Source organism: Haliotis rubra, unplaced genomic scaffold (genome assembly GCF_003918875.1).
Source record: "Haliotis rubra isolate DU_JTF1 unplaced genomic scaffold, ASM391887v1 Scf1170, whole genome shotgun sequence".
Lineage (NCBI taxonomy): Eukaryota > Metazoa > Mollusca > Gastropoda > Lepetellida > Haliotidae > Haliotis > Haliotis rubra.
Genome location: NW_025765082.1, coordinates 61,070 through 179,712, shown reverse-complemented (window position 1 = coordinate 179,712; position 118,643 = coordinate 61,070). Strand labels below are relative to the sequence as shown.

The window sequence follows — 118,643 nt, the reverse complement described above, 5'->3', positions numbered from 1 at the left end:
TATCATTAAGCAAACGTTTTACCTGTAATATCAGTATGTCACAATGTTTTCTCTACATGAATGTATAAGAATTTCTGATATAAATAGCCTGTTGTAATATGTATTCGTTTGAGGAGAGACATTAATATAGGGAAAACCCTATTTGTCAATCCAACTTTACATGAATTAAGTACAAGAAAACATACTGTTTAGATTAAGCAGACTATCACTTCATTTCTCCGAAAAAATGGAGAGTATACCAGGCATGGATGTACCTTGGCCTCCAACATCAAATGACTTGAACATGGATGCTGTTAAATCACTTGTGAGTTATACAACTTACTTGCTTGGTGTCTTGGTCGACACATGTCATCGTGTCCTAATTGCAAAGATCGATGCTCATGCTGTCGATCACTGGATTGTCTGGTCCAGACTCGATTATTTACAGACCGCTGCCATATAGCTGGAATATTGCTGAGTGCGACGTAAAAATATACTCACGCACTCACTCTACGTCTATTTCTTAAAAAGTAACGAAATAGGTTTGGGTGAATGGAAACGACTTTAATAGTAGATTAATATGCAACATCTATTTTAAAAAACATAAAAGTAGAAATATTATTACGATGTTATTGAAATAATACTTTCAGATTATAAGTGCAGAAATTCAACGCAATGAATATCTAAACAGTGTCTTCTCAGTTGATTCTCTTTCTTCCATGGAGAAGATGTAGTAGGTGAAAATTGGTAATGTCACAGATGGTGGAGATCTGGAGGTGAGTGAGTGAGTTTAGTTTTACGCCGCTTTTTTGCAATATTCCAGCAATATCACGGCGGGGGACACCAGAAATTGGCTTCACACATTGTACTCATGTGGGGAATCGAACCCGGGTCTTCTGCGAGATTAGCAAACACTTTAACCGCTAGGCTACTCACCGACCCTGGAGATCTGGAGGAGCGTTATGCCAGTACTAACACATTGGGTAGTATGTATTCTCTGCCACCTTGTATTTAAATCAGGCTAAACATGCTGGAACTGGTGAAAAGCCTTTTATATCTACACATGGCATATAATCATCAGACCTGTCCTTTAGGAATGAAACTATTCTAAAACCACACACGTATATGTATACGCAACCGAATTAAAAACAAACAAACAAAACCTTTACAGGTGTTGATTTGAATCCCACAATGGAAGTAGTCATTATCAAGAGAATTTTACATCTGGCAGAGTGCCCATGTCATACTATGTTTACAACACGAGTGCCTAAATGTTGGTATTACCCGAGCGAGAGCGAGGGACATACCGATATTTCGGCACCAGTGTCGTAAACATAGTATATGGGCATGAATATAATATACTGTTTATTTAGATGTTTTAAGTCGTCAAATTGAGGAAAATAAACCCAACTCTACTTTCAAACATGGGCTGGCTACCCACTGTCGCCGCAAGTAGAACTTAACTTCACAGAAGAAACGTGACGTCATAGCATTGTTCATGACGTCACGTCACCATGACAAAGTGATAGTTTGACCTAGGGCAACGTATGAAAAATATGAACCCCGATATTTATGAACCCCGATAGGTAATAAAATTACACATGTGATTGTGTGCATGACCCACGTGGTTACACATTGCGACCTTGTTGATTCCTGATGGTCTGTGCGGACACTCTACAACTGACCTCCTTGACTGGCGGATCAAATATAAATGCCAATCTTACTCTGCATCTGAACAACTGGCTGCAAGGGGAGGTCGCAAATCTGTTGCGGAGATGACGTGACTTGATATGTACGCCATCTTGGTGAGACGTCACATGCAATGACAAAGGGCTTGGTCGATCTGCAATGGTCCCCAGGAGTTAGTGCAACTGCTGCAACTGACAGTCCAGCATTGAGCCTACTCATGGTAGGCTTTTGATAAAAATAATTGCACTTGTTGATGCGTTTTCCTTTTGGCTTGATTGCACTCCAGTGCACGTGCGATCACTTAGATGATTACGTGACCCGCTGCATGTGACTGCATGTGACTATCGGTCGTCAGTACCATGTTCACGCTGCTTACAAATCATTGGCAAAACAAGGAGCGAAAAACATTTACCCCCCATCCCTTCCACCTCGGATTTATGTGGTTGTCCAGTTCCTACCTTTGTTGAGCATATTTCCATTTCTGTGCAATCAAGACAATTTTTTCCTCCCCGAATTAATTTAAGTGCATGTGACTAACACGTTGCCCTAGACCGGAACAGTCTGAATATTTGAAATGAATGTTAAGCAAAGGTCAGATTAAGAAAAAATATAAGACTTGAGAAGTTTTATTTGTTTTCGTATGTTAATTGTGAAAAAGCATTCAAATAAATAATTATCACCCACATACTATTAAAAGGAACTGCCAAATTCTATATGGCTTTCAATGTGATGTCATAAATAACATAAGACGTACCAGATTATATTTTTGTTTTTGCCTCATTCCAGAAATTAGGAACATTGATCAGGCATGGCTTACTGACCAAAGATGGTTCATTTACGTCTGTTATTCTTCATATTTGTACCGATATCTAGTTTGTGCGTGCGTCGAAGATGCACCCGACGCAAATACATTCAACATCATACAGCACGGGTCAAAATAGGTAATCTGGGAATTGCCATCCGCGTGCTCTGTAAAGAATAATTTCAAGAATATTTCGCAACAGTGTTAACTTTTTTGTTTTCGTGTAATCAGTCAGATGTTACAACCTCCACAGATACCAATGTGGGAGTGTACCAAACCCAGTATATAAATCAGCACTGTAGTTATGCAGAAGAACGTGTATTTTTCTCAGAAATGGTTGGGACAATGGGGCTTTTTACCTGTTGGTGTTGTTTTCGTTGGTTTCAGGTAGGCATTTTTACATGCTGTCGTATTTTCTTACAGTCCGTCAAGCTAACTTTTGGAACACGTGATTTTGCAAGCTACCTTTAAACAACAGAAGGTATCCAACTTTAATTGGCATAGTTAATAATGATATCTCACGACCTAATTGCGTGTTGAATTTGTTGAATTTGTGGGCCCGTTGGAATTTTGATTCCGTGTGAATGAATGATTCATGAATCCGAAACCTTTAATATGTGGAAGCGTTTGTAAAATGAAGTATTTTTCCCAGGTTTCGTTACTGGAAACTTGAATCCAACTAAACATTGTGTGTCTGGATTGTGTCTTCCACAAATAGTCACAAAACTGCTGATGAGCCCTTAAGCAGCAATAACCACTCACTCACTCACTTGATGGTGTCTCCACGGCATCCGGCACAATTGCAAACTATGATTCCAGTTTGCAAATCTGTCGAACTAATTCATCTATTCATCTAATTCATCTATTTCATTCTGTGAAAGCTTATCTGATAACGTAAACCTATTTTTCGGTTATAAACGAAGACAGGTTATGCTTATGGAGAACAGTTGAACTCTTGCTTCGTTATACATACCAGTTCATACGTGTCTAGTGATCTCATTGAATTCCAGGTAATGATGGGACGTTGAATGTGACCGCTCTCTCCCGGCAAGTCAACTGCACTGATCCACAGTCTATGCTCGCATTTGGACAGAAGTGTCTTGATGTGTACAATATCCCCTTCAAAGTGGCTTCCCTGGACGAACTTGCCAATGCTTCGAATATATCACATCTAATAACCCCGGCATATTTAGCTGATATGTGTAGGTTAGTATATATGGACCTGACCTACATTACTATGCATAATTATAACAAAAATGTATTCTTGTCCTACTAGTGACGGTGGCTAGAGTTTGATAAGGATAAATAAGACAAAACGATAAATTTAATATTTGAAATGCTACTATAGCCTCTAATTGTAACGATGACTTGCGCTCAGTGAGTGCTTCGGAATCGATGACATGCACTTCAATCTGTATCACAAGACTGACTTCTGACTGACTGATCCATGCATATCACCGCATCCCAAACTGCACAGATACGTTCTCATGATATCAATAAGTGAAAAGTAGGTCCCAGACTCAATTATAAACTGACGGGCTAAAGAAACGTTACCACTTTGAAATTGAAACTACCAAACATTCCATATTTCAGCTGCAATCACCATCACATAAAAACACATCGCCCAAACGTAACAATGACTTTGCCACTTGGAAATATGGCATGCAATGCATACTTTTTCACCACTTTGTCCAAATATGGTTTGCATGGGTTTTTTCACGACAAAGCACAAAAACAAAATTCCAAACGGGTATAAAATCAATACAAACGGGTTGTCAGATAGCCATTCTATTAAATGAAACCTATAGGAATGGCTCAATTAACTTTGAGGCAACGAGAACGGGCAGCCTCCCACGTCCACCTTGCAAGAACGCTTTGCTGTCATTGCGTCACCGTCACCGTTTGGAACCCTACTCCAACCCGAAAAGTACCTATCACACTTAACATCCAACAAGTTGAGAAATTCATTAATGCGATTTAGATTGGGACTATCAAACTTAATGATTAATGAAGGAAGACATTTGTCCATCGACAGATATAAAAGAATTTGCCCATTGTGTAAATTATCTATTGAAAACGAAATTCATTATTTATTTGTCTGTCCCTCTTACATAGATTTACGTAATCAATATATTCCTGAATGTTACCTCTCCAAGTCACCTACTGTAGCATTGAAACAAATCCTGTCTACTTATGACAACTGTATTAGCTTAAAACTATCACAATACATCTACAATGCAATGTCCAAGCGTGATATTCTGTTAAAATCATATCTGTAACACTCAGTGTGTGATTGTATAATGCATGCAACTCTAATGTATATGGGCCGGAGGCCTGGAATACAATAAACATCTTTGACTTTGACTTTGACTCATGCAGCGATATTGTGAGACAGGACTGACCTCAAACAGGCCACTATCAGGCAGACCTCGACAACGCCCCAGGAGGACCAGTATCTGCGCACGCTCGATCTCAGAAACCGCTTCCTGACGATGACCTCATCAGCGGCGCATGGCTTGGGTTACGGTATAAGCCGATACACAGGGTGTCCTCCCATTAGGCAGACAGCTAGTTCGCAGACACCTTAAAACAACAACATTTACGGTTCAGTGAACATATTATCTACTACCTGTAACCTACACATAATAATGGAATAGTCCAAATAAAAACACAGGAACAAACTGAAGCTATATTATTTATTTTGAAAGATGGATGAAAAGATTTGAATTTTTATTGCTGCAATATAAAAACAGTTTATTTTCATAAACATTTCAGTTTAACCTTCTAGTCTAACGGGAATCGGCATCATCATATTGAAAACATTAGCTTAGCTGTTAGAAATTGCGACATATAGCCATGGATGTGAGAATGTTTTTCATTACTTCCTTGAATGTCCAACTTATACTACTCAAAGACATAAACTGTTACAATCTTTAGAAAGTATTGTTAAAATTAGAACACAGTTTTGCATTAATCGTATCTTACATGGCAATGCAGGTGTCTCATTTACTGCAAATCAGAATGTTTTGAAATATGTACACACATATATATATATATATATATGTGTGTGTGTATATATATATATATATATATATATATATATCTATCCAACAAAACGTTTTCAAAACGTTGTAACTTCTGTTGTACATATGCTATTTTTGGGAGGGGGCTTTTCTATCAATAAGTACAATCAAACCTCTCAGTGACAAGCCTGTTTTTATATTCGTTAGTAATTGATATTAAAAACAATTTTGAGAAGAGAAATCATTTATCATTTAAACACAACAAAGTTCTATTTACCTACAATTAAACTTCTCAGTAACAAACCTGTTTCAGGCTCACCCTGCTCTACTCACTAGACAGTGGACTGTTCCATAATACCTGTAGGTGTTACCCTTGTTCTAGTTAAGTGTCTGTCAATTGTCAATTGGGTGTCTGTCAAATGGGGATAACCATACACAGTAGCCAGACGACTGTTGACGAAAGGTCGCTTAGCTTTGACACTAAATGGGATGAGTAGAGGAAAATGTAGGAAATCATGACAACAATACCAGTTACCTCCCAATTTCAATAGAAATCGATGAAGCGTGAGCGGGTGTACAATGGAGTGAGGTACTTGAATGTGCAGTGGACCGAAGAAGACTCCCTAAAGATGTGGTAACAAAGGGAACAAAGGAAGGTATTGAATTGAGCGGAGTGAATGAGATGACACAGGTGATCGTCGTCTGCTAGCGCCCCGTCTTGAATGGGTTGGATGTGAATAAGAAAAAGTCCGTCTGCTTTAAAACTGTCGTCTCCTAGCGAACCACTTCCGGTTTACACGTCCGAGGAAGGTTGCTGAAACAGCCTCGTTGCGTTGTGTGTGGGTGTGTGGTGTGTGTGTGTGTGGGTGTGGGGGTGTGGTGTGTGTGTGTGTGTGGGTGTGTGTGTGTGTGGTGTGTGTGTGTGTGTAAATGTAATCGGTATATTTAATACATTTGAATGAAATTGCGGTCATGTAGGAATGTATGTGCGTGTAGATTTTATGCATATATCTGAACATGAATATATGACACCTTTCAATAGATCCATTACGGTTCTAACCACGACATGAAACATTACTATGAGTGTGGCTAGCAGTTCGTATTTATAAACACATCGTAAGTAACAGAATTCTGATGAATGAACTCGCCCGCACACATGTCTAGGGTCAACATAACTCTGGGTATTTTCAGACCATCCAACTGTAAACAGTTACACGTTGATAACAGGAGGGTGTAGCGTTTGTTCGGAATGCACTCATCCTTGTAAAGGTAAATCCATGTAAAAATACGCGTTTAAACTCACAATTTAAATGATGGCATTACTTTTTAGCTGTATTGCTATGGATGGGAGGTTCGTAGATCTGTGAAGTGTGTATCGATGTCTGTCTAGGGACTACACATATATTATCATCTAGGTATATAAGGATTATATTCTAAGTATGCACACACAAAAATATGAATCAAACTAGACGTGCGGCGTTGACTCGGCATTCTCTTCTGACTGTTAGACTGATATACTAATGACCGGTATTTATTTCCTTTCTCCTTAGGCTTTTGTGATCTGTTGCGCATGCGCCAATGTCCTTTGAGACTGCTTACAGTTCAGTTCAAGATGTCTTACCTGTGTGACGCATGTTCTGGGTGGCTGCCCGTGGAAGCCAACGATGAAGACCATCAAGGATTATTTACCTGTGTGTATTGTAAGACCAAATTAAAATACACATACCATCGCTTTTTAGCGCATAGTCACAAGTGTGCTGTGAAGAAAAGAGTGTCTTCTAAGATTCACTCCTGCACGTGTAAGATAGTATAAACTCTATGGTAGTGTAGCCTGACAAACAGTTTAACTCTCGCCAGCAAACGGGTTGGACGTGAACAACATGAAGAAAGCATCAGAGATTAGACTTGACCCTAGAGATATATTTAGGAAGACCACGTTAAGAAAGTCACAACAGAGAATGAAACCACCAGCACCCAAGAAGTCGATGCTGAAGACAAAGAAGAGACAGGTAACACCTAAAATGAAAACGGTGACAACCCAGAAGGGACAGAAGACAACACCCCAACCCAAGAACATACGATATATGTCAGAGATGCAAGCTGTAGTGAATCGGGCAAAAGCTGCTTTGAAACGAGCGGAAGCTGACTTGAAACGTCAACAGTATAAAAGAAAGCTTGAACCCTGGTAATCTGGACACTTGTATAGGATCACGATGGGAGTGACTACCTGTCTGGACCGAGGGATCAGGTTTACACGAAAAGATAATCTACAGAGACATTGGCAGCAGATGCACGCTCTAAACGTACCTCCTCCTCTGGATAATGATGCCCCTCCTGTAGGTAGCGAGCCTCCTCAAGAGAGACATCCTCCTCCTCAAGAGAGACACCTACCACCTCCTCCTCAAGAGAAACACCTACATCCTCCTCCTCCTCAAGAGACACATCTACATCCTCCTCAAGAGAGACACCTACCTCCTTCTCCTCAAGAGAGACACCTACATTCTCCTCAAGAGAGACACCTACCTCCTCCTCAAGAGAAACACCCTCCTCGCCAAGAGGACCAGCATCAAGAACGGTTCAGGTTCCTGATTCCGTCGAATGCGCTCGTTGTGGGACCCAGTGGCTGTGGAAAGTCTGTGTTTACCTCTCATGTGCTCCGACATGGCCTGATCCAACCCCGACCTACCCGCATTGTTTGGTGTTATACTCAATGGCAGCCCTTATATCAGGACATTAGCGAGCAGCTGCCTCAGGTGACCTTTGTCAAAGGAATTCCTTACGATATCTTGGACGAGGATTACTTTGATGCTGGCCAACGGAACGTATTAGTGTTGGACGATTTCCTGGCCGAAGCAAAGAACGACAAACGTATTTCGCGGCTGTTTACTCAAACCTCCCATCACAAGAATGTATTGATCTTTCTCTTGGTACAAAATCTGTTTCCGAGAGGAAAAGAATCGAGAGACATTGCTTTGAACGTGCATTATGTCAGCTTGTTTCATTCCCCCATAGATAAACAGCAAATCAAACTCTTTGCCCGTAGAATTTTCCCCGAACATATGGATCACTTTATGGCTATGTATGAAAAGGCTGTTGAAACACCCTATGGACAACTCACCATTGATCTAAAACCTACCACCAAAGATAAGGATCGATTGCAGGTCAATCTCATAAAAGAGGAAAACGGGCGAGTCAAAGCTCAGTGTGAACAGGATCTGCATAGGGAAAAGTTGACTACAACAGAATCTCTGGATAGTCCTCTGACTGAAGAAGAGAGACTGCCCCAACATCAGCTCACTCAAACTGAAACCGATTCAGACACGAGTAGTGAGACATCGTTGACTATGGCCACGGCTTGCGCAGATTGCGGAGTGCTGATAGATAACGTGCACGATCTTCAGCAACATATCAAACATTGGTGTCCGGCCAATAGCCTTCAACCTAAGAGAAAGCGCGCCAGACTCGAGAGTGATGATAATGACAGTGACTATGACGACCTAGCCTCTTCCCAGAAAGGCAGTGGTCTTGCCGTCAAACATCCTCGTGGGAAGCCAACATTCACTGATATGGAAGCCGAGGAGTGGCAAAATGTAGGCTTACAACGCATCTGGAAGCTGGTGTACGACATGTTCCAAGACAAGATGAAACTGCAGAGAAAACAGTACAAGAATGGATTGAGAGAAGATTGAAACAGAGGTGGGAAGATCTACTGCGTAATACTCTCATCTTTGCGGTGGAATATACCAAGTACTTTAAAGAGGCACCTCTGTTTCAAAACATGCTACACAGCCTGGGAGATATGAATCCTTCCACGGAGCAATCCGTTCTCAAAAATAAAATCAAACTCCTCCTGAAACCCAAGATGAAAGAGATCCTGCCTTTGATAGATATGCCGGAAATAGAAAGTGAGACTGAATCTGATAGCGTTGCAGAGGATAACGACGGTGATGACGAGGAGGATGACGTGGAGGAGAATGTTTGAGGAAATAAATACCGGTCATTAGTATATCAGTCTAACAGTCAGAAGAGAATGCCGAGTCAACGCCTCACGTCTAGTTTGATTCATATTTTGAAAACACCTCATACACTGAGGCGCTTGAACGATGAGAAACGCCGAATTTTCCTCTACGTGAGAGGAGTTGTGAAACTGGGACCCCCTGGACGGACATCGTTAAAGGCAGTGGATAAAACATAGACTATTGATAACCACTCAACCTTAAAACAGCATAGGAAAGGTGAACTGAATATTCAACAGTGCGAAATGTGTTTCAAAACATGGACTTGCCGTTTAAACAATCGCGCCTTGAAGCAGCAGCCTGTGTCTAGAGTGACTGAACTGTTGACTTTAATGTTTCCAGAGTGAATCCTATTGGCCATTCGTATATCACAGCTTTGTATCGAACCGATTGACTTGAATCAATAAATGATATGAATGGAATTGCTTGTTATGTCGGGTTTTTTTTGTGTGCATACTTAGAATATAATCCTTATATACCTAGATGATAATATATGTGTAGTCCCTAGACAGACATCGATACACACTTCACAGATCTACGAACCTCCCATCCATAGCAATACAGCTAAAAAGTAATGCCATCATTTAAATTGTGAGTTTAAACGCGTATTTTTACATGGATTTACCTTTACAAGGATGAGTGCATTCCGAACAAACGCTACACCCTCCTGTTATCAACGTGTAACTGTTTACAGTTGGATGGTCTGAAAATACCCAGAGTTATGTTGACCCTAGACATGTGTGCGGGCGAGTTCATTCATCAGAATTCTGTTACTTACGATGTGTTTATAAATACGAACTGCTAGCCACACTCATAGTAATGTTTCATGTCGTGGTTAGAACCGTAATGGATCTATTGAAAGGTGTCATACATTCATGTTCAGATATATGCATAAAATCTACACGCACACACATTCCTACATGACCGCAATTTCATTCAAATGTATTAAATATACCGATTACATTTAACACACACACACACACACACACGGACGCACGCGCGCACACACACACACACACACACACACACACACACACACACACACACACACACACACACACACACACACACACACACACACACACACACACACACAACGCAACGAGACTGTTTGAACAACCTTCCTCGGACGTGTAAACCGGAAGTGGTTTGCTAGCAGACGACTGTCCTAAAGCATAAGAACTTTTTTCTCATTCACATCCAACCCGTTCAAGACGGGGGGGGGGGGGGCGCTAGCAGACGACGATCACCTGTGTCATCTCATTCACTCCGCTCAATTCAATACCTTCCTTTGTTCCCTTTGTTACCACATCTTTAGGGAGTCTTCTTCGGTCCACTGCACATTCAAGTACCTCACTCCATTGTACACCCGCTCACGCTTCATCGATTTTTATTGAAATTGGGAGGTAACTGGTGTTGTTGTCATGATTTCCTACATTTTCCTCTACTGGGATGACCTGAGATCATTGTTGAGCTGTAGCAAGAAGAGAGATGTGATGTTAAGATTGCAATATTGCTCAATGTTAAAAAGTAGTATTGCAAAGTTATCCTCCTCGACCAACTGCATGGTTGTGTTGGGGCTGTGTTTCTGGAATGCTGCATTATCATACAGAGTATTTCATAACGTTGTTGCAAAACAACCTTGTCCTTGGTACAGCACTGTCATTTAACAAACCTTGTTCCAGGAATCCTGACACTTACCAGAAAGCGCGAGAGTGTGTGAAAAACATACTCTCTAAATGTATTAACCAGACCCAGATGCTACTTTCAGAGCTGAGTAAGAAGATGCAAGACAATCTCTGCGCCAACTTGGACAGTGAGTATAGAGTATATATTTATGTACCACCTCGACAGATTTAATTTAAATATTTTTTTCCGCATGCTTAATCACAAATATTGGTTTCATTTCCAGTTGGAACAGAATATAGATATTTACACGAGGGAATATCACAGGTGTCACAAAGCATCGACAGTTCAAGGAAGTAAGACAATCAAGTAGGCAATAGACCCGTAGACCATGAACCAGATCGAGTATATAAAAACTACGTTAAATCAAACATCTTAGTGAATTATTTATGAAAAATGTGAATGTAAGATTTATATTTGGTACGTTTTCGTAATTTGAACAATCAAAATTAGGAATTGTACTTTCCTATTAGTAGCTACAAGACCAAAGAAAATCATTAATGGCGCCTTATTAGAGAGATGTCGATGTTATATCTCAGAAAATATGTATCGCTTTTATAGAAGCCACCGAACTCACATAGGATAAGTTTCAATGCCCTTTCCGTCATCTTACGAAATCTCAAGTGTATGATCTAGCACTTGTTTCAAGACTGGATATTCTTTTGCACTGACGTTTTCTATTTATGGATCACTGTCAAGCATGTCGACCACAGTGACCAGCGAAACGTGAATGTATACTGTTCCACCAGTGGAACAATCATATGCAAGGGCATTTTCACGACGAAAAAATACAGGCACATATCTTGAAGTAAAATAGCGGATATACACAAAAGCGTGGACATTGCTGGACATGCACAGAAAGTTGACTTCTGGAGTAAGTCTTCTAGATAAGAGGTTACAAGATATACTATCCCAAAAAAGAAACGCATAGGCCAGAAATCTGTTGCGAAAATGTTGTATTTTAAAACATGTATAACTCGTCCACAAATAGTCTTTAGAGCATGAATGTTTACATCAGTTCAGAAGAAGGAAATGTCTATACAACCAAGTGGATAATTTTAGATAACGGAGACGTTGAGCACGATGGTGACGACGTAGCACGGTCCCGACGTCGGGTCTCCAGGCTTTCAGTCCAATCTCTCTCAACCTGTTCTGTACAGTTTGACCGGATATCCACCGAAATCCAGGCACCCTGGTTGCTGTGGTCTCACCCGTGGCAGTACGATCACGCAAATGTAGTACCCGGATGTACCGATCTTGGGCTGCACTGGTGACTCGATGTCTGCCTGTACGGAGTCATTTGTTATACCTGTTTGGTTGTAACGAGCTGCAAGCCGTGATATCGTGCTCTGACTAACATTCAAACGACTCGCAACAGAAGATTGGTAATCTTCTTTCAATGGTGATATTCCGTATCGCAGCGTCAAGGCGTGGCCTAGTGATTTGACCTTGAAACTCCTTCAAAACGAATGCCGATTTCCGAAGTCGATTTTTATCATGTGCAATTATGGAAAATCATGTTATCAACACTTTCGTTACATGTTTTGACGATTGTTTGAACACAATAGGTAATTGATAGATTTAAAAAAATACAAAACGCCTATGCGTTTCTTTTTTTTGGATAGTATGTAACTTCAGTATTAAATACAGAACTATTTGGTTTCTGCCTTAGATGCTCAGATAAATGGTACTTTTCACTACAGTCACTGAAATAATACATTTTTGGCACTGCCCTTGTAACCATGACAGGCGTACTGCTCTGCGGCGTCAGGCACAAACTACGTTTTAGACAAATGTTGTAAATGGTTCTTGCTAACGGTAGGGCAGGACACTTTTACTGTTTTCGCGAAGACCTGGTGTAATCACTAATTTTAAATGATCCGTTCATTTAATTTTCATAGCTATTGTTCCCTTTACACCAAAGGGAATTTTTTGCTGTTCAGTATTTAACTAAGCATTTGTTTCTGAAGAATTCAACATAACCTGCATGTTTGAAATGACGTCCAAACTAGCGGATTGCAGCTCTACCTTCAACGATTATATTAACCTCAACAGTACACAGTTTGACCACAAGACAACTTGTATGTGAGTATTCCTGTTATAAAATATCTGTTCTTTAGATTATAAAACTTGTGTGTATATGTGTCTCAAATAGATAAAAGGGTTTGGTGGTGAAAAACATTACTGCAATTCACATTGCCATAAACCTGATTAAATGACTGTTGGTTGTTTGCATCCTTTTCTCCCCAACAGTGTTATATGTTATTTAGAATAACATACTTATATTTATGAACAGGTTCTTAAGATATTTACCATTCCCAAATATTCCTGGCATAAGGAATACGACCATCATATTCAGTAATGTCGTAATTAGAACATCATCCGTAATTAGTTATGACATGCATTTTTTCGGCCATCATCTATATATAACAGAGTTATAATACCTGAACATCAAATTTGAATCTTAATGTGAATAAAAGGTTGATTACCTTTTGCCACTATATATGTGTGTATTCATGTCAGGTCAGAAAAGCTGTCATCAGTTTGTGGCAACAAGTACCTGTCAACCTGTGGCGAGGCCACGCGCCATATCTACGAAATGGCCTATCCAAACAACACAGAATGTATGGCTTATTACTTTACTCTAACTCTGTTTTATATTGAGACATTTGTAAACGGTGAATACAGTAACAGGTTCATACAGTCATTATCTTCAGCCACGATCTGACACCACCTACATCCACAGTATCTGTCAGACTCATAAGGTGTGCTACTGCCAGAACATTATGCACGCACACATTTCTCAAAACCTAAATCCAATACATGTATCTCTTAAGCAATGTTTGGTTGTAAAACATGTTATTTTGGTATTGCATTAACTGTATTTCATTATCGTTTTACACCAAACAATATACTAAAATACCCGTTAATTATGGGGTTAGAATTGATCTTCAGTAATCCATACCTGTCACAAGAACCGATAATAATGTAAATAGATCTATAGGAGTGCACCATTGTATTTCAGATTTCAGGTTCCTACGACTTTATCATTCATGTGTTGACTTTCGTTAGGCCTAACACCCAACAGTTTAGACACACCCACCGTGGACTGTTCCACCACTAAAAACATACGAAGGAGCTACCATCAATGCTTAGTCTACAACAGGATACTGCTCCAGTTCCCGGAAAACCTAACCAGTGAAGACACTAGCCATCACATTATGAACGCTATGACGATGGATGATAATCTGTGCAGGTATATAAAGTTTTAGTAATCCCGTACTGTCACCTCGTGGGAGAGCTGAAGGTCGCAGGTTCGATCCCCGACCGCGTCATACCAAAAGACGTTAAAATATGGTACTTGTTGGTCCCTGCCTGGCGCTCGGCATTAATGGGTACAACAAGGACTGGTCGGCTCGGAGTCAGTATAATGTGTCTGAGTGGGGTATGGTATGGTATGCGGCATGGTATCTCAGTGGGCTAGCGCTATAAAAACAGCTTAAGTCTGGGCTAGTACAAGCAGCCGCACATACACATACACACGCATGCATGTCGTGATATGAGCGAAATATTCTCAAGCACGACGTTACACCCAATTTCACGTCACCTGTCACCTCGTGACCCTTTAGTGACAAACGCCCTGTATCATAAACCCTGGTAATTGTAAATGTGCAATCTGAATAATGGAAGTCAGAAAATCCTTTCCTTAGTCATAAGAAATCTCGACATTTTCTGACAATACATGATATTGTAAGGTTGTCCCCCTGGCGTCTGTTGACAGTTTCATCATTATCTATTACACTGACATTGCTTCAGTCGCCACCAGATAGTGCACCATGATTGTTGTTAGCAAGCTGGTAAATGAAGCTAATTTCCAAATTAGCCATTAAGCTAGTTATTAATTTCACCCAGAGAGACAAATATATATTTGTGTCTTTCTTAACCAGTGACACCAATTGTCAACTGTTTGTGATCACAATGTTTCATACTTCTTTCAACAAATGTACAAACGTTTTATGCTTTTTATAACCCTGTGAGTCCCCATACTTTCATTTTCAACATTCAGTATTTCTCTGTGTTTATAACTGATGCAAGCATTTTAACAATTCCAGAGGTTATGTCACGAATAAAGCATGTGAACAACCTTCTAATGACACAAACAGTTAAGGGTATGTTTACACTAGCTGTATGTGACTGATATCCAATGATTTTCTAACATTGCTTATAAAATAAAACATTAACTACAATGAAAATTATTTTAAAAGAGCTCCTCTCAAAATGAGGGAAAGCATGACATCATAGTGAGTGTTACATACATAGAATACATATTTATCACAATATGAACACATTGTCGAACAGACGTAACCTTCTATGTCATACAGTAATCTGAAGGCCTACCAGCAGGCAGTGGACTGTACTCTGCATGTACAGACGCAATGCAGTGATGACGCCATGAAGCCCAGGGTGGCCGACTCCCAGACAATGCAGGATGGCTTGGCCAAACTCTGTGGTCATATCGGGGGTGAGAAGTTCAGCATGAGTTCGTTGTCTACACGTGTATGTCTTTACTAAGGGAGTACTGAGACGCAGGCGAGATATGCTTTTTGTCAAATGGATGGTGTATTGAGGTTGATAACAGGTAAATGAGTAAATGAGGTGTATGAGTAACATACACACGAGAAGCTGCATAGAATGTACTAGACACCATCTTATTCACAACCAAGTAAAGAGCAGACTTGATATTCCGAAAGGATATCACAGAATGATAGAAGGAAACTTGATCAGGCTCAAATCAGAAAAAAAGTCCCACTGTGGCACACCTCACAGACGCGTGCAAAGGCATGTCAAGTGTCCGCCTGTTGTTTTATAAATATCCCTAACATATCTCATTTTTGAAATCTTTACTGAGGCCGCTAATATTCTAACCACGTGGAAACAATATATGAGGCTTTGGGAAAAGTTCGCGCAGAAGAGATAGACCGCTACCTTGAAACGTGTTCTGGTGTTGGCGCAATATGTGCGTCTTCATCTCCGAGCATCTGGTGCCATCTCTGATTCTATATAATCATTTCAAATCAGTTTTACTTTTGCCTTATACGCTGTGGAATATGTCAGTACTCAAGACAGACTGGTTATTGTCTGAAGAAGGATTCCCTAAGCATTTATTGATTTCAAGAGTCACTAAAATGCTTTAATTTATTATTGTCACTCAGAATTGAATGTTGTAGTTCTATAAGTGTGTATGCTTGTTTTCAGTGCCGCTAGTGCCACCCAGAACTGTCTGGTGTCAACCGTGAGCAGCTGCAGCAAGACGACCGTCAGCATGTTCAAGGACGTCCTACTTAGCCAATCCCCGTCTATGTGTCTAAAACAGGCCACTGGGTCACCATTGATTGGCTAATCTACATCGTCACACAATCGCGATTGTATTGCTGTAGAGTGACAATAAATACATCCAAGTAAACACATGAAATGTATGTCAGGGTTGTGTTCCATTCTTTCCTGGTTTGTATAGTTATTTAAAATGTTACTCTATGTTTATCTGACAGTGTATATAGAAAGAGATAGAAGCGACAAAACCCTTTCCACATTCATAAGAAATGTCATTGTACAGTTGTGACAATATCATGAGCAGATATTTGTTTCAGCAGAAATACATCTGTGCGATGTTGTTTGTATGCAAATCGGGTCTGAACCTGACAATCCAGTGACAGTCACCGTGGGATACGATGACAGAGCATGTGTGTATGAATCTCTATGAAATAGTGATGATACCTGGTGTTCGCGAAAGGGAGAGCCTATCCTTCCCCACAGGGTGGCACCCGTCATATACATATGCTAAGTCTGGATATTTGTTCACCTGAAATATTTCGGGAACGTATCGGGAATTGTATCGGATAGGGGTGACTATTGGGGTCTAAGGAACTATTGCGATCCCGATAGACTATTGCATGTTACTATTGCGATGTCGATAGACTATTGCATGTTACTATTGCGATGTCGATAGACTATTGCAAGCTACTATTGCGATAGCTATGGCAATAGTTCAGACGAAATTCAAATTTCAGATATATTGCCATTTTCTACCAAATTCTTTTACATTAAGCTACTTAAACCATAAAATGTGTTCAGTAGTTTATTCCTTATAACTTTCAGGTCAGTACCTGTCAAGCTGTCATGATGACTTCTTAGTGAACATGATTTAGTATTAAAACAATTCGACAACAAGCTAACACATTCACACAGGATTTGATACTATTTATTACAAAACTGTGGTTTGCAGACTCTTTGATCCCAACAACTTTATATGTAAAATAACATACAAATTAAACAATAAATACTGGCTCTGTGGCTCTTCACATTTGTGACAAATGGTCACCTTTCAGTTTCAATAGAAAACAGTTACTGTGTGTAAAGGTTGAAAATAAAACAGTTCACGGGTAGATATTTTTTTTAGTTTTAACAACATGAAGATATATCCAATGCACTGAACAGTCAACAGACACACTAGATTTAAAAAGGACAAAATCTTTTGTCACTATGAAAGTATCAAGTAATCTCACAAATACACCTGTCATCAGATAACTCGGTGATTCAAGTTGAAAGTTAACATAATTGGGAAATGGCAATATTTCACAAGAACTCTCATTTTACTCAAATAGTGTGATGAAGGCATATAATAATTTGTCCAACTTTCCAATTCTTCTTTAGAAACAAGAGTCTGTCCACATGTGCAGATTTAATGATGTCTGTGGAAAAGACCCTCTCAGAGGGCACAGGGCGAGGCTGAATCGGAGAATGTGTAACGTGGTTCCAAAACACTCAACATGTTCCTAAACCAATCATTTTGGACAACACTGGCTGGTCGCAAATCTTTCACAATAAGTTCAAGATTGGCTGCCGAAATGTCTCTTGCTCGTTTTAAAGACGGAAGTAGAGTAGTGTTGTCATTTATCACTGTCAGGGTTGTTTGTCTCTTAGGCCTACCCTTGGTTGGGGCAAGCGCATCAAGACCGTGCCTCCGACGCACATGATCAGTCAAATTTGTTGTATTTCCACAATACTTCAATATCAGCTTACACTTCCAACATGCAACTCGCTTCTTGTCCACTTTATCTGTTTTTACCCAAAGTGTTCCCATACAGCTGCAGCTGTATTGTTTACAATTTGAAATTTCGCAAAATCCCCGCTGTTCGCGTGAGCTGCCATTTTGGTAAGGGAGGGTGTGTGTGTGTGTGTGTGTGTGTGTGTGTGCATGTGCGTTTGTGCGTGTGCGTGTGCGTGTGTGTGTGAACTATCACTGCAAAATGCTGTCGCTTACAGCAAATAGAGATTAATCTGAATCGGGGATAGGACTGTAGGACAGAACATGTTTTCAAGTACCGTTATTTATAAAACAAATTAAAGCGATAGTATTGATAGTTGATGCAACTATCAATGTATTGGATCGTCATTTCATACACCTATCGATAAAGTATTATCTGGGGGCTCACAATCGCAATCAATCGATAGTTCGATGCATCGTTACACCCCCAGTATCGGACATCATTTCTTTTCGCTGATGCATGAAGTGAACCTACATGTGTGGATGCCAGGTAATGGGAATGCATTACGCACCAAATTTAGAGCATTTGTTTCAAATTACACAAATGATGGAACATCATAACGTTTGACCCGGACCTCATTCACCTGTATATATCGTCTTTGGAAAAACAACTGTTAACAACGTCAAAACCGTGGAAATATAGCATTTACTTGTGACTAGACCATCTAGAAATGTGTAAATTCGGACAACTCCACTGGGACGATGGCGTCCAGCTAACGTTGATGTAATCGAGATTACTGAAGCTGAACCTCTCTGTGGTGTTCATACCTTAATGTTAAGAAGGTAGGACACTGTTGCGTATCCGTGTAACAAGTTATCGATGAAACTGTATGCTGTTCAATACCACTTAATCTCCCGACAGGCAGTTGGTAGTGTTGACTGAAACACTGATTGCAATTACACAAGGGCAATTTAGGCAAGCTGCATATAGTTATAATTGTCTATTAAACTAATTAGCCCGAGTCAAGTCAGACTTAACACTGGGCTTTACTTACAGCAATATGTGTGCTTAAAATACTTCTGATTTATGAATCAGGCAAGGCTTACCGACTTAAGATATGTGCGTGCGTGCTTGCGCGCGTGCGTGTGTGTATGTGTGATGGAAATATATTCAAAGATAAGTCAACATAGAGCCAGAATAGGTAATCTAAAAACTGCTATCCGCATATATCATAAAAAAATTATTTTAACACTATTTAGCTTTGCCGTTATCTGTTATGATTTTGTGTAATCAGCCAGATGTTACATTCTGCACAGATAACAATGTGGGAGTGTATCAAGCCCAGTATATAATTCAGCACTGTAATTACGCAGAGGAACGTGAATCTTTGCCAAGAAACGGTTGGAACGATGGGACTCTTGTATCTGTTCGCGTTGTTTTCTTTGATTTCAGGTAAGTGCTGCCGTCACTTATATATCCGTCTCTTGAAATGTAAAATTCATCTGACTTGGGTTCATCAACTATCCCGAATCTAACTTTTCCATATGCAACCTACCGAGTACTAGGGCTACTTCTACGGAAGTTTGTGGGCGAGTTTGAAAAAAACATATTTCCCATCTAGGGTTATACAGCAAAAGTGGAATCCAAATAAACATTATGTTTGCATTGATGGTGTGTATTGCAAACATTAAGCCATATACACTCACTCACTCACCCACTCACTCACTCACTCACTCACTCAGTTGATGATGTCTCCACGACTTCCGGTGCAATGAGAAACTGTGATTCCAATTTGCAGATCGCTCAAAAACTAATATACCTTTTTCAATCTGTGAAAGTATTTTTTTTAAAAAGTAAGCCTACTTTTCGGTTATAAACGAAGACAAATTATAGGACTTCATCATAATACATACCAGTACATCAGTAAATACGTCTTTAGATAACTCTTTGAAATTATTCCAGGTAATGATGGGACGTTGGATATGACCGCTCTCTCACAGCAAGTCAACTGTACTGATCCACAGTCTATACTCGTATCTGGACAGAAGTGTCTTGATGAGTACAATATCCCTCTCAAATTGCCTTCCATTGCCAACTTTTCCGTTTTGCCTAAACTGATAACCCCGGCATATTTAGCCGATATATGCAGGTTAGTATGGACTTTACTTACATTAGTACTTTTCCAGATAAAATAGATAAACGATGAAAACAATTGTAACGATGACTTGATTGCAGCAAGTGCTTTCCAATGGACAGTATTCCACTTCTATCGGTATCACAAGACTGACCTTTTCAGTCTGCTGACTGCTGTTTTTCATGCAAACCACCGCATCCAACAATGCATAGACAGATGTTTACCTTTTAGAATTTTCGAATCGAGAACTTAGTCAAAGCAAGGTGTAGTCTGGAACAATGATTGTGTTGTCTCTGGAATTCCGCATCATCAAATATACTGAACATCATTGGAAACGCACCACCTGTAAATTTTGAAATATGGTAATAGGATTGTTTTGAGAGTGAAAATGAACGTTGGAAATGTTGATAATAACACAAAAGACATTGTTACAAGAGTGTGTTTTTGTAATTTGTAATTACATTGGTTAGGTGATAATAATTATGAGGCACAATGTTTAAAGTTTGAGTTTTGGTTGTGGGTTACATTTTGAGTCATATATGTTCAGTGGCAACAGTATTTTTGCGGCACGCCTTTATGATAGCTCTCCAGAATTACCTCCCTTGACCGGATGTTTATGTGTTGACATCGTCATGTCGTATGTTCAACACGTTTCGAAAAAGATCTAAGTGGTTAATGATACAGCCATGCTTTGCTGGAAAGTTCGAGAATCTGTGTCAGTATATATAAAGGCTGGCTGTTGTGTTGTGCGACACGCAAGGACTGACACACGGACAAACACACGGAATTACACGGGACTTTCGATATCACTGGAGTTGCCCATCGTTGTTTGCCTCGGCTTCGTCCTTGGTCACATCGCCATCGTCTGACCCTGACACTTCGTGCCTGACTCCTTTCATTTGTAAACAAGCTCCATTTATAAAAATCTGATCTCACTGTGATTACCAAGACTCTGGTGAGTTAATATTTTATATATGTGACCCATAACTTTAGATTTGTGACTCAATTGCATTGTATTAGAAATCTGTATTGTGATTCATTTGGGATATAAACGTACTATGTTTGGAAATTAGATGAATATTAGACCAAATTGATAGTCTCAAAATTAATCATTTGAAACCTCATGCTACGCGTTCAGCCTCAAATGAAATTTAGAGACTATCAATTCGGTCTAACATTCATCTAATTTCCAAAAACAGTATGGTTATCTCCATTCTACCATAACCGATTGAACATCGAACTTCTGCGGAAGACACAGCGTAATCCGGCATGGGACGAGAGGCGAATTGAACTCGTCTGTGAAGGGAGTAGTGGGTGCCGATCGTACTTTTGTTAACATTGCAACATAAAAAATATTCTGTCCAAAGAAAACAAACTACTGTTTATTCAATGCAATAATGTAACACATAAGGGCTGGGTTTTTATAATCATAACTCCACACGACCGAAACCAGCCTATTGTTTTGTGTGCCGTGTTACTGTACCCCCCCTGACCACACTATAATGGAATCGTCTGACCTACTTATTTTCTTGGAAGTAGACATTTACGCAACAGTTTGAAATGGTGGACGAGCCAGTGTTTACATTTTACGAAAGGTTGAAATTCGAAGTGACAGTGGAAAATAGTTGACTGACTTTCGAACCTGGCCCCTGCAGAATCCAAGAATACATCCTTTTCTGATCGACCTATGACCTGTAACTCATCAAAGACTGTTAATTTTTATGACCGGCGAGTGTTGATCATGATTTCACGTACGTGCCTCCACCCACGCATGCAACGAAAGAGTGACAGTGCTGCTTTGTGTACATGCGACTAACTTGGGATTCCTTGGAACATTGTTTTCATCATTTGGGACTGGATTGTGGCCAAGCTTTTCAAAGTGTACGAACATAGCAGTGACAGCCTCGAGTGGAATTCTCGTGGTTAAATTTTTGACATTTTGAACGATGCAACGGGACATGATGGAGTATGAGTGGCCTAAATTTTGTGTTTCACCTGACCGTTATCTTGCAATTTTTTTTTCTCATTCTAATAGGAAACAAATATACCATTTACCAGGTAGGTAAATGTTTTCGAATGTTTTGCCGCACAAATAGTGATAGATAGGGATGTATTTTTACAAGGTTTTCCTGATTTATATGTTAGATATTGTTTGTTTATGTTTGGGGCTGTGTATTGTAATTGAGTTTGAATATTTATATAATAAAAGGTACTAATTATGATAGTGAGGTTCCCTAACAATTGTGGAGGAGAAATCGTATAATTGTATTTTTCGAGTTTTAATAAATGTTTCATCAGCATTTCCATCACGTCTGTTGTGTTGATATTAGTCATGTTGGTGGCCAAGCTGAAGTAGTGCGGCAGTGTTGTATACGTGCGCAGTAAGGCGCCGTGAAATCGAATTCGAGCATTTCACGTATCCATGGTAGAATGTAGCTTGCTCATTGTTTGCTCATTATATTATTGAACATTTTAGACTTGTCTGTGTTATATTTTGCTGGTTCAAAGGGGATTCTTAAACCTTTTGTCACGGCAAATATTTAACCGTAACAACATCATGGAACACATCACATGACAACAACAAAATTCATGCACAACACACACGAAAAACACAAATTGCATGCATAAAACATACTGATTAGGGGTATAAATGACCGTCGGCAAAAAATCATTCTCATTTTAGCTGTACAAGTAAAGTTTATTTTGCAATGCCATGATTGTCACCAGAGGAACGAGAACGGGCGTTGGGCATGTTGCAAGTTGGCACATCAAGCAGGATTATTGCCAGACGATTTGGATGCCGTCATTCCACCATCATAAGACTTGCCAACAGGTACCAACAAACAGGAACCACCAGGGATCGCCAACGTCCTGGCCAGGCACGCGTTACCACCCCTCGCCAAGATCGAGACATTGTTCGGCGCCATATTCGGGATCGTACGTTGCCGGCTGCCAGAACCGCCAACGCTGTCCAAGATCGACGTGGTTTGATCAGTGCTTCCACCGGCCGACGCCGTCTCCGTGCGGCAGGATTACGGTGTCGACGCCCTTATGTTGGACACATCCTGACTGATAGACATCGCCGTGAACGCCAACGATGGGCATCGTTTGTGGTTGTTACGACGTTGGCATGGTGTTGTGTTCTTCGACGAGTCACGTTTTCACTTGCGAAATGCTGACGGGCGTCTACGGGTATGGCGTCGACGGGGAGAACGTATCCATCAGGACTGTGTTGTGCAAACAGATCGGTGGGGTGGAGGCAGCATTATGATGTGAGGAGGGATCAGTTATCATCACAATGCCGCTCTGGTAGTTTGTCGTGGCAGAGTGAATGCCCTTTACTACCGTGACACCATTCTTCAGAACAACGTCGTTCCCCTTCTTTAACCAACATCAAGATCTGCACACATTCCAGCAGGACAATGCTCGAGCGCACACTGCACGTGTTGCAACACAGTTTCTGGTAAACAACAACATTCCTCTACATCCATGGCCTGCATTGTCACCAGATTTGTCTCCCATTGATCTCTTGTGGGATTACATCAGCCAACGCCTCTCACGTCGCCCACAGATCAACAACCTTGGGGAACTTGAGAATGCCTGGCAACAAGAATGCCTCAAAACATTATTCAGAGACTTATCAGTTCAATGAGGAGACGTTACACAGCTTGTGTTGCTGCTAACGGTGGTCATACACGTTACTGACTTTCCAATTTGACTCCCTCTTTCTTTCATGGTCAGCTGAATTAAAACTTCACTGTTTTGCTGCATAGGTTCTTGTTTCTTTTTTTTTTTACCAATCATTGGTCTACAAAAGTATGTAAAATTTACACCGATTGCTCATTTATGCTCTTAGAAATCCCATCTAATACAGGTGGTGCGTTTTCAATGATGTTCAGTATAGATAAGGTTGTAGCAAAACAGTACATGCACGATACCTGTACATAGTGTTCATATTGTCCATGGTACAGCATTGCTAGTTAACAAAACCTGTTCCAGGAATGTTGATGCTTACGAGAAGACGCAAGTGTGTACGGAAACTATACTAGCTAAATGTAACACCAGTACGCCTCTAACACGAGCGGACTATAAGAAAATACAAGAATATGTCTGCGCCAACTTGGACAGTGAGTACAGAGTATATATTTATGTACCTCTTTGATTCTCAAATGATTTTTCCGCATGCTTAATCGGGTTTCATTTAAAAACTGTTGATGTAAGACTTCCTAATTCATATATGGTACGTTTTTCGTAATTTGAACATTCAAAATAAGAAAACTAAATAGATGTAGATGTTATATAATGTTAATATAATGCGATATCTCGGAACTTTACTTAAAATATACTTTCAAAGCCATTTCTTATTATGCATGTGTACATAATGTTTCCTAAGTAAGATTCAGGTGCCATGCTTGCTTACATCTTTGACAAAATGCCCTGAACCTTTGAAGATAATAACGTCTCGTCACAAATGCCCCACTGTTATATAAATGACGTTTGTTGTGTGGGATATTGGTGTTTGGCGTGGATATATCTTTGACAAATACAATGACTCTGGAATCAGGTACAAAAGATGACTGCAAATGAATTCGGGATTTTAAGGACACGACAAGGATGAAAGTAATCTTGCAATGGTATTGTCATCATATGTATATTGCTTTGCTATGTCAAAACTAGTGATGTTGTCAAGACAAATCTTAAGCCACAAAGGATACATTCAATCCCCCCAAATGACAGTGTTTCTATTTTTTTTCAAAGTATGTCTGCAAAAGATGTGAGCAGTTTGTTTTAGCTGTATAGCCTGTAGAGCTAGATTTGAAATCAGAATCAGTTATCAATATAGGATAGGTTTCGTTATTTGTTTTTTTCCACGGAAAAACTACAGTACAGAAACTATGTCACCGCGTAATTTTTTGAAAAATATTCATATTCATTGATGAAACGCGACAAGTCAACCTTCGTTAACTGGATAAAAAAGTTTGATTCCATTTGGTTTTGTGTTATCAAATCACTCCCTGCTGCAGCTAAATCGACATATTTGTGATGGACACTAGCAGTACTTGTAGATATGAGGTTTCAAGATATTACTTCAATAGTAAATACCTGTCTATTTGGTGTCTGCCTTAGATGCTCAGATAAATGATACGTTTGCCAGTTGTACAAAAGTCACCGAAGGAATACATTTCTGGTACTATTATTGTAACCCTTGGTTTGTGCATTCACTTGCACCGATATTCTGTATTCAAACATTACGTCTTTGTTCCTGAAGAATTCAACATAACCTGCATGTTCGAAATGGTGTCTAAAATTGGGGACTGCAGCTCTACCTACAACTACTTGACTACCAGCGATTTTAATAAACTCAACTTTGCAGAGTTTAACCACAAGGCAACTTGCATGTGAGTATTCCTGATTTAAAATCTTTTGAACTCGTGTGCGTGCGTAGATGTGTCTCATGACGACCGATGTCTTTAAAGGGTTCGGTCTTGAAAATCGTCTCTGCAATTCACATCAACCATATAATGATGGTTGTTGGGTCGTTTTAATCATTTTCCCCAAAGAAACTTATATGATATTTAGAATGGCATGCTAAAATCTATGAACACGTTCTTAAGATATTACCTTTCCCAAATATTCCTGGCTTGAGAAATATGAATTTTTTTTCTTCACCATCAACATATAACAAAAGTTATAAAAACTGAGCATGTCCGTATTAATGTCAGGACAGAAAAGATGTCATCGATCTGTGTCCGGAAGTACCTGCCAGCTTGTGGCCAGGTCGCACTCCACATCTTCAATGCATACCAGCCAAACAACACAGAATGTACGTCTGTTTCTTTTGGCTTGTCACAACATGTGTGATTAATAGCAGTCTATGTAGTGGTGTTTCAAGGGTTTTTGCCTACTTTACTTTAAGTCTGTTTTATATTGTAAAATAATTAAACAGGTGAATGCAGGAACAGGTACACAATGTCACGACCTTCAGCCACAACCTGACACTATCCACAGTCATACTCATAAGGTTTGCTACCGTCAGAACATTATACATGCAAACATTTATCAAAACTTCAAGTCATTATCTTTTAAGTTATGTTTGGTTTGAAAACATGCTACTTATGTATTGCATTAGCTTTATTTCGTTATCGTGTTACACCAAAAATATTCTATAATGCCCGTTAAGATCAGCAACCCACACCTGTCACAGGAACCGACAATAAATGTAAATAGATCTATAGGTATGTACCACAGTATTCCAGTCTTCATGTTCCTACGACTTTAACATTCATTTGATGTTGACTTTCGTTAGGCCTACCACCCAACAGCCTAGACACAACCACCGATAAGGAATGTAAATAAATCCATAGGCATGCACCATTGTATTCCAAACTTCATGTTCCTACGACTTTAACACTCATGTGTTGACTTTCGTTAGGCCTAACACCCAACAGCTTCGACACACCCACCGTGGACTGTTCCACCACTGACAACATCCGAAGTAGCTACCATCAATGCTTTATCTACAACGGGATACCGTTCCAATTCCCGGAAAACCTAACCAGTGAAGACACTAGCCAGCACATTATGCGCGCTATTACAATGGATGACAATATGTGCAGGTATATATTATTTAATTATTTTTTTTTAGTAATCCCATACTGTCTCCCTGTGATCCTGTTGTAACAAGTGACTATGTTCCATACAAACAGAGAACGTCAGGTATTAAAAGAACTGGAAATTGCAAATGTGCAATATATATAATGGAAGTCACAAGAAGTATCGATGTTTTGTGACAATACATGGTATTGCAAGGTTGTCTGTCTGGCGTCTTTAGACAGTTTCATCATTATCCACTACACCTTCATGATATTGCTTCAGTCACCACAGTCACTGTGCCATGAATGTGGATCATTGTTAGACAGCTGGCAAAGGAAGCGAATTTCCAAATGTGTACAGAAATGTAGCTGAACATAGATAATAAAGTCTCCAAAACATGTTATTAATCTTTCCTAAAGAGACAAACATATATAATATTATGTATCTTTTATCAACCAGTAACATGCTTTCATTTTCAATACCGGTATTCAATATTTCTCTGTGTGTATAACTGATGCAAGCATGCCAACAATTACAAAGGCTGTGTCACAGAATAAGCAAGTGAACGACCATGTTATGACACAACCAGCTATGAGTATTCTTACACTAGCTTCATGTGACTGATATCCAATGATTTTCGAAAAGTGCACATAGAATGAAACACAAACTGCAAAATATTTCAAAAGAACTTATCTCAGAATGAGGGAAAGCGTGACTTAATAGCCAGTGCTACATACATAGAATATATATTTGTTACAGTATGAACACATTGTGACACAGATGTAACGTTTTATGTCGTACAGTAATCTGAAGGACTACCAACAGGCAGTGAACTGTACTCTGCAGGTACAGAAGCAATGCAGTGATGACGCGATGAAGCCCACGGTGGCCGACTCCAAGACAGTGCAGGACGGCTTGGCCAAACTCTGTGGTCATATCGGGGGTGAGTAGTTCAGCATGAGTTCGTTGTCTCCACGTGTATGTCTTTTTAAGGGGAGCAATGATACGCAAAATATAAAAACAACAACCATACGACTAATTCCACGTGTGCAGAGGTTAAACCGGTGGCGATATATGAAATATGTATATGGGATGCATGTCCAAGTTAGTTTAAACGACCAGGTTTAGAAGTAAAAACGAAAACTACTGACGTTTATATTTTGTATTCTAATTAGTTTAATGGTTTTGCATTTAGGCTGATACAATGAATCATTCTTATGGTTTTCTGTTATTAGATTTCGACACCAAGTGCGTTCAAAATACACCCAAAGGAACCTGCCGCAGTAGACGCCCCGCTTTGGATCCCAAACATCTGTGCGCGTAAGTCGATTGTTTCTGTACAAGAAGGTCGGGAATATTTACGGGTGTTGCTTTTTGTGAAATTGATGGTGTATTGAGGTTGATAACAGGTAAATAAGTTACTAACATACACATGAGAATCTGCATAGAATGTACAAGACACCACCTTTTTAACAATCAAGTAAAGGGCGGACTTGATATTCCGAAAGGATATCACAGGATGATGGAGGGAAACCTGATCATGCTCAAATGAGAAATTGTCCCACGGTGGCACCCGTCACAAAAACGCGCAAAGCTATGCCAAGTGCCAACCCGGTGTCCTTTAGATATTCCAAACATTTCTCATTTTTAAAAGCCTAAATGAGACAGTGTATATTCTAACCACGAGGGGCGGTGGGGAAGCCTGGTGGTTAAAGCGTTCGCTTGTCACACCGAAGACCCACGTTCGATTCCCCACACGAGTACAATGTGTGAAGCCCATTTCTGTGAAGCCCGTGATATTGCTGGATTATTGCTAAAAGCGGCGTAAAACTAAACTCACTCGCTTACTATAACCACGAGGAAACAATATTTGAGCCTTTTGGAAATGTGTGTGCAGAGGAGATAGCCCACCGCCTGCGAAACGTGTTCTAATGGTTGAGCAGGATGTGCGTCTTCTTATCTGATCTTCTGGTGTCATCTCTGATTCTATATAATCATTTCAAATCAGTTTTACTTTTGCCTTGTGAGCTGTGGAATATGCCTGTACTCAAGACAGACTGGTTATTGTCTGAAGATGGATTCCCCAAACATTTAATTATTTCAAGAGTTTTCATGAAAATACTTTAATATATACTATTCCAAAAAAGACACGCATGCCCAGAAATCTGTTGCGAAAATGTTGTATTTTCAAACATGTATAACTCGTCCACAAATAGACTTAAAGAAATGAATTTTTACATCAGTTTAGAAGAAGGTAATGTCCATACAACCAAATGGATAAGTTTAGATAACGAAGACGCTGATTGCGATGGTGACCACGTAGCATGGTCCCGATGTCGGGTCTCCTGGCTCTCAGTTCAATCTCTCTCAGCCTGTTCCCTACAGTTTGACCGGATAACCTTCGAAGTCCAGGCACTCTGGTTGCTGTGCTCTCACACGTGGCCGTACGATCGAGCAAATGTAGCTACCAGTTGTACCGATCTTGGGCTGCAGTGGTGACTCGAGGTCTGCCTGTACGGGGACGGTCATTTGTTATACCTGTTTGGTTGTAACGAGCTGCAAGCAGTGACATCGTACTCAGACGAACATTCAGACGCCTGGCAACAGAAAATTGGTAATCTCCAGCGTGCAGTCTTTCAATGGCTATGTTCCATGTCGCAGCGTCAAGATTTGGCTTAGTGGTCTGACCTGGATACTCCTTCAAAACGGATGCCGATTTCCAAAAGTAATCTGGATTTTTATAGCCATACAGTGCAGGCTCTTTGCTGCACAATTTCAACTGAAAGGTGATTTCTGTTGCGTTCTGGCGATGCCTTTTTAATTCTTGTAAGAAATCTCATCAAAATCAACATTTTCAAGAAAAGGGGACTTTTCACTTGTTCATTTGTGTAAAATCATGTTATCAACACTTTTGTTACATATTTTGACGATTGTTTGAACACAATAGGTAATTAATAGATTTTGAAAAATACAAAACGCTTATTTTCAGCGCCGCTAGTGCCACCCAGAACTGTCTGGTGTCAGCGGTGAGCAGCTGCAGCAAGACGACCGTCAGCATGTTCAAGGACGCCCTACTTAGCCAATCCCCGTCTATGTGTCTAAAACAGGCCACTGGGTCACCATTGATTGGCTAATCTACATCGTCACACAATCGCGATTGTATTGCTGTTGATAGACAATATATACATTCAAGTAAACACATGAAATGTACGTCAGGTTTTTATTTCATTCTTTGTGGAATATGTTTATCTGACAGTGAATATAGAAAGAGATGGAGGCGACAAAACCCTTTCCACATTGATAAGAAATCTCTGCCAAAAGCAGAGTCGATTGTACAATGTAGCTGTATGATGTTGGCAGAGTATGTGCTTATGAAAAGTTACTCTATGTTTATCTGACAGTGTATATAGAAGTATGATATTTTCCAACAGAAGTGAGCCTACATGTGAGAATTGCCTGTTGCGACTCTTTCGATCCACTTGACGCCAAGTTTCAGTAATTGTAATGAATTACACACCAAATTTAGAGCATTTGTTTCAAATGACACAAATGATGGAACATCACAAGGTTTTGATCCGGACCTCATTCACCTGTAAATATCGCCTTTCAAAAAACAACTGTGAACAACGTCAACGCCGTGGAAATATAGTATTTACTTGTGATTACATGTATAGCTAAAATAGATAGAATTGTCATTAAAACGCCCGCATGTTATCAGAAATGAGCGGGTCACTGTAACTTGATAATGCCCCCAAATTGGTTGACGACGGGCCATTATCATGCCCGTTGTTAGGTGACGTCATAAGGAGCGTAGCTCTTGATGTTCAATCACCTACGGCTCGTTTGAACTTGGGTTCAATATTGACGATATTTCTGACTCATTATGCACTTTTTTTGCCGGTGCCAACCTTAACAACCGTACCCTAAATTACAACATACAACCTTGAAAACATCGACTGGAACTCTAACGTTCTTGAGCCTTGGAAAAAAAGGCGGCTGGTAGTGTGGGCAAAGGTCAGTGTCGAATGTCGTCAATAGTGAGGTCATCTGTTTTGTTCTATGACGTTTCCATAGGTGTGTCAGTGGCCACCGTCGTTTGTTTTTAGCAGTAAATGCTTCAAAGCTGATAGCATTGTTTGTTTTTGATTTATTAAATATTCTATCGAATTTTAGCTATAATAACGGTAACACTATTTTTCAGGGCATCATGATTTTGAGAAGCCCTCGGTCTTTTCAACTGCCCTCCTTTTGTCGAGCAGTTAATGAAAGACCTCGGGCTTCTGCAAATGATAATGCCCTGAAAAATAGCGTTACCCTTATACTAGATATTCTGGAAATGTGTAAGTTCGGACAAGTCCACCGGGTCGTAGGCGTCAAGCTAACGTTGATGTAATCAAGTTTACTCAGACTGAACCTCACTGTGGTGTTCGTACAGGGGCGTAGCTACCATTATAAAATAAAGCCCGGGCTTACACATGACTGTTGCTAAAAGGTTGGGCAAGCCCTCAATACTATCTAAATATAAATGGTATATATATATTTAGCTTGACCTTCCTGCATGTCCATAAGACGGTATACTGTGTGACACGTATATACAATATAATAAAACACTTTATCCATATTATGCAATCTGCAAATGTCGATATGATTAAGAATGTTTCTTTATTCTTATATAATGTACAAATTAGAATGAAGAGCAGAACATTTTTATAAATCATTGTGTACCATCCGTGTGATGTGTGATCACGCATTTGACTGTCTGTCCGTATATACAATATCAACATACTTACTGTTTCAAAGGTTTCAGCTTGCATTGTCTGACGCTTGTCACTTTTTTTTTTTTTACTACACACAGTCTGTAAAGATACATTCACATCACAACATGATATGATTGGAATATTATTTTATTTTATGAGACTAATTACACCTCGTGTCCCATAGGCCTACTGGCCAGGTGGTATATATTTTAATCTGTCCTGTTTGTATGTCTATATGTATGTATGCGTGATACGCAAATACAATATTTACTTACTTACATACTTACATAAACCTTTGCAACCTATCGGGCTTACACGAAAAAACTGGCTTGCTACGCGCCTGCCTAGTGTTCAGAAGATGGGACACTGTGAAGGAAAAACGTCTAGCTCAGCTCTCTTTGTTGCTTCTGTTGCCGGTGTTTAGGAAAACAGGAATATCTGAGACTGTTGGAATCGAGAAAGGACATCTCCGAGCAGACACTTTCTGACAAGGTTTTCACAGCCAAACAAACTTCTCTCGATCCTGAGTTAGACCACTTAGTGTTATGTTCTTCCTGGTGAAAAGCAATGTTTTTATACGTTTGTATAAAAAAACATATAACTATCAGAGATCATGCGTTACCGTGATTAGGTAATTTGTCTCATTTTCTTACTTACTTTCCAAAACCCAGTGATAACATGCGCATCCATGAAACAAGTTATCAATGAAACGCTGTTCAATACCACTTAAGCTCCTGACAGGGCTCCTGAGGGCAGTTGGTCGTATTGGGGTTTGACTGAAACACAACACTTACTTGATTGCAATTATACAAAGGACGATAAGGAAAGCTGCATACAGTCGTGATTGGCTATTAATTTGATTAGCCCGGATCAAGTCAGACTGAATACCAGGCTTCACTTACAGACTCAGACTCAGGACTCAGGATTTTATTCTCCTAAATCATACAAAATGATATGTATGTATGTATGTATGTATGTGTGTGTGTGTGTGTGTGTGTGTGTGTGTGTGTGTGTGTGTGTGTGTGTGTGTGTGTGTGTGTGTGTGTGTGTGTGTGTGTGTGTGTGTGTGTGTGTGTGTGTGTGTGTGTGTGTGTGTGTGTGTGTGTGTGTGTGTGTGTGTGTGTGTGTGTGTATGTATGTATGTATGTATGCAAACACTTGTGTCTTGAGATTTGATTTGAATGCAGGGAGAGTGTAAGTGCATGTGACTACCACCTGGGTCGAGAGCGGAACAGTCTTATTATTTGAAGTGAATGTTAAACAAAGGTCAGACTGAAATTTTAATATGTTTTCGTATGTTAATGTGAAAAAGCATTCAAATAAATAATTACTGTCCATTTATTATTAAAAGGAACAGCCAACTTCTTGCTTTCAATGTGATGCCATAAATGACATAAGACGTACTGTATTTTTGATAATTATTTACTTTTATTTTGCCTCATTCCAGAAATTAGTAACATTGATCGGGCATAGCTTACCGACTGAAGATGGTCTGTTATTCTTCATATCTGTATCGATATCTTATATGTGTGTGCGTGCGTGTGTATGCATGTATGATGGTGGATGCATCCGACACAAATCCATTCAACAACATACAGCACGGGTCAAAATGGGTAATCTGGGAATTTCCATCCGAGTGTTCTATAAAGAATATTTTCAAGAATATTTCGCAATACCGTTATCCTTTTTTTGTTTCGAGTGATCAGCCAGGTGTTACAACCTACATAGATACCAATGTGGGAGTGTGTCAAGTCTAGTATATAATTTTATGAACACTTTAGCATGCAGAGGAACATGTATGTCAGAAACGGTTGGAATCATGGGGCTCTTGTACCTGTTCGCGTTGTTTTCTTTGGTTTCAGGTCAGTATTTTTACGTGCTGCCGTATGTTGCTGAACTATCCGCCTCTTGAAATGGAAAACGGGCTTGCGGGATGTTCGTTCCAAACACTCATCTGACATGGGTTCATCAGTTCTCCCGAATTTTAACTATTGTCAATATTCTCAACCTACTTGGTATTAGGGGTACTGGAATTTGTGGGCGGGTTGGAATTTTGATTGCGTATGAATGAATGATTCATGAAACACGGAACTGTTCACATTTGGAAGCATTTTTAAAATAAAATATATTTCCCAGTTGGCGTTACTGGAAACTTGAACCCAACTAAGCATTATGTTTGTCTTGATGGTGTCCGCCGCAAATAGTTGCCAATTGCTGATGAGCCATTACGCAATAACCACTCACTCACTCACTTGATGTTGTCTCCACAACATCCGGCGCAATTACGAAGTGTGAATCCTGTTTGCAAATCTGTCGAACTAATATATCTATTCATTCTGTAAGAGGTTATCGTTTAATGTAAGCCTATGTTTCAGTGATAAACGAAGACAAATGATCCTGGCTGGACGGACTGTTTTAAATAATTTTGTGAAGAGCCCATTGAACTTAAGCTTCATCATAAGATATACCAGTACATCAGTTAATACGTGTTTAGTGATCTCATTGAATTCCAGGTAATGACGGGACGTTGGATGTGACCGCTCTCTCACAGCAAGTCAACTGCACTGATCCACAGTCTATGCTCGTAGCCTCACAGAAGTGTCTTGATGCGTACAATGTCCCCTTCAAAATGCCTTCCTTAGACGAACTTGCGAACTCGTCAAATCCTTCGTATTTATCACATCTAATAACCCCGGCATTTTTAGCTGATATGTGTAGGTTAGTATGGACCTGACCTACATTACTTCTTATAAACATCACAACAATATATTCTTATCCTACCATTGACTGTTACGGTGGCAAGAGTTTGATAGCGATAAAGAAGATAAAACGATAAATGTAATATTTGAAATACTACTAATGGTAACGATGACTTGAGTGCAGTGAGGGCTTCGGAATCGATGACATTCCACTTCTTTTTGTATCACAAGGCTGACTTCTTACTGACTGATCCATGCATATCACTGCACCTCAAACTGTGTAGTTACCTTCTCATGATATCAGTCAGTGAACAGTAGGTCCCAGACTCAATTATATTAAGACCCCTTGATACAGCTCGACTTGTTCCAAATCTCACCAAAATGTAATCTCAGTTCTCTCTGGCGCTTGGCAACAAACTGAGGACATTCCGAAAGTTCTATTTCTTACGTTTTAGAATTTCGAATCGAGAACTGGCATGGGAATCAGTTTGGAACTAATGCGGTTTTACTCCAAAAGGTGTTTTTGATTGGCTAATGTCGACTTCTTATAGCTAGTTAGTCCTGTCTTTTGTCAATCACTGTTGACGAAAGGTCGCTGTAACCCTAAATGTGATGACCTGAGATCATTGTTGAGCGGTAGCAAGAAGTGAGATGTGATATTAAATTTGTAATATTGCTTTGTGTTAAAAAGTAGTATTGGGAAGTTATCCTCTTCGACCAACTGCATGGTTGTGTTGGGCCTATGTTTCTGGAATTTTGCATGAATTCTCTTATCATATAGAGTATTTCTTAGCGGTGTGGCAAAACAGTAACTATATGATACTTGTGCATAGTGTTCATATGATCAGTTGTACAGCACTGTCATTTAAAAAACCTTGTTCCAGGAATCTTGACACTTACCAGAAAGCGCAAGTGTGTGTGCAAAACATACTCTCTAAATGTACCAAGGCCGTGGTGCTTGATTCAGAGATGATTAAGAAGATACAAGAATATGCCTGTGCCAACTTGGACAGTGAGTACAGAATATATAATTATGTATCACTTCGACAGATTTAATTCAAATATTTATTTGCGCATGCTTAATCGGGACCCGCCACCAAAAATATTCACTTTCATTTCCAACTGGAACAGAATATAAATATTTACACGAGGGATCATCACAGGTGTCACAAAGCATCAGGGAAGTAGGACAATCAAGTAGGCAAGTTTCATAGACCATGTACCAGGTGGAGTATGTAAAAATACTGTAAATCAAACTCCTTAGTGAATTATTTATGAAAAATATGGATTACTTTTTTCATAATTTGAACATTCAAAATTAGAAATTGTACTCACCTATTAGTAGCAACAAGAACAAAGAAACTCATGAATGTAGCATAACTAGAGATATGTCGATGTTTTATACTGTAAATATACGCATATATCTCAGAAAATATATATCTCTTTTATAGAAGCCACGGAACCCATATAGGATTCGTTTCAATGCCTTTTCAATAATCTTACGAACTCGAGAATGAAGTGTATGCTTTAGCACTTGTTTCAAGACTGGATATTCTTTTGCACTGACGTTTTCTATTTATGGATCACTGTCAAACATGACGACCACAGTGACCAGCTTAACGTGAATGTATCCTGTACCACCAGTGGAACAAACAAATGCAAGGGCATTTTAACAGTTTTTTCGCACGTAAAAATACAGGCTGATATCTTACGAGTCAAATAGCGGATATTCACCAAAACATGACTATTGCTTGACATGAAGAAAAGTTTATTGTAAATCATCTAGAGAAGAGGTTTCAAGACATAACTTCAAAACTAAATACATTTGGCTTCTGCTCAAATGGTACTTTTATCATTTTCATTATAGTCACCGACAGAATACATATCTGGCACTGTCATTGTAAACCTTGGCGGCCATGCTTTGCGTTTTAAGCAAATGTTGTAAATGGTTGGTGCTAACGGTAGGGCAGGACACTTTTACTCTTTTCGCGAACACCTGGTGTCATCACTGATTTTCAATGATCCATACATTTAGTTTTCACAGCTATTGTTCCCTTTAAACCAAACGGAATGAATTGATGTTCTGTATTTAACTCAACATTACGTTTTTGTTCCTGAAGAATTCAACATAACCTGCATGTTTGAAATGACGACCAAAATAGTGAATTGCAGCTTTACCGTAAGCTACTTGACAACCAGCGATTATATTAACCTCAGCTTTACAGAGTTTGAACACAAGACAACTTGTATGTGAGTATTCGTGTTATAAAATAACTATCCTTTCAATTATACACCTCGTGTGCGTGCGTACATGTATATCCTGACGACCGAAGTCTTTATGGAAATTCACAAAAAGGGTTCGGTGTTGAAAAGCATTACTGCAATTCACATTGCCATAGGCCCGACTAAATGATTGTTTGGTTGTTTGCATCCGTTCCCCCTTAGCAGTGTTATATGTTGTTTAGAATGGCATATCCACGAACCAGTTCTAAAGATATTAACCTTTCACAAATATTCCTGGCATAAGGAATACGACCATCGTATTCAGTAATGTCAAAATTTGTTATGACTTTTGCTTTTTTTCGGCCATCATCTACATGTAACCGAGTTAAAATACCTGAACATCAAATTGTAATCTTAATGTGAATAAAAGGTTGATTTCATACTTCATATTGCCTCTATTTGTGTGTATTATGTCAGGTCACAAAAGTTGTCACCAGTCTGTGCCCACAAGTACATGCAAGCCTGTGGTGAGGCCATGCGCCATATCTACGAAATGGCCAATCCAAACAACACAGAATGTACGTCAGTTTCTATTGGCTTGTTGCATCACGACTGGCAAACCTATTGGTACACATCTGATTAATAGCAGCCATATAAAGTTGATGTATTGGTGTTTCAAGGGTATTTCCCAACTTTACTGTACTTTACATTGTAAAATTTGTAAGCAGGAGAATGCAGTAACAGGTACACAATGTCACCACCTTCAGCCACAACCTGACACTAGAGTGCATGTCATACTCAGAGGTGTTCTATTGACAGGACATTATACAGGCACACATTTCTCATAACCTAAAATCAATATCTCTTCAGTTATGTTTGGTTGCAAAACATGTCATGTAGGGATTGGATTAGCTTTATTTCGTTATCGTTTTATACGAAACAATAACTTAAAATACCCGTTAATACTTGGGTTAGAACTGATTTTCAGTAACCCATACCTGTCACAAGAAGCGATAAGGAACGTAAATAAATCCAAAGGCATGCACCATTGTATTCCAAACGTCATGTTCCTACGACTTTAACATTCATGTGTTGACTTTCGTTAGGCCTAACACCCAACAGCTTCGACACACCAACCGTGGACTGTTCCACCACTGAAGACATTCGAAGTAGCTACCATCAATGCTTAATCTACAACAGGATACTGCTCCAATTCCCGGAAAACCTAACCAGTGAGGACACAAGCCAACACATTATGCACGCTATTACAATGGATGGCAACATGTGCAGGTATATACACTTTTAGTAATCCCTTATTATCTCCTGTAGTGACAAGTGACTGTGTTCCATATAAACATAGAATGTCATGTATTAAAAGAACTGGAAATTGCAAATGTGCAATCCAAGTAATCGACGTCAAAAGAAGTCTCGATGTTTTGTGACAATACATGGTATTGCAATGTTGTCTCTCTGGCGTCTTTAGACAGGTTCATCATTATCCACTACACCTTCATGATATTTCTTCAGTCACCACAGTCACTGTACCATGAATGTGGGACATTGTTAGCCAGCTGGTAAATGAAGCTAATTTCCAAATGTGTACAGAAATGTAGCGGAACATAGATAATGAAGTCCCAAAAACATGTTTATTGATTTTACCCAAAGAGACAAACATATATAATATTATATATCTTTTATCGACCAGTCACATGCTTTTATTTTCAATATTCAATATGTCTCTGTGTGTATAACTGATGGAAGAATTCCAACAATTTCAAAGGCTGTGTCACAAAATTACAAAGTATACGACCTTGTTATGACACAACCAGCTATGGGTATGTTTACACTAGCTGCATGTGACTGATTTTCGAAAAGTGCTCATTGAATGAAACATTACCTACAATGAAAATTATGTTAAAAGAGGTCCTGTCAAAATGAGGGAAAGCGTGACTTAATAGCCAGTGCTACATACATAGAATATACATTTGTCACAATATGAACACATTGTAGCACAGATATAACGTTTCATGTCGTACAGTAATCTGAAGGACTACCAGCAGGCAGTGAACTGTACTCTGCAGGTACAGAGGCAATGCAGTGATGACGCGATGAAGCCCACAGTAGCCGACTCCCAGACAGTGCAGGACGGCTTGGCCAAACTCTGTGGTCATATCGGAGGTGAGAAGTTCAGCATGAGTTCGTTGCCTACACGTGTATGTCTTTGTTGAGGAAGTACTGAGACGGAGGCGAGATATGAGATATGTATATGGGGTGCATGTCGTTGGTAGTTTAAACGATCAGATTTAGACCTAAAAAGGAAAACTACTAACGTCTATATTATGTATTCTAAGGCATTTTAGGCTTCTGCTTTTAGACTGATACAATGAATTATTCATAGTATATTCTCTTATTAGATTTCGACACCAAATGCGTTCAAAATGCACCAAAAGGAACATGTGGCAGTAGACGCCCCGCTCTGGATTCGAAACATCTGTGCGCGTAAGTCGATTCTTTGTGTTCCAAGACGGTCGAGGTATTTACGACTGTTGCTTTTTGTGAAATGGATGGTGTATTGAGGTTGATAACAGGTAAATCAGTTACATACACATGAGAAACTGTATAGAATGTACTAGACACCACCTTTTTCACAATCAAGTAAAGAGGGGACTTGATATTCCGAAAGGATATCACAGGATGATAGAAGGAAAGTTGATCAGGCTCAAATCAGAAAAAAGTCTCACTGTGGCACACCTCACAAACGCGTGCAAAGGCATGTCAAGTGTCCGCCTGTTGTTTTCTAAATATCCCTAACATATCTCATTTTTGAAAGCTTTACTGAGGCCGCGAATATTCTAACCACGTGGAAACAATATATGAGGCTTTGGGAAATGTTCGCGCAGAGAGATAGACCGCTACCGTGAAACGTGTTCTGGCATTGGCGCAAGATGTGCGTCTTCATCTCAGAACATCTGCTGTCATCTCTGATTCTATATAATCATTTCAAATCACTTTTACTTTTGCCTTATACGCCGTGGAATATGTCAGTACTCAAGACAGACTGGTTATTGTCTGAAGATGGATTCCCCAAGCGTTTATTGATTTCAAGAGTTTTCATGAAAATACTCTTATATATTATTGTCAGTCAGAATTACATGTTGTAGCTCTCTGTAATTCTGTATGCTTGTTTTCAGCGCCACTAGTGCCACCCAGAACTGTCTGGTGTCAGCCGTGAGCAGCTGCAGCAAGACGACCGTCAGCATGTTCAAGGTCGTCCTACTTAGCCAATCTCCGTCTATGTGTCTAAAACAGGCCACTGGGTCACCATTGATTGGCTAATCTACATCGTCACACAATCGCGATTGTATTGCTGTTGAGTGACAATAAATACATCCAAGTAAACACATGAAATGTATGTCAGGGTTGTGTTCCATTCTTTCCTGGTTTGTATAGGTATTTTAAAATGTAACTCTGGCAGTGTATTTAGAAAGAGATAGAAGCGACAAAACCCTTTCCACATTCATAAGAAATTTCTGCCAAAAGCAGAGTTCATTGTACAGTTGTGACTATATCATGAGCAGATACTTGTTCCAGCAGTATTACAGCTGTATGATGTTGTTTGTATGCAAATCGCGTCTGAACTAGACAATCCAGTGATAGTCACCGTGGGATACGATGACAGGGCATGTGTGTATGAATCACTATGAAATAGTGATGATACCTGGTGTTCGCGAAAGGGAGAGCCTATCCTTCCCCACAGGGTGGCACCCGTTATATACATATGCTAAGTCTGGATATTTGTTCACCTGAAATATTTCGGGAACGTATAGGGAATTGTATCGGATAGGGGTGACTATTGGGGTCTAAGGAACTATTGCGATCCCGATAGACTATTGCATGTTACTATTGCGATGTCGATAGACTTTTGCATGTTACTATTGCGATGTCGATAGACTTTTGCATGTTACTATTGCGATGTCGATAGACTATTGCATGTTACTATTGCGATGTCGATAGACTATTGCATGTTACTATTGCGATATCGATAGACTATTGCAAGCTACTATTGCGATAACTATGGCGATAGTTCAGACAAAATTCAAATTTCAGATATATTGTCATTTTCTACCAACTTCTTTTAAATTTCAGGTCAGTACCTGTCAAGCTGTCATGATGACTTCTTAGTGAACATGATTTAGTAGTAAAACAATTCGACAACAAGCTAACACATTCACACAGGATTTGATACTATTCATTACAAAACTGTGCTTTGCAGACTCTTTGATCCCCACAACTTTGTATTTAAAATAACATACAAATTAAACAATAAATAATGGCTTTGTGGCTCTTCACATTTATGACAAATGGTCACCATTCAGTTTCAGTAGAAAACAGTTACTGTGTGTAAAGGTTGAAAATAAAACAGTTCACGGGTAGATATTTTTTTTAGTTTTAACAACATAAAGATATGCACAGAACAGTCAACAGACACACTAGATTTAAAAAGGACAAAATCTTTTGTCACTATGAAAGTATCAAGTAATCTCACAAATACACCTTTCATCAGATAACTCGGTGACTCAAGTTGAAAGTTAACATAATTGGGAAATGGCAATATTTCACAATAACTCTCATTTTACTCAAATAGTGTGATGAAGGCACATAATAATTTGTCCAACTTTCCAATTCTTCTTTAGAAACAAGAGTCTGTCCACATGTGCAGATTTAATGATGTCTGTGGAAAAGACCCTCTCAGAGGGCACAGGGCAAGGCTGAATCGGAGAATGTGTAACGTGGTTCCAAAACACTCAACATGTTCCTAAACGAATCATTTTGGACAACACTGGCTGGTCGCAAATCTTTCACAATAAGTTCAAGAATGGCTGCCGAAATGTCTCTTGCTCCTTTTAAAGACGGAAGTAGAGTAGTGTTGTCATTTATCACTGTCAGGGTTGTTTGTCTCTTAGGCCTACCCTTGGTTGGGGCAAGCGCATCAAGACCGTGTCTCCGACGAACATGATCAGTCAAATTTGCTGTATTTCCACAATACTTCAATATCAGCTTACACTTCCAACATGCAACTCGCTTCTTGTCCACTTTATCTGTTTTTACCCAAAGTGTTCCCATACAGCTGCAGCTGTATTGTTTACAATTTGAAATTTCGCAAAATCCCCGCTGTCCGCGTGAGCTGCCATTTTGGTAAGGGGAGGGGTGTGTGTGTGTTTTGTTGTTGTTTTTGTGTGTGTGTGTGTGTGTGTGTGTGTGAACTATCACTGCAAAATGCTGTCGCTTACAGCAAATCGAGGTTAATCTGAATCGGGGATAGGACTGTAGGACAGAACATGTTTTCAAGTTACCGTTATTTATAAAACAAATTAAAGTGATAGTATCGATAGTTGATGCAACTGTCAAAGTATTGGATCGTCATTTCATACACCTATCGATAAAGTACTATCTGGGGGCTCACAATGGCAATCAATGGATAGTTCGATGCATCGTTACACCCCCAGTATCGGACATCATTTTTTTTCGCTGATGCATGAAGTGAGCCTACATGTGTGGATGCCAGGTGCGTCTCTTTCGAACCCTCGCCAAGTTTCAGTAATGGGAATGCATTACGCACCAAATTAAGAGCATTTGTTTCAAATGACACAAATGATGGATCATCATAACGTTTGACCCGGACCTCATTCACCTGTATATATCGTCTTTGGAAAAACAACTGTTAACAACGTCAACACCGTGGAAATATAGCATTTACTTGTGACTAGACCATCTAGAAATGTGTAAATTCGGACAACTCCACTGGGACGATGGCGTCCAGCTAACGCTGATGTAATCGAGATTACTGAGGCTGAACCTCACTGTGGTGTTCATACCTTAATGTTCAGAAGGTGGGACAATGTTGCGTATCCGTGTAACAGGTGATCGATGAAACTGTACGCTGTTCAATACCACTTAATCTCCCGACAGGCAGTTGGTAGTGTTGACTGAAACACTGATTGCAATTATACAAAGGGCAATTTAGGCAAGCTGCATATAGTTATAATTGTCTATTAAACTAATTAGCCCGAGTCAAGTCAGACTTAACACTGGGCTTTACTTACAGCAATATGTGTGCTTAAACACTTCTGATTTATGAATCAGGCAAGGCTTACCGACTTAAGATATGTGCGTGCGTGCTTGCGCGCGTGCGTGTGTGTATGTGTGATGGAAATATATTCAAAGATAAGTCAACATAGAGCCAGAATAGGTAATCTAGAAACTGCTATCCGCATATATCATAAAAAATGATTTTAACACTATTTAGCTTTGCCGTTATCTGTTATGATTTTGTGTAATCAGCCAGATGTTACATTCTGCACAGATAACAATGTGGGAGTGTATCAAGCCCAGTACATAATTCAGCACTGTAATTACGCAGAGGAACGTGAATCTTTGCCAAGAAACGGTTGGAACGATGGGACTCTTGTATCTGTTCGCGTTGTTTTTTTTTATTTCAGGTAAGTATTTCTACGTGCTGCCGTCACTTATATATCCGTCTCTTGAAATGTAAACTTCATCTGACTTGGGTTCATCAACTATCCCGAATCTAACTTTTCCATATGCAACCTACCGAGTACTAGGGCTACTTCTACGGAAGTTTGTGGGCGAGTTTGAAAAAACATATTTCCCATCTAGGGTTATACTGCAAAAGTGGGATCCAAATAAACATTATGTTTGTATTGATGGTGTGAATTGCAAACATTAAACACTCACTCACTCACTCACTCACTCACTCACTCACTCACTCACTCACTCACTCACTCACTCACTCACTCACTCACTCACTCACTCACTCACTCACTCACTCACTCACTCACTCACTCACTCACTCACTCACTCACTCACTCACTCACTCAGTTGATGATGTATCCACGACTTCCGGTGCAATGAGAAACTGTGATTCCAATTTGCAAATCGCTCAAGAACTAATATACCTATTTCAATCTGGGAAAGTTGTTTTTTTAAAAGTAAGCCTACTTTTCGGTTATAAACGAAGACAAATTATCAGACTTCATCATAATACATACCAGTACATCAGTACATACGTCTTTAGATAACTCAATGAAATTATTCCAGGTAATGATGGGACGTTGGATATGACCGCTCTCTCACAGCAAGTCAACTGTTCTGATCCACAGTCTATACTCGTACCTGGACAGAAGTGTTTTGATGAGTACAATATCCCTCTCAAATTGCCTTCCATTGCCAACTTTTCCGTTTGGCCTAAACTGATAACCCCGGCATATTTAGCCGATATATGCAGGTTAGTATGGACTTTACTTACAATAGTACTTTTCCAGATAAAATAGATAAACGATGAAAACAATTGTAACGATGACTTGATTGCAGCAAGTGCTTTCCAATGGACAGTATTCCACTTCTATCTGTATCACAAGACTGACCTTTTCAGTCTGCTGACTGCTGTTTTTCATGCAAACCACCGCATCCAACAATGCATAGACAGATTTTTACCTTTTAGAATTTTCGAATCGTGAACTTAGTCAAAGCAAGGTGTAGTCTGGAATGGAAATCGCCAGTTTGAAACTGTCCAAGGCCGACGTGGTTTGATCAGTGCCTCCACCGTCCGACGCCGTCTCTGTGCGGCAGGATTACGGTGTCGACGCCCTTATGTTGGACACATCCTGACTGATAGACATCGCCGTGAACGCCGACGATGGGCTGAACAGCATCGTTTGTGGTTGTTACGACGTTGGCATGGTGTTGTGTTCTTCGACGAGTCACGTTTTCACTTGCGAAATGCTGACGGGCGTCTACGGGTATGGCGTCTACGGGGAGAACGTATCCATCAGGACTGTGTTTTGCAGCAGATCGGTGGGGTGGAGGCAGCATTATGGTGTGAGGAGGGATCAGTTATCATCACAAAGCCGCTCTGGTAGTTTGTCGTGGCAGAGTGAATGCCCTTTACTACCGTGACACCATTCTTCAGAAGAACGTCGTTCCCTTCTTTAACCAACATCAAGATCTGCACACATTCCAGCAGGACAATGCGCGAGCGCACACTGCACGTGTTGCAACACAGTTTCTGGCAAGCAGCAACATTCCTCTACATCCATGGCCTGCATTGTCACCAGATTTGTCTCCCATTGAACACTTGTGGGATTACATCAGCCAACGCCTCTCACGTCGCCCACAGATCAACAACCTTGGGGAACTTGAGAATGCCTTGCAACAAGAATGGAATGCATTGCCTCAAAACATTATTCAGAGACTTATCAGTTCAATGAGGAGACGTTGCATAGCTTCTGTAACTGCTAACGGTGGTCATACACGTTACTGACTTTCCAATTTGACTCCATCTTTCTTTCATGGTCAGTTGAATTAAAACTTCACTGTTTTGCTGCATTGGTTCTTGCTTCTTTTTTTTACCAATCATTGGTCTACAAAAGTATGTAAAATTTACACCGATTGGTCATTTATGCTCTTGGAAATCCAAACTAATACAGGTGGTGCGTTTTCAATGATGTTCAGTATAGATAAGGTTGTAGCAAAACAGTACATGCACGATACCTGTACATAGTGTTCATACTGTCCATGGTACAGCATTGCTAGTTAACAAAACCTGTTCCAGGAATGTTGATGCTTACGAGAAATCGCAAGAGTGTACGGAAACTATACTAGCTAAATGTAACACCAGTACGCCTCTAACACCAGCGTACGATATGAAGTTACAAGAATATATGTGCGCCAACTTGGACAGTGAGTACAGAGTATATATTTATGTACCTCTTTGATTCTCAAATGATTTTTCCGCATGCTTAATCGGGCCCCACCATCATAAATATCAGGTTTCATTTAAAAACTGTTGATGTAAAATTTCCTACTTCATATATGGTACGTCTTTCGTAATTTGAACATTCAAAATAAGAAAACTAAATAGATGTAGATGTTATACAATCTTAATATACTGCGATATCTCGTAAACTTTCCTTAAAATATACTTTCAAAGCCATTTCTATAATATTATGCATGCGTACATAATGTTTCCTAAGTAAGATTTAGGTGCCATGCTTGCTTTCATCTTTGACAAAATGCCCCGAACCTTTGAATATAATAACGTCTCGTTGTTATATAAATGAAGTTTGTTGTGTGGGATATTGGTGTTTGCCGTGGATATATTTTTAACAAGTGCAATGGCTCTGGAATCAGGTAAAAATGATGACTGCAAATGAATTCGGGATTTTAAGGACACGCCAAGGATGAAAGTAATCTTGCAATGGTATTGTCATCATATGTATATTGCTTTGCTATGTCAAAACTAGTGATGTTGTCAAGACAAATTTTAAGCCACAAAGGACACATTCAATCCCAAAAATGACAGTGTTTCTAACTTTTTTCAAAGTATGTCTGCAAAAGATGTGAGCAGTTTGTTTTGGCTGTATAGCCTGTACAGTTAGATTTGAAATCAGAATCAGTTATCAATATAGGATAGGTTTCGCTATTTGTTTTTTTCACGGAAAAACTACAGTACAGAAACTATGTCACCACGTAATTTTGTGAAAAATATTCATATTCATTGATGAAACGCGACAACTCAACCTTCGTTAACTGGATAAAAGGTTTGATTCCATTTGGTTTTGCGTTATCAAATCACTCCCTGCTGCAGCTACATCAACATATTTGTGTTTGACACTAGCAGTACTTGTAGATATGAGGTATCAAGATATTACTTCAGTAGTAAATACCTGTCTATTTGGTGTCTGCCTTAGATGCTCAGATACATGATACGTTCGTCAGTTTTACAAAAGTCACCGAAGGAATACATATCTGGTACTATTATTGTAAGCCTTGGCTTGTGTATTCACTTGCACCGATGTTCTGTATTCAACTAAACATTACGTCTTTGTTCCTAAAGAATTCAAAATAACCTGCATGTTCGAAATGGCGTCTAAAATTGGGGACTGCAGCTCTACCCACAAGTACTTGACTACCAGCGATTTGATTAAACTCAAATTTACAGAAGTTGACCACAAGGCAACTTGCATGTGAGTATTCCTGATTTAAGATCCTTTGAACTCGTGTGTGTGCCTAGATGTGTCTCATGACGACCGATGTCTTTAAAGGGTTTGGTCTTGAAAAGCGTTTCTGCAATTCACATCAACCATATCAAATGGTTGTTGGGTCGTTTTCATCCTTTTCGCCACACAAACTTATATATTATTTAGAATGGCATGCTGAAATCCATGAACACGTTCTTAAGATATTACCTTTCCCAAATATTCCTGGCATAAGAAATATGACTTTCTTTTCTTCACCATCAACATATAAAACGAGTTATAAAAGCTGAGCATGTTAGTGTGCATAAAAGGTTACTTCCATCTACGCTATATATGTCCGTATTAATGTCAGGACAGAAAAGATGTCATCGATCTGTGTCCAGAAGTACATGCCAGCTTGTGGCCAGGTCGCACTCCACATCTACAATGGATACCAGCCAAACAACACAGAATGTACGCCCGTTTCTATAGGCTTGTCACAACATGTGTGATTAATAGCAGTCTATGTATTGGTGTTTCAAGGGCATTTGCCTACTTTACTTTAACTCTGTTTCATGTTGTAAAATAATTAAACAGGTGAATGCAGGAACAGGTACACAATGTCAAGGTTTGCTACCGTCAGAACATTATACATGCACACATTTATCAAAACTTCAAGTCATTATCTCTTAAGTTATGTTTGGTTTGAAAACATGCTACTTATGTATTGATTTGGCGTTATTTCGTTATCGTGTTACACCAATTTTTTTCTATAATGCCCTGGAAGATCAGCAACCCACACCTGTCACAGGAACCGACAATAAATGTAAATAGATCTATAGGTATGTACCACTGTATTCCAGTCTTCATGTTCCTACGACTTTAACATTCATGTGTTGACTTTCATTAGGCCTAACACCCAACAGTTTAGACACACCCACCGTGGACTGTTCCACCACTGAAGACATTCGAAGTAGCTACCATCAATGCTTAGTCTACAACGGGATACTGTTCCAATTCCCGGAAAACCTAACCAGTGAAGACACTAGCCAGCACATTATGCGCGCTATTACAATGGATGACAATATGTGCAGGTATATATTATTTAAAAAAATGTTTTCTAGTAATCCCATACTGTCTCCTCGTGATCCTGTTGTAACACGTGACTGTGTTCCATACAAACAGAGAACGTCAGGTATTAAAAGAACTGGAAATTGCAAATGTGCAACATATATAATGGAAGTCACAAGAAGTATCGATGTTTTGTGACAATACATGGTATTGCAAGGTTGTCTCTCTGGCGTCTTTAGACAGTTTCATCATTATCCACTACACCTTCATGATATTGCTTCAGTCACCACAGCCACTGTACCATGAATGTGGGTCATTGTTAGCCAGCTGGTAAATGAAGCGAATTTCCAAATGTGTACAGAAATGTAGCTGAACATAGATAATAAAGTCACCAAAACATGTTATTAATTTTTCCCAAAGAGACAAACATATATAATATTATGTATCTTTTATCAACAAGTCACATGCTTTCATTTTCAATATTCAGTATTTCTCTGCGAGTATATCTGAAATTTATTTTCAATATTCAGTATTTCTCTGCGAGTTTATCTGAATTTCAGAGGCTGTGTCACGAATTAAGCAAGTGAACGACCTTGTTGTGACACAACCTGCTATGAATATTTTTACACCAGTTTCAGGTGACTGATATCCAATGATTTTCGAAAAGTGCACATAAACTGAAAGACGAACTGCAAAATATTTCAAAAGAACTTATCTCAGAATGAGGGAAAGCGTGACTTAATAGTAAGTGCTACATACATAGAATATATACTTGTTACAGTATGAAGACATTGGGACACAGATGTAACGTTCTATGTCGTACAGTAATCTGAAGGACTACCAGCAGGCAGTGAACTGTACTCTGCAGGTACAGAAGCAATGCAGCGATGACGCGATGAAGCCCACAGTGGCCGACTCCCAGACAGTGCAAGACGGCTTGGCCAAACTCTGTGGTCATATCGGGGGTGAGTAGTTCAGCATGAGTTCGTTGTCTCCACGTGTATGTCTTTTTTAGGGGAGCAATGAGACGCAAAATATAAAAACAACAACCATACGACTAATTCCACGTGTGCAGAGGTTAAACCGGTGGCGATATATGAAATATGTATATGTATATGGGATGCATGTCTAAGTTAGTTTAAACGACCAGATTTAGAAGTAAAAACGAAAACAACTGACGTTTATATTTTGTATTCTAATTAGTTTAATGGTTTTGCATTTAGGCTGATACAATGAATCATTCTTATGGTTGTCTGTTATTAGATTTCGACACCAAGTGCGTTGAAAATGCATCCAAAGGAACTTGCCGCAGTAGACGCCCCGCTTTGGATCCGAAACATCTGTGCGCGTAAGTCGATTCTTTCTGTACAAGAAGGTCGGAATATTTACGGCTGTTGCTTTTTGTGAAATTGATGTTGTATTGAGGTTGATAACAGGTAAATAAGTTACTAAGATACACATGAGAAACTTGATAGAATATACAAGACACCACCTTTTTCACAATCAAATAAAGGGCGGACTTGATATTCCGAAAGGATATCACAGGATGATTGAAGGAAAGTTGATCATGCTCAAGAAATTATCCCACTGTGGCACACCTCACAAATGCGTGCAAAGGCATGTCAAATGTCCGCCTGTTGTTTTAGAAATATCCCCAACATATCTCATTTTTGAAAGCTTTACTGAGGCCGCGAATATTCTAACCACGTGGAAACAATATATGAGGCTTTGAGATAGACCGTTCCTATGAAACGTGTTCTGGCCTTGGCGCAAGATGAGAAATTGTCCCACGGTGGCACCCGTCACAAAAACGCGCAAAGGTATGCCAAGTGCCCACCCCGTGTCCTTTAGATATTCTAAACATTTCTCCTTTTTGAAATCCTAAATGAGACAGTGTATATTCTAACCACGAGGGGCGGTGGGGAAGCCTGGTGGTTAAAGCGTTTGCTCGTCACACCGAAGACCCACGTTCGATTGCCCACATGGATACAATGTGTAAAGTCCATTTCTGTGAAGCCCGTGATATTGCTGGATTATTGCTAAAAGCGGTGTAAAACTAAACTCACTCACTTACTATAACCATGAGGAAACAATATTTGAGCCTTTTGGAAATGTGTGTGCAGAGGAGATAGCCCACCGCCTGCGAAACGTGTTCTGATGGTTGAGCAGGATGTGCGTCTTCTTATCTGATCTTCTGGTGTCATCTCTGATTCTATATAATCATTTCAAATCAGTTTTACTTTTGCCTTGTGAGCTGTGGAATATGTCTGTACTCAAGACAGACTGGTTATTGTCTGAAGATGGATTCCCCAAACATTTAATTATTTCAAGAGTTTTCATGAAAATGCTTTAATATATACTATTCCAAAAAAGAAACGCATGCCCAGAAATCTGTTGCGAAAATGTTGTATTTTCAAACATGTATAACTCGTCCACAAATAGACTTACAGAAATGAATTTTTACATCAGTTTAGAAGAAGGTAATGTCCATACAACCAAATGGATAATTTTAGATAACGGAGACGCTGATCGCGCGATGGTGACCACGTAGCATGGTCCCGACGTCGGGTCTCCTGGCTCTCAGTTCAATCTCTCTCAGCCTGTTCCTTACAGTTTGACCGGATAACCTTCGAAGTCCAGGCACTCTGGTTGCTGTGCTCTCAGATGTGGCCGTACGATCGAGCAAATGTAGCAACCAGTTGTACCGATCTTGGGCTGCAGTGGTGACTCGAGGTCTGCCTGTACGGGGACGGTCATTTGTTGTACCTGTTTGGTTGTAACTAGCTGCAAGCAGTGATATCGTACTCAGACTAACATTCAGACGCCTGGCAACAGAAAATTGGTAATCTCCAGCGTGCAGTCTTTCATTGGCTATGTTCCGTGTCGCAGCGTCAAGATTTGGCTTAGTGATCTGACCTGGATACTCCTTCAAAACGGGGGCGGTGGGGTAGCCTAATGGTTAAAGCGTTGGCTCGTCACGCCGAAGACCCGGGTTCGAATCCCCACATGGGCACATTGTGTGAAGCACATTTCTGGTGTCCCCCGCTGTGATGTTGCTGGAATATTGCTAAAAGCGGCGTAAAACCAAACTCAGTCAGTCCTTCAAAACGGATGCCGATTTCCAAAAGTAATCTGGATTTTTATAGCCAGACAGTGCAGGCTCTTTGCTGCACAATTTCAACTGGAAGTTGATTTCTGTTGCGTTCTGGCGATGCCTTTTTAATTCTTGTAAGAAATCTCATAAAAATAAACATTTTCAGGTAAAGTGGACTTTTCACTTGTGCAGTTGTGTAAAATCATGTTATCAACACTTTTGTTACATATTTTGACGATAGTTTGAACACAATAGGTAATTAATAGATTTTGAAAAATACAAAACGCTTGTTTTCAGCGCCGCTGGTGCCACCCAGAACTGTCTGGTGTCAGCCGTGAGCAGCTGCAACAAGACGACCGTCAGCATGTTCAAGGAAGTCCTACTTAGCCAATCCCCGTCTATGTGTCTAAAACAGGCCACTGGGTCACCACTGATTGGCTAATCTACATCTTCACACAATCACGATTGTATTGCTGCTGAGTGACAATAAAAACATTCAAGTAAACACATGAAATGTATGTCATGTTTTTATTTCATTCTTTGTGGAATATGTTTATCTGACAGTGTATATAGAAAGAGATGGAGGCGACAAAACCCTTTCCACATTGATAAGAAATCTCTGCCAAAAGCAGAGTCGATTGTACAATACAGCTGTATGATGTTGTTTGTAAATAAATCGGGTCTGAACCAGACAACCCAGTGATTGTCACCATGCGATACGATGACAGAGTGTGTGCTTATGAAAAGTTACTCTATGTTTATCTGACAGTGTATATAGAAGTGTGATATTTTCCAACAGAAGTGAGCCTACATGTGTGAATTGCCTGTTGCGACTCTTTCGATCCACTTTACGCCAAGTTTCAGTAATTGTAATGAATTACACACCAAATTTAGAGCATTTGTTTCAAATGACACAATGATGGAACATCACAAGGTTTTGATCCGGACCTCATTCACCTGTAAATATCGCCTTTCAAAAAAACAACTGTGAACAACGTCAACACCGTGGAAATATAGTATTTACTTATGATTACATGTATAGCTAAAATAGATAGAATTATCATTAAAACGCCCGAATGTTATCAGAAATGAGCGGGCCTCTGTAACTTGATAATGCCCCCAAATTGGTTGACGACGGGCCATTATCATGCCCGTTGTTAGGTGACGTCATAAGGAGCGCAGCTCTTGATGTTCAATCACCTACACAGCACCAAAAACCGGATAGTAAACCATTGAAATAAACGTAAATACAGTAGGAAATACATGCCATGACCGGATTTACGTATGTTTTCAGATATTTTCTAACTTCGGGCATATATTTCATATGAATCTATACCTTTGAAACATATGCTCATCGTACATTTTCGTATGCACAAGCACCTCGTTCATGTACGCCCTGACCGGATTGTCAGGGATTTCCAAATATGAATTGCAAAACAGATACCCCGGTAAATACATGATCATACAGTATTTCCAATGCATTCCTTTGAATTTCAATGGGTGCTGAAATTTCCGATTTCGTTCTAAGTTTACTCGGGTTGGAAACATGTGAATTTACTTAGGTTGGGAAACACATGTAAATTTTTATATTTGCAAATGTTTACACACCTTAGATATTTATGTATCATACCGGATTTCAGGGGTATGTATATGAACGGTTCATACACCATCATGTTACCTGTACTCAAGCAAGATGATCATATGTTTCCATCATGTGAATTACTTGGCTCATGCAATTTCACTTTCACACATTTTAGTACGTTTGAAATCAACGTTCACATGACCTCAATATTCTTATCACCAAAGAGCCTGACAAAGAAAGCGGTATTACGCAAGCTAACACGCCTTATTAAGCTGCACTCGCTCTTGCTACCAGTATCAGTTACGCCTTGTCTGTGGTGTTGGCAAATCTTGTGAGGTGCATGTTTCGAGGGATTGAAAGGTTCAGTGGTGAACAAAGGGCGATGCGTTGCCCCTTTGTCCTCGCAAGTGTCCCTAGCTGCCCCAAAATAATAGCACTTTGCCTCTCTTGGAGCACAGCCAAATATGCTACACGAACCAACTCGTAATTTCTTAAGTCTGTTCAGCTCGCGCATCTACTGTAAAATATTTTGTGGCAGTACATAATTGGAATATTATTGCACTGCATGTGACCTTCTTAATAGTCTCACGGTGCCTGAACAAGGTTATTTCTCCATTCGCTCAGCCTTTGCTGTAATAACGTCATACATAAACTTTAAAGTTTGTTTCACTAACGCAAAAGTATACAATAAGAAACAATGTCATATCAAATTATATATTCTGTGAGACATGAAATGAAAAATTGATTTTATCGAGTAGCGATTATGACCGGATAGCACAGGCGGGTGCGTTCTCTGAGTATATCATAGGCATGTTGGACCCCCGTGCCTTTTGTGAAATTCGTCTATATTGTCCTGTTTAAATTGACGATCCATAACTCAGAATGCGAGTAAATATCACGTAAGTAATTGTGATGTCGCATTGCTGTAAATTTCCCTGTCGAAGAAGTCATTCTCACAAGATGTATATTCTCTTGTTTGGAGAAGATCTATGGCTATTACGCCCCAGTGTTGCTAAACATCTTATAGGCCTTTAGTCTGACACAGACGCGGACATCGCATGTTCAAGTTCTGATCTGACAGGGGCTGAAAATATCATTCCGACATGACTACAATATCTCAGTGTTTTCCTAAGTAGGTGGAGATCTTTCTACAATATTGGAAATAACTGTATTGTTGTCCTTCTGATATTCCCCCGAACGAAAGCTCTACCCATTTAGGGTACAATGTGTAAGTTACAGAATTGTAGGGAATAGTCTTACGACTTTTCTACTTTGACCAGGATTCTTCGAACTTGTCACAGTCGTTTGAGAAGATCAAAACAGAAAAGGGCAGTGCGCGATGTATATGACGGACGTATATGGAGAACGTTCGAAGAACTTTATAAATACAATAATAGAAATACCGGTTATGTTTAAAACGTACCTTCAATCTGATTGCCAGAGGGATTATTGTGAAAAATCGCAGTACGTATCATCATAAACGGGCCAAGATAATAGTACATGTCATTCATCCCCACATTATATCCCACGGGACATCGTTGTTACAGGTAGGGCAAACACTTTCTTCTAAAGGTATCTGCCGGTTTCACGCTACATACATGTGTTCAGATTATCGAGAAAACTAGCGACGCAAGTTCTCCTCCATCACACCAGAGACCACATAATCTATCATATGGCCTTTGATCACACATATAATTGTATAAATACCCAGTGTTTATTGATAGCGATGAAGCAACTTATCAAAATTTAAGGCCGACAGTATCATTTGCATTACTCTCTTACAAAAGGTGAAATATCACAGGGTTGTCATGGTAACGATAATTTGGCATACTATTATTCTTTAATCTGCGATTAGAATTTAAATCAGTTTTGACATGAGCATGTTAAGAAAAAAGAAGCTGTAAAACGAAATGTATTGTGATCGAACCTATAGGCCTTTGTAAAAAAAAAAGAGTTGTAAAAACGAGTTTCAAGCCACCTACATAAAAACCTGTGTTTCATGATAAATATGTGCTAACACGTGGCACGATTCCAACCATATCATGGGCATATTTTTGTGAATCATAATCAAACAGTGATGTTGCAAGGCGTCCATGCCGCGTCAACAACACATATGCAAACAGGGGCGTAGTTACCGTTATAAAAAACAGCTCGAGCTTACACATGATCTTTCCTAAAAAATCATTTTTCTTCTAATTTTTGCCAAAAATACGTAAAAACACGTTCCATTTAAAAAGTGGAAATCCCTCTACGAATCGTACTGTCTACAGTATTCTTTGATTAAAGCATTACCATGTACAGTAAACAGGTTATTCTTCATATCATAACTTTCAGTGATGATTGTGTTTCCATCGACATGTATGAGGATGTTTTGTTACAGTCATGATTATATGTGAATCATCACTGAAATGCAGTTGTTTATTTTTCATTTGCTTATCATTTATTTTAGAAAAAACACCAAATACACGATGTATGGTATTGTATCAGTGCAGCAGACATGTGTCCATGGTGGTAAGACATCCGTCCGTATCCACCCCGCCCTCCCTAAATTTTAATGAGGAGGAACACTTTCTTTTAGTGGGATTTTTAGAAGTAGAATACGTCTTTCAGTATGTTCAAATACAATTAACAAAACACGTTAAAACTCGTCCTTAGCAGATGAGGAATATATATTCAGGTGATATGATTTGACTAGAATGAAATTTAAGAGGGGATACAGGCGGAAGTTTTTCCACAATATTTTGAAGCTATTAAAATCATCAAACGTCAAACGATAACTCTTCAGGTCTCATAAAAAATGAAAGTTGGGCAAGCCATTAATACCACCTAAATATAAGGCTTTGCAGCCCATAGGGCTTGCACGAAACAAAATGGCTTACTACGCACCTGGCAAACGCACGAGAATTGGAATACGGGCCTCTAACCACTGATTCTCCGTGACCTGGAGACACATGTGACTGAGCGTATGTTGGGGCGTCGCCTGTCATACAGACCCTGAAGCAAATATATCCAAGCTCACGCAAGTCTACAAATTGTGGCAAGTCTAGATTTCCACAGCTTCAGGAGAAAGTCCCAGGGCACCTTTTCATTATATTATATATTTTTTTATTATGAACTTTTATTCTGTGAAATATGTTCATATCAGAGACTAGTTGTTGATTTAGTTCTGACGGGTTGAATACAAAAGACAAAATGGATACTAGTGCTGTTAAATTTCTTAAATTATATATAAATATTCGCCCTTGTCTCGGGTTAAATGAATATTTTCCACCAAATGTACATTCGGAGGATATCGAAATCTAGGTTAAGCTATTTTATCATATTTACAATTAAAAGACCGAAACAATGGTTTGTTGTCCAAATTTTTGGTTTTCCATATCTTTTCCCAGTCTGTATCACAGTCACAGAAAGATATTTTTTCCCCTTCCGTCTCTAGAAAAACTCACTGCAGGGTTCGGGTTAAGGAGTGCCATATACCAAACACCCACAGCTGGCGGGACCAACATCTCCAGTAACATTTACATCTGCCAACGCTTAATTCGCAAGTGGTGAGGCAATACGCTAATGAGGCTAAGGGTCCTGTACCATGTTTGTGAAATATCGATGATGACTTATATAAAGTCTATCATCTAAGCAAGTCTAGCTATGTATGGCGTTAAGTCACTGCTTGGAAAAAGGCTCCTTTAGAATTTTATTTGGTAAATATTAGTATTTCCATCATATTGGAAAATACATAGACTAACGCTTAGTGTCTGAATATATATAATTTTGATCGTAGCAAACAAACCCATTTAAATTGAAATGGAGCCTCAGGGAGACACGAGATTAAGTCCGGTTAGCCATGGCAGTTAGATATGTTTACTTTGTAACCCGACCCCTAATGTGAGTTAGGTTTCTTGCAGATGTTAACAGACCCTGGACCTGAGGAGATCTAGACTTGCTTCAATTAAGGCTTTAGCATTGCAGAGAGGGCTTGGCAGTAGGGGAAATAATGTGGTTCAGGGACTGAGACAGCCTAGAAAATGCATGGCAACCTACACTTCATTGTGACTTTGATTAAGGCATCATTTTAAAACACTTGGGTTATTTCCTTTGCGTTAACTGACAGGCTTTCGGTGTCAAATTATTTGGAACTCCGGCCAAAGGTGATGTTATGCTGTCTAGAAATATGGCCTTTTCGTAATGCTTTGGTTACACATAATGATAAGTGATTGTTGTTCATAGGATGTTTTTGAAGGATAATCTCAGCTGACCAATACTTTGCACGTGTTTCCCTCTACTCTTTCCAAACCCGTAAAAGTTAATTTTCCATATATATGTCTGTAAGAAAATACCGTAAAGTAAGGGGATGGCTGAATTTGGCCACCTGAGGTAGTGACCACAGCACTCTGGTTATACTGCACTGAGAGAGGACAGAGCTCGGCAAAATACCAATAAATATGCTTGTCATTTAAACCTTTATCTGATGTTTGTGAAATGTGATTTTATAATTGAAGATGCTTCCTGCACCTGTAGCCCCAATATAGATGTTGTTAGTCTGTGAATCTTCCAAATTACTTCGTCTCTTTTTTTCAGTTGAAATTAAGATCTTTGCCTTTTATCAAAATAACATATTTTAAGTCTGAATGTGCCTATGTCGGGAATCAAACACCGGTTTTTGACCTGACAGGAGAACACTTTAACCACGAGCGTACCCCCATCATTCCTTGATACTATTAAAGAATATACATTGGTACATTTATTATACATTCAAGATTGAACCCAGTTTGGTCACTATATATCCTTCGGTTTTTATGTTAGTGACGTGATCTGCACACTGATAATTTAAAAAGAGGAATACAAATAATGATTGTTTCCGATCTTTATCCAATTTAGTTTTCCATTTATCTAGTAATTTTCAGTTTCTATTTTCTGGAAATTCTGTTCGCAGGTACTTTTAACAGTTTCACCCAATAACAGTAAAGCATACAGATAATACGTTTCGGTACTTTGATAGATTTAATAATAAGTACACATTATATTCCATGATATTAAGATACCAAAATGATTAACATAATTATATAATGTATAACAAATTAGACAGCAAAAAGCAAAAATCAAAAAAGAAAACACATGAGCAACATAATGCTGTCAGGTAGTAAGCTTTCAATAATTATCGAAACTGCTTAGTTATGAACTAATTGCAATCACTACAATTTTCTATAGTCTACCCAAGAGATGGAACAAAATAGGTCCATTATGAAAATTATGAGCTAATTGCAATCACTACAATTTTCTATAGTCTACCCAAGAGATGGAAACAAAATATGTCTATAGTATATTCCGTCGGGTAACTGAAATTTGAGAAAACGTCCGTATGGGATAATACCTGTATTCCGAATCAAAAAGAGGTCATACCAAGTATGTGCATGTTCACACATTTACAACAGTAATTTACACCGGGAATCATTAATACATTGTAATCATCTTTTATGAAAGTATAGATAATGAAATTTGTTCAGTTATGATCAGTCGGATAACTCATACAAGTGAGCACTTAAATTAGGGACCTACCGGTTCATGTCTGTGTGAACACTTCTGTCTGTGTTTTATTGTAATTAGCAGTGTCTCCTTGTATAACATATATAAGAAGTGTACCTAAGGTCAGTTATATAAACTGTCATGTAATTTCCATTACAAAAAGTATAAACGATATTACCTACTGGTCAGAAAAACTTATCAGTACCCCAACACCGACCCACCGCCATTGAAATACATGTTAAGGTAGTGCTAATCATGTAACACTATATTTACCCATTTCCAACCATTTACGCTTGTGCTAAATATATGACAAATCTAACCCTGGTCATACGAGAATCACAGCATTTACATATGTTACACATGTTAGGAAACACATGAAAACAATGGCCAGATTTACACACCTGTAAAATACATGTAAATGCAGAGTTGAATGTTGGTTTATTTAACACCCCTTTAAACGTGTGTAAATCTGACGGCCAGATGATACGTAGATTTCAAACGTTGTTCATATGGCCGCCGGATGAAACGAGTATTTCCTGACGCTAGTAAATTTGGGTAATACAGTCATTTTGTGTAGTGCTACAGCTCGTTTGAACTTGGGTTCAATATTGACGATATTTCTGACTTATTATGCACTTTTCTTGCCGGTGCCAACCTTAACAACTGTACCATAAATTACAACATGCAACAATGAAAACATCGACTGGAACTCTAACGTTCTTGAGCCTTGGAAAAAATGGCGGCTGGTAGTGTGGGCAAAGGTCAATGTCGAATGTCGTCATTCTCAATAGTGACGTCATCTGTTTTGTTCTATGACGTTTCCATAGTTGTGTCAGTGGCCTCCGTTGTTTGTTTTTAGCAGTAAATGCTTCAAAGACGATAGCATTGTTGTTTTTGATTTATTAAAAATTCTATCCATTTTAGCTATAATAACGATAACACTACTTTTCAGGGCATCATCATTTGCAGAAGCCCTCGGACTTTTCAACCCCCCTCCTATGTGGAGCAGTTAATGATAATGCCCTGAAAAATAGCGTTACCCTTATACTAGATCATCTGGAATTCTACCTTGAATCAAGAAAATACTAGATTCTGATTGGTTGTTCAGAAAAATCAGACTGCATCAATTGTGGATTGACGCTCATCTGATTGTAAGGCCGCTTCACCGCGCATTAACAAATCTTATTGTGAGAACTACTTCCGTTTGATCACAATGATGGCGGATCATAACAACAACTCCATGGATTTTGACGCTGACTGTCGAATTTTCCACATAGGCAATTGGAAAAACGCGTTCGGTTCCAATTGAAATTTAGTCGCCATCAATTCCGTAAAGCATGTCTCTGATTTTCAAACACACTTTATGCTTTACGGAATTGACATGCTTTACGGAATTGATGGCGACTAAATATTTCAATTGAAACCTCACGCTACGCGTTCGGTTCCAATTGAAATTTAGTCGCCATCAATTCCGTAAAGCATGTCTCTGATTTTCAAACACACTAGGTTTATCTCCTAAATGTGTAAGTTCGGACAAGTCCACCGGGACGTAGGCGTCTAGCTAACGTTGACGTATAAAAACACACAAAACTATCAGAGATCATGCGTTACCGTGATTAGGTAATTTGTCTCATTTTTTTACTTACTTTTCCAATACCCAGTGATAACATGCGCATCCATGAAACAAGTTATCAATGAAACGCTGTTCAATACCACTTAAGCTCCTGACAGGGCTCCTGAGGGCAGTTGGTCGTATTGGGGTTTGACTGAAACACAACACTTACTTGATTGCAATTATACAAAGGACGATAAGGAAAGCTGCATACAGTTGTGATTGGCTATTAATTTGATTAGCCCGGATCAAGTCAGACTGAATACTGGGCTTCACTTACAGCAACATGTATGCTTAAAATACTTCGCTTAGAGACTCTGTAAAGTGATATTTAGGTAGACATAATCCTTTTCTATGCTTAGATATAAACACATTACAAGATACATCTGTGACGTTAAGGCTTGGGCTTGGTGGCGAGCGGACGTGTGTTTGAAGCTCTCCCGACAACAGCGTGTATGTGAATACTAAACCACATGTCATATCTCATTGGACGTTTTGAGACTCACTGATGGTAATTCTGTATGGATTTATTTTGCGCTGTGTGAAAATTATGTGGACGGGAATATTAAAGAAACCAGGAAAAGGCGCATCCTAAGGTAATCTGACTTTTCATACTAGCCAGACTGTTTAAGTATGAGTAACATAAACTCGTCACCAACGCACTCAACACAGAGGCCAACCTCTCTTGAATATGGCATCTTGAAAGAACTTCATGATATGATTGGTGAACATGACAGGCATACGTGTGAAGAAAAAATGATGGAGGTGTACAAAAATGAGGAAAATGAACTGAACCACATTAGATCTTTCCTGTATAATATTGCAAAATATGACAAAAAAGAGTTTCCGGACGGATCCCTAATAAAAGAGTGAAGAGAAGTGGTCAGGCTAAGAGCGTTATTATGAAATATGCATCAGATGTACATCTGCTATACAGATTCATCAATGGGTCTGTGCCTGCACATGTCATACAGTCAGAGGTCACGAGTCTCTACAAACCTAAATCCGATATGGATATCACCTTTCTCGACACAAGTGAGAACTATACAGAGAAGGAAAAAGACACTGTGTCATGTTTCCTCACAAAACTTATGTATATGCACGAAAGTATAAACGAACGTTTCAAGGATATATCTGATAATGTTGATAAGTTTCAAGAAAAATATGAGAAAGATATGTGTCAGATGATAGGCGCCCTCGAAAAAAGAAACAGGGAAATTGCATATATGAAAATCCAAGCTCACGGAAATGAATCTCGGGAAGCTAGTCTGAAGCATGATATATCTATGCTAAGAGATGATTTGAAGTGTAAAGCAATGAAGTTCAAACTCTACATAACATTGTAGACTCAAAAATAATGGCTACTGGCAAGAGAACGTGTTCTATTGATGGGAAGCATGATTGTATAAACACAAGAAAGAAGCATTTGTACTCTGAAGAGGGGAAAAGTCCATGCTACGATGACATGAACAGAACACCGAAAAAAAGATTTACAACACAAGTGACGGTTCATTGTGAAGCAACCAGCATTCCAGATAGCCAACCAAGCGACGGCGAGAACTCGTTAATTAGCCCGCAACAATCGAAACAGGAGATGTCACCTGACCAGAAAAACAATGACGTGAATAATGACGCAACACGTGAAATCTCAAGTGAAGACAAACATACAAGGGAGGTTAACTTTAAAGAACAGTGGCGAAAGGCTTTCTCGTGAGCCTCACACTTCCGACACAAAAGACTCGTGCTATCTTACGTAAAGGCGGAACAGCCTTTTGATAATGTGAAAGATGCCATCAAGGACTATTCATCTGAAACGGGAGTAACAATTAGCTGCATGAAACTTTTAAAGCATTGGGAAGGACGAAACCCAACTTACACTATCCGACTGAATGTCTCAACGCAATGTGCTAAGGTAGTACTATCGGATGAAAAGTTCTGGCCTGCTAATGTGCATTGCAGGGAATAGGTGCCACACCGTGCATGGTACTCAAACGATAGATTAGGAGCTGAAAACGAAAACTCATGGTAATGACAAACATGTCGTATACTACCCTCTTACTTATCATGCCTCGGATTGCAGCCTGGAACATCAGAGGTATTATGCATGGAACCTGTGAACTATGTACATGGCTGGATACCACATACATCTTCTTCGTCACTTAACATTGGCTCAATGAACACAATTTATCATTCGTAAACGGAATTCATGACGATTTCGATGTCTACTGTAAGTGTAGCTGTGACGCAACAACCCACCACAGAGGCTCAGGCTGGCATATGTGTTTTTGTGCGTAAAGGTGCAGAGTGTCAATACTACATACGCCCGAGAATGACCATGTGCTAGGTATAAGTCTAGAACATGGCAGTAGTATTAACTACGTTATTGGCACAAGAGTACCTTCCACAAATGTCCTGGACAGTGTTTATATCGACCAACTCCATTATGTGATGAACCTATATGATATATATTCACAGTATGAGGGTGGGTGAGAGTTCTTTGTTTCTGAACTGTAGGCCAGAGGCCCATAGAACAAGTAAAAAACAGTTACAATGGGTGTGTGGTACAAGCGCGTTTGCGTTTTAACAGTGTATGGTGTATAAACGTAGCAATATTCTGAAGTAGCTGTACATTTTCTGTTGACATTAGTATGCTGAATTTGTAAAATGTGGGACAGGACGTGTAGTTAGATGGTATATAATACTTTCTTAGGTCTTCATACTGTGGACAGATGAGAAGTACATGGTATTCATCTTCAGTAATATCCCTGTCACACATTTTGCAGGATTGGCTCTCAGCAACATGACATATTCTTTTAAAATACATTAAATCATAGTAGCCACATCGAAACTGTGATAACGATACTCTTAATTTCCTTATACTTACGTCTGTTAAATACTTTTCACACATAAATTGTTGTTTAAACAATGAATACGAATAAGAACATTTTCCAGTTTGAATATTTCTGGTCCACTCTTGCTGGAAGCAATCCTTACATCGTTGTTGAACAATGGATAAAAAAAGCTGTAGCATCCCCAACTCCCTGTCCGACCCATGCATATCCAAGACCAAGTTGGAACAATGTCTTTTTTTGATTAACATAGCCCAGTTGTGCTTATTTCTAGCCTCGCTAGCATTTTCAAACAGATACAGTAGCATCTTATAGGCTTTTAAGGGATAGCGGTGAGGACGCATTGAGATGACTTTCAACCAATATAAGATAGAACGTTTCAGTGCCAAGATATAGAGTGGGTATCTTCCGCATTCACCTAATACAACATCGCTGGATGTTGATCTGCGGATGCCAAGAAAACGTTTACAAGCTTGCAATTGAATTTTTCAATGCTTTTAAATCTTTGAACACCCCACACCTCAGAACCATATAATAGAATTGGCAGGGTTTTAGTGTCAAAGATTTTAAAATATAGTTCATATGAGAGATTTTCAAACTTAAACGAGCTACGTTGAACGGTTATAAGAGTCTTCTTAGCTTTAAGAGTCAGATTGTTTATAGCTGCGTGCCAAGTGAGATTTCTAGTAAATAGCATGCCAAGGTATCTATATGATGATGAAACTTTAATTGGAGCAAGTTTGTAGGTCCACTTTTCCGTTATAGAAAGTCTGCCCCCATGTTTAAATACAACAATACTTGTCTTGTTTAAATTTACTTGGAGACTCCATGTTTCGCAGTAATTCTCTAAAATATCAATTTGTTTTTGGAGTCCAATTACCGTATCAGAAACAGAACAAAGTCATCACCAAATAAAAGAAGAAACAGCTCTAGTAGGTCAGGGAATAACTGAAAGCCATTTGTACAAGTGGACGTGATTTCATCGACCAATTCATTAATGAAAAATGAGAACAGAAATGGACTAAGAACACAACCTTGCCGTACCCCTAGAGGACATTCAAATACGTCTGTGTTTACGTTATTCGATGTACGCACACATGCTTTCACGTTTTGGTACACAGATCGCAACACTTCATCCATTTTTTACCCTAGTCCGTTCTTTTTGAATAGATACCAGAGCTTTTGTCTGTTGACGGATTCGAACGCTTTTGAAAAATCAATAAAACCAGCATAGAGTTTTCCACCCTTTTTTGAGAGGTATTTACTGATAAGGGCCTGTAGGATCAAGATATTATCAATGGTAGAGTATCCTGATCGGAAACCAGCTTGTTCCTTTAATTTTATTGCAGCACTCGGCCCAGAATACAAGTCTATTGTTTAAGATACTTGTATATAACTTGCCAAATACACTGAGAAGTGATATGGCACGATAATTTGCAGGCAAGGTTTTATCTCCATTTTTATAAAATGGGATAATGATAGCTTTGGACCAGGACAAAGGGAACAGTCCTTTATCATAAAGAGAATTGAATAAAATTTCCAGAAAAGAACTTAAACATTTCGCCAATTATGTAATCAACCCCCAGACGCTTTTTGGGGCTTGAGCTTGGTAATACTGGAGTATATTTCTCCTATACTAATTGGTGAAGCAAATACATCATCAGGGGTTTGAAAGTCACATTGACTGAACAAGATGTAATCATCGAGCGATGGATCGTCGCTGAGGTCATTCTGGTTTTCAGCAAACAGGTCCCGAAAGTAGTTAAACCAAGTCACTGGAGATATATTACTAGTATCCGATGATGGTACCCCACCGGTTAGGTGTTTCAGCTTTTGCCAGAACGATTTAGGGTCACCCATTGAATCATTCAATTAAATTAATTGCTTATCGTCCTGGTTGCGCTTGGCCGTCTTACAAGCTGATTTGTATGCATTTCTATTTGTTACATAAGCGGCTTAAAGTTATCATCAGTGAAGTCATCTATTATGCCGGTTCTTCCATTAAAGTCCCCACATAGGACACTTTCATAATCTGATAATGTGGACGTAAAATCATTGTAATTATCAAACAGTAACAATTTGCCGTTTTTACAAGTCTTATCTTTGTACCAGTTAGAACCTCCCGGTTGAATGTATACAAAAGTGAACAGCACATCTTCCCCAAATGGAAACAAAGATTTGTCGAATAGCAGAAATATGCAGTTAGTGCTTTTAAGAACATTCTTTACAAACTTAACAAGACAGGTTCTTATGAATACCATAATTCCACCTGATATCCTTCCGGCAGTTGATATCCTTGTCCCTGGAACAGCGAAACACTTGTGATTTGGGAAACATTGAGAATACTCGTCACTAGTCCATGTTTCTGATAGATGGAAAATATCAAAAGTCTTAACAAAGTCAAGAAAACATATATCATTTTCTTTATTTTTTATACCAGAAATATTCCACGAGGAGATATAAACGTGTTGTCGAGCGTCCGTAGAGATTTGGGGTGTGTGTGTGTGTGTTTGGACGAGCTCGCCCGTGTCCCTATGGCCTCTTAGGTCTTGGACCGTTCCTATTAAAACGAACGGTTCGTCTACCGTTATCCTTTTCTCCATGTTGTTGAGTTTCAACTGTGGAATGTTAATTGACGATTACGAGTTTTCCATTCTTGTAATAGCCTCGTTTACCGTTCGCTGATAGGTCACGAAGAGTTTCTCTCTGGTTCGGAGTGAGATCGGTGGCAATGCCAATGTTCTTTGATCTTAAATCCTCTCTTTTGTTCAGTGCCCATATCTTTGTCTCCGTGTCCCAGAATGAAGCAATGGTAGGTCTGGGTTTGGAGCTGTTGTCACCACCTAATCTGTGAGATCTTTTTATGTCGCCTGCTTGTATAGAGTTATCTCCATCGCCACACACAGAGCTGAACAACTGAACCACCTTTGATTTACTCTCGCTATAAGATTCACCTCGTCCATCCTCTGGAATGCCAAAGAGGATAACATTATCTCTGCGGCTGTAGATCTATTATCTCTCTATTCGTTTGTCAAGCTCCTCAACCTTTGACGAATAAATAGAGTGTTGATCCTGCAGTTGTTCGTCTAAAGCGTCTAAGTCTAAGCGCAGGACATGTTGGTCATCATTTAGTTTTACAACATCATCTTTCAGTCCATTTATGACTGCAGACACTGACTTCAGGTTTTCCTGGACATTGATCACTTCACACTTAAGTTGACTCACGCTTTGTTGTACTTCTTCCGTGACTAGTTTTATTTCTCGAGTGAGAACGGATATAATTTCCGACTTAGATTTTTCCAGAGGAACGTTGTCCTTTGGTCCAGGATTGGATTCAACACTACCACAACATAACAGTGGTTTGCTCCGGATAATGTGTGGTTGCAAAACCTGCACGAGTAAGTCAGAGTGAGGGGACGTAACGGTGTTAGAAGCTGAAACTGACCACCCAGTCCACGTGCAATTCCCAAACTACACTCCGAAAATATCGTGTGATGAATGGATAACAGAAGACACGACACTAGTAGTAAGCTCACCATTCTAAAGTTTAGTTCTGTTGATGTACTCCATGTAGACTTTGGGTCGTAATTAGTAATTGTCTATCTGTCTCCAACCGGGACGGGCGGCATGTCGTCCACATCTCTCTCTCCAAGTCTCAATGTCAATCATCTCTTCACAATTTTAACTCGGGATTAGTACGGGAATATACACAGCGTATTGATTCAATTACCATGTGTATAGCACAACTTACATGGCTTAGAAGTCAAGTTTTCAAGTCAGCTGAAGTGAACACGTCCACTCACACCCGACGATCATTCTATTCACAGTATGGTCAAACCATACTCACTGGTGACTTTAATACAGACATTCTGCATTTTGTTGCCAAGAGGACTCGATCTCGCTGTCTCCAGAGAGTACTTGACGAACGCGACCTGTATTCAGTCGTGCCCTTAGACGATAAATGTAAATATACGTTCTCAACCAAAAGTGCTGAATGAGAACAATGATAGATTATGTATGTATAAACGATGACTATATCCACAACGTTATAGGCTACACCATCGATACCAAGATATCATACAATGTGTCTGATCACCCACCCATTCATGTATGTGTTAAAATTGATTATCCATGCGTGTCTTATGGTGGGTCTAGGCTCAGTTGGAGAAAGGCATCGGATGTCGACCGCATGATCTATCGTTACGAAACTGAAAACTACTTTCGTTACGATACACACGACCTTCCTCACTTCTCGTCCCATGCCGAGTATATTGAAATGTACAATCAGCACATAACTGATATTCTACATGCGTGTGCGTCTATAAGTATCCCGTCATCAAGGTTTCAACAATTTCTGAAACCATATTGGAAAGCAGAAAATCTAAATAAACTGCATGATGATATGCGCAGTAGACGAAAACTCTGGGTTGATAATGGGAAAGTACATACCAGAAATAATGTGTACTATGATAGATACAAAGAAGCTAAACGTATCTTTAGAAAAAAACACCGTCAGTGTAAGCAAAGTCTCATAGATGATAGACTGAAAGAAATCCACCAGGCAGCGGAAATAGACGTACATGAATATTTTAAGCTTACAAAAAGGTATAAAAGAGCTACAGGTCTAGTAACCAGTACAGTATACAAAAATCATGCAGGCAATAATGCAGAAAATATCTGTAACACGTTTGGTCAATACTTCAAGGATCTATCTGTACGAAACATGGAAAGTAGCTTTGATAATCAACTTTGCTGGAGAAATTGAGCGTTCACTATCAAATATTGAATGTCTTGAGAAAAGTAAAAATATATGTGAAGGAGACATGTATTCACCGCTGAATGAACTATTCGCTCTCAGCGAGATTTTAGCCGTCGTCCAAAGGTTTACAAAATAACAAAGCCCCAGGGCCCGATGGACTCGCTAATGAACATGTCCAGTAGGTAGGTAGATCCCTCATAAAGGATATCATGATATTGTTCAACAATATCATCACATACGAGTACATTCCACAAGCTTTTAATGTTGGTCCTTGCATAAAGGCCACGGTTAAAGTAAAGCTGACCCCTCCAACTACAGGGGAATAACATTAACGTCGATTCTCAGTAAACTGTTTGAAAGATTGCACCTTAACAGAAGTGAAAAGTGGACAGCTGAAATTATAACGTTTCACCACAACTTCCAATTTGGCTTTAGAAAAGACTTCAGTGCTGATACAGTAGCTTTCACACTTGTAGAAAGTATTGCATACTATAACGAAAAGGATTCACCTGTCTACTGTGCTTTCCTTGATAACGAGAAAGCATTTGACCGTGTTTGGCTTGACGGTCTATTCTACAAACTCTACAATCTTGGAACTACTGGGAAACTCTGGCGGATACTACGCCTATCCTATAGTTCGATGCATTCATGTGTAAGTTTTGCTGGTTTTAAGTCCGATCCATTTCACATTAGACAAGGCGTGGGCCAAGGTCGTGTTTTGTCTGCCTGGCTATTTTCTCTCTATATAAATGATCTACTACATGAACTAAATGATACTGGCTGCGGTCTGTGTCTCCCTTGGGGGAAATACCCAGGAATATTGCTAGCCGATGACACAACGTTGCTCACTCTTAATCCAACAGATCTCCAAAGACTGTTGAAGGTGACTGAACTATATGCAAATAGGTGGCAGCTAAAATACAATGTTGGTAAAAGCGCTGCTGTAACGGTTGGACGTAGCAATGCATCCCAACCTGCTAACCTGTATCTTGGAGAAACTAATCACCCTATTAAATGGTCTGTAGTTTATGCTGGAGTCCAAATCAGCACTACTAAGTGCTCTACGAAGAGGAGAAAACTTGTCTGTGAAAAGCTACGAAAATTGATAAATATGAACTATGACTCTGGCCTCTACTTTGGCGGTATGAATCCTCTAGTGGCTGTACGTATTTGGAATCGAGTGATTCTACCTTGTGGTTTGTATGGATGTACAGTTTGGGGCACATTGTCCCTTAAAGAATATGAAATGCTAGAAATCATCCTGCGCTACTTCTGTGAGAAAGTCCAAGGGTTTAATAAGTATATGCCAAATGAAATTGTAAGAGATACAGTCGGGATAACATCCCTAAAAGGATATATAGATCAACAAAGCCTCTTACTCCTTGGTAAACTCTGTAATGCCAACACAAGATACAGCTTTAAACAACTGTTTTTAGCCCGCCTTGGCCAATACCACTGTAAAGAATCACTAACATACAAGAATAACTTTGATATGAAATCACCTGTTTTTAACATGTCACGGCTTGTTTCCAAATACAATCCGCTTAGTGAAATCCGTAACTACATTTGTGATTCTAAGTTTATGAAGAAAAATGCTTGGTCGCAACTAGTCAAAGTAAGGTAACTATATATGATCAAATGCAGTTGGTAAATGTGCTGCAGACAAGGTTGTCTCTCTCCAGATATCTAACAATAAGATCAGGACGAGCTCGAGAACATAGACTATGGATACTCGCTTTAGAACGACCTCAGAACTTCACTGACATTGCGAGAATTATAAGGCTTGGTGCAACTCCAATAGAATCAAAGGAATGTCTATGCGGAACAGTTGCTCACGACATTATGAAACATGTTTTATGTCATGCCACTATAACTTAGTACAAAGGAATTCTCTATTTGAAAGAATCTGTGATATTCTTGACGTAGACATTTTTGTTAAAATGTGGATGGAAGACGATGATGTATTCCTGTCATTCCTCCTCGGAGGTATACCTGACCACTGTAAAGATGTATTGGACTATAATGTTTGATGGTAATGATTAGTCTCTCTGTTCGCAGTTGGAAGAGCATACTCCGGCAATGTTAATAAATACCTTCAGTTCTTTCACAATTGGATCTTACTGTATAATATAAGTACTAATAGTTAGAACCTTTTCTGTACAGTTGTTTATCATACAAATGTAATCTTCATTTTATGGAGGAAATAAAGAATATCTATCTATCTGTCTATCTGTTGTCTTTGACCGAACAGAGACTAAGCTCGTGTGTTAAGGTGATGTTGGGAACATAAGCGGAAAAGTGCTTTACTTTAATGGACCAGTTAACTTCACGAGATGTATTGTAATATTACAAACACCTTGTCCCTGAACAGTCTGATTGATTAAGAAAGCTCAGATTAAGAGAAATTAAGACTTGAAATTCTCATTCGTTTTCGTATTGTAACTGTGAGGAAAGCATGCAAATGATTAATTGTTGTCCAGCTACGATTAAAAGGAACAGCCAATATGTATTTGGCTTTCAATGTGAAGTCATAACTAACACATGAAAAAATTTAACCTCTTTGCAAGATTGTATATGTACTAATATTTTACTTTTGCTTTTGCCACATCCCATCGAAATAATTAGCAACATTTTAAAATCAGACAAGGCTTACCGACTTAAGATGATACCTTTCCAGCATATATATGTATGTATGTATGTATGTATGTATGTATGTATGTATGTATGTATGTATGTATGTATGTATGTATGTATGTATGTATGTATGAGTGAGTGAGTTTAGTTTTACGCCGCACTCAGCAATATTCCAGCTATATGGCGGCGGTCTGTAAATAATCGAGTCTGGACCAGACAATCAAGTGATCAACAGCATGAGCATCGATCTGCGCAATTGGGAACCGATGACATGTGTCAACCAAGTCATCGAGCCTGACCACCCGATCCCGTTAGTCGCCTCTTACGACAAGATAGTCGCCTTTTTATGGCAAGCACATGGGTTGCTGAAGACCTATTCTACCCCGGATCTTCACGGGTCGTATGTATGTATGTATGTATGTATGTATGTATGTATGTATGTATGTATGTATGTATGTATGTATGTATGTATGTATGTATGTATGTATGTATGTATGTATGTATGTATGTATGTATGTATGTATGTATGTATGTATGTATGTACGTATGTACGTACGTACGTACGTAGGTAGGTAGGTAGGTAGGTAGGTAGGTAGGTAGGTAGGTAGGTAGGTAGGTAGGTAGGTAGGTAGGTAGGTAGGTAGGTAGGTAGGTAGGTAGGTAGGTAGGTAGGTAGGTAGGTAGGTAGGTAGGTAGGTAGGTCTGTGTATGTCTGTGTATGTCTGTGTATGTATGTATGTATGTATGTATGTATGTATGTATGTATGTTTGTTTGTTTGTTTGTTTGTGTCTGTGCGTGCGTGCGTGCGTGCGTGCGTGCATGCATGCATGCATGTATGTATGTATGTATGCAAACACTTAAGCTTGTGTCTTGAGATTTGATTTGAATGCAGGGAGAGTGTAAGTGCATGTGACTACCACCTGGCTCGAGAGCGGAACAGTCTTAAAATTTGAAGTGAATTTTAAACAAAGGTCAGATTGAGAAAAATTAACATTTTTTGAAATTTTAATATGTTTTCGTATGTATATTGTGAAAAAGCATTCAAATAAATAATTACTGTCCATTTATTATTAAAAGGAACAGCCAACTTCTTGCTTTCAATGTGATGTCATAAATGACATAAGACGTACTGTATTTTTGATAATTATTTACTTTTATTGTGCCTCATTCCAGAAATTAGTAACATTGATCAGGCATAGCTTACCGACTGAAGATGGTCTGTTATTCTTCATATCTGTACCGATATCTGATATATGTGTGTGCGTGCGTGTGTATGGATGTATGATGGTGGATGCATCCGACACAAATCCATTCAACAACATACAGCACGGGTCAAAATAGGTAATCTGGGAATTTCCATCTGAGTGTTCTATACAGAATATTTTCAAGAATATTTCGCAATACTGTTATCCTTTTTTTGTTTCGTGTGATCAGCCAGGTGTTACAACCTACATAGATATCAATGTGGGAGTGTGTCAAGTCCAGTATATAATTGAACACTTTAGCATGCAGAGGAACGTGTATGTCAAGAAACGGTTGGAATCATGGGGCTCTTGTACCTGTTCGCGTTGTTTTCTTTGGTTTCAGGTCAGTATTTTTACGTGCTGTTACTGAACTATCCGCCTCTTGAAATGTAACTTCCAAACACTCATCTGACATGGGTTCATCAGTTCTCCCGAATTTTTACTATTGTTAATATTCTCAACCTACAGGGTATTAGGGGTACTGGAATTTGTGGGCGGGTTGGAATTTTGATTGCGTATGAATGAATGATTCATGAAACACGGAACTATTCAGATTTGGAAGCATTTTTAAAATAAAATATATTTCCCAGTTGGCGTTACTTGAAACTTGAACCCAACTAAGCATTATGTTTGTCTTGGTGTCCGCCGCAAATAGCTGCCAAACTGCTGATGAGCCATTACGCAATAACCACTCACTCACTCACTTGATGGTGTCTCCACAACATCCGGCGCAATTACGAAGTGTGAATCCTGTTTGCAAATCTGTTCAACTAATATATCTATTCATTCTGTAAGAGGTTATCGTTTAATGAAGGCCTATGTTTCAGTAATAAACGAAGACAAATGATCCTGACAGGACGGACTGTTTTAAATAATTTTGTGAAGAGCCCATTGAACTTTAGCTTCATCATTAGATATACCAGTACATCAGTACATACGTGTTTAGTGATCTCATTGAATTCCAGGTAATGATGGGACGTTGGATGTGACCGCTCTCTCACAGCAAGTCAACTGCACTGATCCACAGTCTATGCTCGTAGCCTCACAGAAGTGTCTTGATGCGTACAATCTCCCCTTCAAAATGCCTTCCTTAGACGAACTTGCGAACTCGTCAGATCATTCGTATTTATCACATCTAATAACCCCAGCATTTTTAGCTGATATGTGTAGGTTAGTATGGACCTCACCTACATCACTTCTTATAATCATCACAACAATATATTCTTATCCTACCATTGACCGTTACGGTGGCAAGAGTTTGATAGCGATAAAGAAGATAAAACGATTAATGTAATATTTGAAATACTACTAATGGTAACGATGACTTGAGTGCAGTGAGGGCTTCGGAATCGATGACATTCCACTTCTATCTGTATCACAAGGCTGACTTCTTACTGACTGATCCATGCATATCACCGCACCTCAAACTGTGTAGTTACCTTCTTATGATATCAGTCAGTGAACAGTAGGTCCCAGACTCAATCATATTAAGACCCTGTGATACAGCTGGACTTGTTCCAAATCTCACCAAAATGTAATCTCAGTTCTCTCTGGCGCTTTGCAACAAACTGAGGACATTCCGAATGTTCTATTTCTTACGTTTTAGAATTTCGAATCGATATTTCGCATGGAAATCAGTTTGGAACTAATGCGGATTTACTCCAAAAGGTGTTTTTGATTGGCTAATGTCGACTTCTAGTTAGTCTAGTTTTGTCAATCACTGTTGACGAAAGGTCGCTCTGACCCTAAATGTGATGACCTGAGATCATTGTTGAGCGGTAGAAAGAAGTGAGATGTCATATTAAATTTGTAATATTGCTTTGTGTTAAAAAGTAGTATTGGGAAGTTATCCTCTTCGACCAACTGCATGGTTGTGTTGGGGCTATGTTTCTGGAATCTTTGCACAAATTCTCTTATCATATAGAGTATTTCATAGCGGTGTGGCAAAACAGTAAATATATGATACTCGTGCATAGTGTTCATATGATCAATGGTACAGCATTGTCATTTAAAAAACTTTGTTTCAGGCCGAGGTGTTTGATTCAGAGATGATTAAGAAGATACAAGAATATGCCTGTGACAACTTGGACAGTGAGTACAGAGTATATATTTATGTACCGCTTCAAGAGATTTCATTCAAATAATTTTTTGCGCATGCTTAATCGGGCCCCGCCACCAAAAATATTCACTTTCATTTCCAACTGGAACAGAATATAAATATTTACACGAGGGAACATCACAGGTGTCACAAAGCATCAGGGAAGTAAGACAATCAAGTAGGCAAGTCTCATAGACCATGTACCAGATGGAGTATGTAAAAATACTGTAAATCAAACTCCTTAGTGAATTATTTATGAAAAATATGGATTACGTTTTTCGTAATTTGAACATTCAAAATTAGGATACGCTTCAATGCCCTTTCCATAATCTTACGAAATCTAGAATGAAATGTATGCTTTAGCACTTGTTTCAAGACTGGATATTCTTTTGCACTGACGTTTTCTATTTATGGATCATTGCTAGCATGACGACCACAGTGACCAGCGAAACCTGAATGTATCCTGTACCACCGGTGGAACAAACAAATGCAAGGGCATTTTAACAGCTTGTTCTCACGTAAAGACACAGGCCCATATCTTACAAGTCAAATAGCGGATATACACCAAAGCATGACTATTGCTTGACATGAAGAAAAGTTTATTGTAAATCTTCTAGAGAAGAGGTTTCAAGATATAACTTCAAAATTAAATACATTTGGCTTCTGCTTGAGATGCTCAAATAAATGGTACTTTTGTCATTTTCACTTTAGTCACCGACAGAATACATATCTGGCACTGCCATTATAAGCCTTGGCGGTCATGCTTTGCGTTTTAAGCAAATGTTGTAAATGGTTGGTGCTAACGGTAGGGCAGGACACTTTTACTCTTTTCGCGAACACCTGGTGTCATCACTGATTTTCAATCATCCATACATTCAGTTTTCACAGCTATTGTTCCCTTTACACCCAACGTCTTTGTTCCAGAAGAATTCAACATAACCTGCATGTTTGAAATGACGACCAAAATAGTGAATTGCAGCTCTACCGTCAGCTACATGACAACCAGCGATTATATTAACCACAACTTTAAAGAGTTTGAACTCAAAACAACTTGTATGTGAGTATTCGTGTTATAAAATCACCTTCCTTTCAATTATACACCTCGTGTGCGTGCGTATATGTATATCATGACGACCGAAGTCTTTATGGAAGTTCACAAAAAGAGTTCGGTGTTGAAAAGCATTACTGCAATTCACATTGCCATAGACCTGACTAAATGATTGTTTGATTGTTTGTATCCGTTCCCCTTAGCAGTGTTATATGTTGTTTAGAATGGCATATCCACGAACCAATTCTAAAGATATTAACCTTTCACAAATATTCCTGGCATAAGGAATACCACCATCGTATTCAGTAATGTCAAAATTTGTGATGACTTTTGCTTTTTTTCGGCCATTATCTACATGTAACCGAGTTAAAATACCTGAACATCAAATTGTAATCTTAATGCGAATAAAAGGTTGATTTCATACTTCATATTGCCTCTATTTGTGTGTATTATGTCAGGTCACAGAAGTTGTCACCAGTCTGTGCCCACAAGTACATGCCAGCCTGTGGCGAGGCCACGCGCCACATCTACGAAATGGCCAATCCAAACAACACAGAATGTACGTCAGTTTCTATTGACTTGTTGCATCACGACTGGCAAACCTATTGGTACACATCTGATTTATAGCAGCCATACAAAGGGCAGGTATTGGTGTTTCAAGGGCATTTCCCTACTCTACTTTACCACTGTTTATATTGTAACATTTGTAAGCAGGTGAATGCAGTAACAGGTACACAATGTCATTATCTTCGGCCACAACCTGATGCCACAGTGCATGTCACACTCAAAGGTGTTCTATTGACAGAACATTATATATGCACACATTTCTTAAAACCTAAAATCAATGTTTCTAAAGTGATGTTTGGTTCTAAAACATGTTATTTAGGGATTGGATTTAGCTATATTTCGTTATCGTTTTATACTAAACAATTATTTACAAATACCCGTTAATACTTGGGTTAGAACTGTCACAATAAGCGATAATGAATGTAAATCAATTCATAGGCATGCACCATTGTATTCCCAATTTCATTTTCCTACGACTTTAACATTCATGTGTTGACTTTCATTAGGCCTAACACCCAACAGCCTAGACACACCCACCGTGGACTGTTTCACCGCTGACGACATCCGAAGTAGCTACCATCAATGCTTAATCTACAACGGGATACTGTTCCAATTTCCAGAAAAACCTAACCAGTGAAGAGACTAGCCAGCACATTATGCACGTTATTACAATGGATGGCAACATGTGCAGGTATATACACTTTTAGTAATCCCTTACTGTCTCCTGGTGATCCTGTAGTTACAAGTGACTGTGTGACTCTGTGGTCATATCGGGGGTGAGTAGCTTAGCATGAGTTCGTTGTCCATACGTGTATGTCTTTATTAAAGGAGTATTGAGAGGCTGGCGAGATATGAGATATGTATATGGGGTGCATGTCGTTGGTAGTTTAAACGACCAGATTTAGACCTAAAAAGGAAAACTACTAACGTCTTTATTATGTAGTCGAAGTACTTTTATGCTTCTGCTTTTAGACTGATACAATTAATCATTCTTATTATATTCTGTTATTAGATTTCGACACCAAGTGCGTTCAAAATGCTCCCAAAGGAACTTGTGGCAGTAGACGCCCCGCTTTGGATCCGAAACATCTGTGCGCGTAAGTAAATTCTTTTTTGTGTTCCAAGACGGTTGAGGTATTTGCAGCTGTTGCTTTTTTGTCAAATAGAAGGTGTATTGAGGTTGATAACAGGTAAATGAGTTACTAACATACACACGAGAATCTGCATAGAATGTACTAGACACCACCTTTTTCACAACCAAGTAAAGAGGGGACTTGATATTCCGAAAGGATATCACAGGATGATAGAAGGAAACTTGATCATGCTCAAGAAATTATCCCACTGTGGCACACCTCACAAATGCGTGCAAAGGCATGTCAAATGTCCGCCTTTTGTTTTAGAAATATCCCCAACATATCTCATTTTTGAAAGCTTTACTGAGGCCGCGAATATTCTAACCACGTGGAAACAATATATGAGGCTTTGAGATAGACCGCTCCTGTGAAACGTGTTCTGGCCTTGGCGCAAGATGTGCGTCTTCTTCTCCGAACATCTGGTGTCATCTCTGATTCTATAGAATCATTTCAAATCAGTTTTACTTTTGCCTCATACTCTGTGGAATATGTCAGTACTCAAGACAGACTGGTTATTGTCTGACGTTTTAGATTCCCCAAGCATTTAATAATTTCAAGAGTTTTCATGAAAATACTTTATTTTATTATTGTCACTCAGAATTACATGTTGTAGTTCTATAAGTGTGTATGCTTGTTTTCAGCACCACTAGCGCCACCCAGAACTGTCTGGTGTCAGCGGTGAGCAGCTGCAGCAAGAGGACCGTCAGCATGTTCAAGGACGTCCTACTTAGCCAATCCCCGTCTATGTGTCTAAAACAGGCCACTGGGTCACCATTGATTGGCTAATCTACATCTTCACACAATCGCGATTGTATTGGTGTTGAGTGACAATAAAAACATTCAAGTAAGCACATGAAATGTATGTCAGGTTTTCATTTCATTATTTCCTGATGTGTATAGATATTTTGAAAAAATGTTTATCTGACAGTGTTTATTGAAAGAGATGGAAGCGAGAAAAACTTTTCCACATTGATAAGAAATATCTGCCAGAAGCAGAGTCGACTGTACAATACAACTGTATGATGCTGTTTGTAAATAAATCGGGTCTGAACCAGACAATCCAGTGATTGTCACCATGCGATACGATGACAGAACATGTGCTTATGAATCACTATGAAATAGTGATGATACCAGGTGTTCACGAAAGGGTGAGAGTATCCTGCCCCACCAGTGGCACCCAACATAAACACATGCTAGCCAATTGTTTACCTGAAATTATTCGGGGACGTATGGTCACAATTAGGAATTGCATCGAACATAATTTTTGTCACTGATGCATGAAGTATGATATTTTCCAACAGAAGTGAGACTACTGGTGCGGCTCTTTCGATCCCACTTTACGCCAAGTTTCAGTTACTGTAATACATTACACACCAAATTTAGAACATTTGTTTCAAATGATACAAATGATGGAACATCACAACGTTTTGATCCGGACATCATTCACCTGTAAAAGTGGAATACCTTAAATTGAGTGATTTGATTAAATACTTATTCAAATCAGCCCTGACGAATTTTAAAATTCTGATGTGAAACCAGAAGAGCCAGGGCTTTTATTGTTTTTGATTCTTTTCAAAGCATTTAACACTTCATCGTACGTCAATTCACCCTCCAGTAGATCCTTTTGTTTTCTTTCAGTTTTGATATATCTTGATTTTCAAACAATATATCTAAATCTATGTTATCTGGTTCTTGTTTAGAGTACAGCCTTTCATAAAAATATTTTGTTTCCTTCAGCAAATCATCGGTTTTTGTAAGAGTTTCACCTTTAGCATTTTAACTTTAGTATAGCCTTATTCAGGAAGTTATGTTTCACTAGTGATAAGAAATATTTTGTTGGTTTCTCTCCCTTTTCGTTCCAGCTTTTGATTGAAGTATTATACCTTCAGTTTTCACCGATTGAATCTCGTGATGTTTTTCATTTTCTATATTTAACTTAGATTGAATGTCTTGCTTTTGTAATAATTCTTTAGCTGAGTCTAGCCCAATCTTGAGACTTTCTATTGTGTTTGTTATTTCTTTCTCAATCTTTTCTCTTTCTCCTTTTTTCTTGGAAGAGTATTTTATTGTTTGTCCTCTTATCATGAGTAATAGCGTTTCAAAGAGGAGTTGGTCGTCTATACTGTATGTCGGATTGCAGCCATCATTAATTCCATTTTGATATTGATTACTAGTATCTTTTATTGTTTCTTTTACCTTTTCAACATATGTTTTATCTCTAAGTAATGAGTTGTTAAATTTCCAGTAACCTCCACCTTTTTCTACTTCACACAAATCAAGAATTAGCCATATTGATGAATGATCAGATTTAAAAGTAGGATCAATACCAGTTTTCACAATTGATTTTTCTAAGGTTTTTTTTAGAATAAGAAGAAATCTAATCTTGCCTATTTAACAGGATTGGGTTGTCTCCAAGTGTATCTATTTGACATTTCATTGGTTAATCTCCACGGATCTACCTAGACTTGCCACCACATTACAAAAATAACAAGGCCATCAATAACATCAAAAATGAAGACGATGCTAGTGCGATATATTCGGTGAGAGCTGCCTTTTTCCAGTGGCTATTAGCAAGAATAGGCCTTGGAGATATCCTACAGACGACGGACTTAACTGGGATGGCTTATTTAAACCCACGCCCATCTCCCACTGGAAAGATTTGAAAAACTAAACAATTTGGCTGTTAACGTCTTCGGACACAAAGGTAATCGAAGGATTGTACAGAGACGCTCCGAAAGGCGTACGTAGGATCAATTGAGAGTGCATACAGAGGACTGCCAAGGCGTGGGGCAGATTGCGATCAGGATTGACATGCCCAAAGAAAACGACAACATTCTCGAAATTGTCAACCACAACAAACAAATGCCCATGCCCTGCGTCATCTACGCCGACTTCGAAGCCCTCATAAAAAATATCGAACATGACACACCTACCACGACCGAACAATGTTTCACTTACAAAACGCAAGAACACAGAACTTGCTGGTTCCGTTGTGTGGTTTTCCGATACAATGAGAAAACAAAGGCTCCCGTGACTTACAGAGGCCACGATGCGGCTGAAAAGTTTCTCACCTGTTTACAAAACGAGGAGAAAACGTCCGGGAAATTTTATTGAAGTTGCCTATGGGTATGACGAAGGATGACTGGAGAGCTCATAAGAAGGCTAAGAGTTGCTACGTGTGCGACAAGACCCTGAACTGTGATTCCGTGAGAGATCATTGGTCACATCACGGGTAAATACAGGGGAGCTGATCACAGCGCGTGTATCTTGAAGCTAAGAATAAACCCAAAAACAATACAAATCCCTGTGGTGTTTCATAACCTCCGCAGGTACGATTTGCACTTAATCATGCAGGCCATCTCAAAGATCGACGGCGACTTGACGTGCATTCCCAACAACATGGAAAACTACATCTCGTTCTCGCTGGGCGGACTGAGATTCATAGACAGTGTTCAATTTCTGATCTCATCGCTGGATAGTTTGGTGAACGCAAACAACCCGGATGCCTTCACCATAACAAATCGACTCGATGTATCGACTCGACCTCTGTTGCTGAGGAGGAGTGTGTACCCGTACGAATACATGGACGAGTGATCGAGATTCGTGGAAAAGAAATTGCCTCCCATTTAATCATTTTATAGTAACTTAACATAATAAAAACTAACGATCATGATTACCTACATGCCCTCGAGGTGTGGGATAAATTGGATTGTAAAAATTTAGGTGACTGGAAATAGTAAACTGGCCGACGTCGAAAAACTCGTACCGAACTTGATGGTTAAAACCAAATACATCATTCACTATCGTAACCTACAGCTGTACTTATCGTTGGGCATGAAGCTGATGAAAATACACAGAGTTCTTAAGTTCGATCAAAGTCCTTGGATGGAGCCTTGCATATAAGACTGAACACGGATTTAAGAAAACAGGCCACCAGTGATTTCGAAAAGAATCTATTTAAGCTCATGAACAAATCGGTATTCGGGAAAATGATGGAGAACCTAATGAAGCATGTGAACGTGAAGTTAGCCAGATCTCACGAGGAAGAAAGACTGATATTGTATTGGAAGCAGTTATTCAGAGACATTAAGTTTTATTAAGTTGAGTGCAACTTGCTGCTCACAGTAATTTTGGTATCAAGGGGACGTTATGAGCGGAAGTTGACGTTTGAAAGAAAGCCTCACGGTCTGTGTTATGAAATGATAATTCTGAAGGTTTGTTTTGCAGAAAAAGGCAGATTAAGGTCTGTATTCGCCAGGAAAGTTTCACCTAACGTTTCAAATCACTTTAATCAAGGACTCGCGAATGTTTTGCTTGAGTTTCAGCTCAGTTGCATCTATTTCTCATAAATGTTTCATCAAGTCGCAACTGACTTTCATCTATGTGTTGGAACCGTGTTGTAACAGTGGAGTTCTGGATTAAACAATTCAGACTTCGAGTTGATATTCCATGAATACGAAGAGGCTTAGCCAAACACCCACATTGCAAAATACAGATAGCTAGCCAGGCCTTCAACAGAAGCAAGATATTCGACGACGACTTGGTGGCGTTGCACATGGCCAAGAGTCACATCAAATTCGACCCGTCTATGTCGGCATGATCATTCTCGACTTGTTCAAACACTTTATGTACGACTTTAACTACAACAAACTCAAGAAGCATTTCCGCGATAGATGTACACTGACACCGATTCGTTGTTGATGGACATTTTGTATTGATGACGTGTACGCAGACATGGCAGAAGAAATAAACATGTACAATATGAGCGATTACCCCCAAAGACCACGCCCTGCACAGCAGGGTGAACAAAAAAGGTGCTCAGGAAAATGAAAGACGAGTGTGCTGGGACTCTCATTGGCGAGTACGTCGGATTGAGACCTAATATGTATTCCATCAAGACAGCTGATATCCGGGAAATCAGAAAGGCCAAGGGCGTGAAGAAATACAGTGTGAAAAAACAAATCAAACACGAACAATTCAAAGAGGCCCCATTCGATAGACGAAATGAACACTCTGAGAAGTGACAAGCACAGGATATAGGGTTTGAGAATGAACAAAATATCGTTGTCACTGATGGATACGAAAAGATGGATCACCAACAATAGCGTCACAGTTGTACTAAAGGAGAAATGTGAATAAAACAATATAATGGATAAGATTTACCATAACCCACGGTGATACTGGAAAGGCGGATGTGCCATCCGCAAGCTTGCCAAATCCGCAAAAGTCTCCGAAGAGACCGCTAAGGCTTAGCTGAAGAAACAGGCACTGTGGCAAATCTATCGCCGGCACCCAATCGAGTGCATCAAGCCAACCTCTTGTTTCCCCTTCACGACAGGGTGAGACGCAAAACGGACAAGTATGCCCTGACCGTTGGATGTCACCAGTAGATACAAAGAGGCCAAGCCTTTATAACAGCAAAAGATCCGACTCAAGTCGCCAAGGCACTGGAGTGTATCTACAAATGCAGCTCATTGACGTGGTCTGCCGAATTACAAGTCGACCCAGTACGCGAGTTCATGAGATCTGTGTCACAAGTGCTAGCAAAACATGAGGTCGAGGTCAGGCGTTGCACGGTGGGAGCCCATAATAGTCAAGCCATTGTAGAGAGGTTTAACGGAACGTTAGCCAAATGCATATTCGGATACCGGTACAGAAGGGAGACGGTAATGCCCAGTAAATGATCAACGGATGGGTCGTGCATTTGCCTGTCAGCGATCACTGATGCAGTGACTAGAATAATCGATAAAAAAACATCCGATGCCATTAAAATGAAATCAGTGACTGCAGAATCGTCTGCACAGCGCGCAATTGTAAAGAGCAGAAAGTGTCGGACCAGCTCAGCGTGAGGTATTTATACCAGCCCGGTGAACACGAGGGTGATACTCGGCAACGTGCCACTGACCACGTGTGGTCTATAAAAACTTACACTATATATCCGATAGAGCGGATATCAAGGAAGGCCAACCCCATTTGTATTACCTAAAGGACAAACCAGGCAGCAAGAGGAATTACTCATCGTACCCAATGATACGGAACCTCCTTCACTGTTAAAAAAATTACAACAGTATTATCATTCATCGATCTGGTGTGGTCTGTCTAAAAGTCCCGCAGCCGGCCGTGTATTACCTCAAAGACGAACCGGGCAGGGGAATTGCTCATCGTGCCTGAGACACAGTGATGCCTGTATTTAGAAGAGCCGTACACGCAGCTAACGAGCTCAGCGACTGCTGGCTGACCAGAAGCCGAGGTGTTTGCCTGAGCCATACACACAGCTAACGAGCTCGACACGGAACGACTGCCTAATGCCAGCCTCGTTAACAAGCATGGCCGCCTTTCACTCAAACGACACTTGGATTAATCAAAACAATATATTTCCTAAACTATTTAATCGATCTTCACCAAATTTTGCATGTACCTCCGTTATACCTCATACCCCCCTCGCTTTCAATTACTTTTACAATGGCATGCATACTGTTTTAGTTATGACCTCGGAAAGTCGAAAAAACAATAACTTTGAGACACATCAAACCTCCCTCACTTTTAAAACAATTATAATGAGATCATTATTCACCTACTCAGTGTGGTCCGTCATAAAAAGTACCACATTTCAATGTATAAAATTCGAAAAATACATTCAAAATGAGGGACATCGAACGTTGGTCTTTGCCATTTTCCCTAGTTTTCGGCCATCGGTGGGGCATTATTTGGCGTAAATAATGCCATAGGACCAAGGGATGTAGTAACCCCATCACGTATACTACTAACTGATAGCGAGCCCAGCCTTTAACAGAAGTAAAATATTTGATAACTACTTAGTGGCATTGCACATGAAAATGCGTAATATAAAATTCAACAGACCAGTATACATCTGTATGAGTATTCTCGACTTATCCAAGCAATTGATGTATGACTTTTACTACAACAAACTCAAGAAGCAATATGGTGATAGATGTAATTTTTTGAATACTAACACCAATTCATTGTTGATGAAAATTGAAACCGAGGATGTATCCGAGGACATTACGGAAAAAATAAACATGTACGATACCATTCTCTTCCCACAGAGGTTACTTGTCATATCTTCCAACGAACCTCTGTTCTAATACGGCCATATTTCCCGGTTCTCGTAAAATCCCTAGTGGCAAAAATCGCAACACAAATTATCTCCCTTCTTTCTATCCAATCAGAGCACGTGTTACATCGACTTAGATCCAACTTGATTAACACAAGCAAATGTGCGGCCACAAGTATCCCTCCTCTGCCGGCGACTTGTGTTGATGTGACACACAAAACATTTAATGGCTAGCTTGTCTGTTGTCAACGAGGGCGATGGCGACGACATTGATCCACCATAACATGATTGAGTTCTGTCTAGAAAAAATGTTTGAAGAGGAAGAGGTTCTAGTTTTCCCGAAGCATACTGAAATTACCGAGGCCTTGTGAATGATCACTTTTGAAACAACGTCGCTGATTGCACAACTAAATCTGATTGCAACCAATCACGAATCCTGAACACTCGCACCATGACAGGGTCGTATTATAACAGAGGCTCGTAGGAAGAGGTGACAAGTAACCTCTGTGAGAAGAGAATGGCACCATACAAGAGATGACCAAAAAGATTACGCACTATACAGTGTAGTAAATATGAAAATACTTGGCAAGATGAAAGACGAATGTGCAGGACTCCTATTGCAGAGTATATCGGATTAAGACCTAAAATGTATTCCATAAAGAAAGCTGACAGTGGCAAGGTAAGAAAGGCTAGAGGTGTAAAGACATATGTTGTGAAAAAACAACTAAAACACAAACACAGACAGACTGGGGTCAAACTATTCAAGGAGGCCCTATTTAATGGTCGAACATTCAAACACAAAATGAATACTTTGAAAAGTGACAAGCATAGGATATATGGTATAAGGTTTGATGGATTGCTGATGATGGTATAACTACTTATGTGTATGTGTACAGTGTGTTAAAGGGAAATATTATTTAATAAATAATGGATAAAATGTATTCGATATTTCAATGACTAATCAGACTGACCACTTGTTTCTTCCACACAATAAGGTAAGACGTAAAACATATAAATATGCCCTTACCGTAGTTGACGTGGCTAGTCGGTTCAAAGAAGCCGAACCATAAACCACAAAAGGTTCAACTGAAGTAGCTAATGCGGAGATGGTACGGCCTGATAAACGATCGACGGAATGGGTGACACGTTTACCCTGAGTTGTGTCAGCGATAAATAACGAAGTGACTAGATTAATCAGTAAGAAATCATCCGATGCCATTAAAAGGAAATCTGTGACTTCTGAATCATCTGCACCATGCAGGGGTAAAGAGCAGAAACTTTTGTGTGGGGTTAGCGTGAGATATACTAAAAGCCACTAAAAATGCAATTTGACATTCATACTTTCTTTACTCACACTAATTTCAACATATATAAACCTAACTGGCAGATATGTTTTAAGCGAACATCTGTGAATAATTTCATCTGAAAATGTCCAGTCAACAACAACATCAAAGCACAACAACGACATCAAACAAAGGAGGGGTCAGCTGAGTCAATATCGTGTGTGTCCACCGTGCGCTGCAAGACATGCTCGCAGTCTTTGGGGCATTGAAAGACACACATGTCTCAGGAACAGCTGTTGGATGGTCTGCAACCTCTGATGGTCTGTGGTCTGATCATGACACCACCCCCTCCAAAACGTGTTCAAGGGCACAGTTTGGCGCAAGTCTTTCTCCTTTACGTTGATAAATCTGTTGACGTCCATCTGCAAAGGATAAGTTAAACCTGGATTCATCTAAAAAAATGACATCTGGCCATGTCCTGTTGCCAAGATTTCCCCCATTTGCTGCCCATCGTTGTCTGGCAAGTCTGTGGCGATGCAATAAGGTTGGACCACGGTACGAGTGACGAAACCGGATGTTGAAGGCAGCAAGGCGTCCTTGCACCTTTTGGGCGCTGAAATGACGTTGACGTGTCCCAATTGTCCTCAGCTGTTTCGAACCGATTTCGCAAGTGTGAAACTCGGATATTGCGGTTTTGTCGAGCTGTTATCACAGGTGGTGCACCAGGTCGCGGACGATCAGCAACACTTCCGGTAGCCCGAAAACGTTGTCTGAGTCGACTTACAGTGGATGGATGCACATTAAAGTGCCTGGCAATCATCACATCTGAAGCACCTTGGCTGACCATACCGATAACCTGATTCTTTTCGTCTTGTGTCAAGTGTGGCATTTTCTCAAAGTGATTGAGTTCCACAATTCCTTGTGCTTTTACAGGGCCTGGGTGCAGGTAATGCATGTGCACAACGTGTTTCATGAATGTGGCTGTGTTTACGAGAAATGTCAAAGGTTCAGTTTTAAGTATCAAAGTTCATGTGAGAGGAATGCTCCGGGACTCGAACTCTAAATGGGTCAGAATAACAGCCTTTTATCCCTACATCCTCTGTATCACAGGAAAAAAATCTTCAATAGAACTTTTGTAAGTTTCAGGACAACAAATACCAATTGCGTTTTTAATGGCTTTCAGTATATTTATACCAGCCCGAGGGACGTCAGTGCCGCCCAACTAACCCAGTTTGGGATATGAAATAAAAAGGCGAACATTTTTTGTACCTTAAGGACGGACCAGGCAAGGGCTTTGAGCCAGAAGAATGACTTATAGTACCCAGTGATACGGTATTACCACCCTAGGCACTAGTAGTTTACACAATGAGAGAATGGCTCCTCAACCCCGCAAAACCGGTCAAATTTAGCGGGACATTATTTGGTGTTCCCCTGCATTTGGCCTGTGGGGCAGTGGGAGTGGAATTGAGGTGAACAGACTTGACAAGGGTGAGTGATCCCGTTCTCTCATTGTGTATACTACTTGAATATATTACCATTTGTTTGTGTGTGCAAGCAAGACAGTTATTTCCTCCTTGAATTAAGTGCATGTGACTAACACCTGGCCCGAGACTTGAACATTCTGAATGTTTGAAGTGAATGTTAAACAAAGGTCAGATTAAGAAATATTAAGACATGAACATTTTAATTTGTTTTCGTATGTAAATTGTGAAAAAGCATTCACATAAATAATTGTCCATTTATTATTAAAAGGAACAGCCAACTTCTATTTGGTTTTCAATGTGATGTCATAAATAACATAAGACTTACTGTATTTTTGATAATTATTTTACTTTTGTTTTTGCCTCATTCCAGAAATTAGTAACATTGATCAGGCACAGCTTACCGACTGAAGATGGTTATTCTTCATATCTGTACCGATATCTGATATGTACGTGCGTGCGTGTGTATGCATGCATGATGAGAGATGCACCTGACGCAAATACACTCAGCAACATACAGCACGGTTCAAAATAGGTAATCTGGGAATTGCCAACCTCGAGTTCTATAAAGAAATATTCCAAGAATATTTCGCAACACGGTTATCTTATTTGATTACGTGAAATCAGCCACGTTACGTGTACTTTATGAAGAGCCAATCTACACAGATACTAATGTGGGAGTGTCTCAAGTCCAGTATATAATTCAGCACTGTACTTATGAAGAAGAACATGTATCTTTGTCGAGAGACGGTTAGAGTCATGGGGTTTTTGTTCCTGTTCGTGATTTTCTCTTTGGTTTCAGGTAAGTATTTCTACGTGATCTCGTCACTTGCACTAAACGCCAAAAGAAACGTTACCTCCTTCTTTTACGAATTACTTAAAAACTATCAAAGATATGTTAGAGGGTATTAGTTTACAAGAAAGCTTAACAACCCAGCATTATGCAAATAACGAAAAACAAATTCTCAAATGCATTCATATTTAGGTAAAATGCATCTTTTTCAGAAAACTTAAATTGTCCTATTTTCGACTGTGCCGACATAAACCAATAACAGTGATTTAGATGTCCAAAAGAAAGGTTAAAATAAAATTCTGCTTTGAGACAAAGATAAACCATTTAAAGTCACCATTATTCAACTATTAAAACAAGAAATAACTGTTATATAGTGTGTAAAATTGACAAAGAATCATTCCTATGATTACAGTCTTTTAAAACATTTTCTGCTGATTTGCATCAGTGGAAAAAAGTCAAACATGTCTTTGATATTGTGAAAAATGGTTTAGGAACATCTAAAATTATCTTTGTTAACATGTTTGCTTGCAAAGCAACAGTTTCCCATTTTCTGTTTACACATAGCAATATCAATCGCCAAAACATAGCAATATTAAAACAGTATTTCCATCCATTTCACGTGTAGAATAATTCTATAGGGTAAAGAGAGACTAGAGTGCATGATATGATACACAAGTACGAGAAATATGCCACGATTAACAGCTGAAGAGAGAGAAAGAGCCGAAAGAGCCGAGGTGCAGATTGGGTCGACATACATTGCTGCTGCCAACGCCCTCGGATGCCACCGCATCACGATTATAAGACAGATTCAGCGCTACAGACAGACTGGGGTCACCGTAGACAGACCAAGAAGTGGACGTCCACGCATCTCAACGCCAGCTGAAGATAGGTACCTCCGTCATTACGGAAGGAGGGTAACGTTTCTGTTGGCGTTTAGTGTATATATCCGCCTCTTGAAAAGTAACTTGAACAACGTACGGCTTGTTCATTACAAATACTCATCTGACTTGGGTTCATCATTTATCCCGAATTTTGTTAATATTCGCAACCAACTGGGCACTGGGGGGTACTTGAATTTGTTGGCTGGTTGGAGTTTTGTAAACTCTATTTCCCGGTTGGCGTTACTGGAAACTTGAACCAAACTAAACATTATGTCTGAATGGTCTCATCCCCAAATAGTCACAAAATTGCTGATGAGCCATTAAACAATAACCACTCTCTCACACACTCACTCACTTGGTGGTGTCTCCATGACATCCGGTGGAGTTGCAAACTGTGATTCCAATTTGCAAATCGAGCGAACTAATATATCTATTTCATTCTTTGTAAGCCTACTTTTTAATTTAAGCCTATTTTTTCGTTATAAACGAAAACAAATTATGCTTAACTGTGCTAAAAAATAATAATGAATAACCAGTTGAACTTTAGCTTCATCATTATACATACCAGTACCTACGTGTTTAGTGATCTCATTGAATTCCAGATAATGATGGGACGTTCGATGTGACCGCTCTTCCCAAGCAAGTCAACTGCGCTGATCAACAGTCTATGCTCGTATCTTCACAGAAGTGTATTGATGCGTACAATATCCCCTTCAAAATGACTTCCTATTTGTATAATGTGATAACCCCGGCATTTTTAGCTGATATGTGTAGGTTAGTATGGATAATACCTGCAATAGTACTTTTAATTTCTTTTAGATAATGAAGATAAAGGATAAAAACAATTGGAATACTACTAATTGTAACGATGACTGGAGTGCAGTGAATGCTTCGCAATCGATGTTATTCCACTTATATCTTTTAAATCTGGTGCATACCAACGCATCCAAAAATGCATAGATAGATTCTTACGTTTTACAATTTTCGAATCGAGGACTTTGTTTTGGGTGATTCGCAAATGTCAACTTCTAGTTAGTTCAGTCTTTTGTACATCACTGTTGGGGGAAGGTCGTTCTGACCCTAAATGGGATATCCTCAGATCATTGTTTAGCAGTAGCGAGAAGTGAGATGAGATATGGAGATTGAAATACTGCTTAGTGTTAAAAGTAGTATTGGACAGTTATCCTCCTCGAACACCATGGTTGTGTTGTGTTTCTGGAATTCCGCATCATTATATAGATAACGTTGTAGCAAAACAGTACATACATGATCCATGTACATAGTGTTCATATTGTCCATGGTACAGCATTGTCATTTTACAAAATATGTTCCAGGAATCTTGACACTTACCAGAAAGCGCAAGTATGTATAAAAAACCTATACTCTAAATGTAACCAGACCCCGTCGCTACCTGTAGAGACTATCAAGAAGATACAAGGATATGTCTGCGCCAACTTGGACAGTGAGTACAGAGTATATACTTATGAATCACTTTGATGTGTTTAAGTCAAATGCTTTTTCCACAAGTTGAATCGGATCCCACCCATCATAAATAATAGATTTCATTTCCAATTAGAGCAGAAGGTTAATTTTATACACGAGGTGAACATCACAGATGTCACAAAGCATCGACAGTTCAAGGAAGTAAGACAATTAAGTAAACAAGCCCCATAAACCATCTACCTGATCGAATAAATCAAAGATACTTTATTGCAAACTCCTCAGTGACGTACTTATGAAAACTGTTGATGTAAGATTTCCTACTTCACATGTGGTACGTTTTTCGTAATTTGAACATTCAAAATTAGAAAACAAATAGATGCCGATGTTATATATTCTAAATATACTGACATATCTCGGAAACTTTACTTAAAATATACTTTCAAAGCCATTTCAGTAATCTTATGCATGTGTACATAATGTTTCCTCAGTAAACTTTAGGTGCCATGCTCTTTGACAAAGTGTCCTGAACCTTTGATGATAAAGATGTATTTACACCAGCATCTGTGATAACAAGGTCTAATCACGAATGCCCCACTGTTATATAAATCAAGTTTTTCGTGTGGGATAGTGGTGTCTGGCGTTAATGCGAGGGGTGTTCCATAAGTAGTGAGCCTCACCATGGAATAGTTGTCGGAGTGCAACCAAATTGCACAAGCTGCACATGGGGAATGTGCATGTGGAAATGCATGAACATCATGAACTGTATGCATATGGTTTTCTAGGTATCAGTTGTTGATAAATACCACCCTCCTGTTAACAGTCAAAATGGACACAACTGAATGAAGGGCGGTTATAAAGTATCTCCATTTAAAAAAGTACACAACGCAGCAAATTGATGATGATATGACCCAGACATTAGGTACATCTGCTCCTTCTTATAGTGCAGTTAAACGGTGGTGTGCAGAATTTGTTAGAGGCAGAGAGAGCACGCAGGATGTGCATCGTTCTTGACGACCTTGTAAGGTAACCACCGAGGAAAACATCAATTCTGTCCGTGATTCAATAATGGAAGACTGACGAATGACTATCAGACAACTAGCTACTATCCACCACATTAGTAAAACAACAATTGAAAGGGTCATCCATGAACATTTACACATGAATAAGGTGTCGGTCCGATGGGTGCCCAGAATGCTTTCTGAGGAACAGAAGCAATGACGACTTGAGGTCAGTCAGCAACTGCTAGAGAAATATCGCTCCAATCCAGACAATGTTTGGCCATAGATTGTTACACAAGATGAAACCTGGATTCATCATTTTGATCCTGAGACGAAATGTCAAAGTATGCAATGGAAACATGCAACATCGCCGCCTCCTAAGAAGTTCAAGATGGTGCCATCCAGTGGAAATTTTATGGCGTCAGTATTTTGGGACAAAGGGCGGATAATCATGATTGGTTACCTGCAGAAAGGCTCTACCATCACTGGTAATTATTACGCTGGTGAATTGCCTGAATTAAGGGAGAGGATCAAGAAAAAACGGCGAGGAAAACTTTGGAGAGGAGTCTGGCTTCTCCAAGACAATGCACCTGCTCACACCTCTCGGGTAGCAATGGCTGCAGCTCAAGAGTGTAGGTTCAAAACCCTTCCACAAAATAATCTTGCAATGGTATTGTCATCACATATATACATAATGCTTTGCTACGTCAAAACCAGTGACATTGTCTAAAAAATCTTAAGCCACAAAGGGTACATTCAGTCCCCAAAGTATGTCTGCAAAAGATCTCAGCAGTTTGTTGTGGGTGTATAGTCTGAAGAGTTAGTTTTGAGATCAGAATCAGTTATCAATATAGGATAGGTTTCGCTATTTGTTTTTCCACGTAAAAACTACTGTACAGAAACTATTTCCGAAAGAAAAATCCGTATGTAACTGTCTGAAAATATTAATATTCATCTATTAAACGCGACAACTCGACCTTTGTAAACTGGATAAAATGTTTGAAGAGAATGCACGGTTCCATTTGGCGTTGTGTTATCAAATCACTCCCTGCTACAGCTAAATCAATATATTTTTGATGGACACCAGCAGTACTTCTAGAGGTTTCAAGATATGACTTCACTATTAAATACATGTCTATTTGGTGTCTGCCTTAGATGCTCAGATAAATGGTACTTTGGTCATTTTTACTCTGGTCACCGAAAGAATACATTTCTGGTACTGTGATTGTAAGCCTTGGTTTGTGTATTCACTTGCACCGATGTTCTGTATTTAACTAAACATTACCCACATTACGCGTTTGTTCATGAAGAATTCAACACAACCTGCATGTTCGAAATGGTGTTTAAAATGGGTGACTGCAGCTCTACCGCCAAATACTTGACTACCAGCGATCATGTTAACCACACCGTTTCAGCGTTTAACCACAAGGCAACTTGCATGTAAGTATTCCTGTTATAAAATCTCTTCCTTTGCATTATACAACTTGTGTGCGTGCATGCACGTCTCATGACAACCGAAGTCTTTATGGAAATTCAGAAAAAGGAATCGGTGCTGAAAAGCATTTCTCTAATTCACATTGCCATAGACCTTATTAAATGGTTGTTGGGTCGTTTTCATCATTTTCCCCTAACAAACTCATATGTTATTTAGGATGTTATACTGAAATCTAAGAACAGGTTCTTAAGATATTACCAAAATAGTCCTGGCATAAGGAATATAACCTTCTTTTTGGACACCATCAACATGTAACATAAGTTATAAAATATGAGCATCAAATCGTAATCTTAATGTGCATAAAAGGTTGATTCCATCTACACGATATATGTCCCTATTAATGTCAGGTCAGAAAAGGTGTCATCGATCTGTGTCGACAAGTACTTGTCAGCATGTGGCGAGGTCGTACTCCACACCTACAAAGCATTCCTGCCAAACAACACAGAATGTACGTCCGTTTCTATTGACTTGTCGCATCACGACTGGCAAACATATTGGTACACATCTGATTTATAGCAGCCATACAAAGGGCATGTAGTGGTGTTTCAAGGGCATTTCCCTACTTTACTTTACCTGTGTTTTATATTGTAAAAATGGTATCCAGGTGAATGCAGTAACAGGTACACAATGTCACGATCTTCAGCCACAACCTGACACCATCTACATCCACGTTCATACTCATAAGGTGTGCTGCTGCTAGAACATTATACATGCACACATTTCTCAAAACCTAAAATCAATATCTCTTAAGTTATGTTTGGTTTGAAACATGCTACGTATGTATTGCATTAGCTTTATTTCGTTATCGTGTTACACCAAAAATATTCTAAAATGCCCGTTAAGATCATCAGCAACCAATACCTGTCACAAGAACCGGCAATAAATGTAAATAGATCTATAGGTATGTACCACTGTATTCCAGTCTTCATGTTCCTACGACTTTCACATTCATGTGTTGACTCTCATTAGGCCTAACACCCAACAGCCTAGACACACCCGCCGTGGACTGTTCCACCACTGAAGACATCCGAAAGAGCTACCATCAATGCTTTATCTACAACGGGATACTGCTCCAATTCCCGGAAAACTTAACGAGTGAAGACACTAACCAGCACATTATGCACGCTATTACAATGGATGACAATATGTGCAGGTATATACATTGTACAGTTTTAGTAATCCCTTACAGTCTCCTTGTGATCCTGTAGTGACAAGTGACTGTGGTCCATATAAACAGACAAGGTCCAGTATTTAAAGAACTGGAAATTGCAAATGTGCAATCTAAATAATGGACGTCATAAGAAGTCTCGATGTTTTGTGACAACACATGGTATTGCAAGGTTTACCTCTGACGTCTGTAGACAGTTTCATTAGTGTCCATTACACCTTCATGATATTGCTTCAGTCAGCACAGTCACTGTACCATAATGTGGGGCATTGTTAGCCAGCTGGTAATTGAAGCGAATTTCCAAATTAGCTGTTAATCTAGGTGTGAATTTTCCCCAGAGACAAACATATATCTGCATTATTTATCAACCAGTCAACTGTTTGTGATTACAAAACTTCATACTTCTTTCAACAAATGTACACACGTTTTATGCTTTTGATAACCTTGTGAGTACTGATATTTATGTCCGCATGCTTTCGTTTTCAATATTTAGTATTTCTCTATGTGTAGAACATATGCAAGCATTTTAACAATTCCAGAGGTTGTGTCACGAATTAAGCATGTGAGCAGCCTTCTAATGACACAACCAGCTATGAATATAATCCAATCATTTTCGATAAGTGCTCATAAAATGAAACATTAACTATAATGAAAATTATTTGAAAAGAGCTCGTCTCAGAATGAGGGAGGGCATGACTTTATTGTAAGTGCTCTGTACATAGAATATATATTTATCACAATATAAACTCGTCATAGCACAGATAACGTTATATGTCGTACAGTAATCTGAAGGACTACCAGCAGGCAGTCAACTGTACTCTGCAGGTACAGAAGCAATGCAGTGATGACGCGATGAAGCCCACGGTGGCCGACTCTCAGACAGTGCAGGACGGCTTGGCCAAACTCTGTGGTCATATCGGGGGTGAGTAGTTCAGCATGAGTTCGTTGTCCATACGTGTATGTCTTTGTTGAGGGAGTACTGAGACGCGAAATGTAAAAAAGCAAATATACGATTGATTACAAATGTGTAACGGTTAAACCCGGTCGAGATATGTGATATGTATATCAGATGCATATCGTTGGTAGTTAGACAGATTAGAGGTGGCAGTTTTACAACAATCAGATTTAGATCTGAACTTGAAACACCGCTAAGGTACATATACAAAACAAAATATCTGCTGTTATTCTAAGTAGCATTATACAATGAATCATTCTTATTGTATTATGTTGTTAGATTACGACACCAAGTGCGTTCAAAATGCACCCAAAGGAACGTGTGACAGTAGAAGGCGCGCTATAGATTCGAAACATCTGTGCTCGTAAGTAGATTCTTTCTGTTCCAAGACGGTCGGAAGATTTACGACTGATGCTTTTTGTCAAATGAAATATGTATTAAGGTTAATAACAGGTAAATGAGTTACTAACATACACATGAAAAAACTGCATAGAATGTACTAGGCACCATCTTGTTCACAACCAAGTAAAGAGCGGACTTGACATTCCCAAAGGATATCACAGGGTAATAGAAGGAACTTTAGTACGTCACAAACAAAGGTATGCCATGTGTCCATCTGTACGTTTTAAAACTTTACTAAAGCCGCAAATGTTCTAACCACGAGGAAACAATATTTGAGGCTTTTGGAAATGTTCGTGCAGAGGAGATAGACGTGTTCTGACGGTAGAGCAGGATGTGCATCTTCTTCTCCAAACATTTGGTGTCATCTCTGATTCTATATAATCATTTCAAATCAGTTTTACTTTTCCCTTATACGCTGTGGAATATGTCAGTACTGAATGCTTCTATTTATTATTGTCACTCACTATTGCATGTTGTAGCTCTCTGTAAGTGTGCACGCTTGTTTTCAGCGCCACTAGTGCCACCCAGAACTGTCTGGTGTCAGCGGTGAGCAGCTGCAGCAAGAGGACCGTCAGCATGTTCAAGAACGTCCTACTTAGCCAATCCCCGTCTATGTGTCTAAAACAGGCCACTGGTTCACCCTTGGTTGGCTAATCTACATCGTCACACAGTTGCGATTGTATTGCTGTTGAGCGACAATAAATACAAGTCAAACCATTGGTCACACAACAGTCTCGTTTCCTGTTGACTGGGTTCCGTCCTATTGCGCAGCTTAGTACAATAACCAGTCCAGGATTTTGAGACCAATTCATTTAACTGGATACATAAATATTAATCAGTATTATTTGATACATCTGAGCTCTTGTATATTGCAACACTACGCTCCTTATAATCCTTGAAAACATGTCGTGCAGCATGCTCTGTAGTACAGCGAGCACTGACAAACAGAAACCTGGAAATCGTGGAAATCCCTAAACGAGGCTCTGCCGCTAGAAAGGTTTGGCGGTCTGGTACGGACTTGATATTATATCAATCACACTGTGCGTTACAGAACTACACTGAATAAGCGCAAAAAACACAAAACAGGTGTAACCAGTGAGTCAGATGCATTGTGAATCATTTTACGATCTCATCAAACTGAGTCTGTGACGAGTACCTTAGTTAAGGTCACGCTGCCTACACCTCGATATAAAATGTAGAAATACGATGTTATAAAAGTTTAAAATTAAAATTCATTTGTAAGTACCATTTTCTTATGAAACAAGGAATTGGAATTAAGTGTAACCATAGTTGTTTGTGATGTCTATTTTCACTTTCACACGAGAAAATTCGGATCGGATGAAAAGTAGGTCATTGTCTGATAGGTTAATGAGACTCATGTCTCGGTTTGATTCAAGTAAACACGTGAAATGTATGGTCAGGTCTGTATTCCATTCTTTCCTCAGTTGTATAGGTATTTTGAAAAGTTGCTTTATGTTTATCTGACAGTGTGTATAGAAGTGTAATATTTTCCAACAGAAGTGAGCCTACATGTGTGACTGCCTGGTGCTGCTCTTTCGATCCCACTTGACGCCAAGTTTCAGTAATTGTAATGCATTACACACCAATTTAGATAATTGTTTCAAATGATGCAAATGATGGAACATTACAACGTTTTGATCTGGACCTCATTCACCTGTAAATATCGCCTTTGGAAAAAGAAGTGTTAACAACGTCAAAAAACGTGGAAATATAGTATTTACTTGTGTCTAGACCATCTGGAAATGTATAAATTCGGACAACTCCACTGGGACAATGGCGTCCAACAAACGTTTATATAATCAAGTTTACTCAGGCTGAACCTCACTGTGGTGTTCATACCTTAGTGAGTGAGTTTAGTTTTACGCCGGTGTTCATACCTTCAGAAGGTGGAACACTGTGGATTTAAGGGAAAACGTATAACCTCAACTCTCTTTGTTACCTCTGTTGCTGGTCTTTGTGTTTAGGAAAATATTATCTGAGTTGCAATTTACCACATCGCTAATGGACATCTCCGACACTTTCTGACAAAGTTTCCACAGCGAAACAAACTACTCTCGATCCTAGTTAGACAACTTAGTGTTATGTTCTTCCTGGTGAAAAGCGATGTTTTTATACGTTTGTATAAAAACTCATATAACTATCAGATATCACGCGTTACCGTTATTACGTAAATTGTCTCATTTTATTACTTATAATGAAATACTTATAATGTTTTATCAATACCCAGTGATAACATGCGTATTCGTGAAACAAGTTATCAATGAAACTGTACGCTGTTCAAACTCCTGACAGGGCTCCTGAGGGCAAGTGGTCGTAGTGGGGTGTGTTGAATGAAACACATCGCTTACTTAATTGCAATTATACAAAGGGCGATAAGGTAAGCTGCATGCGGTTGTAATTGGCTATTAATATAATTAGCCCGGGTCAAGTCAGGCTGAATACTGGGATTCACATACAGCAACATGTATGCTTAAAATACTTCGCTTTGAGACTCTATAAAGTGATATTTATGAAGATGCAATACTTATAGATATAAACACATTACAAGATACATCTATGATGTTTTTAGTTGTCTTTGCCCGAACAGAGACTTAGCACGTTTGTTAAGGCTATGTTGGGAATGTAGGGAGGAATGTGCTTTACTTTAACGGACCAGTTAACTTCACATGTGATGTATTGTAATATTACAAACACCAGTTCCCTGAACAGTCTCATTATTTGAAGTGAATGATAAACAACACTCAGATTAAGAGAAATTGAGACTTGAAATTCTACACAAATGGTCGTATGTTAAGCATACAAATGATTAATTGTTGTTCAGCTACGATTAAAAGGAACAACCAACATGTATTTGGCTTTCAATGTGATGTCATAGCCCACACATGAAATACTTTAACCTCTTTGCAAGGATGTATGTTTACTAATTATACTATTTTTGTTTTTGGCTCATCCCATCGAAATGATTAGCAGATATTTTAAATCAGGTATTGCTGACCGACTTAAGATGATTCCTTTCCAGGATATATGTGCGTGCGTGCGTTTGTGTGTGTGTGTGTGTGTGTGTGTGTGTGTGTGTGTGTATGATCACAACATAGGTAATCTGGAAATTGCTATTCGCAGGTATCATAAGAAATACTTTCAACACTATTTCGCAACAGCGTTATCTGTTTTGGTTTTGTGTAATCAGCCAGATGTTACAATCTGCACAGATAACAATGTGGGAGTGCATCAAGCCCAGTATATATTTCAGCACTGAAATTACGCAGAGAAACGTGTATGTTTGTCAAGAAACGGTTTGTATAATGGGGCTCTTGTACCTATTCGCGTTGTTTTCTTTGATTTCAGGTTAGTATTTCTACGTGCTGCCTTTACTTATATATCCGTCTCTTGAAATGTAAAATTCATCTGACTTGGGTTCATCAACTATCACAAATCTAACGATTTCTATATGCAACCTACCGAGTACTAGGGCTAATGGAGTTTGTGGGCGGGTTTAAAGTTGTACTCTGTTTCATGAAACCTTCAAGTATGGAAGAGTTTGTAAAACATATATCCCATTTCGCGTTATACTGCAAAGCCGGAGTCAAAATAAACATTATGTTCTTAATGCTTAATGTTCTACCGCAAATACTTACCAAATTGCTGATGAGCTATCAAGCAATAAACAATGTTTCACTTACTCACATGATGGTGTCTCCACGACATCCGGCATAACTGTGATTCCAATTTGCAAATCTGTCGAACTAATATATCTATTTCATTCTGTGAGATCTAGTTTTTAATGTAAGCCTACTTTACGGTGATAAACGAAGACAAATTATCATTACTGGGCGAACTGTGATAAATATTTTTATGAAGAGCCAGCTTCATCATTATACATAGCAGTAGATACGTGTTTAGTGATCTCATTGAATTCCAGGTAATGATGGGACGTTGGATGTGACCGCTCTCTCACAGCAAGTCAACTGCACTGATCCACAGTCTATGCTCGTAGCTTCACAGAAGTGTCTTGATGCGTACAATATCCCCTTCAAAATGCCTTCCATTGAGGAATTTGCCAACTTGTCAAATCCTTCGTTGTTATCACAGCTGATAACCCCGGCATATCTAGCTGATATGTGTAGGTTAGTATGGACCTGACCTACAATACTACTTATAATTATCAAAAATGACGGTGGCAATAGTTTGATAACGATAAAGAAGAAAAAAATCAACAACAATTTGAGGACATTCCTGAAGTTTAATTTCGTACGTTTTAGAATTTTAGAATCGAGAACTTTGTCAAAGTAGTTTTTAAGGTATAGTCTGGAATGGAAATCAGTTTGGAACTAAGACTATTATACGCCAAAAAGTTGTTTTATGTTTGGCTTATGTCGACTTCTTGGTAGTCCAGTCTTTTGTCAATCACTGTTGACTAAAGGTCGCTCTAACCCTAAATGCCATGACCTGAGATCATTGTTGAGCGGTAGCGAGAAGTGAGATGTGTTATTAAGATTGGAATATTGCTTAAGTAGTATTGGAAAGTTATCATCCTCCACCAACATCAGGTTCTGTGGGCTATATTTCAGAACGGTGTGGCAAAAGAGTAAATAAATGATACTCGTACTCATGATACATAGTGCTCATATGATCAATGGTACAGCATTGTCATTTAACAAACCCTGTTCCAGGAATCTTGACACTTACGAGAAAGCGCAAGTGTGTGCGCAAAACATACTCTCTAAATGTACCCAGGGCCAGTCACTAGATTCACAGACGGTGAAGAAGGCACAAGCATATGCCTGTGCCAACTTGGACAGTGAGTACAGAGTACATATTTATGTACCACTTCGACAGATTTAATTCAAATGATTTTTTCCGCATGCTTAATCTGGCCCCAACATCCTAAATATTTAGTTTCATTTCCAATTGGAACAGAATATAAATATTTACACGAGGGAACATTACAGGTGTCACAAAGCATCGACAGTTCAAGGAAGTAAGACAATCAAGTAGGCAAGTCCCATGGACCATGTACTAGATCGGATATGTAAAACATACTTTAAACCAAACACCTTAGTGAATATTGCTCGACATGAAGAGAAAGTTGACTCCTAGAGTAAGGCTTCCAGATAAGATGTTCCAAGATATAACTTCAATATTGTCCATTTGGTTTCTGCTTTAGATACTCAGATAAATGGTACTTTTGTCATGTTCATTGTAGTCACCGAAATAACCCTTGTCTGTCATGACAGGCGTACTGCTCTGCGGCGTCAGGCACAAACTACGATTTAGACAAATTTTGTAAATGGTTCTTGCTAACGGTAGGGCCGGACACTTTTACTCTTTTCGCGAACACCTGGTGTCATCACTGATTTTTAATGATCCGTTCATATAATTTTCACAGCTATTGTTCATTTTACACCCAACAAAATTTGTTAATGTTCTGTATTTAACTAAACATTACATCTTTGCTCCTGCAGAATTCAACATAAGCTGCATGTTTGAAATGACGTCCAAAATAGCGGACTGCAGCTCTACCTTCACCTACTTGACATTCAGCGATTTTATTAATCTCAATTATACAGAGTATTTCCATAAGGGAACTTGTATGTGAGTATTCCTGTTATAAAATCTCCAGTGCGTATATGTGCCTCAAACCCATAAAAAGGGTTCGGTGTTGAAAAGCATTACTACAATTCACATTGCGATACACCTTGTGAAATGATTGTTGGGGGTTGTTTCTGTCCTTTTCCCCATAACAGTCGCATATGTTATTTAGAATGGCATACTGATATCCATGAACCGGTTCTTAAGACATTTATCGTTCCCAAATAATCCTGGCATAAGGAATATGATAATTCATATTCAGTAATGTTAAACATGTCATTAGAACATAATCCGTAATTTGTTATGACATATGCTTTAGTTTCGGCCACCATCTACATATAACAGAGTTATAATGCCAAAACATCACATTGCAATCTTAATTTAAATAAAAAGTTGATTTCCTATTTCCTATTGCCACTATATATGTGTGTATTATGTCAGGTCAGAAAAGTTTACACCCTTCTGTGCCCACAAGTACCTGCCAACCTGTGGCGAGGTCGCACGCCATCTCTACGAAATGATCATTTCAAACAACGCAGCTGCAGAATGTACGTCAGGTTCTATAGGCTTGTTGCATCAGGACTGACAGACGTATACGTACATATCTGATTTATAGCAGCCAAGGGTGTTACAGGGGCATTTTATTACTTTAACTGTTTTATATTGCGAAATTTTAAACAGGTGAACAGCAACAGGTACACACTATCATGATCTTTAGACACAACCTGAAATCATCCACATCCACAGTACCTGTGATGCTACCGTCGGAACATTATACATGCAAACATTTCTAAGACAAATGAAATTAATATCTCTTAAGTTATGTTTGGTTGTAAAACATGTCATTTAGGGATTGGATTAGCTTTATTTCGTTATCGTTTTATACTAAACAATAACTTAAAATACTGGGGTTAGAACTGATTTTCAGTAACCCATACCTGTCACAAGAAGCGATAATGAATGTAAATAAATCCATAGGCATGCACCATTGTATTCCAAACTTCATGTTCCTACGACTTTAACATTCATGTGTTGACTTTCGTTAGGCCTAACACCCAAGAGCTTCGACACACCCACCGTGGACTGTTCCACCACTGACAACATCCGAAGTAGCTACCATCAATGCTTTATCTACAACAGGATACTGCTCCAATTCCCGGAAAACCTAACCAGTGAAGACACTAGCCAGCGCATTATGCACGCTATTACAATAGATGACAATCTGTGCAGGTATATACAGTTTTAGTAATCCCTTATAATCTCCTAGTGATCCTGTAGTGACAAGTGACTGTGTTCCATATACACAGAGAACGTCCAGTATTAAAAGAACTGGAAATTGCAAATGTGCAATCTAAGTAATGGACGTCATATGAAATCTTGATGTTTTGTGACAATACATAGTATTGCAAGGTTGTTTCTCAGGTGTCTGTATCATTATCCACTACACCTTCATGATATTGCTTCAGTCACCACAGCCACTGTACCATGAATGTGGGGCATTGTTAGCCAGCTGGTAATTGAAGCTAATTTCCAAATGTGTACAGAAATGTAGCGGAACATAGAAAATAAAGTCTCCAAACCATGTTATTAATTTTACCCAAAGAGAGAGACATATATCTGTATCGTTTATCAACCAGTCACATGCTTTCATTTTCAATATTCAGCATTTCTCTACGACCATAACTGATGCAAGCAATCCAACAATTCCAGAGGTTGTGTCACGAATTAAGCAAGTGAACGACCTTGTTATGACACAATCAGCTATGAATATTTTTACACCAGTTGCAGGTGACTGATATCCAATGATTTTCGAAAAGTGCACATGAAATGAAACACGAACTACAATGAAAATTGTTTTAAAAGAACCTATCACAGAATGAGGAAAGCGTGACTTAATAGTAAGTGCTACATACATAGAATATATATTTGCTACAGTATGAACACATTGTGACACAGATGTAACGTTTTATGTCGTACAGTAATCTGACGGACTACCAGCAGGCAGTCAACTGTACTCTGCAGGTACAGAAGCAATGCAGTGATGACGCGATGAAGCCCACGGTGGCCGACTCTCAGACAGTGCAGGACGGCTTTGCTAAACTCTGTGGTCATATCGGGGGGTGAGTAGTTCAGCATGAGTTCGTTGTCCATACGTGTATGTCTTTTTTAAGGGAGTATTGAGACGCAAAATATATATTAAAAAAACATTCGACTAATTTCACGTGTGCAGAGGTAAAACCGGTGGCGATATATGAAATATGTATTTGTATATGGGATGCATGTCCAAGTTAGTTTAAACGACCAGATTTAGAAGTAAAAACGAACTACTGACGTTTATATTTTGCATTCTAATTAGTTTTATGGTTTTGCATTTAGGCTGATACAGTGAATCATTCTTATTGTTTTCTGTTATTAGATTTCGACACCAAGTGCGTTCAAAATGCACCCAAAGGAACTTGCCACAGTAGACGCCCAGCTTTGGATCCGAAACAATTGTGCGCGTAAGTCACTTCTTTCTGTTCTAAGAAGGTCAGAATATTTACGGCTGTTGCATTTTGCTAAATGAAAGGTGTATTGAGGTTGATAACAGGTAAATGAGTTACTAACATGAGAAACTGCATAGAATGTACAAGACGCCATCTTTTTTTCACAATCAAGTAAAGAGCGGACATAATATTCAGAAAGGATATCACAGGATGATAGAAGGAAACTTGATCATGCTCAAATCAATAGTCCCACGGTGGCACCGTCACAAAGGCATGTCAAGTGTCCACCCTGTGTCCTTTAGATATTCCAAACAGTTCTCATTTTTAAAATCCTAAATGAGTCAGTGTATATTCTAACCACGAGGGGCGGTGGGGAAGCCTGGCTTTTAAAGCGTTCTCTCGTCACACCGAAGACCAATGTTCGATTCCCCACATGGGTACAATGTGTGAAGTCCATTTCTGTGAAGCCCGTGATTTTGCTGGATTATTGCTAAAAGCGGCTTAAAACGAAACTCATTCACTCACTCATTCTAACCACGAGGAAACAATATTAGAGGCTTTCGGAAATGTTTGTGCAGAGGAGATAGACCACCTCCTGTGAAACGTGTTCTGACGGTGGAGCAAGATGTGCGTCTTCTTATCTGAACATCTGGTGTCATCTCTGATTCTATATAATCGTTTCAAATCAGTTTTACTTTTGCCTTGTGCGTTGTGAAATATGTCTGTACTCAAAACAGACTGGTTATTGTCTGAAGATGGATTCCCCAAGCATTTAATGATTTCAAGAGTTTTCATGAAAATACTCTAATAGATTATTGTCAGTCAGAATTATATGTTGTAGCTCTCTGTAATTCTGTATGTTTGTTTTCAGCGCCACTAGCGCCACCCAGAACTGTCTGGTTTCAGAAGTGAGCAACTGCAGTAAGACGACCGTCAGTATGTTCAAGGACGTCCTACTTAGCCAATCCCCGTCTATGTGTCTAAAACAGGCACCCTTGGTTGGCTAATCTACATCGTCACACAATCGCGATTGTATTGATGTTGAGTGACAATAAATACATTCAAGTAAACACATGAAATGTATGTCAGGTTTTTATTCCATTCTTTCCTGTTGTGTATAGATATTTTGAAAAGTTACTCTATGTTTATCTGACAGTGTATATAGAAAGAGATGGAAGCGACAAACCCTTTCCACATTCATAAGAAATCTCTGCCAAAAGCAGAGTCGATTGTACAATACAGCTGTAAGATGTTTGTAAACAAATCGAGTCTGAACCAGACAATCCAGTGATTGTCACCATACGATACGATGACAGAGCATGTGTTTATGAATCACTATGAAATAGTGATGATACGAGATGTTCCCGAAAGGGTGAGCGTATCCTGCCCCACCGGTGGTACCCGTTATAAACACATGCTAAGTCTGGTCAATTGTTTACCTGAAATAATTCGGGAACGTATGGTATAAGTCTAAAAAGGGGAATTGCATCGGTCATCATTTTTGTCACTGATGCATGAAGTGTAATATTTTCCACTGGTGCGGCTCTTTCGATCCCACTTGACGCCAAGTTTCAGTAATTGTAATACATTACACACCAAATTTAGAGCATTTGTTTCAAATGATACAAATGATGGAACATCACAACGTTTTGATCCGGACCTCATTCACCTGTAAATATCGTCTTTGGAAAAACAACTGTTAACAACGTCAACACCGTGGAATTACAGCATTTACTTGTGACTAGACCATCTGGAAATGTGTAAATTCGGACAACTCCACTTGGACGATGGCGTCAAGGAAACGTTGATATATTCAAGATTACTCGGATTGAACCTCACTGTGATGTTCATACCTTAATGTTTGATCATTAATTCCACACCGTTATTGTCGTCTCTGGTGACATCACATAAACATAAGATTCGTGAAGGTCCGGGTTAGAATATTGGCTTTCAGTAACCCATGCTCGTCGTAAGAGGTTACTAACGGGATCGGGTGGTCAGGCTCGCTGACTTGGTTGACACATGTCTTCAGTTCCCAATTGCGCAGATCGATGCTCATGCTGTTGATCACTGGATTGTCTGGTCCAGACTTGATTATTTATAGACCGCCGCCATATAGCTGGAATATTGCTCAGTGCGGCGTGAAACTAAACTCACTCATTCACTAACATAAACATGAAAAAATAAGGGAATCAACACGATGTTTATTTACATTGAAAGTAATATATTGCTCCATTAAAAGTCTGAAACTGCTTTCTTGTAGTTGGTTGTAAGGAGACAATGAATTTAGTGATGACAACGATTCTTGACTTCAGTCACAATAAAGACAAGGACAAGGACAAATCTAAACATAATAAATTATTATCATCTGTGGTTTGACCACAGCAAAAGTAGTCATTTCCCACTCTTGTCCCATTCCAGCTGAAACTGACATAAAGGTAAATATGAGCTTTCATTCCAACATGACGCGCCATGAAGAAACGTAAATTCTTATAAGTATTCTTTATGTGTATGGAGTTTGCAACGTATGTAAAGAAACAAAATGCGGGTCAAAACAGGTTAAGTCCAGATACAGTTGTTCTGGCTGTACTCTTCATACTTTGGAAAATATAAATATGAGTACTGTAATCAACATTGAAGCAAAGCTTTGGCCAGCATTGTTCTGGGGGACGGGTATGGTCGTCCTTCCTTCCTGCACACAGGGGGTAGGAACCTGGGTTGACAGCAGGTGCATGTACAACTCGGTGGTGCTTGTATCACAGGATTTCACTGACGCATTCATACAATCGGTGAAGGTTTGGATGATGCTGTAGGGAACAATAAGGTAAATCAGTTTCATACAGGATCAGCACTATGTTCTGAGTTCTTGTCTCGGGTTCCCGTGAGGATCAGGCCTAGGATTGGTCTTCAGAAACCCATGCTTATCGTTAGTATATGTTACATTCAGTAGTATTTCAGCTGTATACCACAGCGCACGACACCGGTAACCGGGCTATTCACAAGAGGCGACCAACAGGATCGGCTGGTCAAGCCCTTATTATGTGACGCCTCATGTCATCCTGCGTTGATCGATGCTCATGATTTCAATCGCTGGGTCCTCTTTCCCTGACTATTATTACTCACCAATCTAGTAGCTTTCAGGCTTAGTTTACTTACATATCAAATGCGTATCAGAGATAAGATTTAGTTCATGTGGGTACTGTACCCACTGTATTTTTTTTGGAGTGGGTATTATAAATATTGAGTGGGTATTTCATTTTCTGTTACCCACTGCTTTCAAATATGTGGGTCTTTCAGTGATTTTACTCACCTAAGTATTGAGTAAGTTTACTTAGCAGGTATGTACTGCCTTAATGTCATACCTAAGCAAAACCAACTTAAATATAATGGAAATGATTTCATAAAAAAATCAATCATCCTATACTGACAGTACAACACTAGTCCTATACTAACAGTACAACTTGATAGCAATCGATGTCTTTTTCATTACACAAGCACTTTTTATAAATATATTCCGTACGCATATGTTTTAAACATTTTGCGTATCTAACATTTTATATTAAATGCGTAATTGGTACGCAACAATTATTTTTCAATGCGTAATTGGAAATTTTCTATGCGTATTTTACCCAAATACTCAGCTTATCTGGGCCTCTGCGTATTATGTTCCTTCACAAGCAGGTATAACTCTATGAACATTTAGTTTCCAAATAGTTCCTGGTATTAAACTTTCCAAATAATTCCTGGTATTACACTTGCCAAATTAATCCTGGTATTACACTTGCCAAATAATTCCTAGCATTACACTTGCCAAAGGGAATACACACAACAAGTAAGCCAAGGTTTGCCTAAGTACTCGTATCACCAGATCGGGTGATACCTGTATCAGTCAGCAATAACAAAGCTGCACTAAACAGATGTTACAAATCAATGAGGAATGAGGTAGACTAGTGAATGAATGTATTTGAAAAATCATACAACGGAACCCCGACGGGTGTGTTTTATCAAAGCACTAACAGTAAAATGCCTCCCATAACAGGCGACTAACGTGATCGGGTGGTTAGTTTCGCTGACATTGCATACCAATACATCGATGCTTATGCTGTTGATCACTAGATCGTCTGGTCCAGAATCGATTATTACAAACCGCCTCCATATAGCTGGAATATTGCTGAGTGCGGCGTTAAACAACAAACCAACCAACCCATATTCACATACGTTGCAGCATAGCTATTATTAATGCAATGGTAAAACATATCACAAATCAACATACTATCTATCTACCTGCATATTTGTTCCGGCGTGCTGGACAGAGGCATCCGTTTCTTGCAGCTGCTCTGGTCAGCCTTCATAACACAACTGGAGGCAAAATCTAGAAAACAAATCTTGCGATAAATTCTATTTCGAGGTCGAAGTCAATGTCATTTTAATTTTTTTCGTACCTCCACTAAACGCTCTTCTGAAAGATCATATACGAAATACTTTTTGAACAACACACAACCCATTGTAAATGAGCTACCAGATACAACATATAATGTTACTACACTGTAGCTCACCTTAGTCTGTAGTCAAAAGTGACATACCACAAAAGAGCCATTTAAGGAACGTTGCAATCGAGTTATGTTTTCAATTATGTTCTGCATAAATGTGAAACTCGAAGGATTTTAACAAAGATTTGTTTTCTTGAGGGAAAACACGCATATCGATCGCGAAGTTCACCTTCCTCAGTCTTGCAATTTCAGAAGATAAGAAGTTCACAGAGCCCAATAGGCATTTTTGGAGATTTTTTAGATAGTTTACAAGGCTGAAACATTGCAAAACACCACAATCTAAACAAATATCCCATTTCAGTACATTCAGAACTGTAAACAAATTTTTCAACACGGCTGTTTTGTTACCCAAAAGGTAAGCAGGTTCTGGTCAAACAGTAGCACTCGCTGCCATGTTATTTACAAAAAGTTGCATTTGTATAGTGAGGCACATTTGTCGTGTTCTCATGTTCTCAAATTAGGTTATAATAATAACTTCAAACTTGCAACTGAAACAGGGAGGCATGATAATACACTGTACTGTAATATACTTTGTACTGTAATATACTTTGTTTATATTGTCATAATTGAATGGTTCCACCTTACCTATATGAGTAACCCGCATAAGGATAGTTTTGTTAGACTTGTGTCATGTAAGGTTAATGTTTCGATAAGTATTGCTAAGTTTTCTGATAAAGGCATACATAAGATTCACATGTTATCTTTAGAAGGGTATATTATGCCTGTACATTGTGCAAAAATGTTTTCATAGTTTTCAAAATGTATGACTGTTATTGGTTTACCAACATCAAATTAAATGTAAAATTATTCTGTAATGTGGGCCATGGCCTTATATACTGAATAAAAAATGTCTGTCTGTCTGTCTCTCAAATTAGGTTTCTGAAAAAGCGGCAGCGACAGGATAGAGAAGAGAAATGCCTAGCATCGCCAGTATCTCGAATATCTGCAGAAACATATCTTAATAGTCATGCAAAAACAGTAAGCACATACTATCAAAATCTTCGTCGTCACAAAATGTGGTCATTCCTAGAGTGGCGGAATCAGGGTCAGCAAACAGATGTCGCTTGAACGGACTGCACCGGGTCAGGACAGTGAGGGCACACGTGACAGCATTTTGAAAGGCCGATATGTTACTGAGAAGAAACAGGAGCAACGTTAGATAATTACGTAACGTATTCTTAATATGTATCATGATGTGATTTCATCAGATAAATTGTTCACTCTGAGAAACCCTTATCAGAATGCCACACCCCTCATAACGCACGCGCAAACACCTACACATACGAGAGAATAATAACAGTAAATTATTCATAAGAAAGAAATCATAACTAATTGAAGCCATAAGCATCCCACACCAGGCCAGCCCAAATGAGAACGTCCCAGCCCTCTTATGACAATACTATACGAAAATGCACCACAGTGGAATATATTTATGTTCAACATATAATATGTATGCATATAACCAATTGTCTAATAGACTCCAAGGACGAATATTTTTAATTTGCAATCAACTCCAGAAATAAAAAGTAGTGCTAGACAAATCCACGGTAGCCGATGCGAATGGATCTGTAGCGTAGTCCGCCATGACAATGTAACTTTCACCTGCACATGTCTCTATATCTGGACACTGTGAGACTTTTCAGTATATAGTCAGTTGTTTCTTCCGAGGAGGACAGCCGGGGAATATCTGCGTAGATACCATGGTACAACAAACAGTCAAGAGCTCCGTCCTGTATTCCTTTAGTCGTGGAACAGTCCACACGGTGGTTGTGTCCGTTTGGGAGTTCAACTGTTGTATCTGATTTCGTAGATAACAAGGAGTATATAGTCAAATCCATATTTAACTGAACCTTAAAGGTTCAACAAAATCATGAAGATGACATAAAAGCTTCTTACTGTATCTATACGTATATAAAAGAGCAAAATATCCTCCTCACGCCTTGCATTATGACATAAGGATATTGTAACAAAGAACAACACACCTGCTTCATGTTTGCAAAAGAAAAGATTAAAGAATTTGTATCTAAGGAATTAATCAATGATATCCATTCCAGAGATAATCTCTCATGATATTGTCAAATACGTACTGTCAATGTAAATAGACTGTGGTTACCTGCAATAACAACTGATGAACATGTTTATGATATTGCTCGACTCTTACGTGTAAGTACTTATGTTCTGCAAAATAACATGGCACATTAGCATATAGATTTACCTCAACAAGCCTTACATTATGCCATACGTATATTGTAACAACGTACCGGGTTCATTTTTACAGCCAGTATCATTCCTAGTTTGATCTTCGTAGATACGTACTGCAGCATCACCACAAAGTCGCAGCAGTGGATATGAACAAGCATCTATCTTGGCCTGGATCCTAGGATTGAATGAGTGGGACTGTACTTAAGTATTTAACTTAGCCATCGAGTGAGAGAATCTGGGAATGTTGAATTTTTTATATGAAATACAAAAAAAGGGTGTCATATTATATATCATATCAAAGCCAACATTTTTGGCTTTAATAAAATCACAATACTAAGTACATCTTTGTACTCACTACTGTGTCAGTACAGCACATTCTACTTGGGTGATTCTAATCATGGTAGTAGCTCACATATTTTAATCTTTAACGAGACTACCTAGTCTTTCACTGTTTCTCGATATATATGTAGGATTTCTTGCATTTGTGGAGTATATGTGAACCTTAGCAGTCGGTGTCGACCATGTGACTGCGTAAGGTATTTGGTCTGAATAGTTCATGCGAGTCTGTTCCGATAGGAATGCACAGGGCTGACTTGTGGCATATGGCGATAGGGTGCATCAAAGGCAATGTCCTCACCATTATTTGCCGTTTCAAGGAATATCTATTGTAACAGAATGACTGACTGAGTTTGGTTTTACGCCGCTGTAAGCAATATTCCAGCAACATCACGGCGGGGAACACCAGAAATGGGCTTCACACATTGTACCCATGTGGGGATGCGAACCCGGGTCTTCGGCGTTACGAGCCAACGCTTTAACCACTAGACTACCCCACCGCCCTGTAACTTACAAACACTTGTCTGTTCCATTGCTGCTAAGATCTTGCACGGTCTGTTGTGAACACTCACTAAGTGGTATCAATAAAGAATATAAGCAGGCGACAGGACTCTCTGCAACACAAGGAAAACACTGAGTCAATTCAGGAGACAACGATTACTGATCAAACGTAAAATCATATTCCCAATTTCATTTGGTATTTAATGTCATGGGTATGATAGGTATCGGAACGAGTACCTGCGCTTCATATTTACAATACCAAGACTGTATCGTCTCATTGCCTTATTTGCACTTTGCAATATATTAAAATGTAATCTCTTTATCAAACGGAAATTTCGTACAATAACGGCCGCCTTACCCATTAAATTGTGTATTCATAGCTTTCATCCGTAGGAGCAGTGCCAATTCTGACTTATCAGAGGGGTACACAAAGTCTCGATGGCTGAGTGGGTTAGACGGCTGTCTTTGTGTGATGGCGATTAGCCGCCTGGCTCTGAGGGTGTCATGTTAAAATGTACTAGAATCTGCACTTTACTCAGAAAGTGTAATCCCCAAAATAACATGTGTCATATGTTGCACGTCTTGAACAGACATTCCGGGCAGTATGACATTGCTATGCTGCCATAGCCTCTCACCAATGTCTGCCATGACATAGAACGATGTCTACCACAGGGCAAGAACCACTTGGATCAGTCGGGCCAATCACTGGTTGACATTTGGAATAACGTGCCCTGTTTTCAATATATATGGGGGCGGCAGTCTTATGAAGTGGGGCGACAACAAATCTGACAGGCGAATTGATTCCCTTATTGGACGTTTGACTGGCCAGCGATATGTGGACGAAATTGTCGTTGTAATATTCTTTAGAACCGGCTGAGACTGAGCACCGACCATTGTGCCCCAGTGTTGCGGAAGAATTGTGCCTCCACCACACCGCCAGGCACGCCTCTCTTGCTGTAAACAGTATCTTAGGTTCAGAGGACTGGGATAGCATGTTGCTGAAATCATCCTGACAGCTCTGGTGGTCGTGCAAGGATGTACATTGGCCAAGAAAAATGTTCTGATCAGGCTTGCGATAGTCAACGTCGTGGAAGAGGTAGTGGAAGAACCAGTACAACTCATGGGTGAACACAACTTTGTATGAACGGGAGCACGTAATGTCAGCACATGTTGCACGTATTTTAACACAGTCAGACTTTTTGAGACAGTACGACCTTGCTTTGCTTTTCAAGACCATGTCTGCCATGACATGGAACGATGCCTACCACAGGACAAGCACCAGTTGGTAAAGTTAGATCAGTCTGGTCAGTCACTGGTTGACATTTAGAACAAACATGCACCGCGCTGATACCTCGCCTGTATCGTCGCAAATGGTGGTCACACCCTATATTAATATTGTTACTTTACGGCATGTGTCGCTCTGCCCCCAGCTACCACGTATCGATTTTATCAATCAGTTTGTTCAGATAAAAGATTGGTCCGACAAATGACCATGAATGTTGTTTTCAATAACAAGGCATTTACAGCGTTTTACATAAAGCAAGCCGCCTCCGTGGTGTAGTGGTAAGAGCGTCCGCCTTGAGAACGGAAAGTCGCGGGTTCGATCCCCGGCCTCGTCATACCAAGAGACGTTAAAATATGGTACTTGTTGGTCCCTGCCTGGCGCTCGGCATTAAAGGACTGTACTGGTGTGCTCGGAGTCAGTTTAATGTATCTGAGTGGGGTATTCATGCTTAACTGCGGCATGGTATCTCAGTGAGCTAGCACTAGAAAACCAGCTTCAGTCTGGGCTAGTACAAGCAGCCACACATACACACGCATGCACATCGTCATATGAGCGAACTATTCTTAAGTGTTACATTAAACCCCATTTCACTTCACCTTACATAAAGCATGGTTACTTTTCCCCGCTGGTACATAACTATCACATTATTCCTTTAATGAGTTTGGTAAAAGAGTCATTACAGCGTTTAACTTCAAAATATAATTTATAACTCTTACGTGATAAAAACGAACACGTTACATTCATCTGCTGCAAGTCTGTACTGTATGCCTCAATAGGTATACTCTTGTTACCATCGCAGCTGTATATGATGTACTGGAGACAGCGAACAACGTTGGAGTAAGCCTCTAAATTTCTTGTGGAAGAAAAGAAAACATTTGATACCATAATTTTCTAAAACATATGTCTATGTTGGCGTGATCTCATCGTCATTGCGTTGTTTCTTTACGGGGACTGACCATGGTTTTAGAAGCGCTTCGTTCATTCTCAAAACAAAAAAGCGATTCTAATGATATGATCAATTCCTATAGTTTATTATAGAATTTAAATTCAGTACTAATATTACTACTATTCACAAAAAACAACATAAAAAGACAAACACTTTGCTATTACTAGACACCTTGAGTATTCTGGGAAGGAATATGTCTCCAGCAACGTTTTACACAATAGATTGCGTTTGTAGGATCGATGAGTTGGTTAACAGTGTCATCGTAACCAAAAGGTGTGAATCGCTGTTTACAGTGCCGATCACTGGATTGTACAGATTCATGTATTTACAGGCCGCGTCATGTAGCTTGATCATTGCAGGGTAAACCAATGAACGAAGAAATGCTACTTCAAGCAAAAGTTTACGGTATATGTGCACATTCCATCAGTCTGTGTAATTACAAATGTTACCTGGGTACCGTGGCGCTACGACTGTCGTACCTCCTATACTGTAACATAAACTTACGACAGTCGTAGCGCTACGATAGATATCTGAAACGGGGCCCTGGTCCATATTATTGCCTGAGTAAACATCACTTCCGAGGCAGCTGCTACTAACACAGTATACTCCCTTACTGTGAAGATCCGTGTAACCATTGATTGTGGTCATAAGCAACTCACGGGATCGGATGTTCAGGCTCAGTAACTCAGATCAATACACAATATCTCAATCACTGGATTTTCAGCTCCAGTCTCGATCAGTTACAGACCGCCATCATATGGCTGTAATATTGCTAAGTGCGAGGTTATAGAACCCACCAGACACCGCATACTCACTGACATGCTAAGCCACTGTTTTGTATCAGAAGATGGTTGACAGCTATGACTGCATTGTAATCCCCTGTGGCCAGACTCAGAGGGTTCTCAATGTTGAGCGGGAGATTGTTTGTGCTCAAGCATTGTTGTTGAGCTGCAACCACGGCACTTTGATCTGAACACAGCAAGTTTGTGGTGAGAGCCTTTACTTCTGGAATAACTGTCTCAAAACCTGCATAAGAATGAACAGGTGAACTGTAAATGGCATTCAACGACACTGAAAAGGACATGAATAGGATTAAGAGTAAGAAAAGATTAAAATTTTAAAAGTTATAAGCCTTTCACACAATCATAAAAGATAGTCGACAAATCGACGAATGTGAAATAACTGTCAATGACGTGTTCAAAGATCTTGAACAAGACTAGAACTTTGGAGACATTTTTGGCACTATCTGTGAGTGAGGTTGCAGAGTGGGATGGGAAGGTTCTTGTCAGTTAACAGGAGGGTGTGGTTTCTGTCGAACACGGCGTCTTGGTTTCTTTACGAGAACTGTATTCAATCGGGGGTATTTGTTTAAGTACATGGACCCAGTAATTAAGACTGACCGTGGTTTTCAGTCTGGTAACAGAATGACATAATGCTGAATGTGACCACAGATGTTTTCAAACATGTAATATTTGGTGCGGGGACTGGGATAAGAGTCTTTAGCTCCGTGTATTATCAATACAACTGGCTCATCTAGACGTTGTGTTTGTCTTTCAGCCTTTCAGATTCCTCGTGACATTAATGTGTTATGTTAAATGGGGTGATGGAGAGTAGCGGGTTTTGGCCAATCATCGTACAAAATCGTCATCTGACGTTCAACAACTTATGCATATCTCACGCCCTGTTACACCTTTCAAATAGTTACATGTAAATAAACTATAAATTATCAATAACTGTCACAGGTTTTTATGGAATATCTACTTTCATATGCATATGTAGTATGTATGTAACACTTAGTGCAATAATCTTGAAAGCGACGTAAATGTTCACACATACATGTTGATAACAGAGACAAGTGTGGTGGGTTTTTGGTTTAACAAAACGATTACGCTTTTGTTTGCTGAAGCTAATTATTAAATTGGTTATCATGCTTTTTATTGCAAGTATTGGCATATAGTGAAGAAATATTGGAACAAAATGCATCACTTTTCCAGCTGATCATTAGAAATGATACAGAATGAGTTGTGTCTCATGAGTAACCAAGGCGTCGCATTTACGCTTCTTGAACGGTAAGTGGTTCTTTTATTCTCATTGGATTTGGATATTTGTTCTTCTGTTTATATCCTGTATGGCTACAGAACAATTATTTAAATGCAGCCAACATATGCATGACCTAAATGATCTGCGCAGTATCAGTATGAATGTGAAGTAGAGTGCGTATCCATTTGGAAAAAGATTGATGATGTCGTTTGGTTTAACAAGGCTGTGACATCCCTGCATCAGAATAAAGAATAAGCATGTATGTACCTCATGCATGTCGTAAGAGTTGGGTGAATGGGGATTGGATGGTCATGCCATGTGACTATAATATGTATATCCTGAAACCGCGGGCGTTTTACATGATCTCAACCACAGTATTCTCTGGCCTAAACTCAATAATACACCGTGACATACAAACCGAAATTTGATGCCTGTGGCTAAACCAATGAAGAATTCAGGATGATACTTACTTTCAACTATGGAACAAGTGGTTGCCAGTCCTAGATGTATCGTATCTTGTGTTGGCACAGTCTTTATGAAGAAGGCACCAAACTGGCACTTGTAGCTGACGGCATACAGGCAGGTTGTGGCTTTCAGAGTAGCATCTATAGAACTGGGGAATAAACAGTGATATTGACCACGCAGTAATCTGCCAGACAACATGACGCTGCAGTAAACAGGCACCAACTCATTTCGCTATATCATATTTCGCTCCCAAATTTTACAGCAGAAGTTAATGAACAAATCGTACATGAAATACATAGTTGATCAATATGTATAAAGAGCAGGTTGAGTAAGTTGTAAGTACAAAAAGAAACGCACAGGCCAAAAATAAGGAAATGTATTAACCGTATTTAAGTGTATATAAATCGATTAAGTTTGAACATAGATTAAGGAAATTCGACACACGGATGAACATATGTATTGTTGTCATTGTCAGCATTAATTCAGTTCACTCACTGCAGATGTGTGGACACATTTCGGGGCGGCCAGGTCAGTACCTGGTGACACCACCCCTTGCCGCCGTCACTGCTTGGAAGGGATTGCATAGGTCGTCGGATTTTTGCTTGAGGAATTCTTTGCAATTCCTCCTGCAACGCGTTGGCAAGTTCTGCAAGTGTCTGAGGACGATGGTGACGTTTATGGACGCGTCCATGAAGTTCGTCACTTAGATGCTCGATCGGCTTCAGATCAGGCGATTTCGAAGGCCGGGGAAGGACATTGATGTTTGCATTGGCGAGATAGGCAACTGTTACACGAGCTGTGTGTGGTCGAGCGTTGTCGTGTTGAAACAGCTCTCTCTGGCGGTGAAATAGTGGGAGGAGGTGAGGTCGCAGGATTAGGTCGCTGTAGCGATTTGCAGTAAGATTGCCTTGAACCATCACTTGCTCTGATCTACACGTAGGCCATGGCTCCCCACACCGTGACGCTATTTCCACGAAATGTGTCGAATGCAGTTTGGCACAAAACGTTCGTGTCGACGTTGATAGTCACGTTGTTTCCCATCCCGTCGTTGCAGGAGGAAAATCGATTCATCTCTTAACCAAACGCGTCGCCTGTTCCCAAGGTTCCATGCCTATACCCTGCTGTACCATTGGACACGTCGTTGTCGGTTTAGTCATGACAGGACAGATCCAACTTTTGGTCGATATGCTCCAATTCCAACTTCTCTCAGACGAAACCAGTGAAGGTCCGGGTTAGAATGAACCTTCAGTAACCCATGCTTGTTGTAAGAGGCGACTAACGGGAGCAGGTGGTCGGGCTCGCTGGCTTGGTTGACACATGTCATCGGTTACCAATTGCGCAGATCGATGCTCATGTTGTTGATCACTGGATTGTCTGGTCCAGATTCGATTATTTACAACCGCCGCCATATAGCTGGAATATTGCTGGGTGAGGCGTAAAACTAAACTCACTCACTCACTCACTCTCTCAGACGATTTCTGATGGTTTCGTCTTCGAAGACTAGGCACCTGTCCCGCAGTGTCCGTTGCTGTAGCAATTCGGTGACGTAGGTGAAACACCCGGATGAATCGGTCCTGAGCAGGAGTAGTCACTCTTGGTCTTCCACTTCTAGGACGATCTTGGGTCGAATAAAAGAGGGTGTATCGATGCCATAATCGAGAAATGGTGCTGTGGCGGGCGTTGAAGTGTCTTGCAGAATGAGACTCCCCTGCTTCCAAACTTCCAATGGCGATATTTCGATCAGTAGCATTCAATCTTGGCATTTTATCTTCGTTTACGTCGCAAATTTCGTATTAAAATGATGTCTTTAGTTTAGCCTTTTATTGTCGTTGTCTCTACTCATATTTCCGACACATTACACGTACATTACGTGGAAAACCTTTTCTGCATGCACTTTTCATGTTTTATGACAAAGGTTTACAAACACAATTTAGGATGCGTTTGCACGCAATACACACCAGCACGACATGATTAACGGGACTCAAACATAGGAATTGTCTTAATGACGATTTCTTTCAAAATATATCGAAATGAACTGCTAACTGCCTGTCTTTTTCCTGGGTGCTTTCAGACTGTATGTTCCAGGTGAAGTGAAAGGGTGTCCCACATCGATTTCAATATTAATGCACATATAAAGCGACTTGCGTTCATGTATATGTTTAGACACATTAGAATTTCTTAAAGCCGACCAGAGAGGGATACAATAAATAACAGTTTTAGTCTTTTGGCAGGACGAGGTCAGAGTCCGACCCATGGACCTTACTCTTGACCACATGGGCGGTTGTATATTCAGAAGTATCACAGGGGTGCATGTGCGGTATTTTGGGTTTAGTTGGTTCTAATAGAAAACATTTTGTTGACATCTTGAAATCAAACCCGCCACTCTTCGTGACAAAACAATCTAGCGCCAAATTCTGTTTGCCAGGTTATACGTCATATGAAATGATGATACGTTGTTGATTTACATGAGAACACGGTTGAAAATGTTACACAAACCTGCATATTGTTTGACTGTCCCTTTGTATCAGTAAGTTAACATAGTTCATGCCGATATCAGCAGAGCCGGCGTCAGTGAGCTGCGCCTGTACATTGTTGAGGTCCATACATTGCTGGCTCAACTGAGCGATCGTTGCCCCAGCGGTGCCAAGTGTACAGGTAGCTGTGACCTCTGCCGCGTGATTGTCTCCACCGAAGATACCTGAAACATCGGTGTCAGACATCAGAGGGGGATTTGGACTCGCTATGAAGATCATGTTTCCATGAAGACAAGTTGGAAAGTGTAAACCGAGAAAGAGAATCAGTTTAGAGGCCGACCGAGCGTTAGAAAGAACGAGTGCTATATAGGCTCAGGGGAACAAATGTGTATGCTCCTGGCCAGTGGATAGATAAACGTATATAGATTATACGGACTAGATGAGCTAATCAAGTATGAGGAATATCTGATATGATGAGTCAATAGACTGAGAGGACGAGTTGAGATTAAGAAGTCGACAGACTAAAGATGAACTGAGAGGGGAACGTCAATAGACTAAGGCAACGTGTTTAGATTATGACGTTTATAGACTACGATGATGATCGGGGGAAGAGTATCAGTTGGGCGTTTGTAGAAAATAGACAGGACCAGCTGGGACAGATGATACATGAGAGGGGCTTACATAAAAACAGAGAGGGGTCGTATATAATCTTGAGACGACTGTCAATTTAAACTGAATAGGAGTATCTGAGAGGAGGAGGAGGGGAATAGATAAACATGACTAGTTCAGAGGACAAGAGGAGGATGTATACTGACAGTTGAAGATACCACACTATATAAGATGGCCATTTATAATAACCACCAGTAAACTGATATGGACAGCTAAAGGGCGGATCTAGAAATTAGCATGATTGAGTGATTTGAGTTTTACGCCGTCTTTAGCAATATTCCATGAAGGCGGGGGACACCAGAAATTCGATTCACATCTTGTACCCATGTAGGGAATCGAATCCGGATCTTCATCGTGACGTGCGAACGCTTTAACCACTAGGCTACCCTACCGCCCCAGTTAGCATGAGAACCTCCGAAGACTTAAAAACATCGGTTTAGAAGACACATATTGTTAATATACACATGCTTTGGGAACAACTTAGAGGAATGCTTCTTTGATTCACAAGCCCTTGTTTCGATATACAACTTCACTCAGCCCATGTAAACTGCAACTGACTCGCGAAATCTATACTACACTAATCAAAAGAAGGTAAAAAGACCCGTCCTTTCATATTACTACATTATTCCAGATTATTTTACACTATTATTGTTATCCTGTCATGCCATGACAATAACTATGGTAATATAAAAGACATATGAAAGAATCGGGTCGCTTTTTAGCTTCTTTTTAGTTTTTATCATCAACCTAAGACCCCCAAGAGAAGAACTGGAAGAGCCCAAAGGTTATCGATGTGGAATAGATGGACATATACGATGAAACATTGTACCATGAACTGGAACATAGATGGCTTATTATGTGAATATGTCGTGGCCTCGTCAACACGTGTGCGTGGAATGGGGATACCTTATGTATTCTAATACAGTGTAATCGACATGATACTCACTTGCGATGGTGTCACATGATTGTGCCATCTGTTGTTGAAAGCTGTTCTCCGTTGGATATATACTGTTGGCTTCACCAGACAGATTGTTGCATTTCTTGCTGACATGGTAGAGACAGGCCACGGCTTTCGTATAATTTTCCTGATTACTGTTTGAAATACAGAATCAAATTCTCACGTTTGTGAAGCCAAAGTCTACACACCCATTAATTTATAAGCTCTAGGCTTAGCCCAAACACCAAGCTATGAAATGTAAATAATGAGT

General features: G+C 39.4%; 4 protein-coding genes across 9 annotated transcripts; all 4 read left to right on the top strand.

Moving 5' to 3' along the window:
• The first annotated feature begins 3,639 nt into the window (after positions 1–3,639).
• Positions 3,640–103,046, top strand: LOC124258140. 2 transcript variants are annotated; one of them, XM_046692215.1, is made up of 9 exons: positions 97,090–97,237; positions 97,812–98,016; positions 98,563–98,690; positions 99,355–99,484; positions 99,923–100,029; positions 100,528–100,711; positions 101,461–101,600; positions 101,898–101,982; positions 102,839–103,046. In XM_046692215.1, the coding sequence occupies exons 1-9, from the start codon at positions 97,108–97,110 to the stop codon at positions 102,972–102,974; spliced, it is 1,245 nt and encodes a 414-aa protein (XP_046548171.1). In that variant the 5' UTR covers positions 97,090–97,107; the 3' UTR covers positions 102,975–103,046. The 2 variants fall into 2 exon arrangements, with proteins under 2 accessions (XP_046548172.1, XP_046548171.1); XM_046692216.1 differs by lacking the exons at positions 97,090–97,237; positions 97,812–98,016 and adding an exon at positions 3,640–3,676.
• On the top strand, positions 19,578–40,056 carry LOC124258171. 3 transcript variants are annotated; one of them, XM_046692244.1, is made up of 9 exons: positions 19,578–19,693; positions 20,204–20,390; positions 24,375–24,502; positions 25,645–25,774; positions 26,099–26,199; positions 26,809–26,992; positions 38,687–38,826; positions 39,063–39,147; positions 39,840–40,056. In XM_046692244.1, exons 1-9 carry the CDS (start codon positions 19,651–19,653, stop codon positions 39,982–39,984), a joined length of 1,143 nt encoding a protein of 380 aa, XP_046548200.1. In that variant the 5' UTR covers positions 19,578–19,650; the 3' UTR covers positions 39,985–40,056. The 3 variants fall into 3 exon arrangements, with proteins under 3 accessions (XP_046548200.1, XP_046548192.1, XP_046548185.1); XM_046692236.1 differs by lacking the exons at positions 38,687–38,826; positions 39,063–39,147 and adding exons at positions 27,773–27,912; positions 28,205–28,289; XM_046692229.1 differs by lacking the exons at positions 38,687–38,826; positions 39,063–39,147; positions 39,840–40,056 and adding exons at positions 27,773–27,912; positions 28,205–28,289; positions 29,959–30,179.
• On the top strand, positions 43,066–76,759 carry LOC124258194. 3 transcript variants are annotated; one of them, XM_046692270.1, is made up of 9 exons: positions 43,066–43,148; positions 43,768–43,954; positions 45,281–45,408; positions 46,565–46,694; positions 47,059–47,159; positions 47,596–47,779; positions 48,582–48,721; positions 75,777–75,861; positions 76,539–76,759. In XM_046692270.1, the coding sequence occupies exons 1-9, from the start codon at positions 43,106–43,108 to the stop codon at positions 76,681–76,683; spliced, it is 1,143 nt and encodes a 380-aa protein (XP_046548226.1). In that variant the 5' UTR covers positions 43,066–43,105; the 3' UTR covers positions 76,684–76,759. The 3 variants fall into 3 exon arrangements, with proteins under 3 accessions (XP_046548226.1, XP_046548212.1, XP_046548221.1); XM_046692256.1 differs by lacking the exon at positions 75,777–75,861 and adding an exon at positions 49,020–49,104; XM_046692265.1 differs by lacking the exons at positions 75,777–75,861; positions 76,539–76,759 and adding exons at positions 49,020–49,104; positions 51,148–51,359.
• LOC124258160 lies at positions 86,432–94,597 on the top strand. The gene is made up of 9 exons (XM_046692222.1): positions 86,432–86,538; positions 88,013–88,184; positions 88,745–88,872; positions 91,162–91,291; positions 91,694–91,794; positions 92,316–92,499; positions 93,297–93,436; positions 93,749–93,833; positions 94,381–94,597. Exons 1-9 carry the CDS (start codon positions 86,454–86,456, stop codon positions 94,523–94,525), a joined length of 1,170 nt encoding a protein of 389 aa, XP_046548178.1. The 5' UTR covers positions 86,432–86,453; the 3' UTR covers positions 94,526–94,597.
• Positions 103,047–118,643: the final 15,597 nt, after the last annotated feature.

Excerpts from the sequence above, each read along its gene's own strand:
- LOC124258171 (XM_046692244.1), top strand. The coding sequence starts at position 19,651 with ATGGGACTCTTGTATCTGTTCGCGTTGTTTTCTTTGATTTCAG. Across the intron at positions 19,694-20,203 it reads GTTGTTTTCTTTGATTTCAG|GTAATGATGGGACGTTGGAT; the intron begins GTAAGTGCTGCC and ends AAATTATTCCAG. Across the intron at positions 26,200-26,808 it reads CCAGCCAAACAACACAGAAT|GCCTAACACCCAACAGCTTC; the intron begins GTACGTCTGTTT and ends GACTTTCGTTAG.
- LOC124258160 (XM_046692222.1), top strand. The coding sequence starts at position 86,454 with ATGAAGAAGAACATGTATCTTTGTCGAGAGACGGTTAGAGTCATGGGG. Across the intron at positions 92,500-93,296 it reads ATGGATGACAATATGTGCAG|TAATCTGAAGGACTACCAGC; the intron begins GTATATACATTG and ends TATGTCGTACAG. Across the intron at positions 93,437-93,748 it reads ACTCTGTGGTCATATCGGGG|ATTACGACACCAAGTGCGTT; the intron begins GTGAGTAGTTCA and ends TTATGTTGTTAG.
- LOC124258140 (XM_046692215.1), top strand. The coding sequence starts at position 97,108 with ATGTGGGAGTGCATCAAGCCCAGTATATATTTCAGCACTGAAATTACG. Across the intron at positions 98,017-98,562 it reads TATCTAGCTGATATGTGTAG|GAATCTTGACACTTACGAGA; the intron begins GTTAGTATGGAC and ends ACCCTGTTCCAG. Across the intron at positions 99,485-99,922 it reads TTCCATAAGGGAACTTGTAT|GTCAGAAAAGTTTACACCCT; the intron begins GTGAGTATTCCT and ends GTATTATGTCAG.
- LOC124258194 (XM_046692270.1), top strand. The coding sequence starts at position 43,106 with ATGGGACTCTTGTATCTGTTCGCGTTGTTTTTTTTTATTTCAG. Across the intron at positions 47,780-48,581 it reads ATGGATGACAATATGTGCAG|TAATCTGAAGGACTACCAGC; the intron begins GTATATATTATT and ends TATGTCGTACAG. Across the intron at positions 75,862-76,538 it reads GATCCGAAACATCTGTGCGC|CACCACTAGCGCCACCCAGA; the intron begins GTAAGTAAATTC and ends GCTTGTTTTCAG.